This window comes from Clavelina lepadiformis, chromosome 6, assembly GCF_947623445.1.
Source record: "Clavelina lepadiformis chromosome 6, kaClaLepa1.1, whole genome shotgun sequence".
NCBI classification, from domain to species: domain Eukaryota; kingdom Metazoa; phylum Chordata; class Ascidiacea; order Aplousobranchia; family Clavelinidae; genus Clavelina; species Clavelina lepadiformis.
Genome location: NC_135245.1, coordinates 5,145,957 through 5,267,852, shown reverse-complemented (window position 1 = coordinate 5,267,852; position 121,896 = coordinate 5,145,957). Strand labels below are relative to the sequence as shown.

General features: G+C 36.4%; 15 protein-coding genes and 3 long non-coding RNA genes across 32 annotated transcripts; 7 read left to right on the top strand and 11 right to left on the bottom strand.

Moving 5' to 3' along the window:
- Positions 1-391: 391 nt before the first annotated feature.
- On the top strand, positions 392-4,234 carry LOC143462859 (mitochondrial proton/calcium exchanger protein-like). Its single transcript, XM_076961161.1, has one exon. The coding sequence runs from the start codon at positions 439-441 to the stop codon at positions 2,638-2,640; it is 2,202 nt and encodes a 733-aa protein (XP_076817276.1). The 5' UTR covers positions 392-438; the 3' UTR covers positions 2,641-4,234.
- Positions 4,235-4,340: 106 nt separating this feature from the next.
- LOC143462861 (DNA-directed RNA polymerase III subunit RPC6-like) lies at positions 4,341-15,305 on the top strand. Of its 4 annotated transcripts, XR_013118212.1 has the most exons (12): positions 4,341-4,476; positions 4,734-4,851; positions 4,917-4,984; positions 5,251-5,431; positions 5,576-5,740; positions 5,861-5,950; positions 6,025-6,198; positions 6,578-6,663; positions 11,891-12,212; positions 12,452-13,396; positions 13,669-14,883; positions 15,099-15,305. XR_013118212.1 is itself a non-coding variant. In XM_076961165.1 (9 exons), exons 1-8 carry the CDS (start codon positions 4,415-4,417, stop codon positions 6,653-6,655), a joined length of 936 nt encoding a protein of 311 aa, XP_076817280.1. In that variant the 5' UTR covers positions 4,341-4,414; the 3' UTR covers positions 6,656-6,663; positions 7,151-7,196. The 4 variants fall into 4 exon arrangements, 2 of the variants coding, with proteins under 2 accessions (XP_076817280.1, XP_076817279.1); XR_013118211.1 differs by having other exon boundaries at positions 13,669-15,305; XM_076961165.1 differs by lacking the exons at positions 11,891-12,212; positions 12,452-13,396; positions 13,669-14,883; positions 15,099-15,305 and adding an exon at positions 7,151-7,196.
- On the bottom strand, positions 7,997-20,682 carry LOC143462857 (WASH complex subunit 5-like). Its single transcript, XM_076961158.1, has 26 exons — positions 20,206-20,682; positions 19,933-20,110; positions 19,683-19,767; positions 17,712-17,812; positions 17,446-17,644; positions 16,580-16,732; positions 16,366-16,479; positions 13,261-13,432; positions 12,984-13,108; positions 12,671-12,800; positions 12,446-12,594; positions 12,112-12,245; positions 11,837-12,023; positions 11,519-11,659; positions 11,139-11,321; positions 10,919-10,996; positions 10,673-10,774; positions 10,393-10,517; positions 10,237-10,320; positions 9,864-10,045; positions 9,577-9,760; positions 9,209-9,355; positions 9,040-9,119; positions 8,736-8,895; positions 8,324-8,411; positions 7,997-8,239 (listed from the first exon to the last, which is right to left on the bottom strand). Exons 1-26 carry the CDS (start codon positions 20,396-20,398, stop codon positions 8,180-8,182), a joined length of 3,534 nt encoding a protein of 1,177 aa, XP_076817273.1. The 5' UTR covers positions 20,399-20,682; the 3' UTR covers positions 7,997-8,179.
- Positions 20,379-26,890, bottom strand: LOC143462858 (uncharacterized). Of its 2 annotated transcripts, none has more exons than XM_076961159.1 (2): positions 26,002-26,890; positions 20,379-25,678 (listed from the first exon to the last, which is right to left on the bottom strand). In XM_076961159.1, the coding sequence occupies exon 2, from the start codon at positions 23,817-23,819 to the stop codon at positions 20,691-20,693; it is 3,129 nt and encodes a 1,042-aa protein (XP_076817274.1). In that variant the 5' UTR covers positions 23,820-25,678; positions 26,002-26,890; the 3' UTR covers positions 20,379-20,690. The 2 variants fall into 2 exon arrangements, with proteins under 2 accessions (XP_076817274.1, XP_076817275.1); XM_076961160.1 differs by lacking the exon at positions 26,002-26,890 and having other exon boundaries at positions 20,379-23,515; positions 23,664-23,802.
- A 147-nt stretch (positions 26,891-27,037) lies between these two features.
- On the top strand, positions 27,038-33,934 carry LOC143462862 (mitochondrial basic amino acids transporter-like). 2 transcript variants are annotated; one of them, XM_076961168.1, is made up of 8 exons: positions 27,038-27,998; positions 29,635-29,764; positions 29,878-29,921; positions 30,150-30,224; positions 30,515-30,748; positions 31,267-31,425; positions 31,672-31,889; positions 32,109-33,934. In XM_076961168.1, exons 2-8 carry the CDS (start codon positions 29,719-29,721, stop codon positions 32,209-32,211), a joined length of 879 nt encoding a protein of 292 aa, XP_076817283.1. In that variant the 5' UTR covers positions 27,038-27,998; positions 29,635-29,718; the 3' UTR covers positions 32,212-33,934. The 2 variants fall into 2 exon arrangements, with proteins under 2 accessions (XP_076817283.1, XP_076817281.1); XM_076961166.1 differs by having other exon boundaries at positions 27,039-29,764.
- An 883-nt stretch (positions 33,935-34,817) lies between these two features.
- Positions 34,818-41,986, bottom strand: LOC143462860 (uncharacterized). The gene is made up of 6 exons (XM_076961162.1): positions 41,584-41,986; positions 37,565-37,686; positions 37,287-37,402; positions 37,108-37,183; positions 36,863-37,021; positions 34,818-36,746 (listed from the first exon to the last, which is right to left on the bottom strand). Exons 1-6 carry the CDS (start codon positions 41,984-41,986, stop codon positions 36,522-36,524), a joined length of 1,101 nt encoding a protein of 366 aa, XP_076817277.1. The 3' UTR covers positions 34,818-36,521.
- LOC143462868 (uncharacterized) lies at positions 41,948-51,687 on the top strand. Of its 6 annotated transcripts, none has more exons than XR_013118219.1 (8): positions 41,948-42,089; positions 42,188-42,359; positions 43,727-43,815; positions 49,922-50,069; positions 50,209-50,343; positions 50,532-50,625; positions 50,960-51,242; positions 51,317-51,687. It is a non-coding gene; the product is annotated as an uncharacterized LOC143462868 (long non-coding RNA). The 6 variants fall into 6 exon arrangements; XR_013118218.1 differs by having other exon boundaries at positions 50,209-50,465; XR_013118216.1 differs by having other exon boundaries at positions 50,532-51,242.
- LOC143462867 (uncharacterized) lies at positions 46,126-48,339 on the bottom strand. Its single transcript, XR_013118213.1, has 3 exons — positions 48,147-48,339; positions 47,740-47,891; positions 46,126-46,790 (listed from the first exon to the last, which is right to left on the bottom strand). It is a non-coding gene; the product is annotated as an uncharacterized LOC143462867 (long non-coding RNA).
- Positions 51,636-54,334, bottom strand: LOC143462864 (uncharacterized). Of its 3 annotated transcripts, XM_076961170.1 has the most exons (7): positions 54,188-54,334; positions 53,691-53,853; positions 53,422-53,543; positions 53,206-53,345; positions 52,916-53,091; positions 52,775-52,831; positions 51,636-52,097 (listed from the first exon to the last, which is right to left on the bottom strand). In XM_076961170.1, coding segments are annotated over exons 1-7 (699 nt in total). In that variant the 5' UTR covers positions 54,227-54,334; the 3' UTR covers positions 51,636-52,095. The 3 variants fall into 3 exon arrangements, with proteins under 3 accessions (XP_076817285.1, XP_076817284.1, XP_076817286.1); XM_076961169.1 differs by having other exon boundaries at positions 51,636-52,831; XM_076961171.1 differs by lacking the exon at positions 52,775-52,831.
- Positions 54,335-56,511: 2,177 nt separating this feature from the next.
- On the top strand, positions 56,512-60,452 carry LOC143462865 (uncharacterized). Its single transcript, XM_076961172.1, has 7 exons — positions 56,512-56,823; positions 57,058-57,253; positions 58,446-58,561; positions 59,138-59,280; positions 59,583-59,749; positions 59,861-59,914; positions 60,032-60,452. The coding sequence occupies exons 1-7, from the start codon at positions 56,806-56,808 to the stop codon at positions 60,037-60,039; spliced, it is 702 nt and encodes a 233-aa protein (XP_076817287.1). The 5' UTR covers positions 56,512-56,805; the 3' UTR covers positions 60,040-60,452.
- A 2,277-nt stretch (positions 60,453-62,729) lies between these two features.
- LOC143462329 (uncharacterized) lies at positions 62,730-65,912 on the bottom strand. Its single transcript, XM_076960455.1, has 8 exons — positions 65,438-65,912; positions 65,248-65,319; positions 64,742-64,901; positions 64,474-64,592; positions 64,238-64,380; positions 63,325-63,491; positions 62,985-63,032; positions 62,730-62,891 (listed from the first exon to the last, which is right to left on the bottom strand). Coding segments are annotated over exons 2-8 (675 nt in total). The 5' UTR covers positions 65,284-65,319; positions 65,438-65,912; the 3' UTR covers positions 62,730-62,889.
- A 4,942-nt stretch (positions 65,913-70,854) lies between these two features.
- LOC143462971 (putative methyltransferase-like protein 24) lies at positions 70,855-75,170 on the bottom strand. The gene is made up of 6 exons (XM_076961301.1): positions 74,958-75,170; positions 74,673-74,782; positions 72,742-72,946; positions 72,486-72,599; positions 72,318-72,412; positions 70,855-71,783 (listed from the first exon to the last, which is right to left on the bottom strand). The coding sequence occupies exons 1-6, from the start codon at positions 75,067-75,069 to the stop codon at positions 71,469-71,471; spliced, it is 951 nt and encodes a 316-aa protein (XP_076817416.1). The 5' UTR covers positions 75,070-75,170; the 3' UTR covers positions 70,855-71,468.
- A 4,681-nt stretch (positions 75,171-79,851) lies between these two features.
- LOC143462485 (adenylosuccinate synthetase isozyme 1-like) lies at positions 79,852-88,137 on the top strand. The gene is made up of 11 exons (XM_076960677.1): positions 79,852-80,164; positions 82,782-82,947; positions 83,535-83,643; positions 83,734-83,841; positions 83,973-84,081; positions 84,368-84,470; positions 84,785-84,939; positions 86,198-86,322; positions 86,524-86,621; positions 86,936-87,085; positions 87,548-88,137. Exons 1-11 carry the CDS (start codon positions 79,991-79,993, stop codon positions 87,601-87,603), a joined length of 1,353 nt encoding a protein of 450 aa, XP_076816792.1. The 5' UTR covers positions 79,852-79,990; the 3' UTR covers positions 87,604-88,137.
- Positions 88,138-93,385: 5,248 nt separating this feature from the next.
- On the bottom strand, positions 93,386-100,040 carry LOC143462080 (muscarinic acetylcholine receptor M5-like). Its single transcript, XM_076960115.1, has 2 exons — positions 97,230-100,040; positions 93,386-96,394 (listed from the first exon to the last, which is right to left on the bottom strand). Exons 1-2 carry the CDS (start codon positions 97,395-97,397, stop codon positions 94,736-94,738), a joined length of 1,827 nt encoding a protein of 608 aa, XP_076816230.1. The 5' UTR covers positions 97,398-100,040; the 3' UTR covers positions 93,386-94,735.
- A 7,030-nt stretch (positions 100,041-107,070) lies between these two features.
- On the bottom strand, positions 107,071-112,651 carry LOC143461572 (DNA-dependent metalloprotease SPRTN-like). Its single transcript, XM_076959337.1, has 6 exons — positions 112,357-112,651; positions 112,133-112,241; positions 111,820-111,939; positions 111,605-111,735; positions 111,380-111,471; positions 107,071-108,601 (listed from the first exon to the last, which is right to left on the bottom strand). The coding sequence occupies exons 1-6, from the start codon at positions 112,620-112,622 to the stop codon at positions 107,301-107,303; spliced, it is 2,019 nt and encodes a 672-aa protein (XP_076815452.1). The 5' UTR covers positions 112,623-112,651; the 3' UTR covers positions 107,071-107,300.
- Positions 112,652-112,669: 18 nt separating this feature from the next.
- Positions 112,670-116,483, bottom strand: LOC143461575 (uncharacterized). Its single transcript, XM_076959340.1, has one exon. The coding sequence runs from the start codon at positions 114,406-114,408 to the stop codon at positions 113,485-113,487; it is 924 nt and encodes a 307-aa protein (XP_076815455.1). The 5' UTR covers positions 114,409-116,483; the 3' UTR covers positions 112,670-113,484.
- LOC143461576 (putative deoxyribonuclease TATDN3) lies at positions 116,457-120,496 on the top strand. 3 transcript variants are annotated; one of them, XR_013118053.1, is made up of 7 exons: positions 116,457-116,718; positions 117,680-117,859; positions 117,991-118,022; positions 118,335-118,503; positions 118,619-118,699; positions 118,791-118,978; positions 119,256-120,496. XR_013118053.1 is itself a non-coding variant. In XM_076959341.1 (6 exons), the coding sequence occupies exons 1-6, from the start codon at positions 116,509-116,511 to the stop codon at positions 118,923-118,925; spliced, it is 807 nt and encodes a 268-aa protein (XP_076815456.1). In that variant the 5' UTR covers positions 116,458-116,508; the 3' UTR covers positions 118,926-120,496. The 3 variants fall into 3 exon arrangements, 1 of the variants encoding a protein (XP_076815456.1); XR_013118052.1 differs by having other exon boundaries at positions 116,458-116,718; positions 119,252-120,496; XM_076959341.1 differs by having other exon boundaries at positions 116,458-116,718; positions 118,791-120,496.
- LOC143461577 (uncharacterized) lies at positions 117,158-117,852 on the bottom strand. The gene is made up of 2 exons (XR_013118054.1): positions 117,713-117,852; positions 117,158-117,325 (listed from the first exon to the last, which is right to left on the bottom strand). It is a non-coding gene; the product is annotated as an uncharacterized LOC143461577 (long non-coding RNA).
- Positions 120,497-121,896: the final 1,400 nt, after the last annotated feature.

Genomic DNA, 121,896 nt, shown 5'->3' with positions numbered 1-121,896 from the left:
ATGAGCAAGGCTCGCTTCATAAATTCAGCCATAATGATTGGCCAAATTTTAAGGAGAAACGATGGAAATTTGTTTGTCTCAGAGGATTTTGCAATAAGGTGTTAGATAAATCTTCAGTATATCGGTAGTTAGGTTACTTGTTTTAGCCTAGATAAGCCCGGAAAAAAGATCGAATAGGTGCACACTTACCTAGCCGTAGCACTCCTGAGCTAGTGTGGGTCTGCACAACCAAGATCTTGGCGAACCTGCCATGAACTATAGACGGGGCACTAGATCCAGTGTTGGCTGTTGCATTGTGGTATGGTACTTTGGTAACTGGAATAAAGTGTATAGCGATAAGGCTTAGAATACAGTTTAACTCTAATCTAAAATTTTTTTTTCAAACAGTGTAGGCTTGATAGGTTTGTTGCTGGAATTTGTGCAAAGTATTTGTTAATTATGGCGTGCAACAGAATTTGCCATCTGCGCCATCATATTTCCCTGTATAAATTACCAAGGTCAATATATGTTTTAAATGCACCATACCGATCATATTCTGTTGTTTCAACAATATCTGTTTTGAAAGATAATTATCACTGTTATAAAAGAGGATATTCCCAGCAGCACAAAAGTATCTTAAGGCATCAACAAGAAAATCACAAAATAAATTGGACCTTGCTTCAGTCTCGAGTAATGCATCTTTCCAGACCCAATTTTGATAAATCGAAGTTAGAAGATTCTTTGAAGGAGAAAAAGAAACAAAAACAGGGTTTGCAAACAGGTGCGAGTGCGACAGAGTCTATGGAATCTGAGTCTGTTTTGGCAGCAGAAGATGGACCTAAGACTAGTAGCACTTCACCCAGCACAAACGCTGTTGAACCTGTGAAGAAATCTCTGTGGATTCGTTTTATAGCAGAGGTGAAGCACTATTACCACGGTTTTCGTTTACTTGGATTAAATACAAAAATTGCCTCTCGTACATTGTGGAAAATTCTCAGAGGGAAGCCTCTTGTTAGACGGGAACGCAACCAGTTTCGAAGGGCTGTGGCTGACATATTCCGCCTGGCACCATTTTCAGTATTTATTATCATACCATTTGCTGAACTGGCGCTACCTATTGTTCTTAAACTCTTCCCGAATATGTTGCCTTCGACTTTTGAATCCTCGTCAACAAGAGAAGTGAGACTTAAAAAAGAGCTCAAAGTTAAACTGGAAATGGCAAAATTTTTGCAAGATACTGTTGAAGACATTGCCGTACGTACTAAAAAGTCTGCTAAGAAAAATGATGCTGCTCAGGATTTTGCTGCTTTTTTTCACAAGATCAGAAGTACCGGTGAGGAACCAACAAATGAAGAAATAATCAAACATGCAAAACTATTCGAGGATCAGTTGACTCTTGACAATATGACTCGTCCACAACTGACAGCTTTATGTCGATTAATTCAAGTCCCGGCTGTTGGTACCAATGAAGTGTTGCGATTTCTCCTGCAAATGAAGCTTAATAGACTTCATGCTGATGACCAAATGATCAAAGATGAAGGCATAGATACACTGACTACTGCTGAGTTAATGGCAGCCTGTCAAGCTCGAGGTATGAGGTCTCTTGGTGTGCCAAGAAGTCGTCTAAAGCAGCAGCTTGAAGAATGGGTTGACCTTCACTTGAACAGAGATGTTCCTAATTCTTTACTATTGTTAACTCGTGTGTTGTACTTGCCAGACACTGTACCTGTTGAAACTAGGGTAAAAGAGGCAATATCCAAGTTACCTGACAAAGCTGCTGAACAAGCTGAAGTGAGAGCAGCAGAACTGAACTTGGAGCGAGTGGATAACGTCACTAAATACAAAGTGGCGAAATTAGAAAGCACTGATATTGATGTTGAGCAGGAGAATGTTGAACTTGATACGGTTTCACAATCACCATCTTCCCAAGAAACCCAGGAAACAGAAAAAGATGATGGTAAGGATAAGGGGGAAGGTCCAGGTACAGGTGCAGGTGCAGACAAGGAAGGAGTAGATGAGACCTTACCAGAAGGCCCGGTTTTAAAAGATAATGCTAAAGTAGTGTGTGATGACAACAAGATCACCCACGAAGAAATCGACGTCATTGAGCAAGCTATGAACAAAATTAAGAAAACTGATGCTGTTATGAATACAGATGCAGCAAAATCTGAATTGAAAGAGCTCCAAGAAGATGTACAGGAGTATAAGGATGATGTCAAGTCATTGACAGAGGAGTTAAAAGCTGAGGAGGATTATGTTGAGCCAAAAGACACAAAAGCTGGAAAACGCCTGCAGAAACAGATCGGAAAATTTATTGGACAGGTAGAAGGTATCCTGAATAACCTAGAAGAATCAAAGCGTCAAGAGGAAAAGAAGAACGGAGTGACTCGAACATCTGTAGCAGTTGCAGAGCTTGTCAGTGCTGTGCAATCTCTCACAAGAATACCTGAATCGAAACTTCTTAATATATTTGTTTCTTTGGATTCAAACAAAGATGGCAAAATTGATGTGGACGAAGCAGGCCAGGTTATAGAACTCCTAAACAAAGAAGATGTTGAAGTTACTCCTGAACAACTGGAGGAAATCGTAAAGCTTTTGCATGACCAGTTGGTTGATCAAAAAGAAACTTCCAAGAAAGATCCAACCATCAACTTACATTAATGTGCATTTGCTAGAATATGTTTAGGATTTTTTTAATTAACTTAAGAACTGTTTAATTCAAGGCAAAAAGTTTTGCAAGAGCTTATCATTTATTTATATAATTGTTTGCTTTTTAAGTAAATTTTGAAATTATTGTTCATCTATGTAGCCCACAAGATGATACTTGCCACAAAGACTGGTGAGATCTTGCTAATTGGTCAAGTGCCATTATAGCTTCTGTGGTCATTTTAGATGGTTTATTTATTTTAGTTGCAAAAATGGAATTTGCTCAAGATTGTAGTTACTAGTCACTACAATCAGTCCTTTATTTTTGGTACTAGGTACCTAAGTTATTTGCAATTAAATGTGTTAGTGTTAGTGTGTGTACTTGTACAACATTGATCTTTTTCCCTTCAGTAATTTTTTTGGTGTCAGCTGATTGTAACTATGCTCCTTTTAAAGAATATGAAGTTAATTAGTTTAGACCATTTAAAATTAATTCAAAGAATAATGTGGCCTGACATGATAACAATATATGTCAAAAGTTTGCGATTGAAAGAGTTATGCTAGTATTTGAATGTTGATAATATAATTACAAGTCCCAAGTTTTATATTCTACAAAACCTGATTTGCTGTATGCAATGCAACTTTAAAAATACATGCTAGCATAAACGTTCCTGTGGTTTTCTGAGTTGGGCACAAATACTGTTCAGATCATGGGAGTGTTGCTCTTGCTTACACCGATATTTTCAACTATACATTTTAGCATGTTTTAAGGGTGATGTTTTATTCATTTATAGGAATGTTTACGTAATACGGATTGTTGAACAAGGAATGACTTAATGTTTTGGTGAGTCTCACAACTCACAAAAGTCATTTTTGTTCCAATGAATGTGAATGTTTACATCAACTGCTATTACCAATCATTATTATGATTCCTCAATTCATTTAGCAGATTTGGTGTTAATTCTGTTCAGGCATTCTGCAAGTTCTGTTGTTGCTAGTAAAAGTCTTTGATACAATCAGTTGCAGTATAAGCATATACCATCACACGTAGTGAAAATGCTTTTACCTTTACTTGACTTTGTGTGTGGTTATTTTTATCTATGTTTGTGTTCTAGACAACGACTCCAGACATGATATATATTTGGCGAAGTGATCGTTAAATTGCATATTTTATATCGAAAATTGTGTAAAACGTGACTGCTTAGGTATTGCAGCTGTCACATCAACAAGAAATAGAACATGGTCAAAACTTGTCTATAAAGTAAAACTGATTTAGGCATAAGAATAAAAGTGATTTATGCTCTCGCTATTCATTTCAAAGCCATCCTTCATTTAGTAGGCAGCAGATATGTACACTAATTCATGTGTGTGACTGTGCTTGTTGTGTGTTTAAATGTGCTTCAATACTAGCAAAAGTTGATGTTTGTGATTCATAAAAACGCCTCAAAACAGTGAAAAAAAATGAAATAGGTTCCTATACTTACAAAAACGTTTGTGAAAAATACACTGGCATAGTTTTGTATTATGCTTTACACTTGTGAATTTTACTTTGTTTTATTGTTTAATTAACTGGTTTTAATGAGCTGCAACTTCTGTTGTTTGAATCTAGTTCAGGTACCACTAGTGAATGCAGCATTTCAGTTTGTGCAAGCCTCAATTCCAAATAAAATCTAAATACACTTTATATTTATTGACAATCGTTTTTCGCTAGAAAAATAAACTTCTGTTCGGCCGCAGTTACTTTGCGCAGCTCTTATCAAAGAATGAAATTATAAAGTTTTGGATCGAAATGGATGGAACAGAAGTAACAGTGAAACAAGAGAACCATGATGCATTGGAATTGGAGGCTGAGTAAATATAACTTTATTTTTTTAAACTTGTCCATGGAAAGCAGATTTAAAGACCTGTTTAAGATGATTCAATTGAGACAATGAATCACTTAAAAGCATGCTTTTGAGTCACAAAAACATACACGCATTAAGATATATCCAGAACATTTTGAGATAAAGATTTCACTATCATTTCGGAAACATACTGCGCTACAGTAACTCACTTTTGTTTAAAGTATTGTTAAGTTTTATGCTTCACTTATTTTTCTGTTGTGACAGAATCATCAATCTTTGCGCAAGCAATGCTAAAGGCATCAGTGACAAAACAATAGAAAATGCAATGTCAACTGTAGATGTTCGTCAAAGAGTGGCCGCCATTAATAGGCTACTTACTATGGTAATAAAATAGTTATTATTAGACGGTAACCTCGTAGTTTAGTATTGACTCTGTTTCTTGTTTAGGGAAAAATCGAGGTTTTAAAAGGCTCATCTGGTCTTCTTTACAGATTAAAGAGTGCATCTGCTATAAGGTGATATATTTATTTCAGGGTTGCATTGGATTTGTACCCATGTGGAATTTACGTATATACTCACTTGATAAACCTTTAGTTTTAACAACAGTTCATAATCAGCTAATGGCAAGATATTAATTACGATTAATAGAATTAAAAAGAGTAACCTTTAACCTCTCAACAAATTATGCTTATGGCTATCATTGTTGCCTCGTTTTAGCTACTGGTGGTGTCTGTTATACACATTTTGCTAAGTCTTAGCATGTCAGCACATTTATTTTCAGCAATGTTAAAGGCGTTGACAGTCAGGAAAAGCTTGTTTATCAAGTCATTGAGAGTGCAGGAAACAAGGGCATATGGACGCGTGAAATTCGCTACAAATGCAACCTAATGCTGACTGAAGTGAACCGGATACTTAAAACCTTGGAAAGTAAGAAGCTCATCAAAGCAGTCAAGTCTGTTGCTGTATGTAATTCTGCTCAACTTTTTAAATAGTACAATACGCATTTGTTATTTTTCTGTTATTTTAAGCTAATTGTGTTATTTTATTCAATATTTTTTTGTGTTGTGAATGCAGCCAGAAATTGAATCAATATATTTTGTCAGTAGGCATCTAAGAAGAAAGTGTATATGCTCTTCAACCTCCAGCCCGATCGCTCGGTGACAGGTGGTGCTTGGTATAGTGATCAGGATTTTGAATCTGAATTTGTTGAGGTTCTCAATCAACAATGCCTGAAGTTTTTGCAACAGAAATCAGAAACTGCTGAAACAGATGTAAGCCTGCTGCTCAAATTTTTAAATATTTTGCTAATTAAATAATAATTATAACCAATAATTTTTAAATATAATACTAATTAAAATTTTTAATGTGTTGTTTTTGTGATATCATTTCAGTGCGGTCTTTCTCCGATAGCAAAAAATGCAGCTTCGTTTTGCTCTTCCCAGGAAGTTCTCAACTTTATTTCGAAACTTGGAATAAGCAAAGTAATTTGGAATGCACATGTTTTCCTCTGTGTCCACTTGCAAGTTTATACAACCAGTTTTTCTCACATATGAAGGTTGATTTGTCTGCTGAAGACATCGAGACAATTCTAAACACGCTAATTTATGACGGAAAAGTGGAAATGACAGTTGTGCCAACTGCAGAAGGGGAGAACTTGAAGCATTTTCGATACATCAAGCCCTTGTTGGAGCCGACCAATTTCACAAGGACTCCTTGCGGCATTTGCCCTGTAAGCAGAGCATACCTGCTTCAAGCTGCTTGTGATAACATAAACCAGTCAATTACAATTTGAGACGTCTCTGAAAAATGGTTATCTACTTACTATGGCAACGCTTAGTGTGATGCCAGCAAATTTTATGAAGTTAACAGCATTGATTGATTGAGTTAAGTCATAGTTTAGGATGACTTTTGACTTGGCTTAAATCCAACAGCCCATTTGATTATGCCTCAAAGTTAGGTTTAGTTTTTGCGTCGTTTGGTGTTTTTATATTGGATAATGCACTATATAAATGCGTTAATCGTTGTATTTTTACCATAAAATTATGCAGGACAGAACTGCCAAGTAGCACGTTTGTTTACTTACAAATCGATGTATGTTGTTTTTGTAGGTATTTCATCGGTGCTACCCAACTGGAGAGATTTCCCCACAGACTTGCGTTTATTTGGAAGAATGGATGGATTACTGATAAATAAGGTATCAAAGTACTGATTTGCAAGAAAAGCAGAAATGAAATGCCCTAGTTTATCGAGGGAAATGCAGCCGATTACTAGGAGCAAAGATTGTTGGAATGGTGATTAAACCTGCTCTATGTTGAGCATTGGTAGTGACACTGCCTTCGTTTAAATAAAACTGTGAAACGGAACCTTCTTGTACTGCTTTTGAGACTTGTATTGATTGCAGGTCAATCTAGCTGGTTGGAGAATAGATTATTAGAATATCAATCCAGTTTGTTTTTTTGCACAATTACGGCATGCATGCCGATACGTATCCCACCGCCTGTCAAACCGAGGCTTGCAAGTCGCAATGGCCGTTTTGTGCCTCTTGTGAAACAGACGCACTTATACTCTTATTGAAATGATGATGTTTTATATTTGTAACTGACACGTTTTATCGAACCTTTTAAGACATTGTCCATTTTCCTAGACATACCAAAGGTAGTCAAGGTTTTCATTCAATACAGGCGGAGTAAAATGGAACTAAATGTGAAAGTGGGACACCGAGAAAAATTGGATGTTTGATGAAAAGCGCGTAATCATGTTTGAGGTGTTTTAGTTTTGATTTTCTGTATTATGTTGGTTGTGACCCTTGTAACTTCGGCTCTAAACTCTTTTGGTTAACTTGTTGTTCTCAAAACGTTTTCTTTTTTGGCTGCAGTTGATCACCTTGAATTAACTCTTTTATAGCGCTTCAAACCTTGTTGATGGTGTGCCTTAAGGGTCTGTAGGCCCATTCGAAGCCCTATCTTAAACAATGCAAAGTAACATTTTTCAATTTGAATTTGCTTCTAAACAAGCCCGGTCACCTCACTGAATTTTTGTATCCGCCGAGATGTAGGATAAAACGACTTAATGCCCAATTTTGAGCAAATTCTCGTATCTGGAATTCTCACACCAAATGCTTCAACTTTTAAACAACTTTTTTCCTTACATTTTTCCAAAAAATCAGCCAAAAAGCCTTAATTTTGAACCAACACAAAATGTCAACTTTAGCCTGAACCTACACTCAGCAAACGCCATAGCAACAACAAACCATCCCAAATTAAGGTCACATGCGCACTGCACCGGAACCACTTTTACTTTTTCTATAGTGACGTCTTGCATGCGACCTTCGTCATGATCGCCGTGTTGCCGTTTCCAAACTGCTCAAAATGGTACTACAGGCCCTTAATGGACATTGACAGCAAGAAGTCTTAAACTCACTTTTAGTCTTGTGTTCATTGCAAATTTCTTGACTTTTTTAGCTGTAGCACTTTACTTCAACCACCCCTGACATACATATGCTTGGTCTAATTAAAATGTTTCCAAGAGAAGATTTTGATAAATTTACTGCAATGTTTAGGCACCACTGCAACAAAACGCAAATTCAATAGAATATAAATCATGACGAAATCAAACAAAACATTTTAAATAGTATGATATTGCACGAGTGTGATTATGATAATCATGGCTACTAAAAGATGATAACAATACTCCAAACGTGATGACGAACATCATGAAACGCTTGCCCTGAATTCCTCCAGAATGAAGGTGGGGATATGCTCTTTCACCATCTGCCAAAAAGATGATTATGGCTACTTACACACTCGGAGCACTAGCGTTCAGACGTTCATAAAAATTTGTAAAAACAATCTTACTGATTGTTTGAAGTTTCCGTAAAAGACAAAATCCTCCAAAAATGCACAAGTGTTAATAGCTTCGGAAGGCAGGTCCATAATCTTATTCCTGGCGACAAAAACGTTCCATTTAATTTTCAGTGCTTGTCATTATTGTTAACATTTCTTGTACTGTTTCATATTTCCCCAAAACCTCATACAGCCTATTCATGCCGTAGTTTAGAACGCTGGTTCAACAGAATTCGACAAAAGGTACAGAGAATTTTGTGCACAGATGTTACGTGCATACAGAACACCTACAACAGTCGAACAGGCAAATTTCTGGTACATCCTGAGGTGTACTTTACTGTACTATTCACCCAATCGACACGTCACTAAAATATCTGGCCAATTAATTACAAGATGATTTTTGACAACAGCTTTCATGACTTACTGTGCCCCGGAAGAATCAATGAAGGAGCGGGTATACTGTCCAAGCATGGTGATGTAATTCTCAGTTTCATTCGGGTGGAATTGCTTGAGAAGTGTCAGCATCCCAATAATGAAAGGAGGTGCATCAACTGCGTCGTTTACTTTCTTGCATATCAGTCCGCCTGGTTAAGGAATTGAGCAGTTTTGTGTTAAGGCATCTTCACAATAAAAAGGTTGTAACCTTTTCAAAATTGCGAGAGAAATTACTATAAAAATCATTCAGCAAATTTGTAAATTTTAAACCTTTCCGCCAGAAGCCTACTTACACAAGGGCTTGTGGTACTGTAGCTTCTGCAGTTGGCTTATTGTAAAGACAAAGCAGAGTAACGCAAAATGAGGCAAGCGTCTGCAACAAGAAAGCAATAAGCACAAAAATACGCAAAAAAGTATCATTTCTCCACAACAATCCTGAAAAAATTGGACAACTTCACTCACTTGGTGGTGACATAAATCTTCTTTAAAGGATCTGACATACCAGCAGCATCAAGAAATGTGGTCAGTTCATACATCATTGGGTTGTCTTCACTTGGATATGGCTTAGTTGGGTCTTGGTAATGGGCCTCAATCGCAGTCATAAGTGCCCTGTAGATTTTGTTTGTTATTCATAGCTATGGAGCAACCTACGAAAAGTTTTCCTCTATGTTTAAATGAAAGCTGTAAAAAATATACTGAAAATATTTTGTATGGATAGCGGAAGAATTGTGTTAACCTATTCGAGTGCTCTGCACACAAATAACATTTTTAAGGTTATTCTAATTTTATAAAATCAATTTTATGAATATTTCAATACAATTGCGGTATACTTGTTCATTGTATTGAGACCAGATGCAAGGAATTTAGAATGGAATTTACAGGAAAAGTTCAACTCATTTGCTATCTGTTGCCTGATGATCTGAATCTGTCCAATTCGCATGACCGCTTCCACAAAATTTGGCCACACTTTGCCAGTTCGTTGAAGTACATTAGAATAAACCTTTGTTGGGTTATCTAAAAAAACAAAAAAGTTGATCATGATAAAAAGATTACGGTTACTACCGAGATTAAAACAATAATACAGCCATCACTACAACGCCCTTTTTATGTTAACAACCTATTAATTTGTTGTGTGGGACAAGCTGCTTCTCAAGATTGTTGAAAAGACCCATCCAAAACTTGTCCTTTGCTATATTCTGTTGCGTGATACGAATGAATTGCTGCAGCTCTCGAACAACCATGAAAGAGAACAGACGATCCAAGCCACATAAACCATAAGTTCCAAGACTGTCCAGGATGCTGAACAAACAAGCATGTGCAAAGCTACTTAACTTCTGGCGAATATGTTAGCAGTTCAACAATACACAATATCCTTAAAAAAATATTTAAAACCATCTGTGGTTGTCTGGTAACCTTAACTAAGATAGAACTTCTAAGTTGAAGATAAAAACAACATTTTTGAAAAACCTGCAAGCTGCAAGCAAACTTACTGTTTGAAAACCTTAGCGTTGAGAACTTCTTGTCTGGTTTTGATGTCATACCATGTTCCAAGTAAATCGACATAAGATGTAGTCCTAAAATAACAATACAAAATGCATAACATCTTTATGCAAGTTTTACAAGAACATATACCATCCGTTACTTACCTTCCATCTGTCATCCTCAGTAGTTCCCTGGCTAGCCGACCAATGAAATTGATGGAATTGTCGACGGGAAGAAAACGTGGAATTGGTATGTCTTTGGATTGATACAAACTTTCATAATCTTGAACCTGGCACCAAATAGAAAAAAGTAAACCTTCTATTGCATGCTCATGGATTCATCAATAAATGCAGCGTTCTGATGAGAACAACTGCTACCTTTCACCAAATACCAATTTCACGATTGCGTATTACTTAACTGATATGAGTCAACGCCATATATTACCTTTTGCCTCAAAAAGCTGTTGCATTCCTGTTCCACGTTATAATTGATGATTCTCATCATTTCCTTCTGCCAGATCTTTAGACCGTAAATGTTGACATAATCCTGAAATATTTAGAAATTACTGGCATTACTGATATAACTCATGGACATGTCACATGAATATTTTAATCTAAAACACACTCTTTACACAAATTGCAGTAGACATTTGATTAAGCAAAACAACGGCATACAAGTGTTTTAATATACCTGAATATATTCAAACGACCTCCTGAATCCATCCATGGTCTGTGTGAGGGTTTTTAATTTGGTCATCAACTCAGACATCTAAACATAGCAAAAATATGAAAACAAATTTTATAAGTACTGTATCGGTTTATAATGCTCACTATTATTTGTAGCTTATGAAAAGTTCGCAAGTGTTTGCAAAAACGTGGACGGATAAAGACATAAAGTCATAACTACTTGCCTTAGCTTTTGGGTTAAACATGAGAATCGTGTGCATGGCAGATGCAACCTGCATCACGAGCTCCTTTCTTATTCCATCCTCCAGGAGTTGCTTGGGATCAACTTGAATGATTCCAACAAGCGTGGTTTTCATCATTAGCACACCCTCAGTGAACACTGAAATGCCGTGTGTTAGCTTAGCCACCTGGAGACAGTGATGAAAAATTTATGTATTTGTCTTGACAAGAATTCCTTTTCACATAAAAAATTGATAGCATAGAAAACGTGTCTAAATCAAAACAGCTTCTGAGTTTTAACAAGCGTTAGAACTAAATAACAGAAGCTAAATTACGAAAGATATCCAAATATCACCATTATTCTTTTATATTCAAGTCTTAAAACCTCATATCTGCTGTCAAGTTGAGCATATTCTTTCATCTTGTCTTTTTCCAATCTTGTTGGAAGTTCTTGTATGGCAGTGGTTTGTATTTGGATAATACGAGCAAGCAGACCAAACATAGTTTGTGGGATGATTTGTAGCACCTTCACCACAAAGAAAAAAGTGCAATAGATTGAGGAGTTAAAAAAAATAAAAAATAAAGCAATTGGACGAACTTCTAAAAAGCCTTTTAAAAGCATAGTGCTCAATAGACGACCAGGAAATTCTGCAACTAAAGCTGTATTTTAAATATATCTACAACTAAATAATTGTCATAACACCTTTCGAACATATGCCACCAATTCTCCTGAGTAATATTGTGAAACGCTCAACAGGTCTTTGCTGTTGGCCTGATTTATTCGCAGTAGAGGAAGCTCAAGAGCTGATGCCAACTTGAGGAAAGTTGCTCTTAATTTGATGACCAACGATGCGTTCGTTTTTATGCGTTGTTGCATAAGATTGGTGTAACTAAAAGACGGACATTTGGAGTTGCATCACAGTTATCTGTACAACGAAGCCTGTAACGCCTCATCATCTATGAAAATGAGGAACGTACTGTTGATCAATGAGTATCCAAGCATACGATAGGTCAGCAACGATCTCAATAGTAATAAGGACCTCCTCCTTGATGTTGACTGTGCGTATCATCTGATGAAGGTACTGCCTTGTGTCAGCCAGGAACTGTTTAACCTATTTAAATGAAAAACACATCATTTTAAAATATAAACATGTGACGGTATGTTCAAGTGCTAAGTTTAAAAGCTTTCATATCAAATGTAATAATTCAAAAGTTAACAACCATTTCCTTCGTTTGACAGAAGCTTCAAATGAACTGTAACATTATTTCATGTCTACACAGAGCACTAAATTTACACTCTCAATGCTTATACCTGCAGATTGTTCTCAAGTTGGTGAAACTCTTGCACACCCTCAAGTGCTTGCATTAACTGAACCATTTTTCGACCGGCTGAAGTGGAATCGGAATAGTCCAAAGTTGAAATCTCCTTTGCCATCAGCTCAAACCAGGACTTAAGTTGGTCTGCGAAAGCATGACACATGCGGAAGTTAAAGTTACGGTAAATTGTTAGCAAAGAAACTTTAACTTCAATTCTTACCATTTTTTTCGATTCTTGTGAGTGGCTTTGTTCCAGAAAATACTTCAGCAAGTTCGTTCATGCGTTCAACGCCCTCCTTCTTGTAACTCTCCCAGTTGCTTTCCTTTTTCTTCAGCATGGCCTTAAACATCTACAAAAATGTTTTTCATGAAATTTACAATAAAATTAACTCAAAACTAATACTAACAGTATACCTATAAATAAGAGCGCTAAAAATACTAATTACGACGAAGTACACAGAATTTTATCTTTAGGTGCATTTGAACAATTAAGTTTAGAAAATAAACCACATTAATTCATTTGAATCATTTACATCCTTGACTTTTAGTTCAAGTTGTGCAGTGTTTAATAGCAGTTGGAAAATTTCTTCTTGCTTCACATTGCAACTTGCGAGGATGGCTTCCTTTATCTGACGATGTTTTTTAATTGCTTCATTTCCTATTTAGAATATTCAGTATTACTGTAGAGTGCATTGAATTCAAATCAAAAACACACAGACTAAGATGGTTAATAATAAAATTCCTCATTTAAAACTTTTGGATTAAAACGGTGACTATGTGAATTTTGTGATGTACAGCTTCACTAGCTACCTGTGTTAAGTGTGTGCAACATAAGCCATCTGAGAGTAACATTGCATTCTCTCAAGCAGTTCATTAACTTTGGAATATTGTCCAACAAGTAATCTTCAGTCAAAACACCTTCTTTAAGGAAGTGAGACACCATTTGGTAAGTTTTCTTTAGTTGCTGTCCATGCTGTTGAGCCTGTTTGAACATATGTGGAGTTGTTTTTTGTCACTTCCTGTTTTTTTAAATAAAACCTTTTTTGTTGAAGAGCAATATAACTTAAAATATAGAACAAATTTGATGTTAAAATAATAAGATATAGCCTACTGAACATTAAAGCCATTCTAGGTTTACTTCTAAAGCAATGTGTCAATAAAAAAATCTGCGTAAATGTTGACAGTATTTGTATTAATTGCATGTTATTATGTTTACAGCTTTTCAGCAAACGTAGCCGGAATTCAATAACTTTTGATGAAGTTTTCACACATTCACTACATTTTAAAGTGTGGGAACCAAATCAAACACTTTTCCATTTCTAGTATCTTGTTTTAAACTCAAATTGCTATGCTTTTACTTTATGACAAGTTTTATTTTCTACCTCATCTCTTTCACCCAAGTTTGGTTTCTTTCACAGTTGTAACAGAGTCGGAGCCTAATCAACATGAGTTCAATAAGTCTACGCAGTATGTGTTGGAAGGGTATATATAACAAGCTGTTTAATACTAAAGCAAACATGCAAATTTCAGGTTTTCTGTAATACCAATTCTACTGCTAGACACAGCTAAGTGGAAAGTAATTCTTAAGCCATTTTACGGTTGGTTGCCATATTACTTTAAAACAGTAGTGGGTGATGCACTACGTCATGTAGCCAAGCACTCTAAATTTATTTGTCCAGTTCTTGCTGTAATTCTGGTTTTAATTAATGTGGCAATAGATGCATATCACGCTTTCTTATATTTTGTGGGGAAGCTGCTTCCCTTGTCATAATATTTTTTATGAAATAATAGTTTGAATTTTATTATAATATATATGAAACATAGACTGTACATATGTTTAAGAAAAGTAAACTGTTAAAAAAAAATTTGAATAACAATATAATAAGCACCAATAAAATATATTACAAGAATTGCAAAATTGTTTTAAAAGTACAAATGATTGTTGGAGCTGTCTTCTCATTTATTGGTGCTTTAATGGCATTGTGGGGTATCGGAAATGGTATGACAACAGTGTTTATTTCGTGGATTAAAAATATCATAAATCCCAGTCATTACAGCAAGTCATAACAAAACTACATTTAGATGTTTTATGTATCATTGAAGAAAAAACACTCAAACAAGACAATCCAACTCAGTCATCATCCAGATACGTTGATATATCACAAAAAATGTATCGATACATAACCACGAGCTAACATAACCCTAAAATGAAATGATACATGCTAGTGCAAAGCATTATGTTATTCCTGCACCAGAATCTCCAGCAAGCAGAAAACCCAAGGAGAAAGTCAGTGGTCTACATTCTATCCGCTGCCTTCAGGCTGCTAGCTTTGAGAATTTTACCTCCAGCACAACTGTACTTCCTGTCGCTGCAGGTGATCGGTTGCCTTTTTGCAATGGAAATCACTATTATGATCAAACTAATATAAGGAGGTAAGTCTGTGTGTCTAGGAAATCAGCTGTTTCCTAACATGTATTGAAAATAAATCTAATTTGAAAACATTTGACAAAAACATTTAATTTGTTCTGCAAATAGTATATGTTAAAACTTTTGTTTCTGGAACAATTATGACTCCTGTTAGTAAGTCCGGCAAGCATTTTCATAACTCCATTTCTCTCCATTCACCTAACTTCTGCTGTATTGGTAGGCATTCTTTTACCTTTGACAATGAAGTATCTAGCAATAAAATTCTTTCGTCGGGCCATTCCAAGTTTGTCTCTGCCCACATGGGTTAAGTCAATCCTTGCTATTGGAACTGCCGGGATCTTGCTCAGTGCAATTGAGATCTACAAAATTAACGCTGCAACACTTGTATCTTTTGCAGAATGTGAAAGAAACTCTCCGGAGTCCCTGGTCAATATGCTACTTTGTGTTATGAAGTCCACGTGTAGGACTTACCTAAACCTCAAACAGTGAACTAAATTTAAAGAAATAAAACCGGACAACATTTATATGTGTACATTAGTGGTAGCATGATTTGTACATTTCAGGAAAACAAAGAAGTGCCTTCTATTCTAATCCAAGGACCCAATCACCAGGACAAATTCTTGTTGCCTATTTTTAAAGTGTTGCAAGACAAAAATGTAACGCTCACTCAAAATCTTTGTGCTCTACTGAAAACAGAAAGCAATAGCTTCCCTTGTGAAATGACAAAGTTTAGTTTTCAATATGACAGTGCAAGTCATGTGATTGTTTACGAAATCAAATCTGAACAATATGAAAATTACACTGCTATAACCAAGAGCTTGCAGGATAACCTCATAATAACCTATTCATGCATTCCAGTGTTTGAGCAACCTTCCCGTATCAAGGGCTGCATTTCAAAGTATGGAAATTCAAAAAGCAATGGCTAGTGACTGCATTTCGATATCTGTCTGGCTACCATTGGAAATCATTGGCTATGCAGCTTTACTCTCCTTAACATTCATATACATCTCAATTGAAAGTGGTGTCAAACTAAAGAAAAAGCTTCGTCAAGTAAACGCACACAAAAGAACAGCGCTTAATAAGCGAATGTTGTTCGGGATGAACAGGACAACCGACGTGTTTTGACTGTTAAACAACCAAGAATGATGAAAGTATCTCGACGTTGCTAGTTTTTCTTTTAGGTAAAGCACACAGCTTACTAGCTTAGTGCTATGTTAGACTAAACTTTTTCAACTGGGATTTCTTTGCCGGCTTTTCAAGACTGCAGGAGTACGTGTTATTTTTTGTGAATCTACCACACAATTTGTGGTGAACATTGACTTGTAACTGACAGCTAATTAACAGATAATAATAATTAAAATTTACTCTACATTAACTGTTACAGTGTATACTGTTTTTGAGCTCCTTTATACTTGCTGGTTTATATTTTTTATGTTGCGTCCAGTATCTGTGTCAGCATGTAAACCTTAAGTAGTGCTTGTACAAACCTGAAATTTGCAGTTGTTTAAATCCAAAGTATTCTGCAAAGCAGTTTTTGCTGCCTTGTATGGCTCCCATGCCTCATTTAAATTGACTATATTGCCCATGTAAATGCTGATTACCTGAATGATAAATGAAAATAAAATTGTTAAATATATAATCTAGAAATGTAAACCTATCACGTATCTACGTAAACAAAGTGAGAAAATAAGCATATTTTACCCAGTTGTCAGGAAAATATTTGTCAACGATTTCTCTCATTTTAGCTTGCTGGGAGTGCAAAACCTCTGGCACAAAATGCAAGACCACATACAGCATTGAAGCCTGATTGGCCAAAGCTGTGCTCCTATGCTCAGGCAATGGATAGGCGGCAACCTTAATAAAAGAGTCTTCAAATTAAGCAAACACATTAAAATGAAGATAAATAGTGGAATTTTTCATACTAATATGCAGCAGAACTTGCTAAAGTTGCCAGTTTCCAAAAGTGGCCACTTATGGCTTCGTCGTAGTTGAGAGCATATTGTTCTCTGTATTACTAGTTTCCACTAAGTTTTCTTCGCCTAATTCGCCACCATTTTTGCCAACTATAACCAGGATAATACGCCTCAGTAATTAGACCTCTAAAAACTTTGCCAGCGTGATTGCATTGCAAAATTTTAATCTGCTACGGCTACACCGCAGTTGCTCCATCAAGTTTTCTATGATCCTGGCAGATGTAACATAATCCCACTGTTTATCACAATATGCGTTTATGGGCGTATTATTTTGCCCTACGACACCGAACTTCTTTAATATTGCTGTTGAGAGTAAATGAACATTACATCATAGCAGAGCCATCAAAAAGGGCTTCCTGTTTGCATTCTTCAGTTTTAAATATTTAGCTTTTACAGAAATATAGGATTATTAAGTATTTGTGGGCCTGAGTATATTAACATGTTTGCTTGCTTAAGTCGCCAGTTCACTTAAGTAATAACTTTTCCCCTTTTGGTGGCAAATTAGGAAAATTCTACTGTTTAACAAATTCCAGGCATTTTCAATATATCATAATAGCAGCTCAAGCACATCCACATCCAGAAGTAACAAGTTACCTGACTGTAAACATCATCAGATCGAAGTCTGCCAATAGCCATGCTAACAAAGACATTATTAACTGGCACACGGGCAAAATAATTTTCCGGATAATTTGCAGGTCTTTTTGCTCCAGGTAAAGGAGAATAACCGGTGCTACGAAGCAGCTTGCAAACATCATCGATATTGCTATCAGAGCCTGCCCCACGCGCAGCTCCACTGTTGGGTAAAATTCAAAGTCAGTGGAGAGTTGCACGATGATCATAAATAAAACAAAACAATAAACCTGTATCGGTAGTATGACACCAGCATCCTTTCTCTGATACAACCGTCTATTTTCATATCCACAAGTAGCAGCATGACTCCATAAAGAAACAAACCCTCACACTAAAAATAATTAATCAACATATTCAATCTTTTTATTTAATCTGCTTTGTCCAACTCTGAATTAGAGTTGGATCAATCTTCCGTAAGCTTTTAATTACAGACATATATTCACAAATTGCTAACAGTTAATTACACAGGCCAACAAAAAAATTTTTTTTCAAAAGGCATGATATGTTAGATCGATTTAGGGGTATATCAGGGGCGCTGAGTCCGAAAATGCCAATACTTTTGCTGAATTGGCTCTAGTTTTTGAGATATTGCTTCTTCCTACATATACCATGAAAAGTTAGAAATGTACGCTAGTGAGTAACATAGGTTAATAAAAACTGAAGCCATGTGAAGCAGTTATTTAGTTTTGCCCGAATGTTGAGTTGTCTGGCACAAATTTCTCGCTTGGGAGGTAAATAAGGCCTTAGATTAGTTTATATCATCTCCAATCAAGCATCGAGGGACTTCTTTCATCTATGGGTCTACTTGAATATAAACCAGAAGAATGGAGGTTATTCATTGACAGCTCCAAAAAAAGTTTGAAATGTGTGCTACTTTACAACGAAAATAAGTTTGCCTGTGTTCCAATTGACCACTCTGTCGTTTTAAACACTAAACTAAACACTGCCAAAGTGTAAGGATGGTCCTGAAGAAACTTTCTTATACTGAATATAACTGGGAGATATGCGTTGAATTGAAAATGGTCAACTTTCTCTTAGGACATTAAGGCGGCTACACCAAGTATCCCTGCTTTGTTTGTTACTGGGATAGTCAGTCCACTGATCAACACTGGATTAAAAAGGAATGGCCCATACGTGATTGAACAGCTTGTGTACGGAGATAAAAACATTGTAAATAAACCATTGGCCAGTCGTGATCGCATCATTTTACTCCCATTGCACATTGAATCAAGGATGAGCATAAAAGTTCACTATCTATTCAGTCACTAGGATCGCTTCCCTGAAAACCTCGCAAATATGAGTGAGGATCAAGGTGAAAGGTTTCACCGAGATATCAAATTAATGGAAGAGAGATAACAAGTTAGATGGGATACTCACATGATGGCAGATTACTGCTGGTGCCTAATTCGAAGCTGTCCACTACAAGACTACAGGCGAAAGTCGTACAAGAGGACTTTCCTGCAGATGACTGCATGATGAAGCTAAATAGAGTAAATAACTAGAGTGCATCTAAGAACTTCATTAACGCACATTCTGAGATGGATTTATTTCTTCGTAAAGTGTTTTGCTTTGAATACTCCGTGATAAATGAAAAAAATTGATTGCTTGTTCCTTTTGTTTGTTTTTACAAATTGTCATCTTTCTTGTGTAGGCTTAGGCATACTTGGTTTGTTATTACCAAATTACTGCTATTTATTGTTCATTTCAAGCAAGTTTTAATGTGGTATTGGAAGCTTAGTCTCACAAATTGCAATATGTTAGGAGAATCTCATGAAAATACGAATAAATGGGGGATTTTTTGTGTTGAATATATGGAAAAGAATAGATTTATGCAATACTTCTTCATTTAGCTAATCTCATTGTGTCTTAGTTTTTGCTCATTCTTGTGGTTTTAGTGCAGATAGACTTAGTAAAACATTTAATATAGGCTGTTCCTTAAGATAAAATGCAACGTAGCTTCAAATTTAAAAAAAACGAACCAAAAATATCAAAATTCGCTAATATCTTAAAAACTAGAGCCAATTTGCAAAAACTAATGGCATTTTCGAGCTCAGCGCCCCTGATATACTCTAAAATCGTTCTTACCTTCCATGCCAAAATTTTTTTGTTGGCCAGTGTTATTTGCCAACTAACCACATGTAAGTATGAAGTGTTTTTTGAAATAGGGTAATAGAAATTTTAAGATTGAAAAGTAACTTTACCATCAGTTGTTTCCCATCTTCATTTATTAATACTGACTCAAGTGTTTGCTGTATGTATACACCTTCATTTAGTTCATCAATAAATCTGAAAAATACATGATTGGACGTTTCATTAAAACCTGATACAGTAGGATGAAAAAATGGAGCAAAACCTATCAAAAATAGCTGATGCAATATGGATATGATGCCAATATTACATTTATAATTAAGAAAACAGGGAATCCTACTGTAGGTACTCAAGGAGTAGTACCTGTTCAGATCCGAAACAAATTTGTGAATGCTTTCAAAGGCTAGGTAAAATCGAGAAAGTATATCAATGTGATTTTCGTGGAACTCATCATCTATATCTTGGAGTTGTTCATTTTGTTCAATGCGATTCTCATAGTACTCTGCAGCTTTGAAGTAACTGAAGTCACAGATAATGCTACCTGAAAATTGACAAAAGACAATGATCAAAGCAAACGAATCATTAATTACAGTAGTAAACAGTAAGATTGGTTGACAGATTTAAAGTTAAGCTTACCATATTTTGCTTGGTCTGCTTTGTTCTCCAATTTAAACACAGGTGGTATAAAATCAGACAGTCGAAGCAACTCTGCAATAATGGCATTACCCCGGCTTATCAGACGCAGCAGGGTCTGCCCACACAAGTTATTTTCAGCTAAAAAATCCTGTGTCATTTCAAGCAAATATCGATTCTGCAGGAGGAGAAACATTTGGTAAATATATAACAGCAGTGATATTAATCTCTGGAACGTTTCAACTTATTACTGAAAACATCTTTCAAAAAATATTTAACGTGAGCTTCAAATAAACTAAGGAAAAAACATTAACAACAACCGTCTTTGTAAAAACTGATAGTCATGCGAAAAGTACAAACAGGATTCAAGAAATGAAATACTACTTAACAATACAATCAAACTGTAAAATTAGCACTTGCTCACTACAACAAAATGTATGCTAGAAACCTTGGTATGTTTACAGGTGGAAAAGATACAGATAAGAAAATCAAACATTGTCTTCATCCGAACATGTTTCCAGAAACAACACTCGGTGGTGAGTTTTATGTCTCTTTCTGCTTCGACTGGTTGTTGGTGAAGTTGCATTGTCAGAAACTTCAACATCTTTTCCCATTAAAAATTCCCGTGTGCTTTTGGACAACGAGTACTCCTTTTCATATTGCTTTATTGCATGCGCCAATGGTTGTACATATACTTCGTCAAAATCAATAACCATTGAACCATCGAGCTTAACCAGTTCATGCTTCAGCATGACTCTCCATCTGTCCTTGATAGTGGTGTGATAAGTCTCTATGGAAAATGAAAATTCATTGCCAATTTTAGCCCATGACCCCAGTCCAAATTCTAGAACTCCAAGTAGTATGAATGCATCTTGCTCGGGGCTCCAGAGTCTCCAAAAAGCCTTGTTTTCACTCTGATTATTTTCGGAAATGTCTTTTGAATTAGTTTTAAATTCATATTTTTTTCGTTTGGAACCACGTATTTTCAGTGGAGTTTCAGGCTTTGTTACGCTAGAGCTCTTTGGTGACTTAACATCTTTGGAAGATGAACACTCCGATTGTAAAAAAGTTGATGCTTTTGTTACCCAAGGCATCAGCGACTTATCTACAAATGAAATGGATTTTTCATCATCAAGCTCTACTAAGCCAAGTTTTAAAAGCGATCTCCAACGATCTTTTATTCGTATCCCTGTGACATAAGCATCAAATGGGAAAGCTTTTTGAATCATCGCCCATTTAGAAAGTCCTATGTTATCAACTCCACATATGATGTATCCATCTGCCTCTTCAGACCATTTCCTTCGTTTAGCAGTTGGTGTAGATGGGTTAAGTATTGGCACGGAAGAAGATTCTGACACGATAGGTGAATTTATGTTTTTCATGTCTTCTCCAATTTTATCTGCAATAACAACTACTGGTGACAACATTGGTGTCTTCACTTTCGTTGCACTGGAATGTTTTTTTACAGGAGTGCTACAGTTGTCACTTAATTTCTCTATGTCATTACTAGAAGTGGAAACATTCCCCTGTTTTGCTTTAGAGACAGACTTAACACTTGGTAAGTTGGTCTCATTCACACTTTTTGTACACTGGATATCATTATCTGAGTTGTCAGTATCTGAATCTGATTCAGCAATGGAAAACTGAAAATCTTCATCACCACTATCAACATCCTCAGCATTCTCGGAAACTTTACCTTCATCCGGAACATTGCATTTAGCCAAATCTGAGTCCCCACTCTCAGTTCTCTTCAAAGGAAGATATAAATCAAAGTTGTTCTCAGATAAACGATTTTCACTGTCTGTTTCCTTTAGGCTTTCTTCATCAATAAGGTTTTGAATATTAGAAGATAAAATATTATTCTCCTCATATTGGTTAATGGCAACTTGCAAACAATTTTTGTAACGTTCATTAAAGCCAGTAAGTGTTATGTTAGCATCAACTACCACAAGTCCTGTTGCCACTAGTTTTTTCCAACGGAATTTCAAGGAAGTAGCTAATTTGTTTTCTGCAAATGGAAACAAGTTTGCAATTTTAACCCAAGATTTAAGACCAAACTCTTGCACTCCTAAAATGACGTAAGCATCTTCTTCGTCAGTCCAGTAATCATCATCATCTTTCGGAAAATACTGCATCAAATGTGGTTTGGGAGATTGTTCACTCTCAAGGGAAGCGTTTTTATCTGATTCAATGACTGGAGCATAAGAAGCACTGTCACTATCTTTAGGTTGATTTGTGGCTTGCATGTTCTCACCAACTGCCTCTTTAGCCTGCGTTTTTGTCAGCTCATTGACTTCTGCCAGTAATTCCACTGGGTTTTCATCCTGGTTCGAGACTTCAGTAGATGAAGCATCATTCTCAATTGTTTTTGGGAAAGCAGAAGCAATTTCTTCTAAATTTTGTGAAATATTTGACACACCTTGAAGCTCTGTTTGCATACTTTCCATGCTACTAGGATTTTGTTGATTACTTCTACTATTGTTCGTATCTATCAAAGTACTTAAATTGTTGTCCGTTGTATTTTCCATGTCGTCTTCTACTGGTTTTTTGTTAAGATAATCTTTATCTGACCTTGACTCAACCGTGTCTTTAGATGTATTTTGAAGTGGAGTACTATAAACTGATGAAACTTGTCCACTGGGTTCTGATGATAGATCGGTGCAATTTAATTCAATTTCTATGACATTTTTTAAAGGACTTCTGCAAACAACTGTTCCATTTTCAGTAACATTCGCATCAGTATAACTATATTCTGGTGCACTAAAATTGCAGGCATTGACATTACCACTAACGTCAGCAGAACCTGGTGATCCTCCAGCTGGTACATCACTGCTTACCACAGATACATGTTTATAAAGATTTTTTAGTCGACTTTTGGTAAGTCTGTTGGCATTTTTGCAAAGATTGTTAACATGTACTGCCATCTCTGGATGTACTTCAAAAAAGGCAGTTGGCTTTTTACTGCAAATTCTGTGTTCCATTCTGTCAAGAAAAGGTGGAGATAGAAGCTCGTTTAATTTTCCAAGCAATTCAAACATTCGTAACACGTAAGTAGAATACGGCTCAATGTTGTCGGAGGTTGTCTGGGCTAGTGCTTCACAAGTTTCCATAACTTTGTTATGAATTTTTCCTTTTGCCTGAGATAAAAAGCTATATGCACTTGCAACTCCATCAGTTTTTAATTTAAAGAGAAATAATTGTTTAAAAGTATCTAGTCGCATTTGATAAAATATGTCTGCAGAATTTTCAAAAAGTGATTCAAGTTTAGTGATCATTTTCAAGGCACCTTCCAAAGGGCAGCCATTGTTATCATCTGCAAAAGTAAAGTCAATTTCATTTCCAGTAGCTACACGCAAGCCCAAGCAAGTAAGCAGCACACGTTTATTCAGATTTACATCAAAGTTATCATTTTCCAGATTAACTTCCTCAGAATTGTAGATTGATTGAAGAAATTCTTCTACCTGCTTCATTATATTTTCTTCAACGCACAAACTGTTGACAGCATCTACCAAACATGCAAACAAGTCGTCCAGTTCCCGTGAATGAGTCTTACAAATATATGACAACGAAGTGTGACACATGGAGTCAGCAATCCATTTTGGCACAGGGTTGGACATTTTACTTTCCAACTAAAAGTCATATGCAATACTTACAAAACAAGCAACCAACTGCACTTGTCAAGCTCTAAGTTATCTTCATAAAAACAAAGAAAGAAGTTTATTATATATACAGATACATACAGAAATGAAGATGAACTGTATGATTGTGTACAAAGAGTGTAACAGTGTAGTGTAGTAAGAGTTTAACCATCTACATCAGGGATTCCCAATCTGTGGTACGTGAAGGTCTACCAGATGGTATGCGAGAAACTCTCATTTTTTCACAAAAACCTGGATTCACAGCTTTCTAGTTTACTTATCGGGTTTTGTTTCGAAATCAATAAATTTTCCTGAAGCCCTGTTGTTCTATGAATTCGTATTGTTTCGTAACAATATGATCTTAAAATACAGGTAATGTCAACAGAGAGCGTTACTTCTCATAAGCGTTATAGATGGTCAAATGATTGCTCATAAGCGTTACTTCTCTCACAGCTTCATAGTAATTCTATGCAAGTACTCGTGGTAATGCAGGTAGCAGTGTAAATGCAGACATGCACGTAATGTGGTGTAAAATAATGCAGGTAATGTATATTATTCTTCTGAATAAACTAAGATTCGATCAAATTAGTTATTCTGCAAGAAATGGTATGTGTTGACAATACAATCTCGTACTACTTGCACTGGCAGCCCAAGTAGTACGAGATTGTAAAAAGGTTGGGAACCTCTGATCTACATACTAAACAAAAGTTACAGAACATTATGTTAAACAAGCTGATCTCAACATTGAGCATGTAAAATGATTATCAGGCTTCTTTTAGTTTTGCACTAGAATTTTAAGAATGCAAAAACGATCTGCGACATCAAAATGTTGAGAAACAGTAGTTTAACCATGTCATGCTAAACAGGCAAGTCTATCTAATTCAGTGGTTCTCAACCTTCTGATCTTGGCGGACCCCTTTTGCTGCTGTCAAAGCAGTGGCGGACCCCTGAAGTGTAAGCAAACTAAGGGTTCTGAGACTGCACTTAAATGTTTCTTTGCTTAGTTTTACTTAATAGTCTTGGTGCACAACTGCGCTATTCATTCGAAATAACATCAAACTTTGCGGATATTTTTACTTAAAATCACTGTATCCAGCTGTCTTCTCGTATATTCCGCAATCTAGTGCATCACAATAGGCCTTCCCTGCGGGTGATAAATCTCAATAAGCTTTTGTATTGTCCCATCACAATAGGCAATTAAGCAAATGTTCAAGCCTATTTCAAAAAGCAATGATAAACAGCAAAAAAATTTTAAAAACTGGTACTTTAAGTTGCAAATTTCGAAGTTCTCACGGACCAACTGAAAACGTTTCGCGGACCCCCAGGGGTCCGCGGACCACCGGTTGAGAACCACTGATCTAATTCATAAACTTGCATTTATTAATAGCATACCGCATACTAGTTATGATAGAACTAAGGTACTTACATAGAAGGCAGTAGGACCTTAATTACTACTTCTAATTACGTTATAAAGAGCATTTTTCAAAAACATGAACCTATTTGCCAGCCAGCATCATGAAAGAACTTTAATTTCAAATGCATTACAATCAAATGTATATTTGATAGCTATAGCATAAATATGGTAACAAGTCAAAAGTGAAAAATATAGTCTTCAGCTAACATAGGCCTTGTAGGGATAATAACTAACATTATTCAAGAAGCCTAGCACCTGCAGTAATACTAATCAATAGGAGTAACAAGATGGCAAACACAAGGACACTTTCAGTGGCATAGCTATCTTATCAAAATTGAGTGTACAAATGGATATTGCATTATTTAACGCTCTTCTTATATCACAAGGATAACCGCATTCTTGCCGAGGCAATGTTTCAACAATCCTAGTAAAAAGAGGAAGCAAAAATATTAAAAAAAATTTTAAAAGTTTTAAAGCAAACATTAGTCTTATGTCGTAATTTCTTTGTAAGGGGACATGACTACGTGAGTCAGACAGTATACTGAACGCAACTAACATAAGTAGAAAGTGATTTACATGTTTTTGTTATGTTTAAAATTGTTTGGGTATAAAAAGTTACAACGAAAAAACTTCATTAAAAACCAAAAATTATTTGGCAACTAAAATTATATTACAGAACATTCCTACAAAACATGGTTTGAACAAGCAATCTTTGGAGAATAGACAGAGTGAGAAGAGAAAACTCACCATGTACCTAATACCTGGCATGTGAAAGGGTGGAAACGCAAACTGACTTGCCTTCTACTCCAGTACTCTGCAAGTTAGCAAGGGTGTTACAACATGAAAAAGCATGATGTAATGTTACTTCATCATTACAGCAATGGCATTAAAGAATTGCTTGAAAATAGACAACTGACAAATCATCACAAGACTTACAGCCTACAATAAAAACTTTTTTTCTATTTGTAAAATTTTTTTTGTCAGTTGTATTTTTAACTATATGATATGGCTGAAGGCTGGCGGCTATGGCAGCATATGCATGTTGCTGTAAGCACAAGCAGCAAATATGTGGAAAAATGTAGGGATGTGCTTCTACGAACATGAATTCAACAATGTCAATCTAAACAATTTGTCTATTTCCAAAAACAAAACCTGATGCATTTCTTAACAAATGTAAGAATTGAAACTGTCAGAGTGTCAGATAGCCAAGATGTTATAAATTGTTAATTGAAAGCAAGTGATATATCATATCAGTAACAAGTTATTTTAAATCAGCTTTTCAAATGTGATGTGCACTAAGATATGAAACGTATATGCGAGAAAGATGCAGTGTTTGTTATATCTAATATAAAGATTAACTACAAAATATTGAAAACTGCAAAAAAGAAGTTGTTTTATAAAGGCAGAATTACATAACAACAATTTTTTTATAATAAACAACACCTAAAATTAGAAAAATTGACCATGGTAATTTGCAATGACTATTGTGTGAATAATTATGAGTGTAACAATATACTTCTTGTGGCACAATTTTTATCTACCTGTACCTTTCTCCTTTTTAAGTACAAATATTTTTTTGAAAAAAGTTCCACATCATTTTTTTATTGTCGTTCAAAGTTAAGGGATCAAGAAGTCTTACTTCAAAAAGTGCTATTTGTGCTGAAACAGTACGTACCAAAAGTTGTCTATTAACTCCATGAGATTTTTATGATTTCTAGTATGCTCTATGGCCATAGTGCTGATATCATAGATTTAATAAAAGAACAACATTGTTATTACCGGTAGTATTTTGTGTCTAGTGCAGAAATAATAAATGCTCAAAAAATGTTTATTTTCAACCCTTGTAGGTGCATTTCCCTAGATTATGATAATGTAGAAGGATAATTTTGGTGACGTCACTTCATTTTGACGTCAGAACCAGATGAGGTCATAGTTACATCATAACTTGACCTTATGAGGTGATTGCTGACGTCCTGCAGTTATGCAGTAGATCGCAATAGCCCTGTCACTGTCCAGAGTCCAGCGTGGGTCTGTTTTACTTTTTCTTTACTTCACGAAGTGCAAAAATATAATACATCCTCGAGAGCAAGAGAATAAAGACAATCTTTTTTATTATGACTTGGCTAAGGTAATCGTTGTCCTTTGATTTGTTGGTGCGGCCCTGATGTCACTTGAAATTTCTAATCTTAAGTGACCCTTGCCCTCTAGCTTTGCTGCCATTTTAGTTTGACTACCCTGCGTTGAATCAAGTTTTGGTAAGCTAGAATCACCTAGGAATATGAATCATACAATTTTTGTACGTTATAATGGTTAGCATTTCATTTTTCGCTCCACTGAAGATGACGAAAAAAATGATACGATCATATATATCATATCTGGTAGGCAGAATGAAACACAATTTACTCCAAGTGGTCAGTAATATGAAAAATAAAGGTAGAGCTTTTGCTCACCATTCAGAATACGAGAGGGAAAAGAATTAATTATGTTTGAGTGATTTTGAACACGCAAGCTTTCCGCAACCAGGTGGCAAGCTTGATGGAGGTTTGGAGCCTCTTTTCTGCATCTTGGAAGAAGTTTCTTTCCTATTTTGATTGGTGAGCAAAAGGCCCCACCAAAAAATATATGGATTGTAGTTTGCAAACTGCCTTATTGTGTCCTCTCTTGGCCACAGAAACGGGATCGCGGTCCCTAGGATGGAGTTTCTTTTGTGCGGTTTTCTTTAAACATCCATGTCTTGTGTACTGGTAATTAATATGCATGTTTTTAATGTTAGGAAATATGTCCTCTACATCTTCCAACAGTGCAGGTGTTTCTATGTTTTGTGTTATTTTGTCCTTAAATTCGTTAAACTTAGGAATTATTTTGTGGGTTTGGTGGCCATGCTAACCTACCATCTTATAGTATAATTGCATTATTGCTATCTTAAATGTTTTAAGCCCTTGGGCTTTGCCACTTTTTCTTGCTCGTTAACTGTTCGTGAGCATGTGGTTTTATTGTGCCATAACTACAACGGTTAGCAATTAGCATCGTAACTTTCGCTCCGCACAGTTAATGGCGAAAAATAAACAATACAGTGCAACTGCAATACAATACAAACCATTGGGCACGTGTCTGACGTGAAAATTGCAACGCCAGATGTACTTTGATCTGATTTATGCCGTTCTAAAGTGATTAATCATAAGCCTTAATGTGGCGTTACATGTAGGTCTAAGGATAAATCATTAGATATTACATCATTAGTCATTTCACATAATTGCAAAAATTATTTCGTTACATTATTCTTGCATGTTTTAAGCCCATTGGTTTTTGCTGTTTTTTCCCGATCATTTGGAGTTGCTGTTTTATCACGCTATAATGGTTAGCATTTTATTTCTCGTTCCCTCAGACAATGATGAAAAATAAATAAAACGATACGTGGAAAACTCCTGAACGATTAACAAAAAGAGTTTAGGCCTTCCTGTGGTAAGTAATAATTAAGTTGACAAGCGAAGGCGAAAGAAAAAATGCATATCCTCCAGTGATCTTAAAACCCATAGGCCAGCAAGCTTAGAAAAGCTTTTTTCACCATTGTGAGAGGCCACTCTCATTTTCGGCTTCCAAATACCGCTACCATTTTGCTTCATCGTGATTCCAGTGACTGGAATCCAGTCTAGTCATGGAAGTTATAGCCTAGTCATCTGGCGTCATTGACACACCTCTGAAACTTAGGCCAAATGACTAATCAGCGTCGAGCTGCTTGTGGGTAAACAAGGGAAAGTTTTTAAATTTCTTGAAACGTCATTGCTATTCTTACCATTAGGAACTGAGACTGACAGGAATGTTGTGTATGACGAATGTTATATGCGTTGTCCAAACTTAAAGCTTGGCCTCTTGGCTACCTTACGTAGACTTCCGTTACATTTGTTTACAGCTTGAACATGGATATCCTTTGCATATTCTAGTTAAATTTCTTTAGTTCTCTGTTGATTGATGTATGATACACAGATATACTTTATAGAATATGTATTGGTAGCTTAGTCTTAATCACAGCGTTTAACTGCATAGCACAGTGGCATATTATAATTGTTAAGATGTTTCACTTTAAGTGGGTCATGCAGCCTGTTGTTATAGCTAAGCAGTTTAGGTAGAAGATTGGGAATGGGCATGCGCAAAGTTTATTTTAGCTATTTTGCAGATTTTAATGATAGAGCATTTCACCAACTTGATGATTGTTGTATGGTCTGCCTTGCAATTTCTAATTTGAATGAGTTTACATATGCTTGGATAAGATGTCAATACAATACACTTTACAAATATTTTGGAAAGTTAAAGTTGCATATGTATATTAAAGTTTGTTTTTTGTTGTCATTACTATCTTAAATTTCTGTTGGAATGCTTTAGGAAAGGTTACAAGCAAGTAACTGTTGATGGATCGAAGATTGTAAAATTAACTCTTGAACAGCATGCACTAAGACTCCCTGGAGAATGGTTCAGTTCGTTTTTTATGAATATCTGTCTGGATGCGCTGGAGGTATATGTTATCAAAAGTATATATAAATTATATGATAACAACAACATGTGGGCTTTCCCACAATAAATTTCAAACTGCTTTTACATTGTGTTAATTTTCATTGTTTTGCATAGGCATTGCTGGGGTGTTGGTAGGACAGCCACTGGACACAATTAAGGTCACTGTACTTAAACTTTCTCTAATTTTACTGATAGTTGGTGTAGCATCATAAGAAATTTTAATAAAATATATGCAAGTAATGTGCGGAGAGTAATGAATGAATCAAACCATGACTCTTACTTCAGTGAAGCAGCAAAATGCAGGATAGAAGCCCCTGCTACCTATATATGTGTACAAGTAAGAGCAGCAAGTTCCATGTTATTAATCAACGGATTTATTGTAACAGGTTCGTCTTCAGACTCAGCCTGGAAAGTACAGAGGCGTTTGGCATTGTTTTCTCAACATTTGGAAAAAAGAAACAGTAAGTCCAGTTAGGGTTGTGTCCTTACGTGGAAAATTTTACAAGTTATAAACCATTATGTGCATTTAAAAAAAAATCTTTATAATCAATCATAGCATATTACAGTTACAAATATCCACATAGCTTCATAGTTATCTTTAAGTGTAGTTGCATCTATCACAAATGACACGTGCATAAGGTTGTTGTATTCTTTGCAAAAATTAATATTGTCTTATTATTATTCAGTTGACTTTAAATTATATATAACATATAACAGTTCTCACAATTTTATGCTGGTTACTTGTTTACAGCCATCTGGATTGTTCAAAGGAATGTCCTCACCACTAATTGGTCTAAGTGTTATCAACGCCATAGTATTTGGTGTGGAAGCACAAACTATATCACTGCTCGGTAAAGAGACGGCAGTGACGCACTTCATAAGTGGCGCAATTGCAGGAGCTGTTCAATGCGTTATTTGCACCCCAATGGAATTGGCAAAAACCCAAATGCAAGTACAGGGCATTGGTACACGTAAGACTGGAAAAGTGAGTTGTTTGATCAGGGTGCTGTAGAACAACCTAACATTAACTTACTTGTAATTGGGAAATTCAAACAAAAATCTAAAACAACACACCGACAAATCAGAGTTTTCCAAACTAAAAATAACCAAACGTATTGTCCCAAACGGAAAACTGCAGTGTCTGTCTGCAGTTTAGTGAATGTAAAAACCAAAAATGCAAAGTGAGAAAATTTTTAACTGTGAATTAACTCATATGGTATACAGGAAGTTGCTTGTGGTTTCCTCTTCTCCCATTTGAAGAGTATTCATGTGTGCCCTTTTTCTGGCATATGCCAATATTTTGTTTAAAATCTTGCTTGTCAAATCCCTGTTTTAAATTAAGAAGTTTGTTATTTTTTGTTTGGATGTGTCACTTTGTATACAATTATACGTGTTATTTAATCTCCTAAGAATCTATGCTAGTGTATAATGCATTTTATCTGAAACTTTTTACTAATGCATGAGCGTGTGTGTATGGATTATAACTTTTACAAATGGTCTTAGGTACAGTACAAGCATTCTCCTGACGTGCTTGTGAAAATGTTTAAGAAAGACGGCATTCGTGGTTGTTATCGAGGAATGATGATTACTCTGTTAAGAGAGACTCCTGCCTTTGGTTGCTACTTTGCCACGTATGATATCCTGACCTCTACCGTTTGCAAAGTGAGTTTATCTTGACTTTGCTCTTTCATCATGATAGTGTGTTTTATATTGCAAACCAGATGTAGCTTTTAATAAATAACAGCAATAGCCAGATACAGCCATTGTATGTCTTTCATGTGGTGGGATAAATGGGATTGTTCTGATGTAGTTTTGGACTAGTTATCATTATCATCATCATTGTGACTCTCGCTCGTAACATGCAAGGGTTGCGTTCGTGGAGCGGTCCATAAAATGTGTGTTTCTCAGGTTGAAAAAACGGAAATATATACTTGGCAAGGAATAAGTAAAATGCTAATGGCTGGTGGAATATCAGGAATGGCATCCTGGACAATAACCTATCCTGTGGATGTTGTAAAATCTCGTCTCCAGGCCGATGGAGCTGGTGGAAGACCACTGAAGTATACAGGAGGTTGGCATTGCTATGAAACAATTTTAAAATCTGAAGGAAAAAAAGTTTTGTTCAGGTAGTGAAAAATTTTCATCCAATTTGACTCTAGTTTTTGTTTTCGGTGTGTTGTTTGATAATTAATTAATTCTACTCAAGTCTGTGCTGAGAATGAGTTCATACTTCTGTTAATCTTGTATTCCATCCAATATTTGCAGTCTTATGTTTTGTTAACACTTGCCCATGCGCATTTTAATTTCTTTTTTAATTTGAAATCACTGTATTTGTTGCTTCACAGGGGCCTTAACTCTTGTTTATTGCGTGCTTTTCCGGTAAATGCTGCCACATTTGCTGTGGTTGATATTACATCTCAGTTTCTATACTCAAGAAAAATGCCTTGACAACAATCAGAAACACTATTCGCACTGGAAGCTTTGTTTTTTTAGAAGTTTTTATTGCTTTTTTATTTTATACTTACATCTAGATTGCTACTCTTAGTATGCAAAACGGTATTTATTTGAATTAGATTCTTTTGTACTTCATTTGGCTACACAAAATCAAGCATCACTTATATGTTGATTTAGGTCGTTTTTTGAAACTATATTTCAAGAGCAGATATTTTGAAAATTGTCTATACTGCCTCCCATTCTTGCTATTCAACGCAAGAAAGCTTTTGTGTGAACATATGCGCAACCCTTTCGCAACATTGAATAATAGGTTATATTCACCAATGAGACAATAGCATTTTATGGTTTAATCTTTACCGTTCGTTAGATTGTGTGTTTATTTGGTTGATACTTAGGCTTCATTTGATGTATTGCAGATGTTTTATGCTTATGGTATATCACTGTCCAACAGTAAACTACTAGATTCAGACAATGTTAACTGTTGGCATTGATATAATCAGTGTTATTATATAGTATACCAACCAAAAAGTTTTAAATCACGAGTAACTATCCAGCTTTTTTTTTGCGGGAAATCCTACACAATCTTGCCATATCAAGGACACAATGAAATAGAATATTATTTATTGCATGTCAATTTCTATGCGTTTATTAATCTTCAAATGTAGCGTGTGTTACTCTGATTTCTTGTTGACTGTGCTGTCAAACAGCCTCATTCTGTCGAATAGAAAGAATATTTTTGTTTTACTTTTTACATTGGTTCTTACCAAAGCACCTGCTATGCTGTATTCTCAAGCCTCAGCACTGTTCAGTTGAGAATATTGTGGTTCTCAAATTAAATGAGGCAGCAGAAACTGTTCGGTGCTTTTCTGATCCGTTTATGCATTGTTTTAGGTAGGCTACTGCATTTTTGTTCCTTCGAGAATTATAACCAAAGAACTACAATTGTGACATGCAAAACTGTGTTTAAAATATATTTCATGAATGGAAGTTCATTGATTCCTCAACAAATGTATGTCACACTCGAAGTCACTTTCATCTTGTGTATTTAGTAGGGCCTGTAAAATCTAAACAAACAACATTAATCGTAAAATAAAGTCTAATGTCTTCAAAATTTATAGCTTGCTTTTAGGCACAGTATTTTCAATTTTAATGTCAATTAGATTGTAGGAAATATTTGTCAGAACCTGTACTTGATTTTTAAAGAGGTGTAATGCTTAGTAGTGTAAAGAATAGTTAATGTGGGTATTATTATGACATGTGTCTAGTAGAGTGCTGTTGATTGTGTTACTTAATAGAGCAACACATTGCTTTTTGTTGTTATTAGAAAGGTGAAGGAAAACTCAATTGTAACTGATAAAACATTGTTTTGAAGAAAAATTTGCGCTTTTGTGTTTTCTAAATTATTTTGTTTTGTATGGGAATATAGCCTATGTTTGATTTTCTGCAATGTTTTACTTTACATGCTTTATGTAGCTTGGCTTGTCATGAAATTATAAGCATAACAATTTACCTACTTTTAACCAAACTTTTTGTCTTTGTACAAAACCTATTTGCCACCAATGTATTCAAATATATTGCAAGCTTGCGGTGACATTGTAATGTACTATTCACGTATCTCACTGTGATTGCCTTTGCAAAGCAACACATTGCATTCTGAATGGCTTGCTTGTATAGGCCAGGTGGCTTATGTAACTTATTAAAGCAACTTTTTCAAACATTGGTATCACTAGTTATTGGAAGTAGTGCAGTATTTTTGCATGTAATATAGAGCTAGGATTGCAATCCAATTGCACACCAATACCGGGATCTAGAATTGTGGTTTAATGCCGTTATAAGTCTTTCCAATTCAAGTCTCCAAACTGATGTGCATTAGTGGTAATTAGTTAATTACCATACGCTGTAGTTTACTGAGTGAATAACAACCAATATACAGAAATTGTTGGAGTCTAAACAATGCAGAACAAGTTACACAGTGACGTTTTGTTGACACGCAACATCGGCATTCCCAATTTGACTTTTAGATTAGAACTAGGAAAATCTGTGTCTAAAGCACTTGGCAACTAAGCAATTTGTTAGCCATTAGCCAAAAAATAAGTTCATCAAAACGCTTCATTTTATTGCCACAACAAACTCTGATATCTAGCAAGAAAAATCAATGATTTTCGTGCCAACATTTAAGAAAATAATACAGTAGTGTTGTTTTTGCCTGCATATAACAACGTGATTTGACAATTACCAAGTATATGGCAGCTAATGGCTAATGCAATCCAGCTACTGCTGAGGTGAATTAACTTCTGCAAGCAATTTTATATGTTTATGGTAGGCCTATGCGTTTCGCATGTTGGGTTTTTGGCGTCCAGAAGTAAGAGCAACAATGTTTTACTTTAAAAATGTTGGACATAGTTATTGATAAGTTGGCAAGTTACCTTTTACGCTTACAATTTGGAAAGTGGCTGTAAATACTAAAAAATGACCTAAAACATGCTATATTCATTGTTTCATTTGCTTAACTACTGTTTTAATTTAATAATCATATTTTTGCTAAATGGCAAGCATTTCCCAACACAACCTTTTTAATTAACATTCTTCAGAATTTTAGAGATATTCCTGTCCATTGACATTAACACTTGTAATCAAGTTTGCAAATGCAAGGTGAAATACCTCATTAAGTATCTTTCCGGAAGAATAAACACAAAACTATTTTCAAGTCTTTAGTATAATATCAGGAAGAAGCACATACAATAACTTGAAAAGCATACTATGTTAGTTGCATCAGCATGCCAGCAATTACATTTCATCGCTATATACTGACAGAGAAACTCACAAATTGCACCAAGATATAATTTGCCACACACAACAGTTTCATTCTAAGAAGTAAACTGTACCATTGTACATACAACTGCTGCCAGATTCAAATACTTGTTGCCACTATTTTCTACGAAATTGATTACAGGTAGTAATAGCAAAAAATGATAAAATTCCACAACTTAGAAAACATAAAATAAGAATTATATACTTTGTTACAAAACAAATTGAAAATCATACACTAAAAGGTAGGTATGGGCATACTGTTCATGCAAAAGCCAACAGTGTAAGCCATTGGAAATATTACAAAAAGCATTAATAATTAACCATCATGTCCATGAATTTCATAGCTCATTCATTAGATTGCTGGTTATAGCAAGGAGCAAGCATGGTTGATCTAAAACAATGATACTGTATAATTGGCACTTGTTCAAATGTGACATAAGATAGTTAAAAACTCCAAATTACACACAATATAGTTTAAAACATGTGCAGCTTAACATACCATGCACACAGTTTTTAAGTCGAAAAATAACATCCACCATCATAATATACTACTAAAATGTGATCAGTAGAAGGACGTTTTGGATCTAAAAATATTGAACTTAAACTAAAATCAGGCAATTTATACCACCCAAAAACTTGCTTCGTCTATCTCGAAAGCTTTCAAAACACATGAAAATGTTTTTTAAACTTTTGGAGATACCCATTACAAAATTATCAAAATGTTTATAACCAATAAAAACCTGCAATATACATCACTAATTTCATCAGACTTATGTTGATTTTGGTGTTTAAATAACAGCTAACCAAAAGCAGCCTAAAACTGTTGTTCAAAATTTGGACGTTTTAAATTTTTTTAAATGATAAAACAACAGCCTAAGATCTTGTAAAAACATCGCATCAGGTTTATAATTATTTCATAGCTTAAATTGATATTTGAACTTTATTCCCTCTAATCATAGGTTTTAATGCCCTTGAAATACTATTATCATTAATTTGGAAAAAAGTGTGGACATCTGATTCGATCCGTAGACTTACAATACAAAGTTAAAAACTTAAAATATTTAACCGCAGGTAAAAAATACAAATTCCTCATACAACAAGTCAGTGGTTCCCAAATTGTTTCGATTGCAGAATCCTGTAAGATTATTTTAACTACAAAAAACTAATCCACATTTCCAAACATATCACAAAGTTAATAGCCAGTGAGCATATAAAGGAAAATTTGCATAGGCACAGAGACAGATAACTAAGTTTGTTAGTTTGATGTGTTGTAAGAAAGCTAACTTTCTTGGTTATGGCACGTTTAAAATATATCGTTTCTAAAATTTTATCTAACTGGTTGTACCATTTTTCGTGAGACCCCAAGGTTCCGTCCAAATCAACATCAGGAACCACAGCTATAAGGGTTAAAAAGACACCAAACACCAACTGTCAGAAAATCTGCAACAACTGGTTTCAGAAAAAAAACAATATTTCATGATTTCCTCTGAGAATCAAGACCATGAAGGGGGTGGGGAGGTTGCAGATGAGGAACTTGATGAATTCTTTCGAGCTTTAGCATGAGTTAAAATGTGTGATTTTAAATTCGTTGATTGGGCAAACTTTTTGTCGCAGTTTCCAAATGGGCATACGTAGGGCCGATCACCCGTATGAATGCGCATATGGGTTTTTAGATTGAAGTCCAATGAAAATCGCTTTCCACATCCAACAAATGGACACTACAAACAAATGTGGTCAAAGTGACGTCAAATATACAAAAACCAGATACAATAACAATTAGATAGAATTTTCAGTTTTACTCCTAAATAGCTTAAGTTTAAACCCATTAATGCACCTGAAATGGTTTCTCTCCAGTATGCACAAGCATATGCCTTTTTAATTTTGAACTTTCAACAAAAGCTTTTCCACATTCAGCACAAACGTGAACACGCGGACCATGGGTATGCAAATGCTTACGCATGGCTGCATTATCACGGAACATCTTGTTGCAGCCCTGCATAATAGTTAACATTCCGTATGCAGTCCGGAACGAAGTGCAAATTCTTACAAAGACTTTATTTGGAGTGAATTTCAACATACCATATGCGGACATGCAACTGTTCTTTGAGTTTCATCCACCTTCTGTCGCTTGGGTTTGGCCATTTTGAAATTTGAGCTGCAATACACAGTTATTGTCCAGTCAACCAACAAAATCTCTATCGAACAAGAACCATATCCCAATATCAAACAACAATTAAAGTTTAACTGAAGTTTCGAACCTTGCTAGTTCAACCAGTTGTTCAGGCTCTGCCAAGTCTGTAGTCGTTACTTCGCATACAGAAGTTGGCACTTCATTAAGATAACTAAAATCTTCTTTGCCTTCACCAGAATCAATCTGTTATAAAAATAGGCGACTCAACTCTAATGCATTTCATTTAATGGCATCTCTGACACATACAGTAAATTACAAATTCTATAATCTCATACAGATTAGACATACATATAGATACAAAGTAGATATACATGCATTTGTTTACAAAAAAATTTGTTAGGTTACTTGCAAATCGCTTCTGTCAATAGCTGAGCTTGACGATTCTCCTTCAGGAAAATTTACTGCAGGTAAGTTGGCAAGAGCAGCATATTCATCAAAGTCACTCTCTACGCGCTTTTGTTCATCTACTGCTCGTACACAAACAAGTGTTCTGTTTAAGTTTTTGTTGTCAGTCACAATAATAAGCAATTTTTCAAGATTTTCAAATAATAAGTTGAGAAAATTATACACATCTGTAAATTAAAACCTAATCTTTGTGTTAAGGTACATTGAATAAATTATAAGCATTTCTTTCAAATGTAGTATCTGTCCAAACACAATTAACATTAGCTGGAAAAAAACTAACTTAATTGTCAGAACCAGATATTCATCAGATTTGTTTATTCATTATTCATATATACAAAAAACCTTCAGCCACAGGTGCGGACTCACTAGCCCACCTTCATAATAGAGTACATGTCGCACTGCAGAGTTAAAGTTTGAAGATATATATATTCCAGACAAAAACGTATTTTAGTTGTTGTATTCCTCTAATTTAAAAAAATTGACATTATTACAGTACAAGATACCGTACTGATGTGACATTTCTTTGTTAACGCGCTGAAATTTTGCATTAAACGACGGTATAGTATGGTCTTTTAATTGAACGACCAAACATAAAACAAAAACATGTCACGCTAATACAATTGATATATAAGGTGGTGTGCAGAATCAGAACAATCATGTGCTTTGCACCGGGCAAATGCACTTTATAAACCAAAATGATTATGCTAGATATCACTGATGAAAATTATGTTACAAAAATACCATCTCCAATTTAAACACCAGCAGTTTTTAACCGTTCTTCTCTTTTTACCCCCACGCAGCTTCTCAACAGCAAATTTACCTCCGCCAGATTGACATATACACATCGTTTCAAGATTACATACCTTACTGCATCAACTGTTTAACATCTGCCACATAACTAATCACAAAATAAATCGCTAGAAATTTATTTTCAACATTGGAAATGTAAGTTGTGTTTTTAAATCAGCAATTTTACCCCTTTGACAAATAAAACTTATTCCCAAAGGTAAAATTCAGCCTGTCACCAATTAAGAACCCTGATCTAAACCAGTGCTCTTCAACAGGGGTTCCGCGGAACCCTAGGAACATGTAGTGGGGTTCCGTGAGTTTTAAGGGTTCCGCGAGGGTTCCTCGTTTATTTAAGGAAATTGATTTCTTGCTTCAGCATTTTGATGCGTCATTCCGATTTTATTTAGATCACTGCACCGCATTCATACTCCAAGGCCAGTTTGTTAAACAAGAAGTTAAGTGCAGTCAACAACCGAATAAAACATTGATATAATTGTTGCGTCACTTGCTGTTAACAAGAACGTTATTGTTGCATCACAGTCATAGGATGTTGCCGATGTACAGATCACAGAAGTACAAGCAGACTGAGTAGAGAGTACAGACTTGAGCTGCTGTTGAGCCTTTGCTGCTGTTGTTGTTGAGCCAACAACAACAGAGTCATTAAATGTCTGACTTTATAACTTTTGTAACAACTGTTTATGTTTTGAAATGTCTAATTATTTTTTGAAGTGTAACAGTGTAATAACGAAATATTTTATTTTCTGACCAAGCAATTCGTAATTTCTAAACTTTTGTTAGTGGGTTTCCGTGACAAACGCAAAAGTACATGAGGGGTTCCGCGTTGACAAAAAGGTTGAAGAGCACTGATCTAAACCCTATAACAGTCCATTGGGGATTTAGTGGGTAAAATCAGTGGCAAACTTGTGCAATTGGCATATAACAATGATTTAGTGATGCTTGGTAATCTTATGACTCTACTTTTGGATTGAATGTCAATGACTGTGACAAATAGTTCTAAAAAGAATTCTGGCAGCCGATCATGAATAGCAGGGCTCCCTCTGCTTTTTATCTCTGATTACTTTGTGATGTGATCATAAAATCTGTCTTTGGAGTGCTGGTTTGTTAACCAATTCATTGATAAACTGACGTTGTTGGCAAGTGGAGATTTAAACTTATTAGAGCAATGCTTTGCAAGAATCAGTCAAGTTTTCTGGACTTGAAACTTTTATTGTGTATATATATATATAATATTATGATTATGTAAACTCGTTTCATTAAACACTGCGGGTATAACGTGACCCCTTATGATATAATAGCATTACTTCAAGACGAATTCGCTTACAGTACATTTGTGAGACAGTTATTTTTATTTTATCTTTATGCCTGTTTTGGTTAAAGCTATCTTATGGTTGCTTAGAATGTTTCGTATTCATGATTTATCTGGACTCTATTACAAACTTATGATGTGATAAACTTACCACTCACCAAATATATTTGACTGGCGACCCAAAATTTGGTTGTTTTGGTTCGCAACCTACTACTTTGAGACAAATCAATTGTGATATAGTACATGCATGTCAAACTGCTCAACATTTACAAGAAATATTTTGGGAAAACACATGAGGTATCATATTAAAAATGTGTTTGTTGTTTTGTTGGATAACCATAATTAAATTAGACTTTGTCTAATTTCTAATTAATTTGTGTATACATTCATAATTGTGTTGTGATGGCTGAGACGTTGAGGATTCCGCTTAGCACTAACAGGTAGTGCAACGAATCCACTTTCTTTGGCAACTGTGTATGCTTTGTTTTGAGCTACGTGTTGATGGCGTCCAAAGAATGTCACAAAACCTATAAGCACCATAAAAAGTGAGATGTGGTCAGCGACTTATGACATTGGGTTGAATTTTATTTTGTTTAGGAAAATGAAAATATAAACACATTGCAAGATGCAATTGAGGTTCAGAAGACAAGCCCAGCTATGCTTGATATAGTGAGCACAATTGCCTTCTAAACCAATAATGATATGCTTAAAAACAACTAAGTTTTGAAATATACATAACATTGGTTAAAAATTGTAGAAAGCTAGGGGATATTAATCAACTGCACCCAAATTATCCCACCCTACCATACACAAAATTCAGGTCTATTAATATGATTCACCAACAAAGTGACAAGTTCAGACATGATACTATTGCTTGTCGAGTATGACACATGGGTTCGGTAAAATCAGCAGAGTTAGCAGATTTGGAGTCACACAAATATAAAAATCTATTATTGATATTCTCACGAACCCAAATTTTAATTTGGCATGCACACACCCACACGAAGACTTGTTCTTTCTATTTTAAAGTTATTCATTTACCAGTATATATTTAAAATATGACATTGCAATATCAACAAATACAACAATGCCAATATGTAGATATGTATATTGAACACACTCTCATGCCTAAATACATTGCTGGTCTAGTATACAAGTTCACAACCACAGGATGTCTTTTCATACTAGACCCCAGCTACTCAATTTGTGACGTCATCTGGTTGTGCACTTGTGTACTAGACCCCCCCCCCACATTGCATCTAAACTAGTTCTATGCAGTTAGAATCTACGACAATCTGCAAACTCAGCAATTCAACACATAGTTCTAAAGTATCATAACTGTTTAAATTAAAACACTATGGAAAAATTGTTTTGCTCACACACTGAACTTTCTTAATATCATATACTAGGTCTGTAACCTTTAGACCTTTTGTCAAAATTTAAGTTAACTATTCAACATTTACAGCAACAAAAAGACAAGTAAACCTACTTTTAGCTAGCAACAACGGCCTGATGAACCACTAAAAGCAATAAACGATAATGCAACACGTCAAAAGAGCAAATGCTCGTCGCCATTTTGCCACACGTCACTAACAAAAACTAACCGCCATCTTGGAATAAAAATTAAAGATGGCGGATATAGAACAGCTGACGCTGCACGTGATGAGCGCAGTGCGTACACATCGGTAATGGTAGTAGTAAGATATGGGGAAGCAATTACGTATTGCTCTTATTCAGAGAGAAAAACAAACTGCATAGATCAATAATTTGTTTAGTTAGACAAGTGTAAGTTTTGTCTGGAATAACCAGCAAACTCGTTACAGTACTTCTACAAAACTCTTACCAGAAGCCCACATTTCGACTGGAAAGGAACCGTCTAAGGTTTTGACATGAACTTGTTTTTGCTCCCATTTTTTAGCCGCTTTCTTGTCTATATCTAATCTTTTTCCCTTCTTGCTTGCTTTCTTACGTTTTCCAGTTGTAGAACCATTTCCATTGTCTCCGCTTGGCCTATTGTCAGGCAGTGGAATCAAAATATCATCAACACCAATCACACCATGCTGCGGCAATGTAACATCACTATCTATTATTTCTTCAGCGGGCTGCACGGATAAATTGTCTTCGTAGTCACTAGTTTCTTGTTTAACCTGGTTTAAAGATGCCAAAGACTGAGATTCAAGATCGTCGCCACTATTTTGTGACATCATAGGATTGCCTTGCCCTTCTTGCCAGTTGCTGTCGTCCATATTGTTCAATCAACTGGTAACCATTTTTAGACGACCATCTATTCAAAGCAACATAAAAATCACTAATATCCTGGCCGTAAGATTTGAACACCTTAACCATCAAGTAAGTTTCATTAATGTTACGTTGATCTATAACGCCGCTTGAAAGCAGTTTTATCAAATGCCGTAATCACCAAGCTTTCCCAAAAACGTTCGCTTTAGGCTTCGTCGCCATTTGTCACCCAGACAGTCACGTGATACAACTTGCTCCGGGCGCCATATTTGAAGTATCGACCAGCACTGGGATCAGGGAATCGTCGCTTTGCAATGGGAGCTTACTCGTCTACCTGGACTGCACGGCGGTCAAAGAATTTTGACCATAGAAAATTTTGTGGTTAGTTTAGCGTTTTAAAACAATCTAATGTCATATATATAGCTCAAAGTTGTAAGCAACATATGTTTTTAGAGTTATTTTACCAATATCATCATTGTGTAGGCCTATCACTACAATTCACACTACAATGATGAAGCTATTTTTGATGACAATTACGGTATAGGTAGTGAATTTCATAAACGTAGGTTACAACTCTACCGTCGTATACACGGGTAGTATGGTATCGGAATCTTTATAAGTTTACTCGGACTGAGGAAAGTCTTTGCACGACTCCACTCGGCGGTGGTTCCTCATCACTTTGCCCCGGTTACCTAAACCTATGGCAAGCCAAAACCCTTTGGGACTGGACTAAAGTTAAAATCGTTTCGTGTAAGGTAAGGTGTTGGGTTTGTCAAGTGAGACAAAAAGCGGGCACTCGACCCCGTTTACACCTTTGTCCAGCATGGCTTGCCATAGTTTTTTGCCTCACTTGGCCAACCTAATACGTAACGATTTTCACTTTTCTCCAGTAGAATTTGGCTTGCCAAAGTTACCAAATAAAAACCTTGTCGATGTGCAAGTTCTGATAGATTTATTTTGCACTGACATGAGATATTACCCGAACTTTGAACTGTTTGCCAAAGGGTTGTGGATCTATATCTAAAAACTGAATGTGTTTCTGTAGACTATTATAGGCCTCCTGTCGTTTTATGCAGAAGTTTTAACACGTTGAGAATTGTATTGCAACCGTGTCTGAGTTCTGAAATCTCAAGTAGCCTATCTAGCATTATATGCTGTAATAACTTTGTGTAGCTTATATAAAAACTAAGTTTCAAAGCGGAAAAATACAACTAAGATACGTTTTGTATGATTGGAATTTATAGTATTTTTATATTTAACCCTGTAGTGCGATGCGTAGTAGCCTACAAGCGGGCTAGTGAGCCTGCATCGTGTGTAGACTTATACAAAACCTATCTTGTAGCCTACATAGGCCTAAGATAACAGAAAAATATGGCCTGTCAGAAATTATTCACTAAAAGTGAGGTCTACCATTGTGTATGACAATGCAGTAAGCAAAGTTTTCAACTAATAATTAATTACATAGAAGCATAGCAACTGTACCACAAACTGATTCCAAAAGAAATTCATCCTTGATGAAAAATAGGCTATAGATTTTGATGCAATAAAATTGCCACTGAAAAATAAATGCCATTATTATGAAACCGGCGTAACTAACGGTTTTAGATCTAAAACTTGTATTGAAATCGGTGGCTTCGCTTCCGCTTCTATTTTGAATGATCTTTCTGGCTCCTTAAAAACTGTTTTGGCTCCGGCTCCACAGCCCTGATTAATACCACCTAATACAATAACTATATTTTGTGTTACAGATGTACGTTGATTAGAACTAGCAAAATGTGCCGTCGTATGTGGTGGACCTTGCCAGTGAACGCGGTCTTCTTTCTGGGAAGATGTAAAGGTAGTGACTCAAGCCTGATCGAAACTAAGGAGGCTGTAGTTGTATTTCAAGCATTTATCTTTAACTTACTGTGCTTCAACCTAACTAATTATAAAAGCCAGCTCTAGTAACAGCATGCATAGCGAAATTTCATAAAATTACCTTTTTTAATTTTTGTTTATAATACATAGCGATCAATATCAATTGCAAAATCTGTATTATTTTTCACCAAGACTAACTTATGAAAGTTTTCCTGTACAGCAGTGGTATTACAGGGTATAACAGCTTCGCTGTATAAAACACGCTTGTGTAGACTTGAGCAGAGATTGGCTGCTGAGAGGTGTAGATGAATTGTTATAGGCTATAGCTAGACATTTTATGAAAATAAATTATAGTTTTATAAACTGCGGTACGTTGAATTAATCTAGCGAATTTTATTTTTAGACTGGATGTAAAAGTTTGTGTTTTTCTGCTTTCTTTTATCCGTAGTGAGATTATAAATAGGCTGGGTTAGAACCAGTGGCGGTTAAGCACCGTTGGGACCCTGGGGCAACTTTAAATTGTGGTGCCACATTTCCATCACGATGTATGTTCGCCCACTCAAACAGAGGCGTAGTATGGTTTTTGGGTGCCCAGCTGTGCAGAACTAAAATATGCCACCACATTTCTAGTGCCCAATTTTAAAGTTAGTTGATAGCAGGCCAAGAGTTTTTAAAAGTTAGATGATAAGTTTCTGCATTGACCCACCCCGCGCAAAATGCGCAGAACGCAAAATTGTTTGGTTTTTACACCTGAAAGAAACGCTTTATAATACCACAAAATTGAAAATTTTATTCTCATGTTTACATGTAAAATAGTTGTGGCAATTTATAATGCAAGCTACAAATTTGAAACGACGTATACGTTAGTAACCCGCTTAACGACAAGCTTTACATCCAGCTCAGTTGTTCCTTCATTCCTTTAACTTGCCGCACTCCCGCTGTTTCGCATTTCATGCATATTAGGCGCGGCAAAAATCTTGGACAGAAAAACGAAAAAGTAGATCAACGCGAGGGGGCGGCATTCAATTGCCAATCACCAGAGAGAAAACGGCCTTTTGTATGAATTGCGATGAATAGAAAAATTCCACATCTTCTCTCGCAAAATCTTTAGTCAACTATCATAAATTTTGACAGCCTGACCCAAATATTAATAAGCCAATAATTAAAACTAGGTCAACATAGAAGGTAATAAGCAGCATTTTCATATAAATATGTTAATATTTCTCAAAATACAAATCGATTTTTGTCAAAGTTGCAAAGTCGGATGGCCGGAAAAATTTCAGGAAAAGTCATAAAATGTCAACTTTTTGATCAAGAAATATCGCTACAAATCAGACCGCTTTTAACCAGGATGCGTCATACTGGCACAGTTGGCCGAGAACGGTTTGCGGCCCTCAAAAGCTCGGGGCCCTTGGGCATGTGTCCCAGTTGCTCCTGTGGTAATCCGTCCTTGGTTAGGACTGTGAACACGGAATTTGTCCCATGCACAGACGTTTTTAAATACTGTAGCCTATATATATACAGAGACATGCTCTGTATATGTATAATACAATAATATATAATTGGAATTAGACAGAAAAAAGTGCCCATAAACAAGCCTGGAAATATAGCTACCTACTGTATATCTACGCGTTTGTGGATACCTCCTTCATATCATCACTGCTCAGCCCAACAACAATGAAAGAAACGTTACGATGCGTTGCGTATAAAGCTTGATACAACAGCCACATTACCATTTCCCCGCAGACTATGCTCAAACGTTTCGGATACGTCGAGGTATTTATTATGTAGGCAGCCAGCGTTTACACATACTACTTATATATGTGAAAGTTGTCCATTTCTTGCGAAAAGTAATTTGGTCAGAAAACCTTAAAGTTTTTGATGCGGTTGTATATAGCAATGAACAAGCCAAGCCTATTGATGTAACCTCATATCTTGACGTTAAGTTTTGTATGTGAAACAAGCACGGACAAATCTTCGCCATGCAGTAAACGCTGTTTCCGTACCTTAATGTTTTTGACAACTTGTACTTATTTAATAATCTGTACATTTTTGTGATCCATATCTATATATCCTTGATTATCCTGCTGTCCTGTCTTGGGTGAAGTTAAGTTTATTTAAAAATCCTACAGGTACAGGTACATTTTTTCTTTAAAGTTCATTCATTACATTTATGGCCTGCTCTTGTCTGCTGCATCAAACTCTATATGCCTTTATGATGCTCAAAAGCATACAGTTTTAAACGCGCTTTTGGTCTCATACTTTGATTCTAAAAAACTAAGGAAGAGAGGAAAGTTGCGGTGTAATGTATTGAAACTGGCAAAATATGCTCCAATGTAAAAAAATAGTCGCAGTTCAAGTTTCCATACTTGCAGCTTTTTGTGAAAATTCTGAATTTTTATTAAACCGGCAGATAGCGAAACGTGCTTGTCAGCTGCTGCGTAAAAAGTTCTCCCTTTAACTAGTTACGGTTTCTATTTATATGTGCCATATTACAGCAACATTTTCTTTAATTTCGGTCAGATACAGACACAAAAACTAAGTAAAATTTCCAATAAACAATTTTCAAAAAGGAAGTAGCAACTTCTTACATTTCGTACGTTCGATTTTTGGCATGACTCGTTTGAACAAAAAAGTTATTTGACAATTGCACAATCACTTTTAAATCAAACAAAATTTCGTACTTTTTAAATTACTTGCAGAAAGACAAAAAACTTAGTAATGTATAATACACCCTGCGAGTAAAAAGGTCTCTGCTATACTGCTGTGCACATTATAAACACGACGTTATATATAGGCCTACACTGTATACGAGCGGGCCTCAAGAATTGCACTTCATAGATGCACCAGATGTAACATGCTTTGGTGGGCTTGATTCCATCTTAAACAAAAGCATTTTGCTCATCTAATATATCTCGTCGTCAGTAGAGGACAATCCGTTTCCCTCGACGTCATCTAAATGATTGATATTGATTTATGTTTATATCGAGAACCGGTGCAAATGTTACAGTTATACACCTCACGCTTATTTGTTTTACTCTATAGATGGTATTTGTTTTCTTTATATGCTTTAAGCCAGTGGTTCTCAACTCTATTCGTTTTCTTACCCGTGAAAACCTTCTGGCAAACTCGCCATAACCCTTTCCCATTTGTATTTGGTCAAGTTACGGTATATGTTTTTTCCATATAATCAACAAAAGTAATTATCCTTAGAGAATGTAAGAAAGAAAGAAAGAAAATAGATCAGCTTTGTACGGCTATTTGACTTATATATACCTTTCCGGGGAAAAGCATGAGATAAGCTCATATTCAGTGATTGGTATTATCAGCAATTTAACCATCTGAAAACTTCATAAGAGTGAGAGATTATCAAAGCTCAACGGGGGAACAAATGCACAAAATATCATATATAAAAATAAAAACAAACCAGTAAAATGTTGCTTTGCAAATTCGGTTAAAAAATAAAACAACCTTGGTACCGGTGTTAAGTCGGTTACCGGTGCTTTTGGTTACGTAATACGTATGTGCATTATCATACATCAGTAAATAATTTCACCTAGAAATAAAGTAAATAAAAAAGTTGAATGTAAAAAGCTTCGTTTAAGAAAAAGAAACCACCTAATGGGTAACCTAGTTGTTATTTTCAATAATTAACTATCACGCAACCGGTAACCTATATTTGACGCCGGTCTTTGTATAGTGAAGAATGACTCAGTTTGACAACCATACTTCTATAGCTTTCTTTTCCCCGCTAACAACGCATGCGATTACAGTAGATATGACGCACATATATAATGACGTCATACTCAAACCAAATGACGCAACCGACTACAATAACAGCACTTGTTAAACTATACTCTTGTACAAGTTGTTGTAACATAACTCGATTGCGGTTTATACCCACCAGTTGTTGTTTCACCGATTACGCTCATTCAACGTCAGGCGTCGTTGTTTCGACTGGTTATGCTGTTGCTACGGGCGTGGTGCTTTCTTGACCTGTTGCGACTCTCACGTTCCAGCTTTGCGTAAACCGTCCAGGAGTTCGTTACCTTTTTGCTGAAATGTGAAATTTTACTTGTTCTTATTTATTTTATTTTTTCCTAACGTTCCTTATTTTATAAAAGTTGTTTTTGAAATGATTTCAAATCATGACACAGTTATCATTATTATCAATTATTTCTCGAGTCCTCAAAAGGCTTTATACTTTACTCGAATGCATACGAAATTCCACGACGAAAAACCCTTTGACTTAAGTTGCACGAAGTATGAAAGATCTTTTACTTAGCCTCTTCGGCTATGTTCTTTATTCACCTTCTGGTCTGGATTTCAGTCTTTGTTCTTCCTTTTCCGCCAGAACGAGTGAATAAATTTTCAATCGGCATGATGTTGTAAAAATCGTATTCATCGTAATAATTCTCCTCGAAGACGTTCATTCTTTCGCCAAGGTAAAAAAATGCTGAAGCGCAGTGAATAAGTCTTACAGATATTATTAAGTTTTGACGAGCTAACGGAAAAAACTGCTTGTTATATACCCACACCTGGCCAGTATAGTTTAAACTAAATTACGTCATCCTCCTGTGTTGTTGACTCATTGATTGGCTAAATTCGAGTCACGTGAGCCTGAAGTGGTTGATTCATTAGCTTGGGGCGCTGAAAAACATGTCAAATATTGTTGCGTCATCTTATTTTGAAATAACAGTCAAACCCTTGTTTCCTTTTAAGAGAATTGGCAAATATATTTACCATGTGACACTTACATATATACTGTATTACAAATTTTTGTATTTTATTTCAGATCAAAATCTATGGTTGCTACCTCGCAAACATCGTTTATCCTATTTCCTGAATTATTCCATGATGTAATGTTTTATAATGTTTTTTGAATTTGTTTATTACCGATAAGATTTTGTCACCAAAAAAAAGTCGGAAAAAGCAATATTTTCCACTTAGTTATCGGAACGATCATCGTCCAACTTTAAGATGCTAAGATATCGTCAAAACGGCCAAATTAAGTGCGCAGCAAAGCACGTAATTGCAACAGTCTTGCAAGCGTATAACTTTCTCATTGGTATATTTGCGAAGACGCTAACACTAAGGACTTATAAGAATGTTGTGGTTGCAGCTAGAAAGATTTATAGGAGAATTATGTACGATATTCGAAGCTATATGTAAGTTTTTATTATTTTATTATACTTGCAAGATAAGCAAATCTTTTGAAACCTGCGGCAAGCTAATCGCTTGGGGCATTGAGAAAGGAAACGTCTAGTCCAACAACACAGTATGATAAGGGGTTGCAACTCAATAATGACATGCTATGGCGCATATTAATTAGCCCATATAGCTGCAACGCCCGCGTGTAACCCAGCACATGTCATTGTGGTGATTTGTCGACTGTAAGTGCTGTTATCGCAGTTATATGTCCTGTTGGATTACCACGTGTTGTTTCCCATGCTCTGTCAACAACTTTATTCCTCGTGTCGCATTGAGGTGTAGACTTTACTGTTCATATTCCACACACCTGCTGGGATAAATATTGCGCCATGTATGCAGTTATTCAAAAAGCATGATGTTCTGTTTACTCTTTTTATAATCTAACATCAGCATTATGTTTATGACATGCCATTTGGTTTTGTTTTGTCAACATTTCACGCAAGTGGACAGTTATCACAAAGGTATTTGCATATGTGCAAGACATGAAGACGTAGAACCTTTCAACATTCATATAACCGAACAAACATTTGCATCTATGTAAAACCAAATAGGTAGAACTGTATATGCAGATACATATACGATACGGCTTTTACAACAGTTTTCACACCCAAAGTTTTGCAAACCACAAACCTGTTACCGATTACAACGTTTAAAGCTACATTATGATATTTGTTTGCTTTTATATAGAAAGAAAGTCGCACATAATTTTGTCAGTAAATGCTATCGGAGTGAATATGTTTCCTATGCGTCTGACATCCAGAAATCTTAGGAGAGCCTTTACAAATGTGACTCATTTAGGTCTAATAACCACAATGTCCATTGTTGTTTTTCCTGCGAACTTCATATTGCATTGTTCTTATTCTTGATTTCTTTAGTTTGCAAACAACAAGCTGTCATTGCCTGAGGCCTGTCCTTTGCAAGTGACTGTCAAATGCTCTTGACAGCAAAATGTCATTGATCAGCGTGGTTGCTGAATTCGTATCGATCAAGGTGAACGTTCAAGAAAGTGAAATGATGTAAAAGGTGAGTAGTCTAATCAGCGATAGAATTCATGTGCTATGTTTGCATTTGTTTTATAACCTATATGCGGAAAAGAGGACGCGATAGGGCTAACTTTCAACTACACACTATACAACACCCCACGCAATGGTCATATTCATAGGTGATCAGTCAATTCAACCCAGGACAAGAAAACCTAGAACAATTCAATCAACGTACAACTAAACCCAAGACAATACAACCCACAGATGTTGGTTGGATCGTAGCATTGACCAAGCTACGTGCGAAAACCCTCATAGTCAGTGTGAACAACGAAGTTGACTTCGCTTCTACGGGATCGAAAGTTCTAAACTATAACGCATTTTGGCGGAAATGGTTATATTCAGAGCTTTGTTTGAAAGCTTGAAATGGATTTTCTTTGTAAAAGAACAAATATTTTCATAAAAGTTATTAATTCATTTTGTCGAACTGTCCTATCTTGTTTAGATGAGAAACCATCCGATCATGGTGTTAATTGAAATGACGTCAACTACGTCTCTCTGCTATGGGTTGAATATGAAAGTATACTTGAGATCGTAAGGTATGACCATTTATTACAGTTAAAAAACTTCCACTTGCAAAAGCTTGAAGTACTTAAGTTTGATCAGTGTGCACAGCCCATATCATGCATTGTTATTCGTTGTTCAGTGCATTTATTTTTTTAGTCGCAATGAATATTGTTATTAACTCTGATGTACGTGATGCGTCATTGCATCACTTAACCAGACTCATTATAGAAGTGTTACAGAAACAAGTAAGGTATCCTGCATTAGCTTACAGTGCATTGCACAAGTATTAAAATTATATGTTTTAATACTTGTGTGTAATTTAATACTTCTGTTTCCCTCAACCCTGTGATCTTCCTCTGAATCCAGAAGTCTTCGATCCCGAGCATCCTCCGATACCTCCGATGAGGTGCGACGACGATTCAGTCTCGCCAAGGAAAAGAAATTAATTACATTTTATTATTTTATCAGTTAAAATGTTACGTTAATTCCATGTAGGCCAGCATGCAATTAACAAGCATGTCCGTTTCAGGTAGTTTTTGACGAAACTCTGCTCTTCAGTGACGTCGTTGCCGTCGTCACAAACATATGTACACGCCAATGAAGGTTGTTGCTGTTTCAAACTACACTATTTTCGATAGCTGTGTGAAAGGTAAGAGAACACACATGCTTTCTTTTACATTGCAAGTCTAAACTTTGAGTATAAATTGTCGTGCTGTTTCGTAGGTACTTTGTGATCAGAGTCGAAACAATCGGCGACAGTTATATATGGCTGTGTCAGGAAACTCACTCACATGCCCAGCGCATATCCGACATGGCGCTTGAGGTGTAGACCGGAATAAGTCACATGCAGAATCCGGTTGAGGGCGGTTGTATAATTGTTGGCTACGCATTGGTTGAAAGCTTCCGTGTTATTATGAGACACTCTAGTCAAGTGTTTGTAATTGCAGACTATCGGTGGTGCAATTTGGACTAAAGGCTAAATCCATAGCAACAAATAATAGCGTTTTCGTATACTGTAACCTACGCATCGTCGTTTGTGATATAGGCTATGTGCTGTATTTCTATATTATAAAAAAAATTCCATTTCACGACAATGCCGTGTACTCAACGTTGTAAGTACACAAATGTAAATAAACATATCTGTAAATAACAATAACACTAAAAATTACTTCCCTAAAAATATCGACTTCTTTCAAAAGTTGTTCAAACGTAAAACCAAAACGCTCGAAAAGTTAACTAAAGCTGTAATTTTTAACACGAATCAGCAATTCTTTTATAAACCGTGTAAAAAGTCAAAACAAAAAAGCAAGCACAGATAAGAATGATTACGAAAGACTGGAATACTTCAATGCAAGATCTTTTTTACCAAACAATAACAGAAATATGAGCATCAAACGTAGATTAATATTAACACTGGAGGGCGCTAAAGAGCAGCATCGTGCTGGACAGATGAAGTGTGCAGGTCTACATACGCGATGGAGTCGCTGACTTCAAGAAAATGTTTCTGCAATTCATCACGTTTGATCATACAGTATACGTTTCTTAGAATCGTAAGATTCTTTGTGTCAAACAAGTCAGTGAAGTTATCTCCGATTGAAACGGAAAAATTAGCAATTTCTGGTTTACCTATGTAGACTTCCAAGTACTACTCTTTTTATAGTTTTAGGTATAACTTTATCTTAGATCAATCAGAGTCATAACCAAATAGTACAGATTCCAGTTGCAAGTGACGTCATTTACTATCTAAGATTCAACTAAAATATTTTGGAAGAAGTGGCTCAAGTCAAGTCAATTGATAACTGAAGCCAAGTTATGTACGGAAAGAAAAAATAACGTATTAAGTTATTGAACACTCACTACGTTTTACTGCTTCGGTCTGCCTGCGTTTTACGCGTGCTTCCGTTTTACGTTTTATCGTTCGTAACTTCGTTTACGAAGTTCATTGACAAGCAAATTTCATTTTGAACTACACTTTAATGATGTGTTTGAACGAAAGAAAGACAATTTGTTTCACCTTAATGCTAAAGCGTATAATCAACAAAAACAGACTCGATTTTTTTTGGACATTAACCCGAGTTAAGTGTTTGAAAAAAGTGAATCGATTCGAACTCAAGCCAATTCATTGACTCAAATCTAAAGTCATTGACTCTGATATCATGCCATACAAAACATATAACTTACAATAGATCATTATCCACAGTAAGGCCCCTTTCAGTCTAACATCCAAATCCATTGGAACTAAAAGTTATTACGTCAACATTAAAATACCTTTAGCGTATGCCGTATAAACAGGAAAAGAAAAATTAGTTTAGTAATTCTTACAGGTCACGGTTAATTTTTTTCCTCCCCCAAAGGGGTAATTCCAAACCATTTCTCCAATCTGACTGCCGGATGTGGTGACGACGGTCCAGTTGTTACCGAAACAATTGCTGTTTAAAATCAATCGGACAGTATTCGACTCATCGTAAATATGAAAACGAAAACCAAACCACGCTGACCTAATGAAATACGTTTTAATTAGCTGAAGTTAGCACAATTGGAAATATTGAAAATGACTTTTACTTTAAAAGCGATATGTACCGCAACAGAAAAAAAACAACGATTGTTGTTACATTTGTTGCGTTTTTGCAACTTGTTGACCAGGCGGTGCTTCTATCGATTCTACCAGCATTCCAGGACCCAGCCCGGGGCAAGGACAAACCACGGGGCCTAAACAGCAACCGTTGACGCTAACTGCGCGCCTCAATATTTCCTGTAAACATGACGTAAACACATGTATGAATTTTGAAAACAAAATAATTTAACAAAGCAAAGCATAACTTTCATACCTCACCATTATTGTTGCTAAAACTTATGGTGCGTTCATTAAAGCTGGGTCCGTATGTTTTTTTCAAATTGAAAAGACACTGTCCCGCTTTGTTTTGTACCGTACCTAGGGCAGCTGCTGCATCTGTAAGAGAATGTGCTTCAGAATGTCTTAAGTAATTAAGACGAATTTGGAAAAAACGTAAGCGTTGTTTGTCACAGAAAAGTTGAGCCCTTGTTGAGTTGAGTTCTTTCTTTGAGTAGAAAAATTGAATTTTTTCAGCCATGTTACCTGTAGTTGTAATTGTTACTTGATCAAGTGGTAACAAGCACTCAAGCCCACGAGGGCATGTTGACACGGAAGGGAAGGAAGAAGCTGCTTCATATGATGGCGCAAAACTTGTAGATACATACTCTAAAACTTGGTTTGAATGCAGGTTATTAGGCTTCGATTCCTGTTAAAAAGACGTATTATAATTATTATTGGCTGTCCACGCTCTTGGTAAACCAGTTTATGAAATGCGAGTTCTAATGAAAGTACAAGTGCAACACTAAAGCAAGTTTGATTTTAATAAATAAAGTGTGTTGTGAGGTATAGCTAGTTAATGTTAACCACGTTTTACGATAAAAAAATAAAATATTCGCATAGTAGCCTATCTCTATATATAATGTAACTCACGTAACGTACTGGTAATTTCTTTCAAAACTTGCGATTTAGAGTTGCATTTGCATTTCAAGGATAAACTGCAATTTAAGTACAAGGCATATTATGCTATAACCTCAAATTACCTCTGTTTTATTTTCTTCCAAGCCAGCATCAGCAGACATCGTTTTCGGTCACAAATTTACAAATCCAGTGAACAACAGATTGAAATCGGCAGAGATTTTTTGGTTTATATTACGTAACACCTTAACTTGAAAATAGAATGGCATAAAGTTAATATAATGTTCGCATTAAAATCATAAAACTTCCAAAAAAATCCCACTGGAAAACCAACTAAAGTGCCGTTAAGAAAAAACTTGTTTATCTGTTATGAATTATGACCAACTTATTGCAAACCTATTCATTAAACTGTTTTAGAGCACTTCACAAAATATTTTATTAAAACACACAGGTGCAAGAAAACTTTGCAATAGAAAGTTTGGCAATAAACCAGCAATTACAGCTAGCCCAATAAATTGTCGGCTCAGTAGCGGCTAAGTTCGTAATAATGCAGTCCATGCTCCACACCCACTGAGTGACCGTTGTAATGCATATAAGCATAAGGTGCTAGCGACGCTAACTTCTTCCATCTCTATGGTCTACAACTCTACATTAACGTACGGATTTTGTATGTGATATCGATGGAAACACGACCGAAGATACATTAAAACAGCCCTGAGGTAAAAGAAAGCTGTCTAAAAGTATTCTGTAAATATTAAAGATTCTCGCCCTGTATTTTAATGCAATATAATAAAGCATGTAGAGCCGTGTTACGATTATAACTCACTGCATAAATATATTATAAACCATCACTGCAAAATAGCACCTTTACTCCTATAAGCACGTAATATCCAACCAACTACATTCCACCATGTCGATAACCCTTTTGTATGTAACTTTACGGCCTTTCCTTTAGTCGTAAATTGAACAAGTGACCAGAACCATTGTCAATACAATGTTTACCTCACGTAGGCTACTATATGCCGTACACTGGTACAGCAAGAGAAACAGAACGTGATTGTTGCACGAAGGCTAATGACGTCATTAGATAGCAGCTCAACAAACAACCTGGGTGCCGCCGTGGGGGATTCCAGGGAAAAGATTCTTATTTATTTTAGATGATGGCTTGTCAAATTTGTAGATATTTTGTAGGCAAGCAATGTTAATAGTTATGAAACTGTCATACTGATAAAAACGCAGTGAAAAAATGATCTCTCAGTCCCTTTCCTTTGTATTTTTTCTTAGTATCGTAGTAGTTTTGTAAACGTTTAATCCAGTGATTTGAAAAGTTAGGTGTGCGCTCCACCTGTGAGGTGAGACATGGCGGTACACATCAACTAAATCAGTTTCAGATTTCTTCTGTAGCTTGGCGTTTTCAGATTGAACAGGAGCACACAATACAAATGCTGTAGAAGTGTAGATAATTGTGTTCAAAATAATATGGTTGGCAGAAAATCTTTTCATTTTGTGATAATTTTCTATTTATAACAAGTTAATCGTAATTACACGATTCATTTGAACAACTTTGCAAAAAGAGCACCTGTTAAAGTAACGTCCTTCATGTAGATTGCAGACTATAGTTGGAAAACTGTAGTCAGCGTATTCAAACTTCAGAGTTATACTAAGGTCTTAGGCACGAATAATGAGCTGCGACCCGTAGGCTTCCGGCTGCGTAGAAGCTTGTATAGTAGCCAGCCTATATATATTCCTCAATTAATTTAATTTAATTATCTTGCTTGCTTTCCGTGGGACAAAAAATGGTTTGTAAACACGAATTTACACATTGTTTTCAGTTTAAGAAAATGTTCATGGCATTTTGCTGAAGTAATTCTACTTTTAATAATTTAGATTGTATAAATACAGACACAGCCTTTGGTGGATGCGTTGTGAGTAACTGCTTCATGTGGTGAAGGTCATAATTTCAAAAAGATTTTAGAAATAATGCTGTGGAACAGCAATTGTAAATGCGTCAATAAACGTCTCGTAAAATCTTTACTAAGCTTGTTTACGCCAAACGTTGGCTTACTAAAATCTCATGCACTCTTGTTCAAATTGAACAGCAATATTTGTCTGTCTCATGAGTGAAGTAAGCTATTGTGTTAAAGTATTGTGCAACAATAGTGGCCAGGCTCCAACAAGTACAGTAGAACTACTTTAACATTTAACACAGTTGGGACAATAGAATTGTGATGTTATTTATTTTATCAGTCTTTCAGCATAAAGTGAATGACGTCATACGAACTTTACGCAATAGCACGTAATCTGTCTATTCATAAGTCTCCTCTACAGGGAAAATCGTCGATCAACAGAAAGCATGCTTGACTGACTTTAGGTCTTTACTTTGTTTTGATTTTAGTAGTAACTTAGTGCTTGTGGCCATCGCGGAAAATGATTGGTTTATGCAAGGCTAGGTCTAAGTTAAGTGTCAGTGAACCTAAGTAGAGAGCTTAAAGTAAGACAAAAAGTTCTCAAGCAGCTCAAGTTCATAAATCTAAGCAAACAGTACCTTCATTGTCCAGTAATTTATACCGTATTATTTCCAAAGGAATGGTTCTACGAGAGCTTAACTAAGACTTAGCTCATTTAGTTCAGTGTTAACAGTGCGTAACACTACAAAATTAGCTTAATGCTTTGATGTTGATGGTTTTTGCTGTAGTTGTTTATTGCTGATGAGAACAGAGCCTGAAAATAACATCACTTTGATATGTCTGCCTTGCAACAGGTACGTATAACATATTACTTTTCAGTAGCCTTTCAGTGACTGTAATTCAAATAAAACTGCATAAACCATCTTTAATGTTTAAGGCAAAGTGTAATGTGATAGCAATTAAAACATATTTGGAAGATTGTAGAGTTGTAGGCTATACCCGTTCCAAACGCTATGGGCTTCTTGTATGATTGGTGTATAGGGTAGGCCTACATATTAACATATAGTTTTTTGGTAAATATTATTCAGGACGGTGCTGGCAATCCCGAAAGTGGTTACATAATACATCAAACCACCGTTTTCACCACCGGTATTTCTCAGTCATATGACAATCCACCAGTTGACAGTCAACCACAGAGTTCAGGAATTAATCTAGAAAGTTGTCCGCCAGGTTTAGAATGTCTTTTGCCTTTAGACCAAGTCAGCATTTTTCTCCAGAATAGAGGTATGTGTAACACGAAACAGCGCCAATGTTTTAACTAACTTTTTACCTATGTTAAGTTTGCCCTTGAGTTTAAATCCTGCTGATACAATTTGTGTAGAAAGTCAAAAGACGCTACATCAGTGCACTTAACTTGCTGCGTTTTGCGTACACAGCGGTACACTTTGCGTATCGGTTGAACCACAACAACTTCTCGCCACCGGAAATGGAGTCATTTTTCAGTCATGCATATGAATTACGCATATATGCTTGCCAAGCGCATTTGGCGTTTGTTCTATTACCTAAACCAGGCATGCACAACTCAAAACAGTACACGGGCCGTTTTAGGGAAAAAAAATTTTCGCGGGCCGCGTGCTTACATTGTTGTAACTAACGTTTAGCCTACTTTATATAATGTGACCGATTAACCGTCGAATAAGAGATATTATTGAGAAGATGGTTACTGTCAAGAGACGGTTGCCTCTCGCACTACAGTATCTAGTTGTTTTTAATGCTTATCGGCGGTAAAGCATCGGATTCGTTGATTATGTAACTGTAACCGTGGAGAAAATGCCTGAATGAGCGAAATCACGGAATATCTCGTGGGCCGCACGAAAAGGTTTCGCGGGCCGCATGCGGCCCGCGGGCCGTATGTTGTGCATGCCTGACCTAAACAGACACCAAGCGCAAACGAAGCGAATAACAGCGTTCGAAATTTTGAAATTTTTATAGCGCTTTTTTAATAAAGTATGTAACACGTACAATAAACTTTTCTTGCAAATATAGTATAACATTGCACACCCATTAATCATTTCGGAAACATAATAAAAAACTGTCGCTTGTCGCTATAGATATGATAATGTCAACTTTCTCAAAAGCCCTTAGTGACTGTTTTGAAAAATGTTGTGAAATGAAGACTGCAGGTGACAGAAACATTTTTGTCACAAAATATGGAAGCGCTGTACTAAAGTTTGTCTGAAAAGTGGTGGCGCCGTATTCAGGCGAATGTATTTTCGAATATAGTTGTGATATGCATAATTTTGTAAAATGATGGTAAGAAAAAAACACACTGAAATGTAGACTTCTCGAAACGTATTGTTAGAACGGTAGAAAGGAGCAAAAAAGTTCAAATTAAATCGTTGAATTCATCCGTTAAACTTCATCATTCTTAATTGCTTTATACATCTTAAAACTTACAGTTGTTTTATCTTGTCAGGAAAATATGGTGGAGTGGCTGAGATAAAAAATAAAGCTGGACAGCTGTTGTTTCAAGTGGCAATTGCACACGGATTTGGCGGAATAAAGAAGATTTACCGGGATCAGCGCGGAATGGTAACTAACTAACTACACTGGACATTACATCATAGAACATCGGGACTAGATGCAATAAAAAAAGCTCAAGGGCTTCTATACTTTGCTATGTAATCACCCGGTTTGCTTCGTGACACATTGGCAAAATAATGGAAATTATATTTAATATTGTTAAATGATTTTTCACACGTTTATTAAAGTGATTTCATAGATGTCAAACCAAAATAAACTGTATACCTGCGGGTGCATGATATATTACTGCAATATACTTGCCAGCGAAAGTTGAAACCTTAGGATTAATATATATTGCACAAAAACAACTTTTCAAATTCCCCAGCATATGCCTATTTGGCATTTAAAATTAGGACTCATTTAATCTTATAGCTTAAACCGATTGTTCACCTTTTCATGTTACTTTACCGTCTTTTAATCTTGCCTGCAGTTTATCTTTAGAGTGGAAAGCGTCTTGTGAAAAAGATATTAAATGCCTTGTCGATGAAAATGTTAGCAATATTACGATCAAAACCAATAATTTTTTACATCCCCTTAAGTGCAAATAATAAACTTCAAGAAAAACTGGGTTCACTTGTTTTGCAGACCATCTTCAACTTAAAGCAAACAAAAGAGAGTTGTGTAGACAGTTGTTCTTGTTGTTGTTGCTGTTGTTTACGTCCCTGCGAAGTTTGTAATTCAGTGTACACGGTAGAAGCTGATAGACGTCTTGGACAAATGAAAAGCGTGTAAGTAGTTTTGTCTGGACTTTATCCTACTCTTTAAATTGACGTAATTGCAACTGCTCACTTCGACATATTTGTAATAATAGACATAGCCATAATTGTAATCGCCCACTTGAAAGACTTTTTATTTGTTTTCTCTGCTGTCTTTCAAAAACCTTCCTTTTTTCAACGAAATACTTTTTCAAACCGATTTAAATTGGATAAAATCCCTCAAAACTGCCAAGTCGAAGGTGACCTGTATAGGCCCTACTGTGTGAAGCGACCTGTTTAAAAATTATGTACTTTTTATGGGATCTTCACAAAAGACCTGGTTGTTGCGATTTTCGGTTGTCTATTCACGACGAATCGGGAAAAATTCAACTTTTCGCGCATGGTTGTGGTTCGATGAACTTCGAAACTACTTCGGGAGAAGTCATAGGAAGCATACGAAGTAAAATAAATGCACCTGGCACATTTGCAACCATTGTCACATGTAAGAGAACCGACACAACGAAAAGAGACTGATTTAGTAACACGTATAAGGTAGCCTAACGCGGGCTATTACGTCGTACGAAGTATAATTTTGTCTCTATTTTATTTAAAGTTCCTCAAGCTTTGGATGTCAAACTCAAAGCGATTCTCATAAGCACCATAACTTGTGAGTAAAGTCTTAAAATTTTTATTGCGTTATCAACGTTGCGTAAACTAATGACGTCATTGTACATAAGAATTTTTTGCCTACTATCTATAGCCTTGTATGCTTTTGCTACTTTAGGTAACTAGAAAAATACTTCTCGTCATGTAAAGATCTTGAAGACAATCATATTGTTAGATGAAATTGTGACGGTCACATCACGGGTCATGAGTTGTTTTATAAATGCTAAAATTTGATTTTGGGATCTTATGATACAATTGCTGACCATCAAGTTATCAATCTTCAATTGTACCTCGCTCATATTGTAACAACAGCTGACAGAGTAGAGTAGTCGGCCTTTGTGGCGAAGATGTTTGTTGTGTAATATTTATACAAGTAATACTACACAGAACACATATTACCACAAAGTAATTGAGATAAAAATCTCATCCTGCAAGTAATGATGCAATAGTTTTAGCGTTTATCATATTTTCCGTTTTACTTGTGTTTCTTTATTTGCAAATCGCTTAGTTATATGGATAATAAATCATTTCTTTCTAGAGTTGTTTCTACACGTTATGAGTTAGACTGGTATCAGTTATGTTTTCTCTTTTTTAGCTATGGTATGCTGTAAAGTGAGAAACAACTTGTTCAGACAAGAAAAAAAAAAAGATCAGCATGTGTGGTTATTTTACCATTATTACAGGAAAATCTACCTCAGTGAAATACATTGTTTTTAGCAAACAATTGATCGGTAAACTTCAACTATTTGGTCGAAACCAAGACACAGAATTAAACTCACTACATTAAAATAGTCTGCATACTGCTGTTTAACCTGATTTTGCCTGGCATCAAGGCATTTTGCAGGTAACAAACAAACTTCAGTTTAAAAAAGCATTTCTCGTTGTTTGAAGGAAATTCCGTAAATCGCAAAGCCAGCATGATTAAATTCGACTCTTCACCTTTGTTTCTGCAACAGCAGCCTTACAGTTTACAATCACAATATTTGTCCGTGATCCCAATAAGCTTATTTGTAGTTGTCTTGCGGAACCTTTGGCATTTAATCGAGGAGCTTTGTAAGGTTCCGAAAACAAAACCTTTTATTTGAAACTGTTTTCTTGGTCATTTCGTAAACGTTGATAGAAGTAGACGTACTAAAAAAAGACTCGTTGAAACTAACAAGAAAAAATGAACCATAAAATGTTCGCGTTTGCTCAGGTAATTAATGCCGTCCGATTGCGAGCTTTCATCAGGATGTATTTGAGGAAAACGCTGTTGTTTTCTTAATGCCAGAGTAAACTGGACTTATGGGGAGTGGAAAACGTTGCGGCTTGTGAGTGTGGCGCGGAGGAGCAAACTGTATAGAGCATAGAACATGTCATATCCGACTACAGCGTCATATCCGTCATATTATGTCATATCCGACTACATCCGTTCCACCTGCAGCGTCCTCTGCGGAATACCATATTTACTTAAACAGAACGGGGCCTTTTTTCGAAAACATTCATTCACAGAAAAAGCGCCATCTATTTAAGGGGGCCTTCTAATCAAGCAAATACAATATGCCTGCGAGTTGTTGATTACAGCACGACCCAGTGGCTGCCCGATTCTCGTCCCGTATTCTAGTCTGGGTAGCTGAATAAAATCTTGTTCACACGACGACGACCCACCTACGCAACCACAATCGCACCAAGTTCTTTCAGTTATCCGCCTGTTTAGAATGCCTATTGCCTCTCGACCAAGTAAACGTTGATATTTATATTAAACATAAAGATCTATGAGTAAAGTTTAAAACATACGGGTGGTCACATTTCACTTGGTTCTGCCTGACTTATTCTATACTCATCTTGCTCAAGTAGAGATTTTTCGTAGTTTTTGTTAATAAAACAATAGTCAGAGTTATTTTCCTTTCACCTCTTGTAGTCAACAACAGGTAACGTAGCCTACATCTGTTGGAAAGACGTTACCAATACCAACAAAAGCAAGGGGCGTAACTTAGGCGTGGTGTGGTATTTGTTTTAATCGCCAGAGGAGTACAGAAGAGTTTAATTGTGCGTCACAAAATTAAAGTAAAAATTCTTAAAACTTCGGTGGCACCTGCAATTTCGCAGATGTACTGTAAACATATAGCATATTGACCTCTTTGGACAAAAGGGCAAAACACAACCTTGCTTTCAGAAGCTTACATGGTGCATATATATGGTTGTATGCTTTTATGTATAATGTAGGCTATATTCCAGCGATTTCCTACACAGCTGTTTTCGTAAGCGTTTTAAATCTGATTGATGATAGTTTTACTCACGACTTTTGCACGAAAAGCTTCCCAGTCTTATAGTTGCGTTCGAATACAGCCTTAAATCCTCTTTCAGGCACAAGTCCTTATCGCTCCGCTGGCAGGGATTCGATTAAAAAAATTAGCAACTACGTAGAGCAATTACAGAGCAATGTCAATGCTGTTGATATGTAGAAGGTTGGTGGTTACGTATGACGCAATTATGCTGCATGCTGGTTGGCAAAGTTCCAAGAAAAAACACAAGTATTAACTTGCTAAGATCGAATTTTAAATAAAGTCAGCATTTATATACTAATGTCATTTTCGTCGTGGATAGCCTCGTAATATATTTCCTTCGTATACCGAAACACCTTTTTCTGTTCCTTTTCCGTTGGGCGTTAAACAAAATATGTAATGTTAAACTTAGCTTTTCTACACTAGGCTGACATTTTTGAGGACAGCAGGCGTCAACGAGGTGAGATTCAAGCTTTAGAAATCATCAAATCGGTTTTTCATTTATCATATCTCATACAGATAATAAACAAAACGCCCAGGTGACAATGAAAGAAGATGGTAATTGCGACATTTATTTAATTCAAAATGTAACTGATTAATACGGTCTACAAAATACATTTGAGTAAAATACTGAAACATAGCCTACGATGAAAACCGTACACTTCTTTCATTCAGCACGTTGACATTGTAGAATAATTGTTTGGTTTGGCTTTCCTGTGAACATAAAATTGTTGCCGATTATTTAGATTACTTACCAGCAACACATACCAGCACTGCGAAATGGAAACACGTAGTCTATATACGTACAGAAGCATAAAAGAGCTGCCTTCATCTTAATGTCTAAGTCAGCAGGAACTAGAAATGGAAACGTAAATGAAAGTTAACATTCAGCTGAGGAATATTCAATACTTTGAAATGTTAAAGGATTGTAAGCTGCAACCAATGCTGTAATTAATTCAGCCTACTTGAAACAGCTGTTTAGCATATATATAAGATACATGAAGAAGCTTATTGGCCTAAAATTAGTGTTTAAAAAAGCCACATATTAGCTACAATGCCTCAATTGAGGCATCTTAAGGCAACTTAAGTTGGCCACTCATGGTTTGAGCTACACGCTTCTTCAACACAGTTTTGATTTGGTCCTTACATTTTATTGTTCTTGTTATTTTTCCAGGTTTGTCTTGTTTAGCCGTTATTTTACCAATTTCCTTTCCGCTTTTGGTTTCAATTTCCAGTTCCAAAGTTCCTTTTACGATCAGCTTTGTGTCCCCCGATCCATCCTTAACTTTAAATTCGTAAGCACACCAAGCGTTTCTTGAGGAAAAAATAAAAGATTTCAAACCACAATCAAACAAAAAAGCAAGCATACAAACCAACCTGTATATTTGCTGAAAATGTTGATAACATTTTCAGAAAAGTGGCACAAAAATTTGCCAGTTAGTGACTTATTCATAAAGCCTAGTTTATTTTGTAATAAGAATGATATATAGTACAGTACTTCCTCGATTATCCGTACCTCGTTTAACCGGCATTCAATTATCCGGCCGAGACATTCGATTATGACGTAACAAACTAACCGACTAATTCTAGAATGGAGAATGCATTAATTGTTGCATTTGTACTGGTTACAATTGTTGAATATGTCTCTATGGGTCCAGCAGCATATCCTTCGTAAGTGGTGTGAAGTTAGACCAGCCAAAAACGTCAATCTTCCCGCAAACAATCCAAGATTGATTCATTTTTTAGTAGATTTTAAGCGTAGTTTTTTTGTAAACTGCTACATTTCGATCAGTTTTTTACCATAAAAGTGCTGAGTTATGACATTTTTCTGTACATTACTGCATTAGTTCTCTCTGTTTCTATTTCTATGATGTAAAAATACAAATTCAATTATCCGTTTTTTTGCTTATCCGGTCAGATTTTTGAAAACATTGACCCAACTTGACCGGATAATCGAGGAAGTACTGTACCGCAATAATGCACCGACTGTAAAACACGTTGCAGTCATATGTCTTTAGCAGGAAACTGTTGGAGCTTACAAAATAGCGAGCGTAAGTTACTTTTGCTTGGTTTTTGCTATGGTGTGTCCTAGTGGTGCCTCGATCTCGGCTTTGGTTCCACAACCATCTGATTCAGCAAGACAACAGCAGCACGGGCAAAGTTGACCGCATAATTCAGCCTTGGTGTTGCATCGTAGCACTTCCTAAAAATTATACTTTTAACGTGACCTGCAACCCGTGGCAAGCATATAGGCTATATATTGGCAGCAAGAAGTCATATTTTATAGGTGATTTACAGAACCAGTGTTGTCGTAGAATGACTGTGTGATGTCTTCCCCGGATCGATGAAATTTCATTTTTAATATTTTCATGCCTCCCATGTTCTTAACCGTACCTTTAATGGCGAGTCCTTGATCTGCAAAGATTGCTTTTGTTTTTATTTCAAAACAGAAAGGTTTCGTACTACGGTACTAAGCATGTAATGTATAACCTTATACTACCAGCATAAGTGTCACTATAAATAATGTACTTTACGCAACTTTGCGTTACTGCAAAATAGCCTACCATTGGTTTTTCTTGTGAATTCAATTCTATCCAGAGGAATCAAAGCTTGCAAGCCTGGAGGGCATCCAGATGAGTAATCCGAGAATAAAGGCATTGGCGCCCATCCGGATTTTCCTGGCTGAGCGTACGAGGCCGGGGGTAATACAGTAGAAACTCCATACTGTGAAAGAAGTAAAGATTTTTGGTTCAACCTTTAATAAACAAAAGTACACTACAATATTAGATGAAGATAAGGATGAAAGATAAATGCAAAACGTTTCTACAGTTTGCCCTAGTTGAAAGCGTGTTCATGTAAAATTTGTCTCTGCATTTAAAAACTGAAAAACTAGATATCATTTGAGTTACAGCAGATAACGTTCAAAAAACAAACACACATCAATTTCCAGCAATTGGCTTATATGCATGGCAGCGTGCTATATTGAAAATAAGGTATGTAAAACGGTAACTTTCTTCTCACTAAAATAATACACTTAGCCTACACAACTGAAGAAAAAGACCTTTTTTACCTCTCCTTCTGAAGGATATACTTGCTGATCAAACATTGTTTTTTAGAGAAATAATCTCTATTTTTTACAAAGCTGCAAAAACATAGTAAATAGTAAACATAGTAAATAAATGTTTCTAACAGTCAATTTACTTTAATAGGCTATATCAAAAGACAGTTCCGATTAAATATTACAGATTTATCAAACACACCTCTAAAATACGATTCGTCCCGCAATAGTCTAAAGCAGAGGTGACGAACCTGCGGCCCGCCAAACAATTTTGTGCGGCCCACCAAACGATTTGACAAACGCCCATACATGCAAGGCATATAGGACTTATAGGAAATTTAGGGTTGCCATACCGTCCGGAAAATTCCGGACATGTCCGGAATTTAGGGTTAAATTTTGCGTCCGGGAGACCAGCAGTCTTGAACTTTCTTTCACCTGTTTCTAATCTTTGCGCAATGCGATATCAAAAGCTGATAGCACAATTGAGTCGCAGCAGTATGTCTTCAATAGATTGCCGCACTCAATCGATGTATTTTTTGCGGCCGCGGGAGCAGCTAAAAATCTGCCAAATGAAGCGGTTGTGCTTGAACGCTAATTATTATGCAAAATGTTAAAAAAATTGTGCGGCCCGCTTGCTCAGCCGTAACTGACAAAGTGGCCCGCGTCATCGAATAGGTTCGTCACCCCTGGTCTAAAGAATGACTGAGACAATTGTGTTGGAAACGTTTGTTTCGTCAAACAAAGACGTGTGGCTCTGAACAAAAGTACGGTAGGTTAGGTTTTTTTTATGTAGAACATGGGTAATGCTTAGATATATCATATCAAGTAGTCTATAATAGAAACAAGGCTTTATTGTAATTGGATACCGGTGCGTTCTTTTAATTAAAAATCTTTGTTCTGAAAACTTGTTGTAGATGCAGCCTATAGCAACAGCTGGTTTAAAATAACTTTATCTTCGGACTAAGAAAAGCCTTTGCACCACTTACCCGGCGATAATTTCTCATCGCTCGAGTCTCGGTTACCGAGTGATAGCTTTTTTGCAATTTCTGATTGTCACACATTTTTATGTGGTTTTTAGAATTCTTGCATCGTATTGCCCTAATTTGGAACTGGCCATCAGGTTCACTGAACAGGAGTTAGCGTCGCTAATGCCTTGTCCAAGGACATTAAAGCGGTAGTGCCAATGAGTATCGAACAAAAAACACAAACGGCAGTAATGATAATTATCTGGAACAATGCGCAGTGTATATGGCTGATGTGTAGTAACGTATAATACAGTATAGAGGCGAACAGAGAGCAAACATTGTTTATCTTCGTGCAAACATGACCATATATGTATACGTTGATTGACACGAACAAATCCCAAATCTATTGGTATCAGCAGTAATTTGTCTTAAAACTTCATTGATATCTTGGTTAATTTGATTTACAAAGTGACACAATCGCTAAACATTTTGCTCTGTTTTTAAAAATTATCATTGAATGCATGGTGATTGAATACTTTCTCTTAGAGAGTCGTCAGATAAATGCCTTTTGTTTGAAAAAATATCTCCATACTTGAGCAAAGCCACCAAAAGTAAATTAACATTTCTTATGAAAGTGAGAAATTTGTGAATACAATTGCTGCCAATTTTCTATTCACAGCAGTATGACGTTTTTTACGTTGTCTGCAAAACATACTTACCAACTGACAGCAAAGCACCTACTTTCGTAGTGTTTGCCACAAAAAACCAACAAACTTTTAACTTTGTAAAAGACTTTGAAACTCTATAGAGAAACTACCCAAACTTTTCTTACATTACTGTAAGTTTTATGAGATACACTGGATGTTACATGGCCAGTTGCTCATGTGTTTCAATGAGACAAGATCGATATAATATATATAAGAAGTAGCAGGTTAGAAATAGAAACTTGTTAATATTTCTAACATTTTCAAATAACCTTTATAGTTTGAACAATAAATAGTATTATACATATATAATAAAACAAATGAAAATGCCTAAAAAGTTTGGGATCCCGTCATATTAACATAAAAAATTTCTTAAAGAAAAAAGATGAACAAGTTCGTAAATCTTTTGGCCGCAAATATTTATGGAAAACGGACAAACAAGTTCATTAGAACTTGCATGCATTTACATGGGTTTATCAATTATTATTATTACATTTTTAAGTAAAATATTTGAAGTTGTATATAGATTCATTCAAATCTGCACTAATTTTTGTGAGTTTATCCAAATCATGGCTTTTACAACAAAGAGAAAGTTATTTAACAGTGTAACATTTATGATAAACTTTTTTGGACTTGACAAGTGGAATCGTTATACAGAATTAAATTTTTTTAATTGTGGCTTTATGACGACATTGTGACGATTGCTTTCAGTTTGACATCTAAATCAGCCGGAACTAAAAAATAGACATAAAAACATAAACAACACTTTTTGGTTTGTGAAAAAACCTTTTAAATGTGAAAGACTTTACAAAACTTATAAGTAACGATTCTTCTTCCACCAGCAAGTACCCGAACAGATGATATTTAGCCGAGCACGATTCCATCTGGCGATTTAACGTATAAAGGGTTTTGTTTTATTATATTCATGCACAGTTTGACGGTATCCGATTCATCACTGATTTCAAACATGATGGCCAGCACATGCCTATACAACAGGCACTTCTATAAAAGTATAATCATTATATGCGGTTGTCTTTTGCACAGCAAGGCATTTGGTGGTTTTGTGGCATTTGGTGGCAAGGCTAAAATAAATGTAGCCTACGTTTATGTTGGGCATAATTGCTGGAGTACAGTATGTATCCTAGACTCACAGAGCAATACGTAATGCTGTTGCTTACATTGCCGAAGTTGTAATAGGCCTAATAACTCTGCTTTAGGTTATCGAAATTACTTTGGTCAAATTTTATTGTTGGTAAATGCTTTCTAGTTTTGTCGTTGATTTTGTCGTCCGTATTCCCTGAGTAACTATAAATAAACAGCATATCTGTTTATTATAACTGACTTTTAAAAAGCATCTAACGCAACACTTATAACCTACTATTGTTTTGAAAATATTTATATAGACCCAAGTGATAGCTTATAAAGTTAAAAATGTTTTATTTGAGAAGAAGCGGCAGCGTACTAGGTTTGAATCCTGATTATTGCCGAGACGTCGGTGGAAAAAGGCAGGGGACTTGGAGTTTTTATGACTTCATCGTAGGACGGTGGCATCATCGGCGAATTTATCATAGATTGTAGAGAAAAACCATCTCATTTCTGATCCTGCAATGCTCTACTGTTGACTACTTCCCAAATAAATTTTAATGCGGCTTTCGTTTCCACAGAAAAAAGCAGCTTTCCGTTAAAACAGAAAAAGCAATTAAAAAGGACGCTTTAAAAAGAATATGGTTAGTTAAAGCTTTAATTCTATGCACACTTTCACAGTTGTTCTTCAATAAAATGAACGCACTGTGACATAAGACAGTATACATTGGAAATCGGCTTATCATATTTCTCGTTCCTTATACCAAAGACAGCCGCCTAAGCACATTTGCCTTTTTCGCTGAAGGGGTCATGTCCCAATTCAAAGAGATAGGCTTTTCAATGCAAAGTACATTAAATCAAGAAGCTACCAACGCAAAATTACATCATAAACCTACCCTGAATTTTGGCTTGCAACAAGACCTAGGTTATGTCTGTCTACAGTCTTAATTTGGACAAAATCCATGTACTCAGTTTTCTATAACAATTGCCTAAACTTTACAACAAGTTTTTAGCTTAACATTTTATGACAAATACTCCAAAAAAACAAAAATTCAAACCCACACAAAATTTACAACTTAGCCTAGACCTGGAACCAGCTGTCGTCAAAGCAACGACGAACTACTCCACATCGACGTCACATGCGCATTGGACCGGAAAATTTTTACTTTTTTTAATATGACGCATTGAGTGCGACACGGTAACAATCACTGTGTTGCCGGCGCAAAATTGTCGTTTTATTGGGAAGTGACCCCTGAAGAATTTAAGTTTTATAGAAAACGTATTGCAAAAAGGCGTATATGTATGTAGGACAAACGTCTGCCCTTTGGCGCAGCATATCTGAGGCGCTAAATTAAGGTTGTAATCTATTCTATTGAAGACTATTTGACAACAAAACGGAGGTAAAACATATTGGTGCCCACAATTTACCACAAGAATAAATTCAATACAGGAACAAATTGTTGTTTAGCTAAGTGCAGGCTGTTAAAAAAATTGCCTGTATAATCTCATAATGTTTTGAAATCGTTTTTTGGTTTAGTTTGGTTAATATAGCCAAGACATGACGCTTGCAGATACAGGTGGGTAATACCGCGGAACTATAGTAACGAATTACTCCAGCGCGGTACTTTTTCAGTACCCATACCCGTACCGTCGGTATACTTTTGAAAAAAAGTATCGAATCTCTATACCGCAATACTTTTTTCAAGAAATTTCTGTCGGTCCCGGTATACTCGTACATTTCACGCGATGATTTCAAAATTTTAACTAGTATGTTTTCAAAAATACATGTTAATTAATCCTTAATACTAATTTTAGCATGTATTGATCGTTTTTATTCTAGAAATGTCAAGTAAAATCGCAAGCTATTAACGTCACATATGTTTTGACCAGAAGTAACCTTTAACAGGAGCATAATTGCAGCATACATCGCATTTGCAGCAGCATCTTTTACACAAAAAGTACCGTTACCGAGTATCGACAAAGTACCGAATTACTCTTTTAAAATAGTACCGAATACCGGAACCGTCGGTACATTTTTGTCAAGTATCGGTACCGTTACCGACGGTACTTTCGAAGTACCGACTGCCCACCTCTACTTGTATAGGTTTTGATGGCAAATGACGTTCGGGCTATAAATATTTTCTTTATCTGCAGCATTTTCAAATTTTTGCTTCTAGCTTATCAGCGCTTATTTACTTGGTTGACATTATTTTACTGAAAAAAACTCTAACGTTCGAAGTTAGTTTTGACAGTCTTTAGTTAGCTTAACTTAAATGTTTCAAGATGTACTGTAACTAAAACTTAACCGAAAGTTACTTTCTAATCTAAATCTAACTTCAATATAGCCCTACAAAACTAAAATGAACGTTTGGCATATCTTCTCTTTTAAACTAATCGCCAATCTTTCATCCTTTATCTTTAATCCTAAAAAAATTTTGAAAGCTTGAAAACAAAAATTGAAAACTGAAAACATATTATAGTGATTGTTTTATTTGACTTGGACAAAATTAACACGAGGAGCTGTAACCCCTATGTACGAACTGTCCCTGTGAAGAAGTCAAAACCGTATTTCTTGTTGAGCTTTCACTTTATTGCAAGGGTTCTAGTGAAATTTTTACATATTTAGCATATACAGAAGTGTTTTCAAGAAAATAGGTTATATAACATTTTTTGACAAACCAAACCTTATTCATAGCGGATGCCTGATCGTGTGCCAAGTCGAATTCCAGATGTTTAGTGACTGGCGTGCACGGTTTGTTGCAGTTCTTCCCAAGCGCAGGGAGTTTCGCTATTTATCCTAATAGGGGAATCAAGGGCATGCTCATTGCTCACCCAGAACAAGTTGGTTTAAAAAAAAACGTCTGGGATACAGTGTAAAATTTAAAATGTATTATAATTGATGCTTTTTTTTTAAAAGACAGTTGATTGTCTGAAAATTAATTTAATGAAATTTGGAACTCATTTGCAAAATTTATGCAGACTGCCAATTGATTGAAATCTTCTAAAATGTCTAAGAATATTTAAAATATAGGAAAAATTGTGCCGACAGCAAAATATAACTAATATTATATACAAGAAAGAGCGTATATGGTACCAACAAGACTAAACAAACTGTCTGCGTATCAAAACAACGTGCTCGGTACACCAAAACAACGACGACAAACAGCTGTATGTCACCTCAACTTTGAGTATAACAGTCAGAGTTCTATCCCCGGTTATGAAAGAGCTTTGAGCGTTTTTGCAAGAATTTAGAAGCGATCTACCCAACGTCCTCAGCAACTTTCCAAAGGGTTACGAAACGTTATAATGTTAACTGATTACTTATGTTGGAACAGTCAAAGGCATTCAATTACCAGACAAGCGGATCGCCTCTACCGAGGGGAAAAGTTGCCGGTTTGCCTAGAATTATCGAAAGCAATTGTTGAAAAACTCATAACATGCAGAATGTTGGGATGTCAAATAATTCTGTATATGGTAAAACTTAAAAGTCACATTTTTCAGCATTTAGGTTCACCATCGCCACTTCCCATAAAATAGTTGATCCACCTTCAAGCATTCCTGGTTTTGCCTGAGCTTGCGAGTATGATGGATCCTTCAATAAAATTCGGGCAGCTCTGACATTGTCAGTCGTGTTGTATATCCTGTAGCCAAGATCGTACAAGGAAGTAAGCTGGTTGTAAATTCTCTGGCATCGAGCAAGCCATTTTGGATTTGTTAAAGGTCCAGGCATGTGAATCTCCATCGCAAATTGACGGATGCATTTATGCAAACCGGTCTCTAACATTTCTTCCATGACCTATTGCATATATACAAGGCATTTGTTGAGTCGTGATCTATTCTGAGCGAACTAACAGCAGTGTAATTATATTGACCGAAAAAAAGTTTATTGAAACGCGCAAATATTTAAACATCAACCCCACTATACAGAAGAAGTATATATAGAAGCGCAAACATTTATATATCTCAATAATTGCGACATTCTTGATAGTGCTGAAAGAGTTTTAGTCGCTTATTTAGGCACTATAGTATTGAATAAATTCAAATTAGAACGTTTAGTATAGCTCTCAAAATTTACATTCAGGTGTAGAGACCTTAGTTTAAATTTAACTGCGCAATGCTTCGCTTGATTTACAAAGACAAAAATTTTCGGTGTAGATATTTTAAAAAATGTTTAGTGTCATTCAACCTTTGTTACAAAATACGAAACACATCAATAACGTAAAATTTGAATTCATACCATGATGTGCATGGCCATTCATTTATTTCTTTATAGTTTATCTACACAGTAAACGATGTAAGAATTTAAGTAAGTAGCTGAAATTTAGATTACCGTGTCTTCAAATCCTCCACCGTCTGGTGCGTCTGTATCCACTTTAAGATAATCTATAAATTGATCACTGTGTCCAAGTTCCTTTTTGATGGTTTCTATAAACAGGAGGGTTTTTTGTTTTAACGGTAACCGAGGGATCTTTCTCCCCAAATTAACATCTTCTAATACTTATTGTGCGCATTTTCCATCCATTACTATCCCGATCGTTGTCTTTATCGGAAACTCCCAGAAGATGGAAAATAACACCGCTGTCGCGTTTAAAGCCATCTTCCAACTGCATTGCTGTCAAAATTTGCTTTAATTCATATATATGTTGTGACATTTATATTTTTGCATCTCAAAGTGGCACACATGAATTCATATGAGAATTTAATATTTACGCAAATAAACTGTTGACAATTTTAATCAACATCGCGAGTCTTACTTGGATCAAACGAATGAACTTCGCAGCCTTTATTGGCAATTTCGTCATCGAAGGTAAAGTCACCTCCAACGCCAAACGAATACAAGACGCATTTGCTATCGGGGTTCTTCTTGATTGGCCACAATCTTCCTTCAAGACAAAGATCGTATGCTCCATCCCTATCCAGCGGTCTACCGCCGAGGTATTCATGTTCTTTACAAATGTACTAAAAAATTATACACATCTGCATGAATCACGTCCTCCAAAATGTTATTCCTAACTAGGTATATTCATATTCATTCAAATATACTTTATTCCGACTGCCAGAAACGTACAATAAGTTGTTATTTTCAACAAACGTAACTATTTACTGTTTAATCGTTTAAAACTAGATCGTGTAATCCAGGGTTTATCAACTGGGCACCATGCACGAGCAGAGACCTCACTAGTGAGTAGTGCACCTACAAAGTTCCACGTACTGTAATAGTAAGTGCATTTGCATTCAAATGCCACGGCAAAACAAGACGTTCAGGACTTGTCTGTTTCTATAAATATCTTCAATTTGTTAAGAACTAATGAAAATAAAAGAAATGACAGTGTTAGGTGGCACGTTTAGCATTACTTATGACCGTAAAGCAAAATTTGTGGTTTATACTCTATGGTGTGGTGATGGTACTACATTTAAATTGGTATTTAAAAAAATGCTGGTATTTAATATGTACACATGTTTTTAGTCATCTCTTATGACGTCTTACATCGCTACCCCTAGGGCCTAATTGGTATTAAGCGTCCCGCGTTTATTTTCTCATTGCGTGACAACGGTGGAATCTGTATTTGTGTGGTGTTGCGCTCGGCTGGGAAGTGCTGGGCGAGTGTTGGGTCAGTCTACGTTTGGATTTGATAGAAGAAAGATGGTTGTTTTTATCAAAGAAAATCTAATAAAAGTTAGAAAAGCAAAAGGAGCTAATTGACTAGCCGTAAAAGCAGGAAGTCTCCTGGCTATGGAAAATCTTGGTTACATAAGCACATTGAGGAAACCGCTCCCACTCATGAATTGGGTATAAGTCAACCCTCGATTTAACGGACAAATGCGGACCAGCAGCAGTCCGTTGCTGGAAAAAGTCCGTTAATCGAAAATACCGTACTCCCACTACTGTACAGTGTACAGTCAAGTACTCTGCTATAGCGTAGAGTCGTAGACCATCTGTCACCGCAAATTCTAGCTTTTGCTTGGAAAACACGCCTACGATAAAACACTACAGTACTTTGATGGAGAGATGTATTACGCGTACCAAACATGTTTATACTGCGCAGATGCTCACGCTTAATAAACCAAATACTGTACAGTACAACACAGTAGCAGTTTAAAGACACATGAAATGCGTTCCTTGTTTGTATTTTGTATAGCCTGCGCGACTACAGTACACAGGTACATTTACAGTACACAACAACTGATTCTAAGGTGCACCGAATGAAGGCTCTTGCTAACAGAGTACAGAGTACGCTGACAGAGTACGCTGATAGATCACAATACGCTGGTATTGTGACGTTGTGAGAGACAGCTTTCTAATCGTTTCACGCATTCACGCAAGTAGCCTGGCGAATTCCAAAACAATAAAAACCGTTCTTTTGGTACATTCTTTTACTCATAGATCTGCGCATATTGAGTCCGTTAAATCCGAAGTCCGTTAAATCGAAGTCCGATAAATCGAGAGTTGACTGTATTGTTATTATATTGCTGTGCATTTATAGGGTCCGTCACGCTTTGCTCGTTTGAATAAATTTTAGATTTACATCACTTTGGACACAATTGCCTTAAACGTAAACGCAGCAGTTGAAAAGAATATTATCTTTTATATTTCTATCCTTAGCTAAACTGTAATATTGGCCCTACATTAAACGACCACACTGCACGTTTATTTGCAAATAAATTTCTAGAAGTCAATTCTCACCTGACGTTGGTATACGTAATTCCAAATGGTCTCCAAAGATTCTTCAGGCGAGTCGTGTTCCGTTAATTTCTTATAATGATAATCTTTTACCACAAGTTGAAGCGATTCATCTATAGAAAAACAGAGTGATGTTGTATATTTTACTTCTTGTTTTCCATTGTATGTAAGTTCGACAACAACGACGTTTATATACCTGGGTGGATATTACTAACGTATTTACTAAGTTTTTATAATTATATTGGGTTAGTCGACAAAGTGTTAAGTAAATTATGCAAAATGACAGACCTTTATCATCTTCATATGTCATTAGGTTACAATTAGAAATGACGACGATGCCCAGCAAACAAACTGCAGTGAGAATTATAACTCCGTAAAACATTTCACGATTAGTTACCATTTTTACGTCTAGCTTGTGGTTATGCTCAACAGCACAGCTCTCAAACCTTAGTTTTTTCCTTTGAAGAAGAGCTTTTGCATTATTGGCTTAACGGTTAATGAAGAGTTTTCGAAAAGGCTTCAATTACATGTATTGTGCCAATGATCACAAAAGCGACACATCCATGGCGTTGGCATCCGAATCATTGTTTGAATTTTGCAAAGTCAAACAATAAAATTAAATAACAAAATATGTAAATATGAGAATTAAAAAGCAAATGTTGCTTTGAATTGAATTTATCCGTATCGTTTCAACATTTGTCTTTGACCGTCAGTCCATGGGCTGACAAAGTCCGGCCTTGATTTTCTGTCAGTCCGCAAAATAAACATAAGTACAGTTTTCTCAGTATTTCCATTGGATTTGAAACTAAAAACAAAACCTGAATACAATGTGCTTGAATGAGGCTAAAGCTAATATGTTTCGTAAGTCATGCTGCTGGTTCTCACAAGCTGTTGTCTAGAACCTTATCTCTATCTCATTATGTCCACCCTTGCACATATATGGTTGTACGAAAACGTTTAATTGTTAACGGCCTTTTCTTAGTGCTGGTACGAAGAGATCTGCAGTTCACTAACGATAAAAACCTTCGTCTACACAGCAGTACAGGCATCGGTAGGATGTCAACTTCACTCGCTGTAACAACATACAAGGCACAGCCAAATCGACAAGCGCTTCGATCCGCCCGGAGGCAGACAACACTGCGAAATGACAAATGAAACGTAAAACAGCGTAATAAATTTCGCTCTGGCATTGTTTGAACATCAATTAGCATAACAGGCTATAGAGTAAGTATATGGTAAATACAACGACAAACTACAATATAATCACGAAACAACCGCCATAACTTTTGTTACCTAGATATATTTGTGAATTTTGAAGGAAACCTTTTCGACTACGTATGCTATAGTGGGCCACAAAAAAGGTGTACAAAAACGATTCTTTAAACACAGCAAAATGGTGCACTAGTGACAGAAATTGTTATCACATCAATAAAAACAAACGAAAATCAAGGTACAGCATTTCTATGCAATTAATGTAAACACAAAATTACACCACACCAAATTTAAAATGACTTGTTAAAAAAAGAAGTTTAAACTTATGACGACTATACCAACACAATAACACAAACACAATAAAAAGCATCGGTGAGTTACAAATCACGCTTCATGCTAATAACACTACAAAAGGAATAAAAACTTGAGATTGATAGCTATTGTAAAATAGGCCGTATATAAACGGATCCGAAATAAAATACCATCATACTTAAAACTGTGGTAACTGCTTAGCTTTAGCCTGTTAAAATGTACCCTTAACTTTCGCTTTTCATCTTTTGATATGACAGTGTTTCGCAGCATGACCTTGTCTCCTACTTGAAACTCCGCTTGTCTCAATACCGACTTGTCGTAACGTGCTTTCATGGATTGCCGACGTTGGTCGAGTCTTGTATCCGCGGCTTAGTGAACAAGCCGCATACGGTCTTGTAAATCGAACATTGCCGACGATGATGGATGACTTGAAGGCTGTCCAGTTATCAAATCTGCTGGTAACTTCAATTCTCGTCCTGTCAGAAGGAAATGTGGAAAAACACCTGTCTCTTTTTCCCAGGATAGTGGATCGCGCTGGACATAAATCTGCATGATGAAAAGGATTGTTCTCTTTGCCCTTTCAACCGCTCCGTTCCCAGAAGGGTGGTATGCTGTGGTTCTTGATTTTTTGCAGCCGAGAAAATCAATAAGCTCTTTAAACAACTGGCTCTCAAAGTTTTCTCCTCGGTCGCTGTGAATACGCTCCGGAACACCATGAATCGTCATCCAGTTATGATAGACAACAAATGCCGTTTCTTGGGCTGTCTATGATGCAATTGACCAAGCCTGCATATATTTAGTGTAGCCTACATGTCAGTGGCTACCAGTATGTAACGGTTACCTGAATGTGTCACTGGAAGTCCTCCCAGGACGTCACTCTCTATTCTTTGCATCGGCTCCAACTCATCGGAGGGTACCAAGGGCGCTCTAGGTGTTCTAGAAGGAGCTTTACGTATATCACCGAGTGTGCAACGCTCACAATTCTCACGGACATCCGTTTTCCAGCGGGACCAGTAAAATCGTGTTGAAACTCTTTCAGATGTTCTATCAACACCCATGTGGCCATGTGTCCTCCTCCATGTGATGCGTCATATAACTCTTTCAGGACTCTCGGACGCATTTCTTTAGGAACCAGTAACTGAAGGCGTTTTCCTGCCAATGTGTCTTCCAGACTGCGGTACAAGCACTGGTATACTAAAAAAACTCTCCAAACAAAGACCAGTTATGTCGAACCTCACTGCTCAATTTCTTAATTTTCTTAAAAGGTGGTCTTGTGTCGGCTCTTATCCAACCTAGTACTACGAAAAGATGTTCGTCGGACTTTTGAGCTTGTGAAATTTGATCAGGAGTCCTACCAAACCCCTCCCGAAGATCAATACTTAAAACACGTTCCGTCGAGGTCTTACCGATTTTAAAGTTTTCTTCAACTTCAAACGGATACTTGTCAACATTCAATTCGACGCTATTAGAATCACTTCTTTTGCTGTTCTGTGGCCTTCTACTAAGTGCATCTGGATTGGAGTGCTTTGATTCAGAGCGACGTAATAATTTAAAATCAAAATCAATATTTCAAGCGCGCACATTGACCTTATGTATCTTTTGCTGTCCACAGCCACCGTAACGAAGCGTGGTCCGTGCGAAGATGAAAAGGTGTGCTAAGATAACGAAAATTCTGCACCCCATAAACAATTGCCAGGAGTTCCTTCCTCGTGGTGGAATAATTTCTTTCTGCTTTTTTTAAGGACCTACTAGCGTTTGAAATTGGATTGGAAATTGGTGCTCATCACCATCTTCAATCTGTGACAAAACACAGCCAAGCGAAAAATTTGAAACATCTGTATCGAGGATGAACTGCCGCGTAAAGTCCGGGTATCTAAATACCGGGTTTGTTACGAGTGCGTCTTTCAACAAGTTGAATGAGTGTAAACGTTTACCATTCCAGCAAAACTGTTTTTGAGGCTTGGTCAAATCGTTCTGTGGAGGCGCAGTTTTGGTAAATATCTATGACAAACTTGCGATAGTATGATGCGAGTCCGAAAAACTGCCTTACATCCTTTATCGACGAGGGCGCAAGCTAATTGGAAACCGCAGAGATTTTCTCCGGATCGCAGGAAACACTTGATTTTGAAACCACATGATCCAAGAATCTAACTTCTTCTTTGAACAAATTGCATTTAACTGGTTTAAGTTTGAGGCCACCTGCAATTAATCGGGAAAGTACGTCGTCCAAGTTGTGCAGATGACATATAACTTAGAAACTGAAATTGAAGCGTTTATGCAAAAAAATGTATTACTTTTTCTTTAATTTGAATTAATTATATTTTCTATTTATAACTTATATAAAATTATATTTTCTTTTTGGTAAGCTATGAACCAGATGTTATTCAGCTACAAACACTAGGACTAAAAGTCGTGACATAGTGTTTCATAAAGTTTACTATATGTATAAATGCTAGTTGTTATCAGCAATTATTATTTATTACCTTAGTTAATTTCGAGCACGTTTTAAGCTTTTTTGGCTTTGTTACTTTTTCCGCTCATTGGCGCATGCTAATAACTACAACTGCCTTGATTTTTTGTCCCCACCTTGCTTTTGACGAAAAATAAAAGATTAATTGATTTAAATGTAGGATTACTGTGAATATATCTCATTCAAATGCGTTTCAAGATGTTTTGAAGCATAGGATAAAGGCGTAAACATATACTCAGTCATCCAAAAAGTTTTGATTTCATACCCTTCTACTCACGCAAATATACTTGGTTACTACATCACTCGACTATCTATGGTTCATATGTATCTGTGATGATTTTATAAAATTGCTTGCAAAATCGAATGCCGCATAGAATACGGAAATCGGCAAAGCAAAGCATTGCGTTACGTGTCGCCTATGCATGACTTCCTGTATATCGTTATAAATCGTGACGTGAGTTATTCTTTCATATATAACTATTCATTGCGTCACAGTCTACGAAGTTAACCCTAGAAAGTGGTCGACTTTATTATGTAGCTGTCACAATGTTCTATCTTGATGTATTCGTTCAAAGAAGCTTCAAATATAATCAGATTATACAGTAGCCATTCCTGTGTCATTATTGCTGAAGTCTATCAAAGTTCACTGTTAAGATATACACAAGTAAACAGACTTTGTAAGGAAGTGGGCAAACCTTACAGGTTAAGGTACCATATACCACCTTTCATTACATATCTATGGATGTAGGTTTTCTGGCTTTGTACTTCCTCTAAACCCAAAAAGAAAGACACTGGTTTTGTGTTTTACTTTCTTTGCTAAAACTAATCTGACCTAGGCCATTTACGTTGGTATTCAATATTAAAATCAAATTCGGATTCAAATTCGTCGTTAAGAACTGACTAAAAAGTCTGCTGATACACCACAAAAGCTTCTTTATGCTTGCTTTATCGGATGTAAAAGTTTACACTGAAAATTTATCTGAAAACTAGCTTGATTTTATGCACTCTTTCGCAAACGTCTTTTATAACTAATGCTTTAGCTCCAGTATTCGATTTTAAATTAAAGTTTAGAGTCTAAACTTTAGATTCCACGTTTTTCCATCATTTCAACTATTCTTTTTTAACTACGCATTCTTTCAATGAAATTGTTAAGCATAGAAATTGTGTGCTGTGGTACAAAAAGAAGCGCCAAATTCTATGGCGCTATAAGGCCTAGTTACTTATTCCGGCGTTCGCCGTTAGCCTGTGCGCAGTGTAGACCCAAGTTACGAAGAACGTTTTATCCCTAGTTTAATTTGGTTGAAACTCCCCATATATTAATTAGGTCATGGCAGCGGTCAATGACCACTCAAATCATAATGATGCTATACCAAGTAAAATCAGAAAGAATGAGGTACCCAACAAAGTGACAGTTGTACTTGGAGCTCAGTGGGGCGACGAAGGAAAAGGAAAAGTGGTAGATTTGCTTGCAACCGATGCTGATATCGTTTGTCGAGTGCAGGTAAGCGAGTGTTTATGGATTACTGTTAATGGTTTTTACAGTAATTTTGCGAGTGAATGTGTTTTTCAAGATGCATGCGTTCTTAATCAAATTCGAGAGTTTGGTTAATGTTTAAAACTGTAAAAGCGAATAGGGTACTAATATGTTGAATTTTGTCTATTTATACCAATACAGTAGCATTATGTAGACTATATTTTAAGTGTCATGTGAAACATATCCTGGAATAGTAAAATAGGCCATAGTGGAATGTGTAACACACACAACAGATTCATCAAAGTGCCCACCAAACTTTTACCCTGTCACACCAATTTCTAATAAACAAACCAGGCAAAGCTGGTTACTTAAACGCCAATTTGTAATAAATAAACAGAAAACTAAGGCATTAAGCACACCGTCTCGCCAAACTTTTTGTCTTTGCATGGCTGATTTTTCGTCAAAAACTACCATACTTTCCAGTCAAAGGAATAGCCTAAACATTTGCAATAAAAGGTCAAATCATGGTAGCCCATTTCATAAAATATGGCTTATGTATATAGGGGACTCATAACCTTTAATGCCAAACATTTTTACATTCACACCCTATCTGCAACGTGTTAAATAAGCATTGTTAAATACTAATTTAACTACCATGTTTATATGCGCAGGTGCTATTTATACCACATAATGTATATACCACACGAACTTTTAGACAACTAACGTACCATGATGTCATATCAAACAAGTGTAGTACATAGGATTCAAAGCACTGTAAGATAAAGACAAGGTAGAAATCTATGTATTTTTGTATCATGTAAAAAGTGTAAAAAAAGTCTTGGAGGAATGACTGTTCACTGCTGACAGTGAAAACAAAGAAATACACAGCGCGCGAAGAGAAAGAAAGAAACAAAAGCAAAGGAAGGAGTGAGGGGAATAAAAGAGAAAAAATCTTGTACCGAAACCATTATTGAAAAAGCGTACCAATTTCACTTTGTACCGATATCATTGATAACCGTTCTTTTACTACACCCCAGCATATTATAGTAAAAACTAATCTGGCTTCACCTATATTTAACCATTGAAAATTTTAATATATTTGGCAATTGCAAAATACTCAATGGTTGAACTATAAATTGTGTTTTTAACTTTGTGTTAAGGGAACGTAGGTTCTTATAAAGCCCTATGTTAAACAATGCAAAGTAAATTTTTCAATTTGCATTTATTAATAAATGAGGCCGGTCACATAGCTTGGGTTTTCTATCCAGCAAAGTATAGGATAAAAAGCTTACTGCATTATTTGGAGCAAATTCTCATACCATGAATTCTCACACCAAGTGCTTTAACTTTTAAACAATTTTTTTTGTTACATTTTTCCAAAGAAATGTTCAAAAAGCCTTAACTTTGAACCAACACAAAATGTCAACTTTAGCATAGACTCACCCTCAGCAAATGCCATAACAACAACAAATCGTCACAAATTAAGGTCACATGAGCACTGGACCAGAACTACTTATACTTTTTATATAGTGATGATCAGCATGTGACCTTCGTCACAATTAAGGTGTTGCCATTTCAACACTGCTTAAAATCAAATACCAGGTCCATAAGCTAAGGGTTTTCTTGTTTATATTTAAATATTTCAAGTGTGTTCTGGAAGATCTATGCTACTCACTGACTAAAACATTTCTTGTTGAACTCTTGAACATTTTGCGATTTGCAAAAATGTTAAAAAAATTTGCAGCTCTCTATGTTAAATATATGCAAGAGTCTGATTAACGGACTTACTTCCATAGGACTTTGTAAATTTAAAAAGTCTGTTGTTTGCGTGCATAATTTTATGTTGTACTGCAATGGTCAGCATCGTTCTTCTCACTTCGTACTGATAATGGGAAAGAAGAACCACACCACATTATATCATATCTTGAATAGCTATCAACAGTAGGCTGTCTACTGTAGGCCTTGAATAGCTATCAACAGTAGGCCTATTAAAGTTCATTTGAAAAATTGTTTTTATTTCATGATAGTTGTCATGTGATTTTTTGTAATTCATAAGAATGTGAATTGTGGTGTTTCTTGGAATCTAATTTTATTTGCTTTTGTCTTCCAAATGTGTATTTGAGTGTACAACATGTATAGTGTATGTGTATTGGGCGTACTGAATATTATTATTCATTTTTATCAAAACCAAGATTCTAATTTTGCATGTTTTTAACTTTTATTGTTATACCACTTTCTTACTTTTATTGTTTGTTCACAGATCATTTGTATTATATATTTTATCTTGTTACAATGTTTAGCAGGGTTAATTATTTTTGCTAATCCACATGGAAGACCAAAAATACAGAACACAATACAACAAACAAATAATTTAGTTAACTTTAGTATGATTACCGTATTATAGCTTAAACTACCATAAAATTAAACTACTTCACATATTAATTGTATTTATAAATAAACTGAATGAAAAGATGGGATTATTATACTGGCAAATATGTCCAATCTGTGCTTAATTGGAGTCTGGTAGTACTATTAAATAATTCTTGCAATTGTTTCTGTATATATTTGTTAGGTTATCACTGCACATTTTTTCTTCAAAAAGACTTTTTGTCCTTTACTAATAGTTTTATAAATGTTTAACCAGGGAGGAAACAATGCCGGTCATACAGTTGTGGTTGGAGATAAGATGTTCGACTTTCACTTGCTACCAAGCGGAATCGTAAACAAAAATTGTAAGGCTGTCATTGGCAATGGGGTTGTTGTAAACATTCCAGAGTTGTTCGGTGAAGCCAAGAAGAATGAAGCTAAAGGTAAAAGGATATAAACTTCAATGCTCCTTTACAAGCTTATTGAAATGTTAGGTGTACTGTAGATGACAGGTGTTCATACCGTTTTAGCTCACAAGCTGCTTGTACAATGACCAGGTCCAAATGATCAACTAATAAAGAAAATCTTATATGAAATGTTGTGTATAATTATTTAGGCTATATGATATATACTAAATTTATGCATAAAATATTTGCTGATTTTGAATTCAAAAGGTTTTAAGAAACACCGGAACACTTTCCCACTTATAAAAAATGTTCTATCACTTGTGTTAAGCTGTCTTTGTTTTCTCATTGTTAAAATCAATTGGACTGTAACTAGCAGCCTATAGGTCCAGTGAAATAACTAGTTACATTCAGCATAGGTGATGTGGAGTTGTGGACCCAGGGCTCTTTTATAGTGTTTATCTGCGTGTGAAGTGGAGTAAAGAAACCATCTTGTATGGTTTAACTACTAGGCTATTGAACCTTGTAACTTTATAACTGCCAATTACACCTGTTTCTACTGTACGGCACCAAGTTTCTGAACCTATATCATATATAATTACTTAATTAGGTTGAATTATTTTCAGGTCTAACATGGTGGAGAGACAACCTCATTGTTTCTGATCGGGCACATATCGTTTTTCGATTTCACCAAGAAATTGATGGTCTTTTGGAGACAATGAAAGGCAAACAAAAGTAAGACAAAAACACAAAATAAACCATAGGTGAAATATCTTTCACTTTATTAAGTGAAAAAACATGTATATTTCCTAATATTTTCTTTAGGCTAGGTACTACAAAGAAAGGAATAGGCCCAACATACTCTTGTAAAGCCGGCCGCATGAGCATAAGAATATCAGAACTAATGGGAAGCGAAAAGATATTTAAAGAAAGGTAATTTCACTTTTTCAACATGTATTGTTTGACGTATGGAATATAACATTGTTGTAACGAAGGGTACCTACTACCTAGTCTTTTTATCTTGGATTAGAAGCAACCTTTTGCTATGATTCAATGTTGAATAGGTTAAGTGCCCTGGCTAACATGTACATGCTGCAATTCGAAAACCTTCAAATTGACATAGATGCGGAGGTGAAGAAGTGCATTGAATTTCGAGAAGATTTACGTCCACTGGTAATGCTTTGCATTGACATCTTAAGATGATTTTAAATGTAAATCATCAGTGGTTTCAGAACTCAATGATTATTATTCTTCAATCACCATTTCAAATAGCGTGTGCCGTGGCCTAGCCAATTGTATTTATATGTTTTTGTTTGAAATTCAAAGAAATATTACACCCACTTTCCTACTATGGTTACTCTTACACAAAACAACCTTTCAGATGCTTTATGTCTGCTGACATTAAATAAGTTGACTATTGTGTATTTACCGGTTGATTGAACTTATTTATTACTTTCAGGTGAAGGATGTTGTTCATTACATGAATGAAGCTATTCATTCATCAGACTCCAAAAATATTTTGATTGAGGGGGCCAATGCCACAATGCTTGACATTGACTTTGGTAACGTCATTCATGTACAAGTATTTGTTAACTAGGTGCTCAATCCTTACTTTATTATGTTGAAGTCGAATTAGATAGTTAATTCTGTATTACTTTAGTTAATCAGTTATTTCCTTTTTGCTAAGTAACTCTGAAACATCCTTGACACAGAAATTGGTAACACACTATAATAATTTTTCTGAAATATAATTACTGGCACATTTATCTACCCACAAGATTTGATGCAGAAATTAGGTTTTGTATAAACTGATCGCTTATTTTATTAACCTTGATAACAGATTCAAAATATTTTTAATCAAATTCCGCTTTTCCAGGCACCTATCCGTTTGTGACCTCCTCAAACTGTACAATTGGTGGGGTTTGCACAGGGCTTGGTATCCCACCAAACAGCATAGGTGACGTTGTGGGAGTTGTCAAAGCTTACACTTCACGTGTTGGTTCCGGGCCATTTCCGACTGAACAGGAGAATGTAAGAAATTGAAATTTATTTTACCTTGTGGCAGTTTAGTTGAAATTTTAGCCTTTCTTGTTTGTGTGTTTAGTGTAATTCAACGTTACACTAGGGTTAGTTCATTCCGTTTCAGCCAAGAAAAGTATGTCACCTTTCAAATTTTAATGATATATATTGCAGTAAATTACTACAAATGTGTGACACAGTTGATAAGATCATTTCAATATTCATTATGTTTTCTCTTCTTTTTTTTTCACATTTTCGGATTTCATTTAAGGTAATTTTAGGCACTGAATTAAAAAATCGTATTATTTTTTGTGCCATTATTATTTTTTTGAGACTTTAGCAATTTTTATTTTATCAGGTTTATGGTATAGGTATTACTCTAGTAAATTGCAAATACCAAAGCAATGCATATCAAGCTTCCATCCACCATATCTAACATACAAGGCGTGTTACCACAGTACATTAATGCTGAAAGCAAATTGGTGATTTTGCAATGCTTCATAGCTAGTGAGTTTCACTACTTCAACAATAAAGCCGATCTAAAAATAGAAAGAAATTTATCGCACACAAAATATAAGTATGTGAGGCCTAAAGACCCGCAAATAAATCTACACGTTTAGCTAAAATGTCTGTCTTACAGTTTTCTGTATCAATCCAAGAAAACTCTTAATTTATGCCAAATCCAAAAAGAAAAACTGTTAAAAAAGGTTGTTGAACCATGACTTTGTTATTACAAAAAAATATTTGTTGCTAGAAAATACCTGATATCATTTTTGAAATCAGTTTCGCAGAGGTCATCCAGAAACTACTGAAATATGCCACCAAACAAAAAATATTTTAATGTTATGTGGTGTTATCAGTGTCAAAACATTAGCTGTATGTTATTGATGTCTCTCAACAGAATCAAGCAAAGATAAACTGCAGAATGTTGTTCATTTATTGTCGTGCAGTTGGTGCATGCCTCATTGGTAATGCATATTGCAGGGATATGGATTAACATTTCATCAGCCGCTTGCTACCTTTTCTTCTGCCTATGCATCCGCCTGCTATGGTTATTTATAATAATTTACCACAGGAAACATTCGTTGTTAACTAGTGCGTTCGTGGAAATTGTTACGTATTAGCTGCACGCTACAACGTATAAATTGCAGCTTTAACATCATACATTACTAAACCTTTCGATATCATTAAATCCAGGATTTTTACGTTTTATTCTACAGTTGTGTTGTCCTGGCTTGTGCGTGTTTATTTTACTACGTAATGTTTCCAGGTAATCGGCGAAACCCTGCAACGGGTTGGTCACGAGTACGGGGTGACCACTGGTAGACCGCGCAGGTGTGGATGGTTGGATCTTATGATTGTGAAATATTCCCACATGCTTAACAACTATGCTTGGTAAGCTGGTTAGGACATAACCAACATTTTCATATTCTACCTTTCTATATTACATTTTTAAACTTACGTTTTTGATCCAATTTTTGGCTCAAACAATTTACAACATGTTTAATGTGTCCTCTGGGTGGCAGCAGAATGGCATTTATTCTAACACTGAATTGTGTTTTACTTTGTGAAACTGTGACGTTGTTTCTTATTCAGGATTGCCATCACAAAACTGGACATTTTGGATGATTTTGAAGAGATCAAAGTTGGTGTTGCTTACAAGCACAATGGACAATCACTTCCAGCTTTTCCAGGTAGCAAATGGGATGATAGGAAATAGCCGAAAATAATAATGGATTCTTGTTAACTAAAAAACTTAAAACTCGGGATTAGAGTAGTGTAGGATTGTCATTAGGTTATGCAAAGACTTTCCTTGTATAAGGACAAAGCATTTCATACCACACCAACTCTTAACCACTCTAGAAAATTTTTAATGAAGATCGACTCTTTCAAATATTAATTCCACAGCTCAAACTCGTACTCTACAGAAAACCAGCAATTCAGTGCCAGAATATGATGTAAAACCATTACAACTTGACATTATTTTTGGTCATTTGTACGATTTCAGCATCCCTGGAAGTCCTTGAAGAAGTCGAGGTTGAATACATCACTTTGCCTGGGTGGAAAGCTCCCACTTCCGTATGCAGGGAGTACCATGAGCTACCACAAAACGCTAAAAATTACCTCAAGAAAATACAAGACATTCTTCAGATACCAGGTAAGTGAGAAAGTGTGACTATGTTGTCCTTTGCGTGCTGTTTTCAGAGCGCAAATTGGCGCGTCATTGAAGCAGTTTTTAGGAAGTTTAGGTCACGGAAAAGGTCATTAATTTATGAATCGCCGGTTACTCGTGTTGACAAGAGCTGTCCACTAAAATAGCGCAGACCGGAATTTGTGTTAGAATTTTGGCCAGCAGTTACTCTTCTCTTCCATGCGTAAAATCGGTGCTTAACCTTGGTAAAAAAGGTAAAATCAATCCACCATAAATTCCGGTTGTAAAATTCGATTTGCGGTTAAAACCTCACCGTTAGTGGCTTGTGAAAAGCTATAAAAATCACCAGAGGTCGCATCCTTGCTATTTGTAGAACGAACAAATGCCTAATAATGGTCACGTCATACATTCCACATACACTAAACAGATTAAAGTTATATTTTTGATAAGTATTTTATTGCGTTTCAGTGAAATGGGTCGGCGTTGGACAGGCGCGCTCTGCGATGATACAACTCTTTCGATGACGGAAAACCTTTTGTACACCCATTCATTTCTGCATGCACTTTGTGTAGCGTTTGTTTTGTAACATACCATGGCGCCCAGAAGAATGCTACCGCGCCGAATTTTTTTAACTTGATTCCGCTCGACTTGTAAAGTATGCGCCTTGCATGGTCTAGCATGCGGATATTTTTAGTGAAAATGTCTGCTTTAAAGGTCGTAGACCGTTGCCTTGAATTTTTCTGCACACAAACCGTCTGTTGGTATTTGTTTAATCAATCCATACACATTGAATTCTTTTCCCAATTGTTTAAACTTACACAGATATTCCTTTGCCAGCCTCTTTAGACGGCTTTATTTTTGTATCGGGTTTTATTTGTAGAAATGTTGTTGTCGTGTACACAAGAATTAGCAAAATGCATACATGCGAAAAACACATGTGTGCACTGTGCACCTTTCTGGAGTGCAGCACTACTTACCTGCTTTTGTGTATGTTCCATAGTAATCGTAGAATAACATTTCGGGTTTTACCGTAATAAATAACTGAGTTGAAAAACAAATGCTCTGTTTTCAGCAGGTCGATACCGCAAAACAATAGTCGGAGTTTACCAAATAACGCCCCGTTGTCGTCGTGACGTAATTGGACTTGCTATTTCCGAAACATTGCATTAGGCATTACGTCTTAGGCGTTTTTGTGACGCGTTAAACATTGAACTGGTGCATATAGCCAGTGAAGTGTTTTTGACACGGGTCAGATTCGTTGAGGTGTCATAGATACCGGCTTGTCGCAATTGCGGTACAACATCTAATTTGGCCATTGCCACTCCCCGCAAAACATTAATCACTACCTGGCGGATGACCCGCTTATCCATCTTATTACGGATTAAGCCTTTCTTCAAGTTGCCGCTTTTTTGGCATTGTGACCACATGTTATTATACGCGTTTTGATAGCAATGACCTCTAGTACCGTTTTACACATTGGTTAACTGCTTATGTGTGCTATAACATTTTACGTTCATTTGACAAGTTCAGTCTTTAACAATGCCCTTTGTATGTCATTCAACGTCAGTTTTGACGTAATTTCTTCATCCAATGAGGACTTTGTGCAACGTGAAGTCATATTTTCACTGGAATTTTGTCTGTTTTCCTTCGTGAGTGCTTGGGCGCTCGAACTGAAAAGCATTTTGCGATCTTGAACACTTTTGAGGGCACAGTTCTTAGAATGACCAACTACGGAATCATCAGTTTTTACATAACAAGTCAACTTCCGCGCTAATGTTTACATTGAAAATATTTTCGGCTTCTAGGTCTTTTTCCAACTTGATAGGCAAAACGTATCTTGTTTACTTCGCGAGGAATTATCACAAACTTTTCAACTATAGCTTTAAAATCAATGACTTATAATAATCGACTTTTAAGCTTAGCTTACCATTTATCCTGCACTTATTTGAAACTTTCTTGTTCGTCGGCCGTGTCGTTGCCTTTGGCTGTAATTTAGGGTAGATATAGTTACAAACGCAGTTCGTCTAGTTAAGTATGAGTTTATGTCATTCGGCGTTTCAAGTTTGAAAAATTGCAACGTTATCGCATATAGCAATTCTTATCAATAGGCTTGACTGAATGTTTTGTAACACTGAAGAATTTTGTTATGCTGCAGGTTTTACAAAATAACAACAGGTGTAAACGTCTGTTTTTGCAAAATTACAATCCGGTGATAAAATTAGGAATCGACGCAATCAAAAAGATCTTGCGCTCTTACACTTAAAAACTTGTTGCGGCTTAGTGTTATTGATTAACTTAGTTAATTGTTGCACTGTATACGCTTTCGGCACATCATGAATTATGTTTGTCGTGTTGCTATTTTGACTTGCTATCACGTGACTCAGATGTTTCACAGGTTTCGTGCCTTGTATGGTAACATAATTGTTTTTCGTTTTTCGTAATTTTGAACGTGTTTTTCCGCCTCAAAGCGACAAAAGTACATGTTAACCGATATCGATAGAGATCTTTTCAACAGCGGTCCAAATATGTATTTTTTCTTGAAGCAAACAAACCACATAATTTAGATCACACTGCCCACAAAGCATTTATATCACGTTTACAGCAACGCATTTTTGCTGCGTTTGACTATCTGGAAAATTGCTACTTAGTTCGGCTTAAATGTTCAGATAATTGAGGCGATTCATTGTGTGTGAAACATTACAACGTGTTTTCCAAAGATCCATTAAACCATAGAAAAGTTGGCGTCTATAGTACTGTCATTGATGGTTACATTCACCATAAAGTTTACTTTACAAAACAATTTACGGTGTTTTGTTACACATAATATGTTTAGTAATAGCCTGTTTTCCACATAGCATAGGCCTACCAGGCTGTAATATAATTCTGAGTGACTTTGAATTTCTAGACCGAAATAATGATTGATTCTCCCTATAAACGGGTTGGGGTCGCCTGTGATTTAGTACGGTGATTACATGGTTTGACCAAAAAGGCAAACTTTAAAACGATCAATTTGTATTTTGTCATTTTCCACTACGCAGTTTAAACTTGTATGTTTGAGCTAATTTGTACTGAAGCAAACTCGTATCTAATATCATCAATACCAGGTTTATTACGCTTTTGTTTTGTTTTGAGAGGAATTCAAGAATCATATGATTCAAATTCAAATTTTAACACGATTACAGTCGAATCCGCTTAATTCGGACACCGGATAACCCGGACAACCGCTTTATTCGGCCAAAATGCTCAGGAACGGAACAAAAGTAAAAATTGAACGTAAAAAAATCCTGTTAATTCGGACAATTCTCCGCTTAATTCGGACACAGGTTCGCAATTCCATCGTTAGGTTATGACACAATAAACAGTACTTCGTTCGTTTTAAGACAAGATGCAATTGCATTATGAGTGATTATGGTGAAACAATGACGATCCATGCAGTAACAATCGACAATGAACTCATATAACGCCGTGCCAGCTTCATAGTCGCTTTTACTTGGGTACAATTGCGTCCATCTTGTAGGACAAAATTGTACAGAAAAGTTTAGCACGAAAATTGAAATTGCTCACTAAAGTAAACGAAGACGTTTTATGCGATCAGTGCCAGTTACTGCAGTATAGCGCAGCTGCAATTCATTTATTACGCAACACTACAGTATTTTAAATGCGTTTTTTGCCTTTATGCATGACCATGAAACGAACAATTGATGTTCCGCTTAATTCGGACAAAGCCGTTTCTCCGCTTAATTCGGCCAAAAGTGAGCGGAACCAAAGTGTCCGAATTAAGCGGAGTCGACTGTATATTTATTGTCTATAATTCTATATGAATAACTTATTTTTTAAGAAGCAGAAAACACGTTAGTAGCTTACGCAATATCTTGTTGAAAGTCGCAGATATGCTGAGCCAACACAGTAAATCAACTTATAAAAAGTACCGTCATTATTTTGGCGAAAACGCGTTACTGTGGTAACCGTTAAAAATTGATTGTGATTGTGTGTTCACTGCGAAAATTAAAAGGGGAAGTGTCTTAACTAAATACGAAAAAGTGCACAAAATTTTCTATATTTGTTGCGTCCGTTTTTACAAAAAATTTTATTTGCTATATTGTTGCACCATTTTGAACAATCCTATATAGTGGATATTTTCATTGATAAAAAATATGGAAAACAGGAGAACCTATGCTTTTATTGTTTAAAGGCCTTTATCATAGAGTTGAAAGTTTTGGGACATGCGACAAATGCCATCATACTTCAGTTTAAAATGAAGTATTTATTATTGATTCATGTGATCATTTATCATCTTCGACCGTTCATCGTGTTTATTATGAAAACGTATGTTGCGACAGACTACATAAGCCTATAATCATAATACGCGGTACTTATAAGTAATATATATTATATACTTAATATATACCGAGTTACCGGTAACATTTGAAATCGTTTGCTGGTTTGTTGCTATGTGATAGCAATAAAAATATGAATGTTTTGCAGTCGTTAAATGCTATTTTTGTATTAAAAACAAGAAAAAGATTTCGAAAGTTGGCTCCGTAGAATTTATCGATAAAAAAAAGCCAATTTTGTATAAGCACCCTTTCTTTGAAAAGGCATTATGTCCATAGTTTACGTTACGCCGGGCGCTTCAATGTTATTATGTTTGCAAACGACCTTTTCAATTTGCATTACGTGAATTTTTTTCACCGTTGAGATGAGCTGTTACAGTATCTCAAAATAAACTATAGATTGTATCTATACAAGGCATTAGGCCTACAACGTTATTATTCATTTTTCGCCGACGTTAAAATTGCTTAGCATTTAAAATTCGCATTTTGCCTCTAATTACGTTTAGCCGCCGACGTCTGTGCTATGTGTGCCCCAAATTTTGTCTCATTTTAGGCCGCTGTAGTTTAACTTCTTCGATAAATTGAGTTATTTTACACTTGAGTTGCAACGCTTCCGTATTCAAGCGAAGCTTTTGCTCTTTAGAGTGTACTAATTAACTTTTAGATCCCTACACCAACTGTTGCCTAAACAATCGGTGCAATGCTACAACGAGTGGTTCCAATGGTTATTTTTAAGAAAACTGTTTTTTGTTTCAAACAAAAACGCGAGCAATATCACGAACTGGCAGTGTCATGAACCGGTAGATTAGATTATTATTATCAGTAGTTATCTCATTCTGTGTCGTTTTCATTCTGTCAAAATAACAAAAACAAGGTTATTTTAGTCGCACATTTTAACGTTTTCGTGACGTAAATAGGGCGCGTGTATTTCTCCTATAATGGCTTGAAAAACCCGGTTAATGAAAATTGAAATCGAAACGCCTTGGGAATAACACAAAAGCATTTACGTACAAAAACCTAGACACATTAAATTATGGTGGCCCCAATCGGATCACGCAGCGTGAGATTTATTTAATCAGTGCAGCAGTGTACGTAAATCAGATACACATAAGCCTATCTTCTAGCTACAACACACTCATATTTTTGCGGTGATAAAAATGTTCTCATGTGAAAGCGTTCGATAAAGCTTTCAGTTTTGTGAATTCTATAAATCTCAGTCATTTCATTTGGGCTCTTTATAAGTCAGGGTGGGTTCTTGGTCTGAAATTTTGTCTGTCCTTGGATAATGTATATTGTGTGCAACATTAAATACGTAAACGTCGCTCTCGTAATGTCATTTGTATTGTGATAAAAATAAAACGCAGCAGATCATGGACGAAGTCTCAAAACTCTTAAGATTACTGGAATCTCAAGATTAGGCTGGATCTCTAGTTGGCCTTTTGTTAAGCCGTTTAAGTCTAACGGTTTTGTGAAGAATGAAGTACAAAGTTACTTTCAATATCAAATAGGATACTGATAGGTCAACACAAGGCCAAATTTTATACGCGTAACGCTGGCGGTTTGAGGAGTACCGGGTATCAACTAAGTCGGACTTAGCAAAATCAGACCGAACAGGCCTATAGTCATGAAGGCACGTTTTCGTAAGGTAGTCACCGAAAACGTAATTTCTGTCTTAATCTAGTTATCCGGTCTATCAAGATCCCTCGAGGTTGGTGATTGACAAAGAATCCTTTCATCGTACCGGGTAATAATGTTGGCGACGTGATTTTCACCTATCGGGATGGGTTCTTTACTTAACAGTGGAAGCTTTTTGAGCTAGGTCAAGTTGGTTTATTGTGGAGAACTTTTGGAACTTGTTTAACGTTTTTCCTTGATACGTCTGTCCTCCTTGCGTACTATGTATTATCCGGGAGTCTGATTGCACTGGATTAACTGTGCAGCTTCATGCATTGAAATGAGCACACAGTACAAGTTATTTCACAATAATTATACGTTTGTGTATTTAAAACTAGAAAACGAACTTAGAACATCATACACGGCTTTTTAAAAGCTTGCATTTAAAGAAACAAAGGAAAACAACAACAAAATACACCGAAGTAAAAATAATAATCTATAAAATGTCAGCAATGCTTATTGATAGTGCTATATCTACATAGCATACATAAGCCAAGGAAAATTCGTTACGTTAATAGGTTTGGAAATCCCCTCAAGCATTGCAATTAAATCATACCAATATAAGTTACAAGCGGATTAAAGTGGATCTGCTAGATAAGAAAACGAAATGATGTACAAGGTAAATGTCAAAATGCGTATAAACGTGATGTTATAGCAAGCAAACCAGCTGCTTACACTCAGATAAATGTAGCGTAGACAAAATATTTCCAACACACCGGCTACTACGCAAAAGCGACCTTGAGAAACCAAAACGACTGCTATCTTTGCAAGCTTGGTCATACTTTTTCATAATATACGTATATTGCATGAACTGTAATGCATTCAACATGTAACCATTGAGCAATGGCATAAACATGAGATAGAAATTGTGAAAATCGATGATGAACATCGATTAAGTTTATTACACTGCGCAAAAATCCTTGCATGCCAATCAAATGTAGCAAAAATCATTCAAAGCACAATGCAGTAATGATCGGCAAAAATATGCTTGGTGATGACAGAGTTTAATACCATCATCGTCAATTAAAATGATATACATAAAACTGACTCCTAACACCTTCATGGATTTTGTAGTTCACTGTACATGTATACAAGAATACTTTACTAATATGTATATAACTGAAATGAATTTTACCCAGATTATTCATTGACGAATACACTCGTTATCACTTCGCTTTTGTGAATAGTTGCCAATTTACCAAACTTCAGCCGCCACAAAGAAAGTGAAACGACTTACACACTCCCAAAATACCACACAAATAACTTAGGCAGGCAAGAAAGAGGTAGTTAGGAAAGCAGATTAGTATATGAAAATACAGAAAAAAATCTGTATACAGTACTTGTACAGTGTATATAGCGCTACCTGAGCGCCTAAGACGCAGTCACATTTTCAAAAGAACGAATATGCGGTTTATACAGGAGAAACTTTTGTTGCAAATGCCTGTAAACATGGCTACACCTTATATCGGTTTTATTGGGATATAAACCGCAATATGTATAGTTACTTGGTAAAACACTTTCAATCAGGTAAAATCAAGTCGTTATCACCCCATTTAGCAATGGCAATACTCACAAGCAATGTATTCAAAGAAAGTAGATAGGGATAAAAGATTAAAACTAAGAGCGCAGGTGGTTACGGTATTTACTCTTAACCACTCTTGGTGGAAGATGAAGACGCCTGGGTTAAAAGAAAACGATTTGTCCCTTTGCACTGCCTGCTGGTAGGAAAATCAAGGTTAACATTTGATCTTCTTCGGCAGTGTAGGAGTTGCTTGAAGGTTTCACGAAACGTTTTATTGCACAGAGCGAAACAAAACGGATTAACGGTCGAGTTGATGTAGCAAAGGTAGTAGGATGTGTTCCACACTATGACAGGAACGTGATTTGCACAACTACCGTCTGAACGTTCGTAAAAGTCACAAAACGCCTTATAGACCACGCACACGTTGTACGGTAACCAGGTGATAAGAAATGCCAGTAAAATGGCACTTAAAGTCTTGCCGGCTTTTCGTTCGCTCGAAGGTATTTTACCGGTTGTACTTGCTGAACGTTGGCGGTAACTTTCGTTATTGGGATCCGCGTTCGAATCCCCTTGAAATTTTACACCATTGATCTGGCTTGCAAGCCGCGTCCGACAGTAAATGCTTGTCGGCTCGCTATTGCTTTGTGTGCATAGCTGCTTTGAAAGCAAAGGGTTGTCGCTGTCGGGTTCACTGGAGTGTGACTGTTGTTCATCATCACGCGAATTTCTGGAGCCACGTAGCTTAAGTTTGGCATCAATGGCCCCGGCTATTTTGGCTGGTGACAACCTGCTACCGGCTGCTTTTTGTTCCATCCGACATGACTGAGCATCTACGCTGCTTATTTCATCGCAGGACCTGTTTTTGTTGTCATATTCGATCACACGCTGATCTCCATGGACATGTCCAACACCCAGTCTTGATGCGGAAGATTGTGACCGGGAACGACCTTCAGGCTTGCCAACACTGTCCGACACTGACTTTCTAAACTGAAACAGCGAAAATGAGTTCATTCGGGAACGATTGTCACTTTCGGCCGTGAAGAGAGGGCTAACAATTCGGCTGGGCGATGGCGATCCGCGGGGGGATGCATCGTGAGGTGTCGACAAGCGTTGGCTTCGTTTTCGTAGGCCTAAAAACGGCGATGCAATACTGGTCGTCCGAGACTTGCGGTAATTTTTCAAGTATTCTAGATATTGAGAACATTTTTTCGTTTCCCTGTAGATAAGTCCGTACAAAATGCACATCACAGTAACGGGCAGGTAAAACGCAATGACCGCCGTCACAACGGTAATAGCAATGTCATCCTCAATAAACGCAATGGAGCATGAGCCTTCCGCGACGGTCCTATCCGTTCGGACTCGTGGCCAAATGATGATCGCTGGCGACCACAGCAAAAAAGAAAACAGCCAGGCAGCGACAATAAATATCCGTGCCCGGCTTCGGGTACGCTTTGCACGGTAAGTGAAAGGGCGCGTGACCGATAGATATCTGTCCACGCATATCAACATGAGGTTGCAAACCGACGCCATGCTCAGGGTATAGTCAATACAGAGCCAAATATCGCACAGGATTTCTCCGAACAGCCATTTTCCTGTGATGATGTAAATCGGGTAGAAAGTCATCGATACCAGTCCGATGACCAGGTCAGAACAGGCCAAGCTGACCAGAAACATATTGTTGACCGTCTGCAAGCGGCGATTAACTTTATAGGAAGCGATGACCAAGAAATTGCCTATCACCGTGACTGTCATCAGAATGACCGCGAAGATTCCAATAATGATAACCTGAAGCAAAAGCAAACAATGACGTTATACATTCTGACCTCATCATGCGTGGTATTATGACGTCGATAACATGTCAACTTCAAATACGTAATACAAAACGAGCGAATAATTTCAAATCTATGCGCCTAGTGACATTTGGCAAGAAAGTGGTCAATTGGGCACGTCTTTAACGAGGGTTGTTGACAGCAATTGCAATCGCATAACTGGGATACCTTCCGCTTAGAGTAAACACCGGGAAACTCAGGGTGAAGTAATGTCAAAGCAGAAACTACATGAAATGACGTATAGGAATAGTACCGAACAATTTGTGTAAAGTTGTTTTGGATTTGAACCTGTTTCAACCACATATTTGCAAGCGCTATTCCACAATGTTCCTTCTTTGGTCTTTACAATATTGTCCACTCGCTAACACATCAGTAATAAGAAAGGAACCCACAGTTATATGACACACATTAGAGGCCGATTACATTATTAGGATAATTAAGGTAACTTTTTGTCAGTTTTCTGGCAGATTCAGTTCAGACGGAGTTAGAGTTCCCATGCTAAGCCAGTCATTTTCAGTACATGGTCATGTACAAGGCGAAGTTTTGACGCCTTGTGCATTTATATATATGACGTTTTGAAAAACAACACTGCAGAGCGGATGTTTCTAAATGCAACGTGTTAGAGAATGTCGTATGCTTGAATAATTAATCAAAACCCTCGTCAATTGTGTATGCAGTGAAACAAAGGCTGGGATTTGGACATAGACTAAACAAACTATTTTTACGTGTTTGCTCAAAGAAGTCAGAACCTTAGATTTGGACAAAAGCTTACGATTTCCCATGCTGCTTACCTCAAAAAGGCTATGTTCAACTGGAGGATGGTTGTGGTCAATGCTGTCGGTATCGTTGAGCGTAAACCCTTCTGCTACGTGTTCGATCACGCTAGTCGTCGTTGGAAAATCGTAAGCATTTCCTTTCATTCCTTCATCGATAGTGGTTAGGTGTAAATTGACCGCCATTGTCTGGTAAGAACGCTCTGGTCATAAGAAACTTGCTGATATACAGAAATACAACGCTAAAACATAATTTCCCACTCAAGATATCTTCGTTCTTTCGATTTTCAGCCACAGAAAGATTTAAAATATATCCTAAAAATTTTAATGCATCTCCCCTAGTAAATAGTAGATGGATTAGTAATTACGCCACGTCTTAAGGTCTGTTGCTTGCCATTGTATTCACTAGAGCTAATCACTTCCGTAACAAACTTTGTTACGCCTCCCAGTCTCAACACAAGTTGAATCAACTTTCATGTAACATCGCTTGCATAACCGCTGACTCAATTTACAGTAGAGCGCGCACAATTGGTCAAACGGAAATCGCATTAACGCGCCATATGCAGCTTGAAGGGTTCATTCAAAATCAGGCTAGCTAGACCTTATGGACTTTTCAGAACTAATCTTTTAAATCTTTGTCAATAACCCTTTCAAAAAGTAAATCTTCATCCTAAATCGATAACGCCAAGTTATCAAATCGGAATCTACCCTTGTCAAACAGTAGTGAATAGCCTATGCTTGCAAAATCATCACTTCACGTTTGATGCATCGCAAAACAAAAACGGAAACCTGAATTGTATACAATAAACTTAATAAAGAAACAAGCGCCTTTACTGTACGGTGTACAGCCTAGTTATTAATTAACCAACTAAACGCGTTGCATGTCCGCTTTTGCACCGTTAAAAGCCAAACGAAGTACCGCTGAGGCAGCTCCTAAATCTATGTATTTCACCGCTCGCTTGATAATTACTTCAGGCAAAGATACCAGTTTGTTTGCAAAACAACCTTTTAACAAGTGATGTGCTCTGATTCACTTCTCACTGCAAGAGATAAAAGCATAACTTGGCTTAACCACAGGTGCATTCCGGCGTAATCCGCACGTAATTAATTGTTATCTTGGACCAATGGACTACGTACTTATGTCCTTGCACGAAATCCAATAATTTTCATATTTTCAAACACTTTAAGATTTTGTTTGTAAACGTAAAAACTAATTTACGTAAAACCTTTTATTGATTCTGCGTTTTTTCGATGTCTAGTACACTACATCCTAGACCAGCCGCCTGCTTAAGGGGGTTTAGGTTAAATTACTGCAGTTAAAAACCGCGCAACCGAACAACTAACTCATTTTACTCGTAACGTTTTCTTATCTTTCCTTCTACTTTTGACCTTTACTTATAAACGTTTAGACAAAAACAGACGCAAAATCGTTGCTAATTTCACTCGAAAATTCCGTCAGGCGGAAAATTAGCTTGGTTTAGCATGAGAAATTGTTCTGCGTTAAACTCTTTTCACTCTCAGTAGCACGACAATGCCAGTCAACAAAGTAAATGCCTTTGTTTATGAGTAATTCAATCATGCGGTCACACAAGCTTACATTTTGCCGATATCGAACCCTATGAGACGCTGTTAGCTTTATAATCGTGAGGGTAAACTACACCCGATAACTACACAAAAGTAAATTGCCAATCGGTTCTACGAAACGCTATTCACTGGTACTTATATGTTCTTGAGAAATGATAAGCGGAACAAATGCTGGCAGATAGGAAGAAGTTTTAACCATACGGTGACGTACTCGCATAAGCAAGCGGGTTTATCGCGATGCTCAACCAACAGAACACTGCTTCTGGCAAACTCACGTTACACCAGTTTATTTACATCTGATCCGTGAGTGTCCTATGACGAAAACATAAGCCGCCTTCATTTTGATATTATCTTCTTGTAACCGACCGTAATTTGTCACGTAATCGTGTCTACGGCTTGCTGATAACAACATCCTTGATGTATGATACATGACTTTCACCTATATAACCTGGCCTTTCTTTGAATAAAAATACAGCTGAAACATCTGTCGTATGTCCTCCACATTTTTTCATGTGTTTTGTTCCAGGTAAGTGGCAAGTTGTAAAAATGCAAGTAAATTTCTGAGAAGTAATACGAGAAAAACGAGCTATATGGTACGACCGACATCGACAGACAAACAACTCGTAAACAAACTTCACATCATGAGTTAAACCTACGGGTCGATGGGGTTAAGCTTCTATACAGTACGAACCCCGCAAAGCTGGGACAAATTTTTCCAAAAAAAAAAACGTAAACGAGACGCCACGTCACTGCCTCCGAATCACTTGTTGTCAAGTTGCAGGACGAAAGCGTGATCTCCACAAATCAGTTTCCTAACAACCATAACCGTCTGTCTTATTCAGGTTTATACAAACCCTAAACACTCAGCATGGAGCACTGCTATGCAATAACCAGCTAAAATGACACGCTACCTAGTTTTAAATCGGCGTCTTTTTTCACTACAAAGAATTGAATTCAGTTTGCTCAGGCTCGTTTGGACTCATTTGACCTTGATCTTGCTTTCCTTCTATATTGCGTCATTATAATTTTATCGCCTTATTAGAGTCGCTGCTGGATTATTAATTTCGAAATTGCTCGTGATTTTGAAGCATTGTTTTACTCATGTAGCTGTCGTAAACTTTTGCCTGTTTGTCAACACACTTCGTGTTGGCATTTTTGTCTGTCAATTATCTCAGTGACTCATACTTATTAATGTGGCAATGTGTTCATCAACAACTTGGAGGAAAACCACAAAAGTTTGAAACTTTAGACACCACTCCCATAAAAACTATTTCGAAGCTATATAATTTCCAAGACTAATAAGCAAAAATCCGTTCGATCATCGACCCCGTTTATCGTAACCGTGAATACATCAAAAGGCTATATAGAATAACTAAATTTGCAGCTTATAGTTTCAGGTGTTTTTGTGGATAATAATCAGATAAAACTATCAAGTTTACGCTCCATCGATAAGATTTCTGCGAAGAGGAATTCTTTATCATATGTAGGGAACGACGATTGCTTTGTTCTTGAGCGGCAGGCTACATACGAACTGCGTGAAATCGTTCCCAAAAATGGTTTGCCTGTAATTTAGCGTCTCAGTTGATAAGTACCATTTGCAAACGATTTAAGAAAACTAAAACCTGGCGACAACTTGTGCTTAACAGCATTGACATTTATGGCCATTATGCAGAAATTCAGCGCTTTCTTAAAACACGAACTGTCGACACTGAAGTGAGCAATAGCGGTAAACGGCTTCGGTAATAAACCAAAGCGGACGTCGAGTAAGTAAAAAGAATTCAAAAACTTTTTCCAACGAATCGACGACATAAGGCGACAGAGCAATTACACCACCGCAGAACAGATATGTTGATAAGACTGATAACTTCCCCCCTGAGGATGTTTAAAATAGAATGGAAACCTTTTTTTTCCATTTTACTGAGTGATGGTAACGGATAAGAGATTAAATAAAAGAGGCTTCTGCATTATGCAAGAGGCATTATTTTCTCCAAAAACCTAAATTACGAACCTTTATCCATTTTGCTGCTCATGAAATCATAAATGGTCTTGGTCGACACCGAGCTCTAAAACTATACTGACAATCAAAAACTGCGCATTTTTACATGAGAAATCTAAATGTACAGATTAGGAAAAGAGACGCCTTGACTGCAATCATGATGAGCATGCTGCATAAAAGAGAAACGGCTCCCAGGAATGTCTAGTTAATATTTCATTTTCAATTAGTCGTTTAAAGGTGAGTCAAGCGTCTGTTCCTATCTGTGTCCTTGTCCCGGCTAATTACAAACAAATATCGCATACATCATGACCCAGGGCTAAGCATCTAAGGTCATAGAATACAATACATTCATATAACTATGAAGCAAAAACTGAACTTAGATATTTACAGACGTTACCTTCCTTAGCTATTATTATCGGCAGCCTTAACCACTTTGACTCAAAACAAATTTTAAAACTATTGTTGGCCGCACACTAATGTTAGATTGCATTTTGGTTGTACCATAACACATAAAACACTGGCCGACGTAAAATGCGTTCTGTTTGTATGGTACAACATAACCATAACTTATTCACAGTTAGTCGGCCGTAAACGTTCCATTCTACGTGAACAAAGTTAAAAGTTAAAAAGGTAAGTATACCGCCTGTCTGTGATATCAAAGCGAATCTTGTTATAAGGAGCGAATAATGTGGTGATCTCGCTTGTAATAACAAAATTTCAAACTCGTGCCTTGTTCAAAAGCCTATAGCTTCAAATTCGTGGTAATCGCCTTAGGATGCGGGGCTTTGCAGTGCTGTGAAAAATATTTTGTCTCAAATGGGCGGAAGCAATGACTTTGAAATGGTTTCAAAATTGGAAAAATATCTCAATGCTTCACTGCTTTGACGTCATCTTCCAACCCTTGTCAATGCTACGCGTGTTACGTTGATGACGTATATATAAAGAACAACTACGATCTATCATTGGATGTGGTTGGGGCGTGATCATCGAAATACGGAAAAGCGTGTTGATATTTACAAAGGGTAAAGAGCAATTGTGACGTTATTAAAGCATATTAAGACGGCCTGTCATTGGCTGGCACTTTATTTTGCGCGAAACTAGTCTGAAATAGATTCCTTTTGTCAAGGTTGTTTATTTAAGCGGCAAGAAACACATTATCGCTGCCTTCTGCATAACGGCAAAAGGCGGGTCTGATGCTTGTTTTCCGTTGTTATCTCCGTTTATCTGCGTCAAAGTGTGTTTATGCAGACGTAGTAAGTCAAAAACAGGGTGAAAATGTATACTTCCCATACACCATAGACATCCACATTCAAATGCACAAGAACGCTTGACATCTTGGCCTCTGCCAATTTCACACGACGCCCGACAGACATCATAATATATACACGCAACGTAAGGTGTGGTTGTTGTTATCATGCAGAAGATAATGTGAAACTGATGACTAAACTTCCGATTGCCCACGTACATTCTACAAATACGGATTCTCCTAACCTAAAAGAAACTTTGGCAAAAACATTCAGTTGTAGAAACGAACCCTCGCTTCGACTGAGATCACGTGCCCAGGGAACGAGGTCGGCAGTTTTCTGAAATTAAGTAACGGACAAAACAGTACTTTATGCACCGCTTACGTAAACGGTAACTAAGCATGTCGATTTAAAATCACTTAACCTTTAATCTGATACCTTGTAAACAGACATTACAAAATTACGTAAAGGTAGCGGCTGGTTCACCTTATCGATTAAGTCAGGAAACTTTCATAGAGGAACAGCCTAACAGGTAAAGTATGTCATATAACTTGGGTCTTTTTTGGTTAGGATTAAGCGACTGGGTCACGTCATAGTGTTCTCTGAAGATCCAAGATATTGCGAACGATGCATGCGGTTATCACAGGCGACCTTTATATTCCAGCTAAAAGGCTAAAGTTCGCTGCTGGCTATTGGTAGACCTGTTTACTTCGTGTTCTCAAATTTTCTAGACAATACTTCGGCGTTTTTCTTATTGGATCACCATGGGATAAACACCTATTGTTGAGCTCATAAACTAAAAATAACATTGATATAAGCTGCAAAAATGGATTTGTTTGAACAAGGTGGACTTCCCATTGATTTTCCAACTGAACGAATAATTATGATAATATTTACCTTATTAATTCCAAATTCTTTTTTATAGAGAGAATGACGATAGTTAGAGTTACTGCTTCCATAAAACGAAGGCTAGCAACCTCCAATAGCGTGTGAAATGACAAGTGACTAAATTGTTTTAAAAGATCATAAAACTTGTATAATAGAAGCATAGTCTCTGGAGAAATCAAAATAGCGGGCCCCCAAGTACACGTCCTATATCTTTCTGTTTGGCCAACGATTTTAACTTGTGGGCTTTTCGTAATTAGAACCAGCAGATTACTACCCACACCCGCGGGACACTGAATCAAGCACTCTTGAACTGTCCTAACCAACAATCAAAACAACCTCATTTTGAAGTTGAGAATGAACGGATTGTTTGTGGAAATGTTTTCCATGCTATTCAAATGCCCGCTAGCTGCCAATATTATGTGCAGCAATAGAGGTCGATTTATTATTATTTAAATATCGTTGCATAAACTTTACCCCATTGTCAAGAGGGCAATCGATTCAATTGCCACTTGACAACCGAGTTCGACAAGTGTTGGGCACGCTTGACTCATTTTATGGCCATTTATTCTTAGCACAAACGGAAACTTGATGACGACAATTTTTCCAATTTACAAAAAACGCGAACTCACTGCTTACCCCGTTCGGTATCGTTTTAAATTGGTCCCAGTGTGCATATTCTGTGACTGACAACCACAAGGACAACGCTTTGACATGCGAGGATTGTAAATATAGATAAAATTTTAAGGTAACCTGACACGAACCTGTAAATACGTTTCATTTGATGAAAGTGTGAAACAACAGTCACGGTGACAACACCCGTGACAATACATTCATATTTGGGGGTCATTGCAAAACAAAAGAGGCTTTAGTCTAGATCTGAAAATCAACTTTATACCAGTTTTAACCGGCATAGACATGTTGCACGAGCAACGCGTACAACCACTTCATAGTAAATCTGAGCAAATGCTATAGGTAGATATGCATCAGATAAATTTAAACTGCAACAGAAGCCCGAGGTATCAATTGTGGAATGCCCCAAAAGCATGTAACGACTCGATGCCGATATTCCAGTTCACCGCATCGAGAGTTTAATTTGACAAGAGCCATACGACATCAACGCATTCCTGCAAATTATGTGTATCAGAAGATATTCTTGATGCGGCATTCTAATTGCTTGCTGAGGACAGAGTCACGTGGACACTTAGCACTGAGCCGTTTTATTGAAGCCAAACCGGTAACTAGCTTGGAGCATCGGAGGAAGCAAAGAGATTATGGGAAAAGTCTGAAGAACAGCGACTATGAATACATTACATTAAAACCATGTCTGACGCAATTGTCTAAGGGGAATCAATTTTTTCAGGTGGGTATAACACCTCGGTACCCGTCCCTTGGCCCAGCATTTAGTAACGCGCCTGATTACAACCAAACTGATGCCTGGCAAAATCTCAATATGAATAACCGGTACATTTCACTTTTAAACACTGACCTTGCACTCTCGCGCATGTATCTGTAATCTGCGCTTTTCACAATCGGCTTATGGGCTTGGAACCGTATTGATTTATGCGTATGATTACAGGCCACCATCTTCACAAATACCATGGTTATTAATCCAAAAATCCTGCATGACCAAACTCACTGAACTCGGTATTGGCTGACGCTTACCTGAGCACAGTGCTTCTTATGTAACGTTAACGCAAAACTAACCGCTTCGAAAGGCCTCTTTAGTCTTTTTAAGCTTCGCTGAAAACAGAATTGTGTACCGTATCAAAACAAGAGCTACTTGAAAGCTCAGCAACGCAGTTGTGTTGAACATTGACTTAATAAAGCGTTGAAACAAAGATCGACAACATGCTATTGTTCTGCTTCCTTTTGTTGTCCGGAAGGCTGTGATTTGCCATTTAAGCAGCTGATATATTGTTTACTTTGGTTTAGTTAGTCGATATCCTTGGTATTGCTTTTTCACACAATACGAAATTCGTATTCCTACATCTGTAATACCAACCAATTATTGTCTCTATCTCAAAACTATGTCTAGTGGCTCTCAACAGTGGGACTGTGGCTCCCCCAAGGGTGCCAGGAGGCGTTTCGCCAAGGTCACAAGCAGAGGATTCGCCGGTGCACTTAACGGGTCCGTATAAATAACGGATAATTGCACCTATCGTTTGAAGATTCTGACGTATATATTGTAAGCTCACTCTAATTGAGAAATTGAACATTACTGTTTCAAGTCATTTGGTTACAAGGTCATTTGACAAAAATTTAACCTACCAGTTCGCTCGTTATAGGAAATGTCTGCTTCATAATTCCCCGTCTTTATCGTATCGCCTTTCTGAGAAATATGTCACAACATTTCTCCAGGCTAAAACGTCATGTTCGCTATAAAATCGTTTTAACTGAAAGAAAAAGTTCCCGTGGCAAATGTGACAAACAATTCGTAGGTATTTCTTCAAAGACAACCTATAGCCCATTGGGTAATATGAATCAATCGTACCAAGCTAAGTTGGTTCCCAAAGCCGCTGTAATTACAAGTTTAGTCGAATATTAACTTAAAATGTGTCAACAGCTTTTTAAACAACATGTAGTTTCTGAATTAAGGGAAGAATACTTCCTTAAAACATTCAGCGTAAAAGCACAAAATCACTATTGAGTGTTGTTTTTACAGGGTCGATGGCTTTATTTATTGACTGCTTTGTAGATTGCGTTAGCTGCAAAAACCTTTTAAACGAATACTTCAGAACTACTGCTCAGCCTAGTTTCGGAATCAAAATTGCGTAAATATAACGGTACTACCACTTTGCTTTCATAGTTTATCTGGGTAAGCTGTTGACGATGTGGTGAACGGGAAATTTACAAAAAATTGGTCGACTCGACTCACGAAAATTGCTTAGGCGATCACGCAGGCCCTGGCCTAAACATTTATTAAAGAAGAACTTGGTATTAGCCTATATAACTTGTTTTTATTCTAGAATGCATAGAACGTACACCCTGTAGCAAGATTAGTAAACATCTGCAACGGCCATAGCTGTTAGCAGTACAGAATCGAAATGGGGTAGCGTTTGCCTTATGAAATTTCATCAGCGTAAAAACCGGTTAAAATATACCACAGAGCAATTGCGACGCCTTCTGGTTATTTTTCTCACCCAAAACGGCAATATGTGTCAGCAAAGTTTAACGAGAAAATTCCGAAAACCGGTTGGCCCGTTATACTACTTAGAACGCTATCTTATTAAAGCCACCATTCATTGTAACAGTTCCAGTTAAGTTTGTCCGTTTAAATTGATAACGCTTATACAACTTCCTGTAACTGTTGTATTATGACATTTAATTGTGTACTACTCGTGTGAGGTATTACACAGGGAACATATCTGTCATAACGACCGCATATGCTGGCGGTAATTGTTTGAATATGAGCGAGGACGATTGATGGTCGGTGACTTGTTTTGCTTCTGCTTCGATAGATGAGTTCTCATTTCTCAAATTTGCGTGACTATGCTGTTAGTTGCTTGATTCTGTCTATATAAATTACTAACTTATAAAGTTCCCATTTTTATTTATTATCAGACACGAAGGCTTTCACCTTCGGGCAAAGCTTACTGAATGTTACATAGCGCTGTAGTAACTAGTGAAATCGATCACGTAAAAAGGAAAGATTGAAAACATTACATCAGTATTTATATGCGACACACCAGTTCAAGCGAGGAAATTATCTGACGTCATTAAGGAAAACTCAAGTTTGGTAAACAATTGAATTACAGGATTCTAAATTAAATTCCAAACATCTCAAAACAACTCGTGAGTCGTGACGTAATCGTCACAGTATATCTTACTGTTTGTTCACCTTTCATAACTTGTATGTTATTAGCTATACAGCCATCTATTGGACTAGACTGCAATAGCCTATCAAAAATCGAACAACCGTCGCCATGCACCATTTCTAGTTTCTACTTTCCATGTTCAATGTTGACTTACTGCACAGGCATATGGGAAACTATAGTTTCTGAAACAATCTTTTAGCTCTACTAACTAGAGTCCAGATTTTAAAGCGCTTTGACAATTACCCTTCGATAACACTTCCTTCCACCTTAATCAACAGCTTTATGGGTAATTTGACAGATAATATTGTAGCTCCTTACAACTTGCAGAAAGATTCTTTGAGAAATTATTCAGTTTTTAATGAGAAAATACTGATACCAAGCCACAACGACACATTAATGTGGGAAGTGAAAATAAGAAACGTTTAAAGAAAAGTGAAAGCAAGTATGAGTGAGCAGAAAAAGCGTATACACTTAAAACATGTATAAAACACTGGCAATTAAATATGGCAGTGACGGGTAAAATGTTAGAAAAACATAGTACGTAAAACTTGCAAACGGACATTCAGTAAAAGTCAGAATCTGATATCGCTTTCAGGCTCAAGCACATATCGATATGTTGGTTGATCGTGTAAGAGGGTACGTCTGTGCAACACACCGGGCAGGAAACACATAAAGGCATATTAGAACGTTGATCACATTCCCGTGAGGTGGATGGCTTTATGTTCTCCATGTGGCAGTCTTCATTTAGCCTTCCTGCTGTGGACTTCACAATGTCTACTGAACTTTGTGAACTGCCAAGGAGGGATTTGTTGGAAGCGGAAAGAGACTTTTTGTGATTTATCATCGCGCTAATCAAAAGATTATCATCTTCATCGGAGGTAGAATCTCCGTCATCACGCGACTTGCAGAATGAGGAAAATCCAGAGTCCAGCGGCTTGCATTCTTTCTTGAAATTTGTAGATGAAAAATTACTTGGACTTTTAACATCATATTTCAAAGCTTTCCTTGTTGGCGATAAATCTAGGAAGAGCATTTTCCTTTGGGGAGATTCAGGATCAGACTCCAAACTATCGTCCAGACATGGACCAGCAGACTTCCGCTTTAAACCTGGCACTCCGTTTGAAGTAAAACGTGAAGGATCTTGGCAATCCTTAGATGAGGAAGAGGACCTGGCATCTGGAGGAAAGAGAGAAGATGTGGGAGCTTGTTTCTTTAAAGATCGACTCGTCAAACTGGGTAGAATTTCATCTTCTTCATCTATGCAAAACGACATTTGAACGTCGGACTTATTTTCTTTCTGAGAAGATCCGATGTGGATGCTCTTATCCTTTTTATCACGGTTATGACCATCCTCGCCAAGTTCGTCATCACTTGTGAAGAGGATTCGACGCCTTTTTTCCTTGAGCGTTAAAAACTTTGTGACCACTTTAAAATCATCAAAAGCTGGTGCACCTAGATTGACAGACTGTTCGCCGGTGCGTCGAACTTGCTTACATACTGCAAGCAAGCTGTCTCCCATTCTGTTGTTTGGGTTCATGACAGAAGCGTAATTGGAAAAAGGTCTAACCTTCGTTGGAGTTCTTGATTTTCTGTTTAGCAAGTTTATGATTGAGGAGTCTTTCAATTTATTTCGCACCGAGTTTGGGCTCTTGTGCGGACGGTTGTTAAATTTTTCTAATAATTTACTATGAAGTGGGATTCCCCTGTTACTTCTTTCTGGAGCTTTGGCAAACTTTCCTCCCAGTAAACGACCATTTTCTTTATCTGGAGATTTTAATACGGTAAAACTTAGAGTTCGCTGCGTTGAGTCTATTTTATCTTTTTTTGGACTTTTCTTTCGTTGATTAGACGATGAAGAGTCGTCTGTTAAAATAAAATCAAGTTAATTCTAAATTATTATCGAATTTCCATAAATTACACCAGGCTATTGACACATTACTGAAGAAGTTTTAAGAATTCGTCTTAAATATCACGATATTGTTCATATCGGTATATTAACTTTTGTTTTGAAACAACAAATATCGGGCAAAGACACTGCAGGGTTTATTCGCAAAACGTAACCTTTTTGTTACGACTATTTTCGTACTACGCAATATAGACCGCATTTCTCACTGCCTAAGACAAAACAAATCTAACGTTTGAATTTGGCCTTTTGCTAGAAACCATTACCGTAGACGTAACTCAATAGCGGATATCCAGCTTACGTGCTTAGTACATGGTCTACCAAAAACGATTCCCTTGGCCATATTCTTTGTTTTACAAACGATCACTAACCTCATCCTATTTGAGCAATACACTGTTTTAATTAGCAACAATCACTTTAAAAAAATTAAAGATTAACAGACAATAAAAAAACTTAGCTATAATTTACTTAATGACACACTCGAAACATCTTTTTGTGATCTTGTACCCTCATTACATTGTGCTCACTTCCTTACAATTCTAAACAAAGCAACTGTCGGAATCGTTTCCTGCACAAAACAAGTGGCTGGCATCTACGTGCCGCTACATAATCGCCCACATGCCGCTGGAAAAATTTAGTCGTCTGGAATGACTGAAAGAAGCAAGCTTACATCGGTGCTATTAGTTTATATTTCTCATCTGTTCCACAGAAGTATACTGTTGCCGAGTGTTAGGAAAATACATCGGCCAAATTAATTTTGTCTACAAAAACAGAAAACCTTCGACCAAGAAGTACACTCAGGAATAAATTCATGTCTAGTTTATAGTCCGCTTTTTATTTTATTGCTTTTTAAAATCGTTTCAAAAGATTTTACGCAGCGACAGGTACAGACGTGATCTACCCCTTTCTAAAAAATTACTTTCCGGAGACGATACCAACGACCAGCAGAGTGACTTTAATTCCGTTTGAACAAAACCTGAACTTTACTAAATTCTGAAATATGTTGCTCCCATCAAAAACTTTTCTAATATTTAAAATCGAATCTTTCTTAAAATGAAAAAACAATATAAATGCCGACCCACAGGATTGCAAACAAAGTTAATAAAACAATACAGTCATCATACACGTGTTTGTTTTTATCGCTGTTATTGTCGTTTTTGCAAGATTCATATGTAAACTTTGACAAAATAATCAGACATTAGACGTCTTTATCCCAAAACAGCAGGTGACCACATAATGAGTGCACGTGATCGTTTTCGATTTAATTATCGTCATCGAAAATTTTAACTAAAACCCAGTTATTTACATTCCGCGCTCTATAAGCAAATAAACATGTTCAATGGCCGGTATTAGTTTGAACACTAAAATTTTTTCCGAAATTCGGCCAAACTCTTGTTTCTCATCCAGATGAATTTTTCACGGCAATGCAAAACATACATAATTTCCATATTTGGCCGTACACTCGTCCGCATGGAAACCCTGTAGCCATAAAGGCAACTGCCATAGTAAAACAGTCCCATCATCTGCCTGTTGCGTTGTTATAAACTTAATACTGTTAAATGTAGGCTATATTCCATTACAATTACATAAAATTGCAATGCTGACTGCGTATGCTAACCTCACACAATTCTCAACGTTGGCGAAAGCTCAAAGTATACTATTGTCAATTTCGTCATGCAAGCAATTGCTTTCTGCAACAAATAAAGTCTTGCTCACTCCGTTATCACAGGAGAAAAGCGTGAGAGTCAATAATAATCCTAATAGTACTTATGCAGGCTTCAAACTGGGAGGACGGGGAGTGATGTGCCAGAGGGTAGGGAGTGAAATTTTATTTTTGGCCATTCGCTTTATCGTTATCCCATTCTTTATATAATCACTGTCTTGCGTTTCGTAGACTTAATACCTCCATAAAAGTTCTCTTTTGATATATTTTGTTGCTATTTACTTGTTATCATATGCTATAGCCAGATATGATAGGACAAGCTTGAAAGTTGACCAAGCTCCTTCCACAATTCTTTATCTCTCCTTAGCACTGGTGATGCAGTAATTTTCGTCCAAGCCACATTACATTGTGCTTATTTGGAAGCCATAGTGCACATCATTCACACATTTTTCGAAACTATTTGGTTTGATACTGTCACGACGAGTGTTGTTTAGTAAAATCATATGGCATAACGAAAATGGTACGTAATAGTATGAAAGTGGGACAAGGTTTTGTGATCTTTGATGATTTCATGTGCACTGAAAAGTCAACAAAACACTGAAATTCAAGAGAAGAACTCTCACCTACATGTCAAGCTTATAAGCGATTTTTCGTGAGGCACAATAGCAAAAAGTGTAAGATCCAACGGTAGACATGAAGACAAAGCGACTGCAGACTCTTTGCATTGCCTTTGCAGATGGGTAAAAAATTTAATTTGATACGCCCAGTTGTCCCACACAACATACATTTTAAAATGTGATTTTGGTTGTTGTTTTTGTATGTATAAACTGTTGTGTAGCGTTTATAATTGCAATATTTTTGTCTTAAATTTGTTAATTATTTTAAACTGTTTTATATCATCAATTTTTGACAAATCTATCTAATATGTACAGGTGAAGTTCTTGTCAAGTGGGGCTTTAGTCTGCAGTATTTTTGCCCGGGACCAAATTGAGACATAAGTATATGCAAAATTGTCTTAATGAAAATATTTAATCAACTAAAGCCTTTTTATGACTCTAATTTCAATGACTCTAACCTTTCTTTTTCTTTTTGTTATAGTCCTCAGGTTCTTTAATCTTTTCGTACGTTCCACCACACGAGGATTGGTGTTGAGCCCACCAAAAATCACTGCAAAGATGATAATAAAAACCAAACCCATCTATGCATCAAATCTTAAATCTTAACGTCCTATCATATTTGAAAGCTCCAATATAAGGACGTGAATGAAATTTTATGAGCAAAAGAAAACGACTTGGTATACTTTGACGAAGGTGCCCGGTTCATGGCTCTCTTCACATATCCAAAATACGGAGGTTGATTTTGGCATAGTCCAGTGCACCTCCACCAGTGCTTGCGCATCTCGGCTACTTCGTCATGAAAATTGTGATAAATCTGTAGTAAGATAAATACACATGACCGCATTGTTATTAGGAATGTACTTATTTCGTAAGTATATAATTAGTTGGTGAGACTTACCGTTATGTTGGTGCCTGTTGCATTATTTATTCGATGCATGTGTTTGCAAAATTCTGGCCCATGCCCATCATGATCTTTGTTGTTGTCAGTAACAAATAGATAGGCGTGAATCATCTCATGCTAAAACGATAAAACTGGCTTATTTAAGTATGCATTTGATAATCTGGCGTTTGGCGGTGGGATATTGTCAACATAAGGTACAAAATGTTTAAAGACAGGTTACAAAGTCAATGATTAATACCATTTTGACAATGAACCCAAAAGAAAGGCAGCCATAAATCCTTGAAAACTCAACAAGGGTACTAATTTTTACCAGCAAAGTTTCTACAAGATCTCTTCTTGGCCGTAACTTCAAAAGTGGTTGGCTTAATCTCACTGAACACAACCCACCGTGGCCTTCGTAACAGCAGATCCCAGCGCATCTAAACGCAAAAAATATATTTTCACTACAAAAGCACATATACTTGTTACAATCCATGTTACTCCAAATGAAAAGAAAACAATAATATATGACCATCACATTTAGCTTAAGCTTACAGTGTCATTCTGGGGCTCCATCTAACTTCAACCATTGTAAGTTTATTCCAGAAAAACTTTTTATTAAATTCAGCAAAGAGAGAATGTATGTTAGGGTTTGGATCAACCAGCTCCCATTCAGGATCAATTAAACCCTTTTCTTTTCCATTTAAAACTCTCTTTGGCGGAGTATAGGATAATGATGGCAGGCTTTTTCGTCCAGTCTCTTCTGCATTAAATTCATCTTGCAATGCCATCGCAAGGGCGTAATCCACATCCTCCATCATAGCAAATCAAATGAACACAGAATTTACTATTCATAACATAAAACAACCTTCAGTTGAAAGCCCAAAGTGGTAACATGCACAATTAATTAAAATTAGCAATTTGTTTTAAAATGGAGTTGCATCATTAAATCTTAATGCATATGTAACTTTTCCATTATAAGGTAGCTTAGTAAGATAATGCACTGTTCATAAAAGAGTCTTGATAAAACAGACATGCATACAACATAAACTCAGTGAAAAGAAGACTATGAGAAATTATAAAAGTTTTGTCAAACACATATATACTATATTAACAACTTTTGCAGCAATGGTTTATACAAAAATGAGTTGGAATACGAAAAACATCTTTTAAATGGTTGATTAAGCAGAACAAACCGTGAAATATTTCATCACAAAAAATGTAGCAGTCACTTAATAAAAATGCCAAATGACAGCTGGGGATGTTCTTGTCCAAACATTTTGATATTTTAAATAATTCAAAATATGTTATAATATATGTCAAGCAATCCTCTATACATAGATTGTCTGCTGATGAAACCACACGCAAGGTCAAAGCGTATGTCAACAAACCAAGTTGATCTACGCAAAATGTACTTAACATCTTTCTGTAAACAAGTTAAGCATTTCTTGGAAATTTCATAACAATTTCTGTTAGGAATTAACTTACATTACAACAAAAACCTATGATCTGCACAAACTCTTTACCTGGGCTAAATGCGACCCGCAAGTTGGACATAATTGTTCTAACTAGGTATTAGATAACCATACACGATTTGATCTGATTACATCATATAAATCCAGTAACTATAAAATCTATGCCAAGACAACATGTGCAAGAAGCAAAGACTGAAAGCATAAATCATTAATCATTGACTTGGCTTTCATAGTGATACATGTCAGCATATTCCAGACAGGACTTTAAATGCTTTCTTAAATGAAGTTTCAGTGCAAATGTCCCTCCACAAGCCAAGCAAATGTATGGCTTTTCGCCAGTATGAATTCTCATGTGTTGATTCAATTGACTTCGTAAGGGGAAGTCCCGACTACAGTAAGGGCATTTCAAACGTTTATGTGTGCCAATGTGATAATTCAAACTGGACTTACGAGTATATGATTTGTCGCATATTGGGCAGCATAGCTTGCCATTAGTATGTGTTTCTCGATGCTGTTTTAATCCATAAAAATGCGAAAAAGTCTTTAGACAGCATTCGCATTGATAGGGTTTCTCACCAGTGTGAGTGCGAAAATGTTGATTTAGATTTCCTTTTTGGCTAAACTTTTTGTGACACACTGGACACCCATATGGTTGATCATTATTATGAAATCGTATGTGCATTTTAAGTGCATTAGACTGCGCAAAAGATTTTCCACATTTTTCGCAAACATATGGCCGCTCACCTGTGTGGATTCTGATATGTCTGAAAAGGTTTCCGCTTTGAGTAAACTTGCGGTCACAAAAGTTGCAAACTAAAGAAGCAGCATTAGATTCTTTACACATTGGCTTATTATAAGATCTTTTTACTCTTTTGTTAGAAATAGAAAATAATGCAGGAACAGGATGTTTGTCAATCTTTTCTATAATACTAAATTTGGGAGCCACAAGCTGATTTGGAGGATCTGTTTCCAGATCGTTCTTCAATGACAAAGTTTCATTTTCAGCTTGTTCATTTTGAATCAACTGAGAATGCACTGCATCTTCATTACTTTCTTCCAACTCATAATCTTCAAACTTCTTGGGAGCTTGTCTCTTTCGGCGGGGCAGTTGCTTCTTACTGACACAGTTCATCTTCAAATCTTTATTTAAACTTCAGAAACATTTGTAGATTTTGAGTTAGTTGTATTCATGATACTGCAACACAACATTGTCAGACAAAGCACTTAAAACTTCAGAATATATCGGAAATGTTACATTTCCACTCCCACATTGAGTGAAGACCTGAATCTATGGGTAAAAGCTATGTTGAAATAATTCCTCAATAATAAATCCTAATAAGATATTGCAGAAGTACTGTATATATAGGACCGAGACAGAAACCCAAACTTTAATGCAGTCGATAATTTTACAAAGGCAACAACAAAACTTCAATCATGGATCTCAATCTGGTGCAACAAAAAAAACAACAATGATAAATTTTAAGTGGATTGTTTTTTAATTAGATGGGTTATGGCCATAGATAAACAGAACATGCATGCCAGTGCCACTTAACGTCAGTGTAAATACAAGCCTTTTACCATACTGCATTACTGAAAATGAGATTCCAACAATCTTTACCCTATAGATATAATCTACCCATGTTAACCAGTAGCTTACAACAGCTTTTTTAGGTACCTACTAGTAACATGTGCTGCCAGTCTATCAGCTTAACTTTGTCTTTAAATTAATACATTTAATGAGTGTATGTGTATTTATTCGTAACTATTTAGGTTTGGTGACCATGCTAATACTTTAAGTTTGTCTTAAACTTATTTATTATGATGAATGTTTTACCCTCGAGGCCTTTCCACATTTTCCTGCCTTAGTTGTGGTGTATTATCATTGCTTCTAATATGTCCAACCGTCAGTGTCAGCACAATTTTTCATGCCCCACAATTATATATGGTGGAAAATAAAATGAACATCTCAAATACCACGAATCACAAATAGCAAAGTCGTATTCGGCACTTCTCCAAAGGTCCCCTCTATTTTATGCATGTGCAGCTTTGTGCCTCAGTTAAGAAAATCTTTTGATCAAAGTATATCACCAAGCAAAGCTTTAATGGGAGCTGATTTACAATGCAAAGAGTTGATATTTGGTTTACATTTTATTATTATTACATTAAGCTGCTGTATTTAAAATTAGCAAGGGGCACAATCAGTTCTTGTGTTGGACCCTGCACTTGCTAATGCCGACCCAAACAATCATTGAAATGGTAACGTAAGTGACAATGTAACTGAAAAAGAGTGTTTATTTCACCGAAAATGGGTCACACAACCTGTTGTTAATGATAGGTGCTGAGGTTAAGAGAATGGGTACATGAAAAAAGTTGATTTTAGGTATTTAAAGTTTTATTGATTTAGATTACGTAGATCTAGGTTACCATTACCATGTCATCACATTTAAGTTAGGTTAGCAAGAAACTATGAAAATAGTTTTGAACATATTATTTTTCCGGTGAAATAGTGTTAGACAACCGAAAAAACGTAACCACAAGAGTACAAGCACCATATAACAAGACAATGAAGTGAGCATGAATAGTAAATAGAAAACCGACTGAGGTTTGAGTACAAGTGGAACGCAAATCACGATACGACAATGCTAAGTAGGCTATTTTATGCCCTATAATTAGATCTTTGTATCCATACGAAATTATCGGCGAACAAACTCGGGCAATTTATGCAAAATGCATTCCCAAAAATCCCAATATCCAATATCAAAATCAACTCCCAAGATCCAATATCCCAAAAATCCACGCAAATTCCAAACTTTCCTATATGGCTTGCGAGAAGGGCGCAATGCTTCACGTAGCTGTACTAATTTGCATGGGCATAAAATAGAGTAAGCACTTCTCCAAGGCAGTGGGCGGGAGTAGGGAATTAGTCTGACTTGAACTAAAAAGCCCCCTTCCAGATACTGCAAGGAGTTTAGGCAATAAGTAACTAAATGTATAAACCGCTGTCCTATCAAAGATTCCCAAATTTTCATGCACGATTTTTCTTTCCGTAATGTTTTTAAATGTTAATTCCCTAACGTGGCATCCAGGAAAAATCTTATAAAACAAAGCGACTTCATATATCACCATTTCTCAAAAATCCCGGCTTCATATTAGGGTAATACCCCAAGACGTATTTTTTTAATGGAAACTTTTGAGAGCTTCATGGAACTAAACCTAAGCCATCAAACAAATTATGGTGGGGTATATAGATTGCCATTGCCATCTTTCTGCTAAAGAGTTTGATAGTGATCGCGATGAAGTAATATGCAGAGCTAAGGAGGTTAATGTTCAAGCCATTGTGGTTGTCACTGAATTTGGCGAAGAATTTCTACCTACATTAGAGCTCTGTCGCCAGTACCCAGGTTTTCTCTTCCCGTGCCTTGGAATACATCCTGTACAACAGGTAATTTCTAAAATTATCAAAAATAAGTCAATACAACAACAACCTATTTCATTGAAATTATACTGCAGAGTTTTATCGTAAATTGAATGAGCCCTATCTGTTACTGTATCTTCACCGGGCAAGACATTGACATCTCTTGCACAACCACTGGCGTGCTAAGGAGGTTGCTGACCGGGCTGTAGACGAGGGCTCCGAATTTCAGGGGGTGTCGAGGGCCCCTGTGTGTTGAAAAAAACGTACTTATAGCAACTTAAATGGCCTAAGAAATCATCTTAAGCTTTTTTGTATCAAGTTGCGTTATTTTGCACTTAATGACTTGGACAGAACTTCTGTGCACTCAATTTTCAATTGATTTAAAGATTGACTAAGTCGAACTGTGTAATTTGTGTTTTCTTTGTGTAACTTGTACTTCCATCGCGTCTGAACATTTTTGCACACCGCCCACCACCCTTGTCATTTTTGGTTGTTTGGCGCACCTAAGATCTTGCTGAATACGGGAATATTCTGCAGTCCAGTTTGAGGGTAACTCATTTGCATAAAATTGGATTTAGTTTCTTTCATCCCATATGTGCAATACGAAGAGAATGTGCAGCCTAGGTCTGCAACACTGTGAAAACAAATTCAAAAGTTAATTAACCAATAGGTCTAGTGTATTGTTACCAAGTGTTGAATCTAGGTCACATAACTGCAAGTTTTACACTTCACCCACTACCAAATTAGAAATAATTCTACTAAAAGATTTGGTATTTTTCAAATGTATTGCAAGTGTTTCTATACTTTTATTGTTTGATCTCAAAATCAGTATAATACTCTTGTTGCTATGTGCAGGATTTTTTGTCTACGTTGTTTAATTTTCAAAAGAATATTTGTACTGTACTGTTTTGTGACTAGTATGCTTCTATAGTGAAAATTTATGACTTTTCAAACTGCAAATGCAACAGATATTCTGTTGTAACAACAGGTTAAAGATAGCAATCTGCAAAGGAGCTCTCACCCTGATGATCTTTCTCCAGTTGTTTCAGTGATTAAATCCAATTTAGATAGTTTGGTTGGAATTGGAGAAGTTGGTTTGGACTTTACACCTCGTTACATAAAAGACCCTTCAAATAAGGAAGAGCAAAGAGATGTCTTGAGACAGCAGGTTAGCATTAGCACTAGATAGCAAAACAAAGATTGTTTTTCTTGTAAATATTTATATTTGTACTGCTTATATACATTGTTAATGAAAAACATAAATAGTATATTGAACAAAATATGTTCTTTTTGTTTTAGATACATCTTGCCAAGGAGTTTGGCTTACCATTGTAAGTACTTAACATCGGACTTCACCTTATAATGGAGGCTTGATGTTTGTAAAAGTTATAAAGTAAAGTTGTGTTACATAAACCGTTTCAAAAGAGTTCGTTGACAAGCTAGCATGGCATGGTTTGTTACACTTAGGTGATTACAGCATTCAAGTAAATCATAAGCTCAGCTTGAGAGTGTTATAGCATGAATAAGGCCTTTTTATGCTACTGCAGTTGTACCATAATGTAAAATCATGTTTATAAATGTAAAAGCTTCAGAAAATTGTTATAATTGTTAAAAATTTGAGCTACGACTTCTTTGCTCCCAAGAAATGTTCACTCACGGTCATCGGGTCGCCCAGTTGTGAACTTACTGAAAGAGGAAGGGGCAGAAAATGTTGTACTTCATGCTTTTGATGGAAGACCTTCAGTTGCTCTAGATGGGGTTAAAAGTGGATATTATTTCTCTGTACCACCATGTATTGCCAGAAGCGAACAAGTTAGTGTTTGTTTTTTTGCTTTTTCCTGCTGTTCACCATAGTAGCTCTCTGGTCTGGTATAGTAAAATATAAGCTAGTTTATAAATTGAAGGTTTATTATGAGCATATTTACAGAAACAGAAGTTAGTTAAGCATATTCCATTGGATAATCTCCTTCTAGAAACAGACTCACCCGTACTTGGGCCATCAAAGGAGGTGGGCTTTTGTTAGTGGTATGGCTCGCTGTTGCCGTGGTATTGCATTCCTCGTGAAGTCCAAAGTCATTATTGTGATGTTTTAATGACAGGAACGAAATGAACCCGCCAACATTAGAATATCTTGTGAGTTCATTGCAAAGATCAAAGGAATAACAACCTCTGAAGTCATTGAAGTTACAACCAGGAATGCTTTAAAACTTTTCCCAAGATTGAAATTCCCCTGATGGAAATCGGGAGAGGCACACAGAATGGACACCTCCATGAAATAACCAAATGAGCAAGTTTCCTGTTGGTTCTATGTTTGCAGGACTGGTGGCTAGTGAAATCTTTACTTTTGTTTTGCTATGTACTTTTTTGTATAAGATGGCCATTGGTCATATTTAAGAGTGATATGGCATATTAATAAGTGTTTGGCTGAGTTACCTTAAACTGAAAACTGACAGACTTCAGTTTTACCTATAAAGCTACAGATGTATTTTAGATACTGATTTACAGTATTGCACATCAGGACAAGTAATGTTTGTGGTGTACAATTTGCAATTTTTTTTAGTCAGGTCTCGTTTATCCGGACCCCAAAAAATGGAATTCCTGCTATCCAACATGAAGCTGCTGGGAACGGATTCGTCCCATGTATTTCACTCCTTTAATTCATAATTGTCGCTGTCCGACCCTGACACGCCAATTTAGAAACGCATATGCCAACAAATATAAAAAAACTAGGGATATGTCAAATAGAAACTATTACCAGTTAGCGTCATTGCGTTTAACCTTTTCCTTTTTCGTTGTAATAAGTAAATTTATATTATAACTGCATTGTTCAAACTTCAAGCCTAGTAAACTGGCTTCGGGTTAAACGAAACAGTGTCGTCCATGAGCATTGAGGATAAAAGACAAAAATTATGACGATACAATATTTTAACCGAATGCCATAATTGATGATACGTATTTCCGAAACCATAGTTCAATCAACAGAATGAAGGAACAAACGAGTGCAATGAAACAGTAGCATGTGTGTGGTGATTAGCGTCAAGCCACAATCAAACATCACACTCTAACCAATTATGACGTCACAAGAATGTGACATCGCGCTGCAGACAGAAGCAGAAAACACGAACAGTCGAATTTAGCTGTGAATGAGGACCAGGGCTGTGCGGTCAGGTGAGGCAGTGCCTTACCTGGCGAAGTAAAGTTAAAGTTTTGGTTATTGTAAAATAATTATTATTGTTTGCAAAAACTTGGCCAGTACTTACTATTTTTTTTCATTGGTTGTGGCATGCGTGTTAACTGTGCTTAAATTGTAATGTAAGGGTTTATGTGGTCAAAATCGCTGAAATGAGCAAGTTAACGTTGTTTTACATATAGGATTAGTGGATGGCCCTTTTAAATTTTGCTTGCTTTTGGGTTTAGTAGCCGTGCTAGTTATCAGCAAATCAATATCATCAGTATTTTCATGTACGTTTTAACCTTTGTTTTTTGAAATGTAGTGTAGATAGTGTGTCAATTGTCACAACTGGACCTTATTGCTACGGAATTCTGGTGCAGTTCTAATGATTTATAATGTTATCAGTGTTTAATTTCGTGTGTTTACCAATAAGCGCTGTACTATATTTCGACCGAGTCTAGTACACGCAACCCATTATTACTTCCAAATTACATCATTCATACTACAGCGCTCAACGTGTTTAGTTGACATAAGAGAGTCCGTTGTTTACAGTCTATCGAATGCTGCTTTATTCTGCGCTCTGAAGAATAATAACCGTTTCGTTAAGAATCAGTAATAAATCATTATTTAAGACATTGGCTTTGGTACTGTGCCAACTAGGCACTCACGGGTTATTGAACGCACTATCAATGGAGTCAGATTAGCGAACTATCGATCAAGCAATATTTAGCAACAACCTACAACCCCAACAACACGTCAGAGTTAGCACATTTTGTTCACCGTTTATCAAGTCGTTCAGTTTTTATTTCTTCAGTTACGGGTTCAATACAGTTTTATTTTCTTGATTGATTTAGTTCCTTGCGAAAGTGTTGCTATGAAAGACACGCAAACCTCACAAGGAAAAGATGAGTTCTGCTCTCGCTGTAGGTCTTGACGACGGTCACGAAATCTCTGTCAGCCGGCTTTCATGATAGTAGGCTGTTCGTCAGAAAACTGTCCTGAGATCCTCATTACTCATCGGTATGGACGGCCACAAACGCTTTTTGGAGTTAAAATTTAGGTTAGGGTTAGGTTACTATGTCATAATATTTAGATTAGGTTAACAAGAAAGTGTGAAAAATAGCTTCGAACGCACGATGTTTTCCGGTGAAACAGTGGCAACTTTTTTGTATTGGTGCTAAGCAGCTTAGCGCCCAATGCAGTTGCATCCACCTGCAGCCAGCTCTGAGTGACAATAACCGCTATTGAATTTGAGAGAGTTGCGGCGAAATAAAGAGGATTTACACAAAAAAGTAACGAAAGATTTCGTATAAAAATGAAAACATATGGAAAAACACGGATTTATTTGCAAATAATTGTGAAAGCATGCTGCAAATTTTTACTTTGATGGGTAGAACATTGTTTTTGTTTGTTATTGAATTAACATTATTGCTAACATAATAACTTTGAACATAGTGCACAAGCACGAAATAGAGGAACCCACAACTACGAGCCTCAACGCCCATCACTGATGAGGACAGATCTCCTCGACCGTTTTTCGATGCTGCTGTCTTACTGTTCCTGACATACCGCTTACTAGTTGAACGTTTTGCTTGTCCGTTTGTGTCAGTATTATAAGCTTTGTACAATACACGAAAGTTTTTTATAATACACGAAAGTTACCGTAATTAGGCCACTCAGCCCGTTATCAAATGTATGTCGTTAATTAGAAAAAGCATGCATAAATGCTGATTTTTGGTCTAAAGGGTTGACTTAGGCTACTTTATATTAATGGATAGATTAGGTTAGTAGGCTAAGTCAGGGCTTCCCAAACTTTTTTGCTCGCGACCCCTTTCAAACTTCTGAAGTTTTCCGCGACCCTTCACGTTTAAATTGATTAGCAGTGCGAAATATAGACCTACATTAGTCATTAGTGACATTTATTGAGATGCAAAGACTGAATTCAAGCAACCAGTACTCAAAGCCTACTTACTACTTTGTAGAGGTTGCTGCACTGTTTGTCAGTCTTAACTTATGATATTCGGACATAATTT

What these genes read in the sequence shown, in the direction of transcription:
- LOC143462858 (XM_076961159.1), bottom strand. Translation starts at nt 23,819, where the DNA reads ATGTCCAACCCTGTGCCAAAATGGATTGCTGACTCCATGTGTCACACT.
- LOC143462861 (XM_076961165.1), top strand. Translation starts at nt 4,415, where the DNA reads ATGGATGGAACAGAAGTAACAGTGAAACAAGAGAACCATGATGCATTG. An exon ending in AAGAGTGCATCTGCTATAAG is followed by an intron (nt 4,985 to 5,250) that starts GTGATATATTTA and finishes ATTTATTTTCAG; the next exon opens with CAATGTTAAAGGCGTTGACA. An exon ending in CTCCTTGCGGCATTTGCCCT is followed by an intron (nt 6,199 to 6,577) that starts GTAAGCAGAGCA and finishes TTGTTTTTGTAG; the next exon opens with GTATTTCATCGGTGCTACCC.
- LOC143462864 (XM_076961169.1), bottom strand. Translation starts at nt 54,226, where the DNA reads ATGTCTGCTGATGCTGGCTTGGAAGAAAATAAAACAGAG. An exon ending in TGGAAGAAAATAAAACAGAG is followed by an intron (nt 53,854 to 54,187) that starts GTAATTTGAGGT and finishes TCTTTTTAACAG; the next exon opens with GAATCGAAGCCTAATAACCT. An exon ending in AAAAAAATTAACCGTGACCT is followed by an intron (nt 52,832 to 52,915) that starts GTAAGAATTACT and finishes AATAACTTTTAG; the next exon opens with TTCCAATGGATTTGGATGTT.
- LOC143461572 (XM_076959337.1), bottom strand. Translation starts at nt 112,622, where the DNA reads ATGATGGAGGATGTGGATTACGCCCTTGCGATGGCATTGCAAGATGAA. An exon ending in TGGAGCCCCAGAATGACACT is followed by an intron (nt 112,242 to 112,356) that starts GTAAGCTTAAGC and finishes TTTTGCGTTTAG; the next exon opens with ATGCGCTGGGATCTGCTGTT. An exon ending in TAACAAAAAGAAAAAGAAAG is followed by an intron (nt 108,602 to 111,379) that starts GTTAGAGTCATT and finishes TTATTTTAACAG; the next exon opens with ACGACTCTTCATCGTCTAAT.
- LOC143462080 (XM_076960115.1), bottom strand. Translation starts at nt 97,397, where the DNA reads ATGGCGGTCAATTTACACCTAACCACTATCGATGAAGGAATGAAAGGA. An exon ending in TTGAACATAGCCTTTTTGAG is followed by an intron (nt 96,395 to 97,229) that starts GTAAGCAGCATG and finishes CTTTTGCTTCAG; the next exon opens with GTTATCATTATTGGAATCTT.
- LOC143461576 (XM_076959341.1), top strand. Translation starts at nt 116,509, where the DNA reads ATGGTGGGGTATATAGATTGCCATTGCCATCTTTCTGCTAAAGAGTTT. An exon ending in GAATACATCCTGTACAACAG is followed by an intron (nt 116,719 to 117,679) that starts GTAATTTCTAAA and finishes TTGTAACAACAG; the next exon opens with GTTAAAGATAGCAATCTGCA. An exon ending in GAGATGTCTTGAGACAGCAG is followed by an intron (nt 117,860 to 117,990) that starts GTTAGCATTAGC and finishes TTTTTGTTTTAG; the next exon opens with ATACATCTTGCCAAGGAGTT.
- LOC143462860 (XM_076961162.1), bottom strand. Translation starts at nt 41,986, where the DNA reads ATGGACGACAGCAACTGGCAAGAAGGGCAAGGCAATCCTATGATGTCA. An exon ending in TTGACAGAAGCGATTTGCAA is followed by an intron (nt 37,403 to 37,564) that starts GTAACCTAACAA and finishes TTTTTATAACAG; the next exon opens with ATTGATTCTGGTGAAGGCAA. An exon ending in CTGGAGAGAAACCATTTCAG is followed by an intron (nt 36,747 to 36,862) that starts GTGCATTAATGG and finishes ATTTGTTTGTAG; the next exon opens with TGTCCATTTGTTGGATGTGG.
- LOC143462329 (XM_076960455.1), bottom strand. Translation starts at nt 65,283, where the DNA reads ATGTTTGATCAGCAAGTATATCCTTCAGAAGGAGAG. An exon ending in TCTACGACAACACTGGTTCT is followed by an intron (nt 64,381 to 64,473) that starts GTAAATCACCTA and finishes TATAATTTTTAG; the next exon opens with GAAGTGCTACGATGCAACAC. An exon ending in ATAGCAAAAACCAAGCAAAA is followed by an intron (nt 63,492 to 64,237) that starts GTAACTTACGCT and finishes TTTTTCCTCAAG; the next exon opens with AAACGCTTGGTGTGCTTACG.
- LOC143462865 (XM_076961172.1), top strand. An exon ending in ACCGGGATCAGCGCGGAATG is followed by an intron (nt 58,562 to 59,137) that starts GTAACTAACTAA and finishes CTTGTTTTGCAG; the next exon opens with ACCATCTTCAACTTAAAGCA. An exon ending in ATTTGCAACCATTGTCACAT is followed by an intron (nt 59,750 to 59,860) that starts GTAAGAGAACCG and finishes TTTTATTTAAAG; the next exon opens with TTCCTCAAGCTTTGGATGTC.
- LOC143461575 (XM_076959340.1), bottom strand. Translation starts at nt 114,408, where the DNA reads ATGAACTGTGTCAGTAAGAAGCAACTGCCCCGCCGAAAGAGACAAGCT.
- LOC143462857 (XM_076961158.1), bottom strand. Translation starts at nt 20,398, where the DNA reads ATGTTTCTCCTCCTGCAGAATCGATATTTGCTTGAAATGACACAGGAT. An exon ending in TGGTGGCATATGTTCGAAAG is followed by an intron (nt 11,660 to 11,836) that starts GTGTTATGACAA and finishes TTTGTGGTGAAG; the next exon opens with GTGCTACAAATCATCCCACA. An exon ending in AACGCTAAGGTTTTCAAACA is followed by an intron (nt 10,046 to 10,236) that starts GTAAGTTTGCTT and finishes TTGTTTGTTCAG; the next exon opens with CATCCTGGACAGTCTTGGAA.
- LOC143462485 (XM_076960677.1), top strand. Translation starts at nt 79,991, where the DNA reads ATGGCAGCGGTCAATGACCACTCAAATCATAATGATGCTATACCAAGT. An exon ending in AATGCTTGACATTGACTTTG is followed by an intron (nt 84,471 to 84,784) that starts GTAACGTCATTC and finishes CCGCTTTTCCAG; the next exon opens with GCACCTATCCGTTTGTGACC. An exon ending in ATGCTTAACAACTATGCTTG is followed by an intron (nt 86,323 to 86,523) that starts GTAAGCTGGTTA and finishes TTTCTTATTCAG; the next exon opens with GATTGCCATCACAAAACTGG.
- LOC143462859 (XM_076961161.1), top strand. Translation starts at nt 439, where the DNA reads ATGGCGTGCAACAGAATTTGCCATCTGCGCCATCATATTTCCCTGTAT.
- LOC143462862 (XM_076961168.1), top strand. Translation starts at nt 29,719, where the DNA reads ATGGTTCAGTTCGTTTTTTATGAATATCTGTCTGGATGCGCTGGAG. An exon ending in TCTGTCTGGATGCGCTGGAG is followed by an intron (nt 29,765 to 29,877) that starts GTATATGTTATC and finishes TGTTTTGCATAG; the next exon opens with GCATTGCTGGGGTGTTGGTA. An exon ending in GTACACGTAAGACTGGAAAA is followed by an intron (nt 30,749 to 31,266) that starts GTGAGTTGTTTG and finishes AAATGGTCTTAG; the next exon opens with GTACAGTACAAGCATTCTCC.
- LOC143462971 (XM_076961301.1), bottom strand. Translation starts at nt 75,069, where the DNA reads ATGGTAACTAATCGTGAAATGTTTTACGGAGTTATAATTCTCACTGCA. An exon ending in GACATATGAAGATGATAAAG is followed by an intron (nt 74,783 to 74,957) that starts GTCTGTCATTTT and finishes GTTTTTCTATAG; the next exon opens with ATGAATCGCTTCAACTTGTG. An exon ending in ATTACGTATACCAACGTCAG is followed by an intron (nt 72,947 to 74,672) that starts GTGAGAATTGAC and finishes ATAATTTTTTAG; the next exon opens with TACATTTGTAAAGAACATGA.